The sequence below is a fragment of the Protomyctophum parallelum genome, assembly GCF_964188405.1.
Source record: "Protomyctophum parallelum genome assembly, chromosome: 10".
Classification (NCBI taxonomy): domain Eukaryota; kingdom Metazoa; phylum Chordata; class Actinopteri; order Myctophiformes; family Myctophidae; genus Protomyctophum; species Protomyctophum parallelum.
In genome coordinates, this window is record NC_139704.1 from 27,023,298 (window position 1) to 27,167,476 (window position 144,179).

The 144,179-nt window shown below is 44.3% G+C and overlaps 3 protein-coding genes across 4 annotated transcripts; all 3 read left to right on the forward strand.

Annotated features, from left to right (window-relative positions):
• Positions 1-1,284: 1,284 nt before the first annotated feature.
• On the forward strand, positions 1,285-68,821 carry tet1 (tet methylcytosine dioxygenase 1). Its single transcript, XM_083774974.1, has 19 exons — positions 1,285-1,888; positions 2,855-3,151; positions 3,890-4,385; positions 4,905-5,197; positions 5,514-6,440; positions 6,882-7,050; positions 8,488-8,808; positions 8,931-9,539; positions 47,999-48,350; positions 48,685-50,261; positions 53,467-53,821; positions 54,244-54,334; positions 54,845-54,938; positions 55,141-55,349; positions 57,698-57,848; positions 58,574-58,801; positions 59,135-59,311; positions 61,865-62,009; positions 62,422-68,821. The coding sequence occupies exons 2-19, from the start codon at positions 3,120-3,122 to the stop codon at positions 63,777-63,779; spliced, it is 7,584 nt and encodes a 2,527-aa protein (XP_083631100.1). The 5' UTR covers positions 1,285-1,888; positions 2,855-3,119; the 3' UTR covers positions 63,780-68,821.
• Positions 68,822-72,697: 3,876 nt separating this feature from the next.
• slc25a16 (solute carrier family 25 member 16) lies at positions 72,698-84,842 on the forward strand. The gene is made up of 9 exons (XM_083775706.1): positions 72,698-72,826; positions 74,650-74,742; positions 80,084-80,217; positions 80,747-80,810; positions 81,446-81,570; positions 81,851-81,917; positions 82,933-83,095; positions 84,042-84,110; positions 84,599-84,842. Exons 1-9 carry the CDS (start codon positions 72,748-72,750, stop codon positions 84,753-84,755), a joined length of 951 nt encoding a protein of 316 aa, XP_083631832.1. The 5' UTR covers positions 72,698-72,747; the 3' UTR covers positions 84,756-84,842.
• Positions 84,843-94,064: 9,222 nt separating this feature from the next.
• On the forward strand, positions 94,065-111,449 carry alox5a (arachidonate 5-lipoxygenase a). 2 transcript variants are annotated; one of them, XM_083774776.1, is made up of 15 exons: positions 94,065-94,182; positions 94,499-94,685; positions 97,263-97,461; positions 98,256-98,337; positions 98,443-98,565; positions 99,672-99,778; positions 100,107-100,279; positions 100,589-100,735; positions 101,663-101,866; positions 104,774-104,860; positions 105,140-105,318; positions 106,050-106,171; positions 108,786-108,886; positions 109,577-109,747; positions 110,473-111,449. In XM_083774776.1, the coding sequence occupies exons 2-15, from the start codon at positions 94,536-94,538 to the stop codon at positions 110,650-110,652; spliced, it is 2,025 nt and encodes a 674-aa protein (XP_083630902.1). In that variant the 5' UTR covers positions 94,065-94,182; positions 94,499-94,535; the 3' UTR covers positions 110,653-111,449. The 2 variants fall into 2 exon arrangements, with proteins under 2 accessions (XP_083630902.1, XP_083630903.1); XM_083774777.1 differs by lacking the exons at positions 94,065-94,182; positions 94,499-94,685 and adding an exon at positions 95,460-95,594.
• Positions 111,450-144,179: the final 32,730 nt, after the last annotated feature.

Genomic DNA, 144,179 nt, shown 5'->3' on the forward strand with positions numbered 1-144,179 from the left:
GAGTGAGAGACGCTCTACTCCTTACAACAGTGTTTCACCGGATTTTACTGTTAAATAAATAAATAATTAGCACGTGACTGCGCACTAGGAACCGATAGTTAGATCCGAAATTGAATTAGGCCTACTGTAATAATGGATGCCACGGCACTTTTGGACCAAAATAGAGAACCTATCAATCTTCATATAATTGGTCCTCACTTAGGTCATGAACCAAGGCTAGTCCTCACTTATGTTCATGATAAAATCCCACTATTTGTTCTACTCAGTCTGTGTCTCATAGGAGGCCTGTGGGCAGTTCAGAAACCCGTCCACCAGTGACATCATCATTAGACAAGATTTTATTTTTATATTTAGATTTGTATTATCGTGAGAACGATGGCTTCCATTTTTGCATGGCAACTTTTCAGGAATAGAACGCCTGCCATTTCTATTAGCTTGGATTCCCCATCAATATGTCACTGGTGGACGGGTTTCTGAACTGCCCACAGCCCTCCTATGAGACACAGACTGAGACGAGTAGAAAATAATTGTGGCATTTTATCATGATTAGTAATAGTGAGGACCAATTATATGAAGATTGGTTAAAAAGTGGTGAAGTGGTCCTAGTACATAACATCCTCCAACGTGGCAGACTGGCAGTTGCAGAATAATAGGCCTTAATTCTACCCATAAAGTAAGTGCATTAAATTATTATTTCAGGAAGTAACCTTGAGGTTTGTTCTTTTGTTTTTGTCTTTTTTCAAGGACACCACCAGAGGCCAGCACAACGTCACAAAACACAATACAATATAGAGCATTTACGGACGGAATGAAAGTGGAATGAATTAGCATGTGATGTGAGCATATTTTACTTATTACACTTTACTCATTTGATTGATTGATTGAAAACTTTATTAACAGTTTGCAGGGGGAAAAAGCACAGCAGGATATAGTTCAATACAAGGTCTGCTTACAGCTTACTCTGCTATAAGAGGATTAAAAATCCAAGAAACCACTAATAAGGCTTAATTGTTGATTGGGGTCCTTTTTAAACTAACCAGAATCTAATATGTATGTATTTATTCTGCAAGGAAGGCACCCAGCAGGGATATTATATTAAAACAAACAAAAGCACGTTCGGACAGAATAATCCATTCCGCGTTTTCCCCACGACTCTTCACTCTCGAGCCCTCGCCAAAAAGAACAGATCTACAAGCTCACAACGCGTCATGAAGCGCCGCGTTGTGAGCTTGTATATCTGTTCTTCAATGGCAACGCGAGAGAGAGGGAGAGAGAGACCTCGGGGTTGCGTCTGGTGTGTGTGTAAAGGGCGAATGGTGGGCAGCCCCGGATGGAACTGACATAAGAGAGAGAGAGAGGATTTACATTCTGCAACGAACGGGGCTGTGCGTATACGCGCGCGTGCGCGTGTGTGTGTGTGTGTGTGTTGTAACATTGTAACTATACTCGTGGTGGTGACGGTGGCGCGTGTCCACTGTCCACTCCACATTGATTATATAGCTACATTGTAGCCAATACATATCCTCCCCGGACTGACGGACGGTGTTCTCTCTCCTTGGTACATTTTGTAGCCGTCGTCGGTCAGTTTATATTGGCGTCAATGTGTCCGGTGATGGTGGTGGTGGTGGTGGTTCCTCCATGATTCGTGCACCGGCGGCGGGGTGGACCGACGACAGCACTAGGGTCGCAGCCGGCGGTGGTGCGTCGTTCAGCGGGGAGGAGAGGAGAGGAGAGACGGCGGCGGCGTCGAGGCAGCACGGTCACGGTGCTGCTGCTGCTGGTGGTAGTGGTGCACGCTCCGTGCGGGCTCCGTGCGCGTATCTCTGCACTGCATGGACGAAGAAGGAGTATTCTTAGCTAGCCTGCTTCAACTGTCTGTCTTCTTGTGGTATGTCAAGTATTCGGTGGGCTAAAGCCTTCCCTTCGTTGCCCTTTTTCTTTTTTTTAAAGGGGGGGGGGAAAGCCCCCCAATGTGTGTTTTAAATAGGCTATCGAAAGTGGAACGCTTTAAAAAATATATAATATAAACAAGGGATAACATTGTGTTTTGTTGCAGTCGGTCGACGTTCGGACATTGAGTGATATTATTTATTATCGGTTGTGATATTCAGTCGTCGACGTCGACGACGACGCGGCCGGTCAAGTGCAAAAAAGTAATAAACTACTAGGGCATTTAAACACACAGAAAAACATGGTAGTAAAGACAGCTCTTCCGCCAGTCAGGAGCCAAAACAGGATCTGACTATAGCTTCCACTACAGACCACAGAGAGACAGACCACTTTCTGAATGTGCTTGTGTGCCCTTTAACTGTGAAGCCACGCTACAAGCATATATATATATAGCTTTAAAATGCTTCCATTTACTTCTGAAAGGCATACGTGTAGGCTATATATCCTTGTTCCCTTTAACTATAGCTTTTAAATGCTTGCATGTACTTCTGAAAAGCATTACATTGTATATATTATACAGTATGTGTGTATAGGCTATATATTCTATGGGTCTTTGAAATGCTTACTTTTAACACTTATTCAAGCCTGCAGCATTATCACATTGTATGCAAAATGGTGTTACATGCCAATATGAACAGTGTGTGTGTTAGTGACACATGCATGGGCTTAAATCACATATAGGAATGTAATAACACAAGGGATGAGTTCATTACAGGGATTGTCTTTTCAGCTCTTTTTATAAAACAACCTTTTAATTGGTGACCATAATGACAGATTATAGGTTTCTCTTATTGTGTGATTGCATGCTATTTTGTGGCGGCGGCGGGAAAAAAACAACAACATCAAACATTCTTCTGGCATTGTTTTGTTCTTCTCATCATAATGTTATCTCTCTTCTCTTCAGGTCGTGCGCTTGCTCAGCTGCTGTTTTGAAAATGGTACGGTTATTATTATTATAACCGCGTGAAGTGTTCTCGTCATCATCATCCTCGGCGCTGCTGAGATTGAAGCGAACAAACACAGAGGCAGATTTAAAAAGTAATAACAAGAAGTCCAGGAGGTTGTTGCTTCTAAGAGTCACAGACCGGCGTTTTCTCCAGACCAGAGGGCTCCCATGCTGGCTTCCACTACAACACCACCTCCTCCTCCTCTACCACACCTCCTGAGTCATGCCTGTCACTTCCAAAGCCACTGGCAGACAGTAAGCCACACACAGTCACGGTTATTATTATTATTAGCCTATTATTATGTAATCCTCATAATCGCAAATCGTTTGACGAGATGATCGCAAATTGTTTAATCGCGGTAAATTCTTCGGTTGGGGCGGCAGTAGCCTTGGAAACCCAGACGTTTTTATTTCCAGGGAGAAAAACAAAGTCTGGGGCCGAGTCCACTTCAATTCGGCATACAGTATAGCGCAAACGACGCTCACTCTCTCCTGATTTCTGATCGTCTGCACCTTTGATAAATTGACACACATACGTACACACACACAAATTTGTCTCCTGCCGGGAGCTGCCTATGCCATAGAAAGCATAGGTGAGTTCCAGTCTAGGGTGGCAGTGGCTCAGTGGCTCACTATTACCACTATTGTGGTATGGCATAAGTGTTTTATAATTAAAAATATAAAAATCGGATTGGGAAAAATCAGTATCGGCTGATAGATATTCAAAATCAAATGATCGGATCAGGAGCAAAAAATCATTTTTGAAACGTCTATGGGGAAAATGAATGGGGAATTATCTTCCGGTCCTGTCGCCGTCATGAAAGGACTGCGACGCTCTATAAGCCCTGCGGGATTCTGGTCAACCACTACATAGGTTTTATGTTGTTACAGTCAGAAATGCCATTTTTGCTCATACGTTCCAATGTTCGAAGACACACAATTAAATCATTAATCGCACGAAATCATCAACTTAAACATTCTGTGGTGTGACAGGCCTGGAAGACGACAGCCGCAACCTGCCCAGAGAAGAAGCACCAGGCACACGTTCTCCATCGCCGCTAAGTCCAGAGGGAGAGCCGTCACCAGGCTGCAAACAGCACCAGCCGAACCCAAACCCACCACCAGGCTCCAGGCAGCACCCGCCACCAGGCTGCAAACAGCACCCGCCGAACCCAAACCCACCACCAGGCTCCAGGCAGCACCCGCCACCAGGCTGCAAACAGCACCCGCCGAACCCAAACCCACCACCAGGCTCCAGGCAGCACCCGCCACCAGGCTGCAAACAGCACCCGCCGAACCCAAACCCACCACCAGGCTCCAGGCAGCACCCGCCACCAGGCTGCAAACAGCACCCACCGAACCCAAACCCGTCACCAGGCTTCAAACAGCACCCACACCCGCCGAACCCAAACGGTCCACCACCACTAGGCTCCAGAGAGCACCCACACCCGCCGAGCCCAAGCGGTCCGCCACCAGATCCCAGGCCAAGGTCATTATGGTTTTGCCATTGTCTTGTCATTAGTTTTAGTTTTTATTTTGTTTCTTTCGACTCTTTTGTTTTCAATTTCCGCCTGTGATTAGTTTTCAAAGTGAGGTAAGGTTTGCTTGGGATTAAAACTGACTGTAGCTTAACATTTTGCAAGATGAGATTTCATATTCACCCAACATATTAGGCTTCCTTTATGAAATATTGACAAAGACTATAACACAAAGTACATTTTTGTCAATTCTAGTTGTGATATGAAAGCAGGGAATCATAGTTGAGAAAACAGACTTGAAAGGTTCACTTCTGTGGTCTCTAACATTACACCTAGCTACATGTCGATTTCAGCTCTGACATTTATTTCAGACATGCTCTAGTATGTGAAGAGTCTGTCTGCTTTTAACTCATTTTGGATAAAAAAAAACTTGTCTTGCTGCCATGACTGTCTCTATCAAAAAGAGTCACATTTCTTTAGAGCTTCAGTTAACGTCGATGCTAACCCTGCGGTCGCTCCCCGCCATGCAGACCCCGGCCGCCCGCAGCCCACGTGGGACGAGGAGCAGCGTGAGCCAGGGAGTACGGAGGTCGCCCGCTCGGGTCAGCCAGCAGCACGCTCCTGAGGACGCGGGATCCCTCAGGCCCACGAGGCTGCGCAAGCCGCCCAACGTCTACGGCGAATATGAAGACGCCCCAGGGAGCAGGAAGCCTGGCACAGGCACACCCCGCCAGCAAGCTCCGAAACCTAACAACAGGGGACCACAGAGGAAGAGCGCCAGCAGGGGGAAGGCGGGGAGAGGTGCGGCGCCTTGCCAAGACGGGTAGGGATCGGTCACATTTTGAGATATTTGAGATAATGGCATTTATTTGGCATGATCATCAGACTCCTTCCCATACACCTGTGTGAATTCATCCGTTGCAAAAATGCTGAAAAAAGCCGGTCTACCAGAGAAATAGCGCAAACAGCCGATCTACAAGCTCACAGTGTCTCGGGATATGACGCATTGTGGGCTTGTAGATTGCCCTTTTTTCTTTTTAAGTATCTAGTTATTAAATGCAGTTTTGACCATAGTACATTATTGTTTTGATGATTGATTGGTAGCAGTCATATTGTCATAACATTTCATTTCTTGACAGCTCTAAAGACCTCAAAAAACCAGACGGCGGCGATGGCGATCCAGCTCCTAACGAGGGAGGGGAGGAGCCGGACGTCCCTAACGGCGAGGGAGCCACCCCCGTTGCTCTGGAAACGGATGTCGTCGGCGCAGCGACTGAAGTCAAAGAGCAGGAAGTGGAAGTCCGGGCGCCCGGGAGGAGCCACGCTGAAGTGGAAGCTCCTCCCCTTCTCTGCAAAGTCGCACGGGAAGAGTCCTCCATGCGCCGTGGCTGTGACGGCGCTATTAGCCCCGCCCAGCGTTGCGATGTCGTCCACCCGAGCTCTGTGATCGGAAGACCCGAAAGTCATGGGGAAAACCACAGTTCTGCTGAACCCCGAAATGACCCCAGTCTCCCTGGTGAACCCCGAAATGACCCCAGTCTCCCTGGTGAACCCCGAAATGACCCCAGTCTCCCTGGTGAACCCCGAAATGACCCCAGTCTCCCTGCTGAACCCCGAAATGACCCCAGTCTCCCTGCTGAACCCCGAAATGACCCCAGTCTCCCCGGTGAAGCCCGGAATGACCCCAGTCTCCCTGCTGAACCCCGAAATGACCCCAGTCTCCCTGGTGAACCCCGAAATGACCCCAGTCTCCCCGGTGAAGCCCGGAATGACCCCAGTCTCCCCGGTGAAGACCGAAATGACCCCAGTTTCCCCGGTGAACCCCGAAATGACCCCAGTTTCCCTGTTGAAGCCCGAAATGACACCAGTCTCCGCGGTGAGGAGAGCGAGAACGTGAGTGTTCCGGCACGCGTCAGGATGGAAGAAAGAGTGAGCGTTATCCACGAGGTGACCAGGGAAGACGAGACTCACCAGTGTAACAACACCCGGTTCGATTCCCGGGTGGTACACCACCAGCACGACAAGGAAGGCAGTTCACGGTCGGCGAGAGGAGGAGGAGGCGAAAGGTAAGCCTGGCAACGTCGTTTACATCATCGCAATTATTCGAGGTGATGCAACAAAGCTGGCAAGTGAACTGTTGTTTATTCACAGTGCTTCAATAAGGTTATATACAGATAGAAGGTTTTACCAGTTAAACCATAACGTAAGTATAATTGCTTGTAACATCAACACTGCGACAGAGGCATACTATTCAGACACGTAGGGCGCTCCAAACATAAATTTGGCGATTTATGTAACAAAAGGCCAAAACAGAAATGTAATTTTAGTCACGGGGCAACCGTCTTTCGACTGTTCTTGGAGCCTTGGCCGTTCGGGCAACTTTACACATTTTATTTATATATTCTAATGTTCAATGCCAAACTAAAAAACACAATGAAAATCGTTTAATCGCAATCCATTTGTATGACTATTTAATCGTCGACCAAAATGTGTCCTGATGGTGACAGCCCTGGCGAGAGCCTACGCAGCGGAGAGACGGCAGAGAAGGAGGCGGCGGTGTGTGAGCCCCAGAAAGAGGAGAGAGAAAAGGGTGTTTGTGTTTACATCAGTCCTGCTGACTCCCAGCCTCACGGGCCTCATCGTCACTCCACTGACAGACTCATCCCGTTGACTCAGGTCAGCTCACGTTGTCTCTTTTCTTCATTTAAAGTAGGCGTTCATTTGTGCCTCTTTTTCTTCACCCGTTTAGTCGTTTTGCTAGTTGATTCCTCCCCACACATTGCTGTTGTTGTACCCTGCTGGCTCACCTGCCAGTTCAGCAGCTGTCCTGCGTCCGTGCAGGACGACAAAAAAAACCCACCCAGAACATGGGCCTGTTGTGTTCGTATAGAGTAGACGCTCTACAGAGCCAGATGCAATGCGGCAAAGTCACGGTGGTAGGCAGGTTACTTAATGTACCACTGTGCCACTCAAGTGCCTCACAAATCAGTTTCATATCTCTTAAAAATCCATAAAAAGATATTTTTTTAAATCTCTCTAAAGGCCAAATTATGCTTTGAACGATAAGTGCCGACTAAAGTGACGTCCAAACGACAAAACATTAAAATAAATGCTGACGAATAACAACGTAATGGAAAAATTAAAGGTCACATTGGTTGGGAAGATTGCAGTTGACTACATCCTACTACATCCTTGGCAACGCTGTGGTGTTGTGAGGCAATATGAATGCTCAAAACCCACGTGACACACATGTTCGGCACTTGTTGCTCAAAGTAGTGCTGCACGATTAATCGAAAAAAAAGATCACGATCTATATTCAGACAACTATGTGATCTCATTTCTAAATTTGAGCAAGATGTCTGTTTAAAGCCACAGTAGTTGGCTCCAGGTGCCACTTTTGAATGTAGTAATGTTCAGCAACTAAAGACAATATATATTTGCATGGAAAAAATGTAAATCGTGTGAGAATCATGATCTCAATTATTGTGGAGGAAAATGGAGATTCACATTTGAGCAATAATCGTGCAGGCAGCATCTTTTTGGTGCATCTATTTGTAGTGTTGATTTTGACAGCAAATTTAGATTTGAGTTTTTAGTCTTTTGAATAGTTTTCATTTAGTTTACTAGTGACATCTTAGTCACCTGGAATGTTTTAGTGTTAGTCTAGTTTTAGTCGACTAAATATCACAAGATTTTTGTCGACTAAATCTACAGTTGATTTAGTCGACTAAATGTATTTTGGCGGTCCTTGATGCCGTCGTAATGGCTATCTTTACACGTGCTGAAAATCTACAAGCTCACAACACGTCGCAGTGTGACGCGCTGTGAGCTTGTAGATCTGCAATTTTCAGCATGCAAGATGCAACCATGTGTAAAATGACTCGTGCTTTTACTTATACTTGTCCACTAGTCCCTTCCTAACATTTTAGTCTAGTTTTTATTTGTTGACGAAATTGTCAAATTATATTTAGTCTTAGTTATAGTCATCATAGCTTAGTTTTAATTTAGTTTCCATTTTGTTTTTGTCAGTGAAAAACGGTAGTCGACGAACATTTTTCCTCATAGTATTAGTTGACGAAATAAACACTGGTTATTTGTTTGGTGGTCTTGCAGGCAGAGTCGGCGCTCTCCACGACAGCTACCTCACAGCCCACCCTCATAGCCCCGTCGTCGTCATCCCTCTCGGAGCGGCCCGTACCCCCGCAGGCTCTGAGCCGGGGCGCCGGTCACCACATCCGGGTCAAGGCCCACGGTGCTAAACTCCCTTACCTAGCATCCTTCTCCTCCTCCGGAGCAGCTCTCCCCGAGTCGAGGCAGACGTGGCGGACCGACCCCGCGACCCCTCTTGCTGCCAGCCGCGGTGGGCTCCGTTCACTCCTTCAACCCGAGCCTCCTCCTCCCCGCCGTGACTACTACGGACAAGCCCTGTCACCGGTAGGCTCTGTCACAACTGTTACATCATCGCATCATCGGATTTATTTGAACTATTTGCAATTATTTGAGCAATTATTTGTATGCCAACTAATGGTCAACTTAAACTCTCCTGATTGTTCCAGGCCTACCCTCCGGCGAGGACTCACACCAAAGACATGTCATCACATGTGGAGCCATACAGCCGGGGGGACGACAGACCTCCACTCTCACTCCGTCAGTCCAGCGCCGATCTGTTCCTCACAGCTGCGTTGAAGCCAATGCCCCGACACGGCAGGCTGCTGCTGGGAACGTCGGGACCGGACACAGGCTGCATGCGTGGCACCTCCTCCTCCTCCTCTTCCTCCACCTCCTCCTCCTCCACCCCCACCCTCCAGGAGACCATCCTCTCCCTCTCCTTCTCCTGCAGCTCCGACAGCTTCGGCTCCTCCCTCTCGCTGGACACGGAGGAGGAGATGGAGGAGGGGGGCGGGCGGCAGGCTGGGGGTCCGGAGGGGGAGGGGGCGGCCGTCAGGAGGTGGCAGCTGCCCCCCCAGAGGAGGGAGCGGAGGAGGAAGCGGCGACGGGGGGGCTGCGGGGCGTGCGAGCCGTGCCGCCGCCAGAACAACTGCGGCCAGTGCAGCTGCTGCCTGAAGCGCCGCACCAGGCACCAGATCTGCAAGCTGCGCAGGTGTGTGGAGCTGAGGAAGAGGAGGAGATATACGTCGCCTCTGCTGCCGCTGACCGGCACACAGGTGAGGCGCTGTGTGCGTGTGTGTGTGTGTGCCTGTGTGCGTGTGAATATCATTATCTGCTTTAAACACTGTCTTCCTGATGCTATCTGTCTAGTGTCTATTTAGACATGCTAGGTTCATCCTCAGATTCCACCTCACCCCCTAGCACTCACCTCTTCAGACTCCACTTTACTACCTAGCACTCACCTCTTCAGACTCCACTTTACTACCTAGCACTCACCTCTTCAGACTCCACTTTACTACCTAGCACTCAACTCTTCAGACTCCACCTCACCCCCTAGCAGTTCTCTCTGCACTCTATTGACGTGATTATTGACCTTTTTTATTGAATAGTGTTAATGCTTACTCTGCTTATTCTGAGCTTTAGGTCACAGACCTTCTTTGATGCAAACATTTCCTATCTTCGGGACCCCAAACTACACAAAATGTTACTGTACGTAAATTGGCACGAATAGGATGAGGCAGAGAATACCTTCATGTGTTGCAGCCGGCCATAAGATCATTCATCACGCATGTGCAGGGTGGTTTTGCTGACACGCATTTCTGTGTTTACGCCAAGGCTGGTTTAGGCTAGATGCCTTTGTTTTGACGCCTGCCCAGTGCCATACAGAGACGCACACTATCTTAACACTCTACAGCAGCACTGTAGAGTGTAACTATTGTACCGATAACACGCTTGTCAGTGAATTGATATCGGTGTGTTCTGTTGATAACTGTGGTTGTGTGCATTGGAACCTTGTTTGTGCATAGTGAGGAAAGCTGTTATGACACTGTGAGATTTGCGTGTTTGTTTGTTTCTGCATGCCACTGTACTATACGTATATACTATCCTATACTATAGCGCTCATTGTTGACGCTGTTCTTCCTTAGTCTCCTAGGTTTTTTGTGCCGCCACCCTTATTGTATCTTTCAGTACTCTCAGTCTGTATCTTAATTGCTATGCAGCCTCGGGCGAATGACTTTCCCCCGTGGTATCAATAACGGTATGTCTGTCTGTCTGTCCATCTATCTACTGGCCACGCTCGGGGCTTGATAGTGGAACAAGGCGGTTCCACTCCCTTTAATTTACACAGCAAAGTCCTCCTGACCGTCTGTCCGTATCGCCTCTCTGACCCTCTCCCAGTGAAACGGTCAGGAATGCAAGCGTGATAAGACACAGTTTAAGTATGAGGGAGTGTGTGTACTGAGTAAATATAGGCTCTACTGTTTGTGAACACAGTCAGACATTAGTATGTGGTGAATATATATACCATACTGTGTGTGTGTGTGTGTGTGTGTGTGTGTGTGTGTGTGTGTGTGTCAGAAGGGAAAACACTGTCACATGAGCCGGCAGAAGCGCAGCACGTGGTCTCTTGCTGTGCGCGTGTGTGAATGGTTTAATGTGTGTGTGAATACATAGAAAGATACCGTATACAAGCACTGTTTACCATTTCCATTTGATCTGTAGGGATCCCATTGAGGCGTGTTGTTGAAGTGTAAACAACCAGAAGATCACATAACGTGATGTTACGTTTGATTACAATCTACTACACACGGAGGAGGAGGAGCTAGGCTATAGGCTAGCTGAGCGGCATCATGCGTCGCCCTGGTTACCGAGCGCCGGGGGAAGTCAATATGCCACAGTGGTTCTCAACCAGTTGTCCGGGGACCTACGGTGGTCCTTGAGGGGGTACCAGGGGGTCCCCAGCTAAATGATGGAGAGTTGAAGAGTTGGTAACTTATTAGTTATAGATCTTTAACTCTTGAGAGTGTATAATACTATGTGCATTACTTAAGTTAATTTACAACAAGTCTACACAGTTAGAGAATACTTTGCCTGTTATCTCTCCTATGGTAGGCCTACCAACATCAGTACAGCATGGAAGTTTAGTTTTGGGTTTGAGAGGCTAAATGTCATCAAATGGTGGTTCCGTGGCTCAAATGCATTAATAAATAATGGGCCTCGATATGAAAAGGGTTGAAAGCCACTGCAATAATAATCCATGCACAGTCAGCACTGGAACGGAAGTCTCACTAATTATTGGCAGTCCTACACCATTCATATTTGAACATTTTTCAGCATTGCTAACAGCAGCTGTCTGTCAAACGCTAATACACTGTGCGTGCGTAAGTGTGTGCGAGTGTGCATGCATGCATGTGTGTACGTGCCCATTTAAGACTCGCAGTAGCAGCAGATTATGACAGATTATATAACTACCTGCAGTAGTGTTAGTGGGTTGTGCGTGCGTGCGTGTGTGCGTGCGCGTGCACGTGTGTGTGGTTGAGGAGGAAGGGATTAAGCACTGTCTGATTTACAAACCCTACGGAGAAGGCCTGAGAATGTGGGTCACCATGTTAAGGAGTTCACAGTGAGCGCCTGCACGCACACACACGCGCACACACACACAGGAGATACTGTAAGTAGGCCTGTCAGAATTATTACCTAATCGCATGATTGTAATTATTTTTAGATAATTGCAATTATTTTGCGCAATGTTTAAATCGTTTGCATTCATCTGTATGAGTGAATGTGTTTTTTTTTAAATGAACGTTCTACGAGCATAGAGTTCGATATTCTCTTGAATATCGAGATAATGTTTTATGGAATATTTATGAACATAAAACATGATAACATTTATGCAAAACAATTATTGTGATTAGGTGATTATGTATTAATTCATTGTGACAGGCCATAGATATGGGTGGCAGGACAGGATCCACACACGCTCGCACACACATGCACACACGCTCGCACACACACACACACACACACACACACACACACACACACACACACACACACACACACACACACACACACACACACACACACACACACACACACACAGATCAACAGGTGACTCAGAAGCAGAGGGACGGCAGTGCTTGGCTTGTAGTACGTGCTGTAAATGTTTGGATGGTACACTTCTGATGTGTCACATGCACTGTTGGTGGTGTGCAATGTGCGTGCGTGCGTGCGCATGCTCGCGCTCACGGCATTGTGGGAAAGATGGGCTGAAGTGAAAGTGAGGTGTATTATTGTAATATTCAGTTCCATGATGCATGTCTTCTTTCAGTGTCTGAATAAGACTGAAATTAAGCTGACAGGCCTACGATACTATCGCCACCCCAGTGTGGTGTTGTTGCCCGCGTTTTCTACTTGTTGACATGACAACATAAGCTTCGGTGCCTCGTCGACACAATGAGTAAATGTTAGTATTGTAAACACGGAGCAGGCGCGTCTTCAAAAAGAGCTGTTCAGGTGAGATTATTGAACTTTTATCTTAATATAGTCCAGTTGTCTACATACATACATATACATCAGTCAGTATAGCAGGCAGTGTTGTTGGGCAAGTTGTAACTTAGTTACTTTACTAATCACAGTGCGCAGCAAATGTAGTCCAGGCGCTTTTCAAGCACCTGCCAAGAAAAAAGTTTGTAATGCTACTGCGCGGCCCCCGATCATGAACACACGTCTATATTTTTCAGCCAGCCAGGCTCTTTCAACACAACGATTAACTTTTTTTCCAGACGGTCCGAACTATAGGCATCTGTCGCATAACAGGACTATACCTTTTCTCTTTTGACAAGATACAGAACAGATATGTATGAATTGAGCCCATATCGTCTTAACAAGCCGCGCATGCGCGATTGTGCATGTGGGTGCGTGCGTTCATGTACTTGAGTGTTTTGCGGTTGAAGCTTACACCCTTCTGATGAACATTGTCATCATTATTGTGAGGTTGTGTAAAACAGGGACAGAAGCCAAAGAAATACTTTCATGTACGGGCATGCAAATACAGTTCCTTTTCCTTCTAATGAGTAACTCCTAGAGGCAGCCAAAGCGTGCTTGCGTATTTCACCACAGTTTAGGTGTAGCAGAGTGGCTCTCAGCCTGATGACCTAAAAGTGTAATATCTCCCCCGAATCACAGCTATATCCCTTTGGCTTAGTGGTTAAGATGTTGGCTTTCCACGTGGGAGACCCGGGTTTGAATCCTGGGTGTTGCATAACATACTGAGCAGGAGAATGCTAAACGCACACCAGTCTTACTAGTGGTGCCAGCTCACGGCAGAAACATCTAAAGAGTTAAGTCTTAAAAAGACAAAAGGGTGGCTGCACACACTGATAGCCAAAGTGCCGATTATTTATTTAGGATGCAGAGTAAAAACCAACGTTTCGGCAGTTCTTCTTCAGGGTATGTTATGTTACATAACATAGGCATAGATCGCTCTTAACTAGCCTGCTTTCACTCAGACTCAAATGGATCCTCTGGTGTGTGTGTTTGTGTGTGAAGTGAAAGTGGTGTGTGCGTGCGTGCATGAGTGCATGCGTGTGAATGCGTGCGTGCACTCACTGAACAGCTGGGACATGGCAGATGCCAGATCTAGCAAACACATTCATGCATGCATGCATGCATGAATGCACGTACACATCCAAAAACACATGCATGTGTGCACGCACGCACGCACGCACGCACGCACACACACACACACACACACACACACACACACACACACACACACACACACACACACACACACACACACACACACACACACACACACACACACACACACACACACACACACACACACACACACACACAGTCAAGAGAAACGACAGCAGAGTACATAGAGGTTTGATTCTTCTGCTTATGGTAGAATGAAATTGACCTAAATAGTCTAGACGTGATGAGAGCACTAGCTGCAGGCTACAGGACTGCCTCCCCTCCCCTCCCCTCCCCCGTAGCTCACAACGCCAGTAGAGCTGTCATTTCAGCTGGCGTTTAATTGTCATTAACGAGTGATTTGTGTTCCGAGCATCTTTAAACATCGGAACACATGACATGTACACTGTACAAGAATTGCATTTCAGTTTGACTTTCAGGTGCTATAAACGACGTTTGTACAAAATTTGCACGTGAAAGACAAATTAAAATTTAAATATTTTGATACCAATGCTTTTGTGTGTGTGTGTGTGTGTGTGTGTGTGTGTGTGTGTGTGTGTGTGTGTGTGTGTGTGGTCTGTTGCTGCTATGGAGAAATCAGCAATGTTTGCCTTTGCACTGCTGCTGCTGCTACAGAATGCAAACATAGTGAAAGCTGCTAGTCAAACCTGTGCGTGTGTGAATCATTTGTGTGCACGTGTATACTGTATGTTTATGGTTGCTGTCTCGATGAAACCTGAGTCATGCAAAAAAAAAAAATAGCAACAATATACAATCTACAGAAGCTGCCAACGGGCTGCACCTTGCAGTTTAGCCATTGTCACTATTTTAGAAATAACTATAATTTAATGTTCAAAATAGGGACACCAGTTTGAAAGTATTTTAGTGTGTCTGACTCTGTAGGATTTCTATGTTGATCGGGCGGCAGTGGCTCTAGTGACCGGTAGAGTGGCCGGATGGGAACCGCAGAGTTTCCAGTTCGGGCTCCCCCAGAGTTATTGGCAAAGTGTCCTTGAGCATAAGACTCTGAACCCCTAATTGCTCCCTCCCAGCAAGCAGGTTGCGTGGTTTCCTCCGCCATCGGTGTATGAATGTGTGTGTGTGTGTGAATGGGTGAATGCACTGTGTGTGTAAACACACCACTTCACTCCTACGCCAAAGCTTCACAAAGCTGCCGAGTGTCAATAGCATATTATGCACATAAATGGTCAATTGTTGCGTGACCTACTAAGTAGTATAAGTGTGTAAGACCCACCGAATCCACAATTGGATGGGTGAGCTACTTTAACTGGCCTGGGCCGCGGCCGAGTGGTCCAGGCACATAGGCTAGTAATCCAGCCTGACGGCGTGCCGCGGGTTCGAGTCCCGAGCCCATCGGCCTTTGCCGCATGTCTTCCCCCCATCTCTCTCCCCCTTTCCTGTCACACTACTGTACCCTATCAAATAAAGGCAAAAAAAAGCCACAAAATATCAAAACAATTATAATAATAATAATAATAATGTAATGTAAAGCTGGTCCGTGAGACGGCTGCATGTTTTTTGTTTGTCATTTCTCAAGGGTGCGCGAGCGAGAGGGCACTCGCAGGAACGGCGCCTATTATGACCATAAGGGTCCATTTGGTTCCATTGTGTGTGCAGTGTGCACACACTCATTGTCATATAGTTAAAGACCCCTGTGAGGGTCCATTTGGGACCCCCAGCGGTCCCCAGGACCACACGTTGAGCACCAGTGAGTCATTCCCCGCTGAAAAGCACCCAGCAAGGCGTTTTTTAGGTGAAGAGTGCACAGACTGCACACATGCTCCTCCTGTCAGCCGGCCCCTCCCCCCACTGCACACGCTTCGCCCTTCCCCCGCCCGCCTCCACCTCGCCCATCACCACACACACGGGATTGGGGGGGGGGGGTGCGCCACCCCTCAAGGTTACCATGGTGACACTATTGTCTGGCGCGGTGACCTTTGACCTGCCGGGCCGCCCGACGGGAGTGTTGTCGGTGTTGTAATGAGGATTTACTACGGATCACCCATCAGGTCTGCTGGTTTTGGCTGATGATGATGATGATGGCCAATCCATATCAAGCTTCTATAGCCTCTATTGTGATTTATAGACCATAAGATCGATTACGAAAATGGCCGATCTAATTGCAGGTCGGCTACTTTATCTGTTTTTGTACACCACCATTGTACAAACAATGTTGCATAACACAAGGTGGTTAATCGCGTCAATCATTTGAATTATCCGTGTGTCGATTAAAAAAAAAACCTGCTTCTTGATTGATCGATTAACCTACATGAGCATCATTAAGTCTGTCGTTGGTTCGACTAAATATATTAGATACATATATTGTTGTTTTTTTGTATTTTTATTGAATAGTACAGTGTGAGCGTTGCAGGAAACGGAGAGGGGAGAGACGGGGAGTTACACACAGCAAGATTCTTCTTCTAAATCCTCCAGTTTTCTGAAATAAATATTTTCACGATTAAAAAAAAATAGCAGACCTACAAGTTCTTGTAGATCTGCTATTTTTCAATAGCTATTTTTCAATAACTAAAGTATAACAGAATGCTTGAAACACCAAAAGGGGTTCCTGCCCAAAATGGGACTAGGCTATCGGATGCATTTGAATATTGGTTTTGATATTATTTTCAGTTAATGGCCCTGCTCCTTTTTTTTTTATATATATATTTTTGGGGCCTTTATTGATAGATTAACCGTAGCTTGACAGGAAGGGGGATAGAGATGGGGGGGGGGGGGGGGGGGGGGAACCCGCAACCCGCAACTCGCTGTCATTCTGGATTACCAGCCTAGGTGCCGGGACCGCTCAACTGGCCCAGGCTAATGGCCCAGCTCTACTAGCAGGGTTAATATATATTTTTGGGGCCTTTTCCCTTTATTGATAGATTAACCGTAGCTTGACAGGAAGGGGGAGAGAGATGGGGGGGGGGGGGGGGGGACCCGCAACTCGCAACTCGCTGTCATTCTGGATTACCAGCCTATAGGTGCCTGGACCACTCAGCCAATGGCTGCTCTACTAGCAGGGTTAATAAGAGCCCCCAGAGCAGCTGGCCCACGTTGAAGCCGCCTGGTCAAAGCTGGAACTGCAAGCGGGCGGTTTTGTTCGTGCATGTAGCACGAGCAACAGAGCCCGCAGCAGCTGGGGTTTAACACGGCGTGCTCGTTCATCAATCGATTCAGGCACGTTCGGGCGAGTTAGCGTGCACTTCCGCATTTTCGCTACAACATTTTGGCGTCCAAATCAAGAAAATGCGGAAGTAGAGAATTCTTCCGTGTCCATTGAAATTAATATCTGCAGACGAGGTAGTCCGCCATCTAGTTTATAGATAACTGCATGGAGATAACCCATTAGACGTGCTCTACTAGCAGGGCTTATATAGGCCTTTGGACACAATGATCTACATCCAGGTAATTAGGTTATACGGGCGGGCAGGTCCAGGTCAGTGTCCTTGTGGTTAGAGTGTCAGCCCTGCATGGGATTGGCTGGTCGGGGGTTCAATCCCCGGGTATGGTCTCAAACCATTACTAGACTATAAAGATGGGACCAAATGCCTCCCTGCTTCGCCTTCAGCATCAAGGGGAGAACAGAGGGGGACGTATAGCGTAATGTCCAGGGAGTGTATTTTATTTTGTACATCAAGCTGCCTCATCATGCCACAGAAACGGGAGATAAGGTGTCTCTCCACCAAAGTGTTAAAGGGATCGTGACATTAAAAAAAAAAGTTTTTGTAGTTTTTCTTACTACTTTTAGGTTTTCTGAGCTCAATTGCACCCAAAAAACTTTTAACATTCAGTAGAATGTTAAAAGTGGTGGTCTGGGGTAACAGACTGTTACTGTGATGTAACAGTCTGTCATTGTTTCAGAGGCCCACTTCCCATTAATCATTTATTCTCAATACAAATTAAATGTAACTAACTTCAAGATAAAGCAGTGCAACGTTTTCATTTCAGATTTCCCAAGAATGTTAGGAATGTCTTTGATTAAATGTGGAATGTTGGAAATTTATTTCATTTCTTTGAAATTCCACAAATACCATATTCACACAAATCTGAGTTGGATACAAGTTAATATACACAAAGCATTATTGTGTCATGGATTGAGACAAACAAAATGTTGATCACATAAAATTGAGGCAATACCTTATGTGATATTTCACACAAGGTCAACAGATTTAGTTAAGATTTAGTTTTGATAAAATAAAAAGTTGACGGAAAATACTTGCAGCGGCCAGTAAGACTGTAAACGCCCATATATGACATTACCATTGCAGATGTCACTGTCGAAGCCTGTTTGCCTGTTTTCATTGCAGCTCAAAAGGCTTCAGAACACAAAGAGAGAGAGAGAAAACCCCAGACCGGAGAAAATCCACTGAATGTTCAAAGTTCAGGTTGTGTGGGTGAAATTGAGGTTATAAAACCTAAAAGAAAAACGAAAAATAGAAATTAATGAAAATTAATGTCATGAAACTTTTAAAGACTTTGAGGACATTCTGAATCCAAGGGCCCCCATTGGCTCAGGGCTCCTGTGCACGTGCACACTTGGCACAAGAAATGTCACATATTCAGCATAATGAGTACTTTTACTTGTTGTACTTTCAGTACATTTTGATGCCAATACCTTTGTGCTTTTACTCGAGTACCTTTTTTAATTTCTGACTTCTACTTGTAACAGAGTAGTTCTATATTGCAGTATTGATACTTTTACATAAGTAAAAATGTTAGTACCTTTTTCTACCACTGCCTACTCCTACACATGTTGGGAGAAGGGACATGTTTGAGTCTCTTGTCACTCTCTATCACTCTCTCTCGCATTCATGCATGCACACACACACACACACACACGCACATGCTCTCTCTCTCTCTCTCTCTCTCTCTCTCTCTCTCTCTCTCTCTCTCTCTCTCTCTCTCTCTTCTCTCTCTCTCTCTCTCTCTCTCTCTCTCTCTCTCTCTCTCTCTCAGTGAGGCAGGATATCCTGAACAAATAAGCCTCACTGACCTCTCCACGACCTCTCCTCTCCCCCTGTTGCCCCTCCCGCTTCCCTCAAAATTAACGATTGACTTGCCTGACAGCCAATGGCACATAAGACAGCCTGACAGCCAATGGCACGGAGGCCATAACAGCAGCGTAAAGATGTGATGAATTTGAAGGTCGGACCTAAATGGATACCAGATGATTTGATCTGTTGGTGATGGCTGATAAACTGTGCGAAAGTATAGGAAGATAACAATAGGGCTTTAATATTTTCCTGAAGGAAAACTCAGAAGGGCTGTTTTCAACCATTTAAGATATTTTGCCTTTATTGATAAAGTAAGTGGTGGCGGTTCTGGACAACTGTGGGCCAACTCGACACCGGGCACTGCACTCTCTGCTGGGGGTGTGGAACGCGTGCGTCGAATTTGAAGTCGGTGGGGCGAACGATTCTCGAGTTCACGTGGATTAGGTATTATCATTCTAAACTATGTTCTACCAATTGAAGAAATTGCAGATGAGGCTTTAACTCTTTGCGCTCATGAAATATCAGAAACCCTATGGTTCTATGGAAGATGTTTAATCTGAACATACATTTACAATTTAATCAATGAATAAAAATGACTGAAATCGGTTGTGGTGACTGACAATGTTAATCCACGTTGTAAGTGTATAGTGTGTACAGCATATGCAGTGCAAGCCTTCTAATATAGGCACACAATGGTAGATGTAGTAATAAAGTCAATGATTACTTCAGAGCTAGCAAAACATTCATTTATTTTAACACGTAGGCATTTCAAAGTAACAATGTGCGCTTCATGCGTCTCTAAGCCAATACTGTGGGTTAAAGTTAAACAGAGCCGTGCCAGTGGACCTGTGTTGTCGCGCTTCAGTTGCAAAGTGTAAATCAACATTTGAGCAACGGGGCAGGCGTATTATTACTGTCAGCGACATATGCAATGCATATTGTATTATAAAGACATAATGCAGTGCATATGGGATTAAACCCCAGTATGAAGAATCCCTCAAGCTGCGGCACACATATTTCGGCATGTTGTTTCAATGCATTCTAACCCACATGATGTGTCTGAACGCTGGCCAACAGAACTGGAGAGCATCATGTCACAAAGAGAATATAGAAAGTCACGATGCCCATAGAGGTTTCTCCTTCATAAAACGGCTCACTCATTAACTATAGATTAGATATGTGAAAAGAAGCTGCATGGACTCCGTATTACATTGATGGAAACATGAGGTTGTTCCGTCGCTCTCCCCAGGTTGGCAGAGTGAGTGTAGCGCCTAGCAGACAATTGACACTTGGTGGAAAAAGTGGGTTACAAGAATCGTGGGATAATAAAAATGTAAGAATAAAGTGAGGGACAGGTGAAAGTGACCGGGGCGGGGTGGACCATCGAGGAAAACACACAGAAAGGGGCACGAAGTGAAGTGAGTAGGTGTGAGCACTTTGGAAAAACGAGACGTGAAACAATGAAAGAACGTCGTGAGACAATGGAAAACATAATATGCAGTAAGAAGCATGCAGGGCAGGATGTCACCACGGTATGATGCTGAGGACCACCTGGAACCAGTGTTGTTTTCGTCGACTAAAACTAAGACGAAAAACGTCGACTATACCTTTTTTCACTGACTAAAACAAAATAAAACCGAATCTATGATGACTAAAACTAAGACTAAATATATTGACAATTTCATCAACAAATAAAAACTAGATTAAAATGTTAGGAAGGGACTAGTGGACAAGAGATCCAGTTTTATGCTAGGTTGCATGCTGAAAATGGCAGATCTACAAGCTCGTAGGTCTGCTATTTTCAGCATGCAAACAAAGTGTAAAATCTGCCATTACAACAACATCAAGGCCTGTCAAAACACATTTTAGTCGACTAAATCAACTGTAGATTTAGTCGACTAAAATCGTATGACATTTGGTCGACTAGAACTGGACTAACACTAAAACATTCCAGGTGACTAAAATGAGACTAAAACTAAATGAAAATGATTCAAAAGACTATGACTAAATCTAAAATCAAAAAAACAACACTGCCTGGTACCCCCTCAAAGACCCACTGGTGGTCCCCGGACCACTGGTTGAGAACCGCTGAGAGAGTGACGTGAAACAATGGAAAGCGCAAGCAGGGCAGGATGTCACGGTATGATGCAGAACAATGGGCTTATGAATATGTCAATGTCATTATATCCTTTACTGTATGCAGCAAGGCTGTAAGCATGGTATATAGACAGTACATAATATCATTTATAGTACAATGCTGTATAAAGCGACATTTGGGGCGGTCCAACTGTCCCGGTTGCTCGGTCAGAAGAGCGTTTGCTGCTTAATGCAAGTTACGCAGAGATATCAGAGATTTAGGACCTTTTTATTTATTTGGGGTTTCACAGCGTGAGATATACACGTATGGGAGGTGTAGCGCGGGAGTCATTTGTCAATCTCTACAGTTACCTGAAATATCCACATATCAATTTAGAGTTGCTTGCTGGGGGGCTTGTAGATCGTAGATTTGCTATTTAACCCATTTTGTGCGGGAATCCCTTTTGGTGTTTTAAACATTATGTTATAATGTAGCTATTGAAAAATAGCAGATCTACAAGCTCGTAATTTTTTTACATTTCGAGGTCAGGCCTAAATGGGTTAATGCGAGTCACTCAGAGATATCAGAGATTTAGGAGTATGAGAGGGAACTTTTTATTTTATTTGGGGTTAAGGTTTAGACCTATTTTGAGCTGAATGCATGAGCGAGCCCCCATCCCCCGGTGAGACGGGGCCATTGTGTGCCCTCGCTAAGATTTGACTGGCATTTCTTTGGTGGTTTTTGGGTGGAGCGGGGTTAGGGTTAGGGGGGGGGGGGGATGGCAACTTCTATTGACGCTGAGAACCCAAGTGGCACAACTTCAAAGCTCATCCAGCAGACTTAATGGCCGACGGAAAGGGGGCGGGCGGAGGCCTTAGTGGCATCAAAGCAGTGGTCCAAAGTTTTTACTCCACTATAATTATTTATTTGATGTTACTACTAGTTATGTTACGGGCGAGTTAGATTATTATTGTTATGAAACACGCATCAAAAATAGCAACAATCCAACATTTTGGGAGCTTGTACATTTGCTATTGTTACACTGTCAAAGCTTTTCTTTTGTAAAGTACATTTGCTGGTGCTGGACTGGGGCGGGGGGCACATTTAAGTGGCATCAAAGTTGAACTCTACTTTAATGTATGGTGGCCAGCGGCCCAATGACTGCTGCTCCACATCAAATAAAAGCAGACATTTCCTCTTTATCCCTGGAGGGCGTCAGTGAGCCTGGGCCTGCAACGGGCCAGTACAACAACCTGTAGCTATTTACTACTTCACTGTACAGTCCAGTCCGCTCTGCTCCGCTCCGCTCCACAGGGCGCTGCGTGATAAGAGCAGCCTGGCCTGTTCCAAGTTAACAAAGAGCAAGCATAGCCCTGTTGAGAGGCCAGCCTACGCTATAAAACATGGTGTTTTTATGTGCTCAGAGAGAGAGAGAGAGACAGAGAGACAGAGAGAGAGAGAGATGGAGAGATGTGGGACGGATAGACAGAGATGTAGAGAGTGAGACAGAGATGTAGAGAGAGGGTGAGACAGAGATATGGAGTGAGAGAGACAAAGAGATGGGGAGTGAGAGAGACCGAGAGATGTGGAGAGAGAGACAGAGAGAGATGTAGAGAGAGACAGAGACAGAGAGAGAGACAGGTTAGAGTAGGCAGAGCATAGGGAGGAGGCTACTGTAGATCAGGATGCTGGCTGCTGCTCAGTCACAGTGCGTCGACCGTGGCATCACGCACCACGCTGGATGACATTTCACCATTTCCACGCCTTCCTCCTCTCCGCTATCTCTGCCTCGTCTCTCTGTCCCACACACGGTCGTGAGACGCCTGTGTGACGAGGAAGGAAGGAAAGAAAGAAAGAAATAAGCCTGTCACAATTATTACTGTACATAATACATAATCGTCTAATCGCAATGTTTTGAGATGATTGTGTTGTAAGCTTGCTGATCAACTATTTATGCTATTTTGTAAACGTTTTTGAACTTAAAAAATAATAATATATTAAATGTGTTTCTTTGTATATTTAAGTTATTTGCCAAATCTGCCCTGTGCAATTTGTGATTATGTACGTATGAAGCCTAAAAGGCAAACAGAAATTGAAATTGTAACACAATTAAATCGTTAATCAATTAACAATGAATTGAGTACTTAAATGTGTAATCGAGGTGTTAACCTTTAGAAACGATTACATTACTGTAGGTTTCGTCTCGTATACCGAATACATCGGCCATTCTAAAACATTTCATCCACCTTCATGTGAAGTAGAACATTCCACTCCATTTGCTCCTCCATGTCCCGTTTCTCTTGCTGCTACCTGGAGCACTGTATAGGCTGCTAATGCACCACCGCTGTGCGTGCGTGCATGCGTGCACTTTGCGGCACATGCAGTCATATGGCCAACATGCCAAGTCAGCATTTCTGGACAACATTAGCGCACACTTGAAGCAAAGCCCTTTGCTGTCTTACCCAGAATGACTCGCTGGCTCCTAGGCACTGTGCTGTGTGCGTGTGCACGTGTGTGTGTGTTTGTCTTTGTAGAGGTCGATCTTGACACTAACTGATGGACTCGTTCGCCTTGATCGGCCCCTCCCCCTGGCCCAACACATTATCTGTTTATCTGTGTAATGGTCAGATCTGTAGGAAAAATCACACTGTACTGTACTGTACTGTACTGTACTGTACTGTACTGTACTGTACTGTACTGTACTGTACTGTACTGTACTATTAATTTTCTTTTTGGAAAATAAATCTTTGAGAAATGACAGTTACCGTGTGGGGGTCTCCGGAACATCCGATTCCAGACTCCCAGGAGGCCGGCCCGGTTCCGGCGAGCCTTCCCACGTCCGAAACGGTAGAGAAATGACAGAGTTACCTTGTTAGATTGTTCAATTCTCAACCTCAGCCACCTGAAAAGGCTCCTCCCAGCGATGACTGCATGCTGCACACATACATGCACACACGTGTGTGGAGTATATTATATAGGACAAGGTGCAAAAGGAAAACAGGGCATACTGGCTGCATACATAGGGCTCTATTTTTGCCAGTGCTAAACCCCTTATCCCTAAACTACTTTGCCTTTTTTTTGTATTTTGAAAAACACTTTTGAATAGTTCAGGTACAGGGAACCCCTTTTGGTGTTTTAAGGATTATACTTTATCTATTGAAAAATAGCAGATCTACAAGCTCATAGCGCGTGTCAAATGTGAGTACTTTTTTTACACCACTGAAAATAACTGATCTACAAGCTCATGCAGTGCATGCCGCACTGCGACGCACTGCGAGCACCGAGGCTTCAGGGGAAAGTTGTGTGTAGCGTGAAGGACCCCTAGGGACCCTCGGGGGGGACGCATGCACGGCTGAACATGAGCCCTGCACACCGACACCCCTTCTCAGGTAACTGACTTTATAATGGAAAACCTGCTCGCTCAGTGTGTGTGTGTGTGTGTGTGTGTGTGTGCGCTTCAGGAGTTAGGTTATTCTTTTGTTGCTTGAAGGTAGATCCACAATTTTTTGGCTTTAGTGTTAAAAATCACATCATTCTGTAAACTTGCCAGCCATCCTGTAGTACTACAAGCGTGAGTGTGTGTGTATGCGTGCGCACGTGCGAGCATCATTGCTTGCGTGCATAATGTGTGTGTGCGTGTGCTGGCAGAATGGGGACAGCTCCAAGCATGGAGTCATTTTTCCCATGGTTGTCACCACTTTACCCTCTCCCCCCCCCCCCTCCCCCCACTAGCTGGGACAAAACACAGAATATTTTCCACCTCTGACGCTCCCAACGTCCACCTCCTCCATATAGAAGCATTTACAGTATATTAGTAGCACTTTTATCCAAGGCGCTTTACATAGATTCAATGCACATTACATTCACCCATTCACACACACATTCATACACCGATGGTGCAACCAGCGCATCAGGGAGCCATTCGGGGTTCGGAGTCTTGCTCAAGGACACTTCGACACTGACTCTGGGAGAGCCCGGGATCGAACTGGGAATATTTCTCTCTGCGATATAGTGGAGTAGAAGTAAAAGTACTGAAAATTGGAAATACTCCAGTAAAGTAAAAGTATCTCAACATTTTATTTTAAGTACAGTAGTTGAGTAAATGTACTTTCCACCACTGCCGACTATCAACCATTTAGCCGGCCCGGGGACCGCCTGAGACTTTGATTGATTGATTGATTGAAATATTTATTAACAGTTTGTAGAATTTACAGTACATTTTAAGCACAAACTCAATACAAAGACTGTCAACTGTGAGTGGACGACCCAATTAAGCATTACACTTGTTTACAACAGGGTCCACATTGTTCAATTCATCAAAACATTTAAAGACATACAGACATTTAGAGACATACAAATAGACATTTCTATGTAGCTAAAGTACAGAACAGGAATTCATCATATGGGAAGCAAAATAGGGAAAAGACACAATATACAGTGAGGGAAAATGGGGGGGGGGGGGGGGGGGGGGGATTCAGATTTTACAGAGGCCAGTTTCGAATTGCAGCCATCCGTAGGTGCCCTTTGAGAGCGGTTTTGAAGGAGTCAAGGGATTCACATGTCTTAATGACTGTTGGTAGGGCGTTCCACATTTTGGTGGCATAGGAGCGAAAATAATTTAGTCCCTTGTTTGTGCCGAATCTGGGTTGTACATGGTTTGTTGCACTCCCTCTGGTGTTGTGGGTGTGGACTTCGTTTACATTAAGGAAGTATTTAGACAGGTACATGGGTATCTTGGTGGTGTATCGAATCTTGTGGACCAGACCCATTGCAAGATGCTGTACTCTGTCGTCGACCCTAAGCCATCCCAGCCTGTCAAAGTGGGCAGGGGTGAGGTGGGTTCGGGGGGTGAGGCCAAGTAGGAGCCTGACCAGTTTGTTTTGGGAGGTCTGGAGCCTTGTTTTAAGGGCCTTTGAGGTGCTGTGGTACCAAGAGGTGGATGCATAGTCAAATAAACCTTGTACGAGGGCTCCTGTTAAGGTCTTCAAGGTGTTTTTGCTGACCAGTGAGGAGATCCTGTAAAGGAATCTTGTTCTTTGATTGACTTTTTTGATTACGTTGGTGGCCATTTTATCACCGGAAAGATTGGCCTCCAGGATGGAACCTAGGTAGGTAATTTCATCTTTTCGTGTGATAATATTGTCACCCACTCTAACCAAGAAGCCATCTGCCTTGCTGAGTTTACTAACTTCTCAAGACCGCCCCTACCCTGGACCCAACTGGGCCTGCATGAGGGATGGAAGCTTGAGGGATGGAAGCTTCTCCACGCCAACGACAGACACGTTTACATAATCATCGCCATGGTAACAGTAACCACAGCTGTTGCATTTGGCCCAGGTGCCTGCAGGCAGCACGTTGGAGCGGACTGCACTGCAGCTCCAGATGTGCTCACCGATGAAGGATATTTAGTGTGGTTGCCTGTAGGAAAGCAGACTATTGTTGTTGCACTGCAATCGTTTAAAAACGTTTAAATCGGGCAATAACTCTCCACTAGAAGCTCGTCCGGCCTGCGGCCGTTCTCGCTCTAGTGACACGAAAAACGTCAAATAATGATGTTACCGTAGGTGCGCGTTGCTTTTTACTGACGTTGCAGAGTCGTGGTCCTAATGGGTAAAAGAGGTAGCTGAAATGTGCCTGAATAATGTGTTTTATATTAACTGTCTTCACAATTATATGAAGACATTGAGGGCGGGATAATAAGCCTAGAACCTATGAGAACTTATGAGTCTGTGGAAGTGTGGAGAGGAGTGCTGATAAGCTCGATCCTATCAACCAGACACCACGTCGACCCTATTCTGTTTCTGCTAGTGGGATTCTCCCCTCAGATTGGCCAGCGATTCGGAACGCTTCCCAAAGCTTTTGTGTGCTTTGCCCTCATCTGATTGGACAGTAAACGGTGACTCTCTGTAGCCTACCCAACTGCCTATAATAGTATGGTCATTCGCAATTCCTCAGGATTGATTGCATCTTTCTAGTCCTTTTTGAGCGGTGCCTAACCGCTCCAATGACTGGCTGCACGTGTATGTCTGTATGTCTGTCTGTCGTTTGGAGTATGTTATGTCTGTTTGTAATACGGCCTCAAGAGCTGCAATACCGCTGGCTGCCAGCCAGCGGTGTTGTTGCTCTATGCATCAACCTTTTGTCCAGCACCAGCGAGGGACTGGATGTGCGCTAGCCACCTGTTTTTAAACTATCTTAATGTCTATACTCTGGCTTTTCTGTGCTCCCCAGACACTTTTTAAGTTGCTTGATTCAGCATTCAGATTTGGAATAATGATAATGAATTATTTTGATTGGAGACACACTACTCTCCCTAATAAAGTAAAAGTAACCCATTGTATTTCCAAACATCACTTTTAGCGACGTTATTGAATCATTGAATAACTACTCCTCTAATGCGTGAGAGGGCCGTTTTTGTTCAATGACTTTTGATATTTTCTTTATATACTGTAGGCTGTTTTCATTATTATTTTATTGTGAAAAAGATCAATCTACAAACTGAGCTTGTCGATTAGCTCCTCCCCCCCCTAATAGCTGAAATAGGGCTTAAGTGGTTAATGCATGTTTTGTATTGATAATCAATACAATAAAGTAACTTAAAATGAATTGCATTGGGATTAAAAGTACAACATATTGTCAGATGGGGGTCGGCGGGCAATTACATATAACTTTTGTGGTCCTTGAGATGAATTATTTGAGAACCACTGACATAGGTTTTCAGAAAACTGTCATGATTTAGAAGACATATCGTATAATCTGGTGTACAGTACTTAGTGCTCACGTCCACCAGTTCCAGCAAGTGCATTTGTCCGCTGACTGCGGACCTGCGGTGCATCTGGAACAGGGCCGCGCTCGATCGCTGCATCTCCAGATGTGACCCAAACTTTATGCTAAAGGAGACGTTTCTTTAGCTCCTTTTCTTTCTTTACTGAGCGAGCTCGCTCTCACGGAGAGCTGCATGATTAATGTCAGCATTACTGGAGCCTAACGAGGGCTGGACAGCTCGTTAGGGCGTAAGCATATGGGACATTTTAAGAGCTGCCAATTAGGGGCTGCAGCGTGGAACAGTGACGGTGTGGACGGCTGGACGCTAGGCTATTTCAGGATTAAGGAGGGGAGCGTTTGTGTGGAGGATTGAGGGACGGACTGACGTTATGAGACACGATTCAGTTCACAATGGTTTATACACATATATAAATGATTCCGCTCACATTGGTTTCTAAACTAACGGAAAATATTCAGTTTTTACTTATTTGGTTTATATATTGGTTTTTACTTGTAACAATCGCCCTTTGTGCATTAAGGCAAATCACTACTAAGGAAAAAATAAGCGGGATCATAGGGTTATAGTTTATATTATTTATATAGAGTTGCCACAAAAGTAATTGACAAAATTAATAATATTGGGTATGAGCCTATACCATTAACAATCTATAGGCTATATGGCCAAAATGCTTTAAGTATAGCATGTGACGTGTCAAACTAGTAGGTTTTCATGATTCTGAACCCATTCCAAGCATTAGTTTTGCACAAAAAACAGTCGTTGGGCTAAAAACCTCCATAGCCACTTGCCCAATGTGCCAAAATGTGCTGACCTCATCACATTTGTGATGACGGCTATGGCTTTAGCCCAAAGAGTGTTTTTTTGTGCAAAACTAATGCTTGGAATGGATTCAAAATCATGAAAACCGTGTGTGTGTGTGTGTGTGCGCGTGTGTGTGTGTGCATGTGTGTGAGAGAGAGAGAGAGAGAGAGAGAGAGAGAGGGAGAGACAGAAACACACACACACACACACACACACACACACACACACACACACACACACACACACACACACACACACTACTGTCTGCAGGCTTTTGCTGCCCAACTTGTTTGACAGTCAGTGTGGTTTACACAGCAAACTGCTGACAACATGAGACATGTCGGCCACAAGCAACGGCATCTTCACATCCTGTTCATACTGTATATATATGTAGGGACACTAAACTGTTTACCATAGAATACATATTGTCATGCGGAAGATTGTTTAGCTATTTTTAGATTCATTAGCTTTATTTTATATAATAATATATATATATAATAATATTCCTTAAGAAAAAGAGAAATGAAGTTGGGAACTTCTCCTTTGGTCCACCCATTCCTAAAACATGTGAGATTGGTCCAGTGAAAATAATAAAATAAATAAAAACATATCCATTGTGGGTGTATTGGATTTTTGTATTGGATTTTTCTGGATTTTTCTCTATCACACTATCACTAAACACGGGTGAAATAAGACCTGCCTGTAGGAAAAATCAGGGGTGTGGGCAGGGAAACAAACCTACCTTCTATGATGTCACTGAGCATCATGAAGGTGAAAGACCCACCCACCTCAGACATCAGCAACATTATGAAAATTGCTAAAATATAATAACACTGAATATAACGTTTAGTGTTCTATAGGGTTAAGTGTATTTGCCCCTTTGGAAATACCGTTTCCTCACAGAGATCCTGTGAGGAAAGGGGCTGATTCATACTCCTATTTTAGAGCCGAATAAAAGTCGGTTTGGCGCTGTAGAGCCTACAATGTGACGTCATTTGAGGTTCGGGGGGGCGGGTACCGTCCTAAAGTCGGCTCTTCGGTGCTACTGAAAATTTCTGACGAGCCGAAATCATTTCGGCACTACAGCGCCGAAACAGCGGTAAAATAGGAGTATGAATCGGCCCTTAGTCTGGCCATGCCAGGCTAGTCCTAACTGGCAGTAGTTAGTCTGGCTAGTCCTAACTAGTCCTAGGCTAGTCCTAACTGGCAGTAGAGGCAGAGGAGAAGCCTCACTCCCACAGAGAGCATTGAGAACATCAATCAGGTTACACCTGTTTTCATCCATACAAACCACAAACTATAGTACACACCTGTGGCTTTTTGCAACAAGTTCCACAGTATCATTTAAAACACTAAAGTGAGAATATGAGAATATGTATACACTTGAGTGTTTGAGTCGAGCGAATGAGTTGCTATCTAGAATAATGATTCATGTGCATGCAAATTAATCCAATGTGAGCGAAAGCCTCTGCTGAACTTGGAATGAACGCGCCCTGTCTAGAATACAGCCTCTAACCAAATAATAAATATAGTGGTTGTCAATGTTGGGCGGAAACCTTTTATGTCAAAGAATATTACTTTTCAGGAATTGGGCTAGTGGAACAAGCTGTGTTCCAAAGGATCCAGTCACAGTGTGGTTATTATTTGGTCTCACGCTCTTAATACGTAAAACCTACAGTCCCACAGTCTTAACCACTTCCACTGTCACTTTAAAATGTGAAAAGAAAAAAGGGAAGTGATCCCTATTCTGTCTGAAAAGAAGTCTGGCGTCAATATCGTTAGAGGACGCTAAGTCCACGGGTTCATGTACTTTTTATTTGCATTGTAATCCCCATAGGGGGATTTTAGATCGCCTCGTACTGTGTTTGAAAAATAAACATCATCCCGTTTCACTCCTATGGATATGAAGAGTCAACTGACTGTGAGAAAACACTATTGTTACTGTTGCCAAATTAGTTGCATTTTTGCTAGAAACAGACTTATATCATATATGAGTTACTGACTGTCGTAACGATACAGAGACACCTCCCTGACAATATCACCAGGACAGTTTGTTTATTTTTGGACCTCAATTATTATATGAGACGATTTTAAGATGACCCCATGTTATTCTCCATAGAGAAATTACGTACTTTCCGTGAACCAGGGGATGAGTGAGTGATGTCAGGACTTACTATATGTACTATATTGTACATTATGGTGTTTAAGGGCCATTTCACCGCTGGAAGAAACTGCAATCACTCAATGTTAATAGTATTTGTATTAGATAACAGTAGCACAATTTGAAATTTGCACCCTATGGCCAGAACAATAATGTATTCTGTGTGTTTTACTATAGGGTTTGACTGGATTGCTGAATTCCTACAATGACCATAATGCTTTGGTGCACTTGTGGTTGGGAGACACCCCACGCTATCTTAAGGCCTATTCATAGTCCAGTTTTCGGTGAAATGGTGACCACAGAAAACGATAACATGACGTCCCGCCGCGGTGGTCACCGCTCACACAACACATCTCCCTATGAATAGGCCCTTACTGAGACAACATGTAGTCCAGGAAGGAAGTGAGACCACATTGTGTTTCTTGTGTCCTGAACATCATTAAAATAAGATCTGGTTGCCAAATGGGTGAAGTGGCCCTTTAAGTACATTGCAAGTACATTTACACTGATATACATACAAACGCTGCATATCTATTGCTGTTAGCGGACAGACAGTTACTGACATGTTTGGAATCAGGGATGATGATAACGGGGAGCTCAGCAGCAACCGGTTAGCCAACCCCATTACCAGTTCATTAACGGTTGAAAAGGCTGAAATACTCTTATGATCCACATACCAAAACTTTGCTTTGCTTTGAAAATCCATTTCAAAGCAATTAGCCCTTCACTAAGTCCCTCCCCAACCCATCCTTGTCCAATGAGGCCAGTGCATATAGGGAGGAGTTTCACTCAGCACGTGTTATTCTGGTTGCCATTTTTCTGCCTACCAGTAGGCTAGTAGGCTAGTAGTAGGCTGCTAGGCTATATTTCCCAGCCTCACTGTGGAGACATACCATTGTAGATATAAAATAATGAAATACACACTGTATGGTTTGGGTGTCAGATGACAAAAAAACATAACCTTGATCCACAACAGTAGTGGGTCTGCCCTGTCTGTTTTTATACTCTAACTTGTCCATTCCACCGCGGGCCGTCAGAATTATGCTTCCATTGTAGCCTTGCAGTGCATTGACTGTCGGCGATATCAAATAATTAAATACACGCTGTATGGTTTCTTTGATTTGGGTGACACTGTCAGCTGACAAAATAACATAACCTTCAGCAACATTCCCAAACACATGTATGCTCTGCTCTCTACCTGTCCTCAAACAAGCATGACAGTATAATCAAAATAATAATGGTCAGATCGCATACAGACAGATTATTTATTTTCTGCGGAGAGAACACATGTTTGACTGACCACTCGTAGCTCTCGTGGTGTTTTTTCCCCTCTCTCTGGTTCCATAAGAATATGTCCACATGTCTTCTCGTCAAGTAAGATGTAAGCATTGAGAACTGTTTTGACGTGAGGGGAGGGGAGCGGCTATCAGATCAGAACACCCGAACATTTTCTAACAGCGAATAATAATAATACCACCGTCAATCCAGAGCCATAGAGTAGAAGAGTTGTGACATGTCAAAAATAGTAGAGAGATGGAAGATGGTGTACTGCAGTGACAGTGTCACTGACAAGCAAACTTACGAACTACAGACTGGCAGCCAAGTAGCCTAGCATCCTACTAGCCCACATGTAGATGGTGCCCATCTTTGATACATTAATCAATTTGGCTGGGGTGGTGGGACCCCCTGGAACTCCTTCAAGGACCTGTGGGGGTCCCCCCGACGCCACTTTGACCCATTTAGACCTGAAGTCGATTCTACAAATGTCTTCTAAATCAGTTTTATGAAAGACCTATGTTTCTATGATAGTGGTACTTTTCATGTCAAGGACCCACAGAATTATCTGTATTTTACTATTTGGCCACGGACCCCCATCTGAAAATATTTTGTTCCAGGGACGACCCCCCCCCCCCCTTTGAAGCAATGATATAAGTTCAAAACGTTCTCTGTGAAAGCATATAATATTCAAAGATTTGCGCCACGTTTTCACAATGTTTCGAAAATAGCAGATCTGCAAGGTCGACCTTTGCTATTTTTCAATCGCTAAAGCATAACATAATGCTTAAAACAACCAAAAGGGGTTCCCGTCCTGAATGTGTTAAGAAGCAGTGGTACAGTAAAAGCGATATATATCTGTCTGAGATGTTGTGACGACGTGTTTTGTTTTGTTTTGCTTTTTTTGGCCTGATGTCTGACAAATGTCAGCTGTAACTCTACACTGATCTCTGTTGTATTGTTGTGCCTGGATTAAGCTGCATGCGCTCTCCTCTGCGTGCGTGCGTGCGCGCACACACACACACACACACACTGTGTGGCTGCGCACTGTACGTGTGAACTTCACGCAATACGGTAGACACACACACACACACACACACACAGACACACGTGCACTCCCATGCATCCATGCAGCTGATGTTGGTTAGCGGAGGCTTGTAGAGGGCTTGGCTCAGACAGCCTTCATTTGTTCCCTGTGTCCTGAGGTGACCTCAGCCTGAGTCTCCACCACTAGTATTATACACACATGGTTGTCTTTAAATGGGACGAGTCTGTCCTTCCGTCCGTCCCTCCGTCCGTCCGTCTGTCCTCATATCTGGCCACAACCATTCCCAGGGGGAATCATTCAGAAAGAAACATCGGGAGAGAGGGAGAGAGAGAGGGGTGGGCGCGGAGAGAGATAGAGAGAGAGGAAATTAGGTCGCCTGGAGAATGAGACAGGAATGAGGAAATGACAGAACAGCATCCTGGAACCGATATTGTACTGTACTAGAATCTGGTGCGCCTGTGTTGTTGTTTCTGTACTAGAATCTGGCACTCCTGTGGCGAGCTCACGTCTTAGCACCACACGTCTGTGTTGTTGACTTGTTGTTGTTGTTAGAATCTGGCGCGCCTGTGGCGAGCTCACGTCTTAGTGCCATGCGTTTGTGTTGTTGTTGTTTCTCCATGAATATCGTGTGTGTCCGAGTGAGACACACAAAAGCGTAACATTTTGAACGAAGGCAGACAGCGATGTGTCTTTGGCTACACTGACTGGTTTGGTTGAGACTGAGAACTGTAACATAAAGTGTTGTTTGATGATGTTTCATCGCAGTTTGTAGGAAAAGCCCCGCTGTGGGTGGGGTGATGCGTTGTCATTATGGAGGAATTTAAAGGCCCGCTGTGATAGTAGTAGAAGTAGTAGAGTGTGACTTATGACCACCTGAACCAGCACAGAAAGTTGTGCGCACCATGGGGACGAACACATTTGCATTGTGGGTGTGGAATTCTCTCAATTGTAATAGACGCTCTGTCCGAATGTCCTCCCACCACACACACACGCATGCGCGCACGCGCACACACACACACACACACACACACACACACACACACACACACACACACACACACACACACACAGTGTTGTTCATACTCACACTCACACGCGCATGCACACGCATATGCACGGTCACACACACATGCACATACACACACATGCACACACACACACGGACACACATGCACACGCGTGTTAGTACTTTTTCCACCAATGACAATCTGGCATAACTCTAAACCCGACCTCTAAACCTGACTATTTTCGTCCGTGCTAAACCTAAACTTTTTTTTGTTTTACTATTTTGAATAGAATATTTTTGTAATAGTTCAACCACCCCATACAGCTTGTAGATTGTCTGTTTTAACTATTCAAAAATGTTTTCAACATAGCAACACAAAAAAAGAAGGCAACGCGGTTTAGGGGTTTAGCATGGACGGAAATAGAGCCCAGTATGTCCAGTCCTGGCCCTAAACCCCAACCTGAATCTTTTCATAGAGTTGTAAACCTATAACTCCAAAGAATTTACAACCAGTTTTGGTTGAAGTGGTTTGGTACAACCAGTTGTGTTCTTGTGAGGACTGCTGGGAAATTGTCCTCACAATGTCTATTGTTCAAAGTTTTACTGTACTTGTGGGGACATTAAGGCAAGCACGCATGCATGCATGCACGCACGCACGCACACACGCACGCACGCATGCGCACACGCACACGCACACGCACACACACACTAGGTCCCGGGGGCTCCTGTCATGGCCCGCTGCCATGAAGGAAGCCACTTCTGTGGCTGAGATCAGAGGGAAAGACGGACGCGGCGTCCAAGGTTAGCTTTGCGTGTCCCGGGAATGCCCTTTGCTGCCGTTGCATTAAGGCTATGGGACCGTTCTCTTTCCATGAAACGTAGACCAGCCTCTCCTCTATTCAGAAAATAAAAAGAACATTTCACCTACTCACCAATACAATGGCGGCTTGTGTAATTAGAAAGACTACTTTCCTTAGTGGACGCACTCTGAGCCCTCCCACCACACATACAATGCACTTCTTTGCCAGAAAGGGATTTTATTTCACAGGAAGAAAAAATCTTGTCTATGAGATTTTCTCTTGGCAATATCGGTAGAGGGCGCAGTGGAGTAACTAAAAGTATTTTTTTCCTGGTGAAAATAAAATGCACCTTTTGGCCAGAATGGGATGGAGGGATGTGTGGTGGGGGGCTCAGAGTCCGACACTCTCACCAGTGACATGCTTGATGTGGCCCCTTGACTTAAACAACTTCTTCACAAACATAGCCACAACTCTGGGTAACACTTAGACTGCGGAGAATTGAAATTATGAAATAAGCTTCACTGCTGAGTATTTCAAGAATCACCTGGGGGGCCAGGCACCTAATGTAGGTCTGTTTCACGAAAATCCGCCTGAATATTTTCCAATGCTTTGTAATAGTGTCCAAAAATATTCCACTGTTCCAACAACAGCAGCAGCAGCAGTGGGGAACTGGGAGACACCATTGGCCCTCATTGACTTTGCATTGCGCCTCAATTTCCCCATCAGCCCTAGGAAGCCAGTGATTTTTTTCCAGTCACTTGATCAAAACGTGTGACGTATCCTACTGTGTCCGTAAAAGTTATCAAAAACAGCTAATTAAACAATGAAAACAAAAAGTTGGGATTATCGTGATCAGCAGTCAAACTGTTTTAAACTGCCCTCCCACTCTGGATGTTTTGGTGTAGAGCGCATTCAAGCTTTCTACAAAAACCTAGGTGTTTGCAAAGACGATTATAAACTGGTAATGGTAACAACACTGGTCTGATGCCCTGCAACCCAACAAGGCCACTGGCCATGACAATATCGCCTGCACATTTTCTCAGAAACTCAGCCGTCTGCCCGTCTCCATTGCTCCAACCATCACCCACATAATAAACCTCTGCTCAAAAAAGGCAACAAATTAGACCCCGGCAACTGCCGCCCTACTTCTATTCTTAGCTCCATCTCGAAAGTGGTGGAAAAATATAGTCTATGAACAGGTTGAAAACTATCTTGCCAATAAAAAACTAATTCCAATCTGGCTTCAGAACATCCCATTCCACTGACATGCCTTCTCTATTTGACACATCAAACACGAGGTTGATTCTGGCAAATACTTTTGGGACCTCCAAAAGGCTTTGACACCATAGTCTAATCATTGGACTCGGAATCCACACCTCCCGGGTTCGAATCCCGCTGCTATCACAACCACGGACTACGTTTTTTTGCAGATAAAGTATAGTTTTAGATTTTTAGCTAAAGCACACGAGTTGCCGCGTCGAACATTGCAAATTTCGCTAAAGCTGACTCAGCCCCTTTCGAGTTGCAACTCGATATGGACAGAATAGTTTATCTCAATATCTCAAGTACTGTAGTAGGAAGAGACACAAGATAATAACAACACTCACCAACCATGATAGGCGCCACTAAGCCAGTGTGTTGATAGTTGCTCCGTAGGCTGTCAATATATATACAGATATAATAGGATTAGCTCTATATATATATATTACCAGTAACTCATCGGTATATATATATATATATATATATATATATATATATATGGATATAGCAATAACGCATATATATAATATATATTTATCATATCACTCACTAAACAACTGAATCATGTGTGAATGCATTGTATTTACTTGTATTTCTCTCTTGTAACCTAACGTCCAAATCAATCAAATCAAACCTCCAAACATTATGTCTAGTTTAGGAATCGCAATGCAGTGTGTCATGAGCTTGTAGATCTGCTATTTTTTTGCAAACGATTAAAGCAGAAATAACATGCATTTTAAAACAGTTTTTAATATTTAATATCATATTGTCTATGTCCCTCAAACTTATTGCTGATGGTTTGAGCCTCAATCACCACTCTGATATAACCAGACCTTGTCATTTCTTTCTGGACTTTTAAAGCAGTTTTAGCTGCAATACCACAATGTCCTGAGGTGGTGGGGGTGCTGATATGCAGATTATTTAATATTTGAGTCATTATAATACTGATGCTAGATAAACACAGGCTTGTTTCCATTCCATGCCAGCTTGGAAAAACAACAATGGCAGACATTGTAAACAAAGTGGAAATGCAAATTTGGAACTGAAGACTGAAGAAGAGGAGGAATTAGTAGGGATGAGGACAAAATCAGTTGAGCTGTTCCTGAGAGCAATTTCCATTAAAGCACCCATATGATATGAAAGCCTGATTGTTCAAAATTGGTTATTTGTGGGGATAGAAAACACATATATGGCAGCCCCAAAAACACAAAAGAAACTGAAAAAGTTGAATTTTATGTTATAGTTTAAATATAAACCAGATTTTAGGTTGAACTTGAAATGTTAACTTTAAAGTTATTTCTTTTGCAAAAGCTGTCCATTGCATTTGTTGTGGTTATATATGAACTAAAGTCAAACACACACATTACTCCTCTGACAATCTGCCGGTGATTTACCACAGAGCATAAAACAAGCCCCCCCCCCAAAGAAAAAAGCAAGCAGCTGTGGATCTGGATCGGTGAGCCGTGCGAAGGGTTAATATCTTGGGGGCTGAACTCGGTCACCTGTTTTAATAAGCGCTGTTAATCCGGATCCAGCGTGTGTGCAGGGAAGGGAGTCCACTCCGCGGCTTCCCTCCGTCCCGTGTGCAGCGTAGAGGGGCTGGAGTAAAAAAGCCCACATAGGGGATCCTTTGTTTAGGAGAGTCTAGGCATGGAAGATAATTTACAAGCCGCTAAGGTCCTCTCGCCATTGGCTGACGAGTGCTCTGTCTGCGTCTGCGAAAGGCATCCCGCGAGCGCGCGTGTGTGTGTGTGTGTGTGCGTGTCTATATGTCTGTGAGTGAGTGAGTGAGTGTGTGCGTCTCTGCTGCAGCTCTCTGCCTTGCCTATACCGGTGGCTCTCTCACACACACACACACACACACACACACACACACACACACACACACACACACGCTCACCCCCAGCCAACCAAGCCGGTCATGATATACCCGGAGCTTTGCCCTAGCTGCTGCACTCGCTGCTGCTGGCTACTGTAGCCAGCCAGCCGCACGGCCAAGCCATTCTTCTGGACGGGACCGTTACGTGGTTTACTACGGGGGGCCTGGAAGGGAAAGGGGAAAGGGAACCGAACCCCCAAGATGGCCACCAGAACCTTTTAGGAGCTACAGTAGGAGTAGGAGGAGGAGGAGGAGGAGGGGGATATGCTGGAGCCCAAGCTGCAGGGGCCGCCGTTCTTCCCCCGGAGGACAGACGAGGTAAAGGCGTCCGGAGGAGCGCTGCTCCCCCCCCCCCTGCCCCCCCACCACCCCACCGGGCTCTATTGTCTGGCCGTGGAACGGATGAGGCGATCTGCTGCCGTAGAGTAGCGTAGCGTACCGTACGGCCGCTCATTATCTGGAGGTTAAATATATCTTCCGTCTTCTGCCTCTCCCTCCTCCTCCGCTGGCCTTTTGGGGTTTTTTTGTATTGCTTTATTGTTTGTTGCTTTATTTTTTCTCATGGGCGATGGAGCCTGTTATTTGGAAGTGGCTGCTGGAGTACAGTTAGTTCTCACTCACGGCGTCCTGCTGAGGATCTACAGTAGGCTATACCTCCTGCACCTCTCTCTCTCTCTCTCTCTCATTCTCTCTCTCTCTCTCATTATCTCTCTCCCTCTATCTCTCTCCCTCTATCTCTCTCTCCCTCTCTCTCTCTGTGTACGTTTGGCTTCTCTCGTTCCCAGGTGGGTTACAAGGACGCAGCCACTGTGTCACTGACAAAGAGGACAGTTTCCACGGTAACAGACGTGACCTCCACCCCCCCACTCCCCCCCCCCCCCTCCTCATGTCTTTATTTAGCCCAGTGGTTTGCAAACATTTTTTTGTTTCCCACATCAAGGATCCCAAAATGTGATATGTATTTGGCTGTGGACAGTCTGGACACATGGAGGAGGAGTTTGTGTTCAAAATATTTTTCATTAATTATTCCAATTATTATTATTTTGAAGCATTCTTAAATGTTTTAAAAAATACTGTAGATTTTTTTTCCTCCTTTTTTTGAATATCCAAAGTACAAAATAGGTTTAAAACGGACGGACGTGATGCTATAATAAGTACTAATTATGCCCAGAACCCCATCAAAAACACCCCCATGGGGGGTCCCACGGTACCCCACCGGACCCCGCTTTAAGACGCACCGTTTTCACCACCGCAGCGCAGCAGAGGACAAAGTTTGTTTCGGTTTCTCCCTCGTTGTGGAACAGCCGCCTGCATGCATTTTCTGTTCTGCACCTGCTGTTTTGTGATTGCCTGCATGGCAGCAGAGAAGTGGAGTGCCTGCCTGTGTAATCCACGGGGTTGTAAATTGTAATTTGGCAGCACTGGCTCCACTTTGCTCAGCTGCAGTATAATGGCAGCAGCGGTCGTATACTTTGTTGTTTGTTTGTATGTTGCTTCTTTTTCGGTACAAAAGGTTCCTCGTGTTGCTGCTGCTGCAGTCTCTCTCAATCTGTGTCATTTTATGGTTGATTAAGCGCCGGCTCACGCCGAGGTATACTTTGATCTGTGTCGGCAGGTAGGAAGTCTTAATAGTCCTTTCAGAGGTTTATGGGTGAATTTAAATGGGTACTTCAGGGGTGTCTGCCAGTTTAGTTTTTAGTTTTTCTTTGGGCTGATTAGTCCAGCCGACTATAGCGTGACACTGAGTTCAGAGCGAGCGGGAACCGGAAAAAGTCTACATACGCTCTGTGAATGAAGCAAAATTACTCACGAGACTTAAAAGGGACTTACTTACTACGCGCACGTTTGCATGCAGTGCTGAAACTCTCAGTCAGGAAGGAAACGTGTGTCTTGTCTTAAGAGCCGCCGTGACGCAGGAGACAGACATCACCCTGAACGGCGTGCGATTGTTGCTCGGCCGCAAAGCGACCAAGAAGGGGAAACGTGCAAGTTTCGAGCTGTGCCTGAAACAATGCTTTTCTTGTCTAGCATAGGAACGATGGCTTGCATGTGTCAAGTTGTCAGAGCCAACTGTCAACGCAACTGTGCGATGTTATGAGTACAGTACGGAGATCTGTTTTCCAGCGGAGAGTTTTTAGATGTGCGTGTGTGTGTGTGTGTGTGTGTGAGAGTGTGTGTGTGTGTGGTGGTGGTGGCAGTGGCTCAGGAGGTAGGAGGAAGGTTTCCCGGTTCGATCCCGGTCTCCCCGGCTGGGTTACTGTTGTCGGCGTGTCCTTGAGCAAGACACTGAAACTCTAACTGCAACCAACGAGCAGGTTGGTGCCTTGCGTGGTTTCCTCCACCGTCGGTGTGCGAACTGGTGAATGTAATGCACATTGTAAAGCGCTCTGGATAGAGTTGTGGGTGTGATTCATTGTCAGTTAATGGGTTATTAATGATTTACAACTATGCTAAGTAATTAGTTAAGCAGCTTGTGGTTAGAGTTGTCCGCCCTGAGACTGGGAGGTCGGGGTGCCTCCCTGCGTGCTTGGCACTCAGCATCAACGGTTGGATTGGGGTAAGTTGAAGAGCGTGATATAACATAATCAATGAAATGACAAGATATCTCGTCAATGCCATGCAGTGAACCGTTGGATTTCAGATGGCGAGGCATCTTGTCAGTGGCATTGTAAGTTATCCAGTCCGAAATAGCTTTCATTAATTCAACATTCAATTAGAGTAGCATTTAAAAACCCAACCAACCAGAATCCCTGCTCCATGTTGTCCAATCAGATTTGCTGTAGAATAATCTAAACTAGAAAAAGTGCCCTTCCGGGCACAGGTCTCCACCAGGTTATCCACAGATCCGTGCAGTTAGAGGTAAAAACACTTTTCGGCCAGTTATAGCGCCACCTTGAGGCTGAGTTGAAATTGTTCATGTGGCATTTCGTCCTCGGCCTAGTGGGAATGTGGGTGCACAATTTCACGGAAATCACGCGATGTGTTCATGATTTGCAGCATTTTGTTTGAAACTGAGCACTCCTGTGAACTTTGGAAGCCAATCTTAACCAATCAGGATGGAGTCTGATAAATCTGAAAGACCCTTTTCGTTGAATGGCTCTAGAGAGACTGTGTACCAATTTGCGTGATGTTTGGACAAAATCTGTAGGTGTACTGTGCAAAAACTTGTTTTGCACAAAGCGGCCTCCTGGTGGCGCTATAACAGGCCGTTCTGGAAAGTTTGGGGCAGAGGTTCATCGTTGGCATCCAGGGAGTGTGTGTGCAAAATATGGCATCGACCGGGTTAACGGTGGCCGAGATTAGCTGTTCACGGACACACGGACACACGGACACACGGACACACGGACGGACACGCGGACGGACGGAGTGCAAAACATACTCTCCCCACATGCCTTCGGCCTGGTGGAGACAATAAATTAGCTGTTCCACAGTAGCCAAAAACTACTGCAGAAACATGCTCATATTGTCCGTGCCAGTCATCTATTTTAAAACATACTATTTTAAGGTCTTCATTATGTGAACACATTTGATATGTCAGAAAATAATGTGTTCAATCATCAAATCATTATTGGCTATTTTCACCACACGAGACCACCGTAGAACCAAAGTATTTGGAATGGGGCTCAAGTGGTCAAGCTGTCACTCACACTGCTGTTGCTAGGGCAGGTCTCTAAACATGGCTGTGTGTCTGTGTGGAGCATTCAGCCCCTCAGGTAATGCTGCTGCATGGTTGTGTTGGTCTGAGTGCCTTTGACGGGAGCAGGAGGTGTGTGTGTGTGTGTGTGTGTGTGCGTGTGTGCGCGCGCGTGTGTGTGTATGTCCTCCTGTGCAGGAGGGCGAGAGAAAAAGAGAGAAAGGATACTAAAGATGTAAAGAAAACTTTGTCCCTTCCTTCATTCAATGCCATCGTCATTTGTCAACTCATTGAGAGAGCACACACACACACACACACACACACACACACACACACACACACACACACACACACACGTGTCTGGTGCAGTGCTGGAAATCAGCCAGCACTGCTTTGTCATTGAAAGCAGGTTATTGTGACAGACCCACCGCCTCTGTCTGTCTGTCTGTCTGTCTGTCTCTCTCTCTCTCTCTCTCTCTCTCTCTCTCTCTCTCCTCTCATTTCAACCCCAGGGCAGTGCATGGTTCTCAAAGTGGGGACCCACTGCCACCCAAGGGTGCAGTGTAGAGTGGGTGACCCATGCATGCTAGCGGTTCCGGATGTTCCGACGGTTTAATAGCCGTCATCAGGCCTTATCAAGACCATGCAATGGATCCAGTATGGACATTTCCTACATACTGACGTTGCTGTCAGCCATTCTTGGTCGACTACTACTTCAACAAAGATGGGGAAAGCAAACATTCTTTCTCTAGGTCGTCCTCAGACGAGCCTTCAATCGTCGCTTCCAGTCATCCCAGTTCTCCATACATCCGGCCAGCTCGTTGGTTCTTTGCGCTCTGACCTGCATCTTTCTTGAGTACATCCACATACAGTATGTTAGTACGGGACGTCCTTGTGACCGGTGCCCGTGTGTTGGTTCCCACACAGCACCAGTTTGCTGGCTGGCAGCTCCTGGTGTCTTGGCGGTGTCCTGCAAGTCGCATTCTCCTGGCTGCTATTTTGTCGCTCACCCTGAATATTCCAGCATACAGATTCTCGTTGGAAACATGTGTACTCTTGCTGATGTTGAGCACTACACGTAAAATTCTGGTGTAGCACCCGTCTAGAGCCTTCTGCAGAGTTGGCTTCAGGGTCCAGCATTCACTGCCATATAAGAGAACAGATTCTACCGTCACATTGTTCTGTAAATTTGTAAGGTACACAGAACACGTCCTTAGCCCAGAAACCAAACTCTAACCCTAACCCTATAACCCCAGTCTTAACCGGCCACATAAAGCAAAGTTGTTGTATCGCGCAGTTTCACAATGTTTTCGCTTCGGCGGCAGTATAGTTTCAGTTCCGCATTTCCTAGTAGTCGCCTACTAAAACATGTCAGGACATATCCATAATCATTGCCTCCATTGCATTGTCTGATAAGGTGCATATTGGTGTTCATGGGTTGATGACATCGCCGAAGCGGCTGTGTGGGGACAGCGCGGCCAGCCAGTTGCAGCAGCAGCCAGCTTGTTGCCTCAGCCGTCACTCCAGCTCTCTCTCTCTCTCTCTCTCTCTCTCTGTTGCATCAGCAGCCTCTGTAGCGGGGCAGAACACACACACAGCTGGGAGAGAGACACACAGATAGTGGTGGAAATGTATAGTACTCACTCAAATGCAGTATCAATACTGCAATATAGAAATACTCTGTTACGAGACAGACGGAGACAGAAAGTGAGAGAGATGATGAGCGTGAGGGACTAGGAAAACCACATCACTGCAATAATGATAATAATAATAATAAATAAATGCATTTTTAACTTGACAGCAACTTGGCATCCATTACATTTACCACTTTAACCCTTTTTGGGGGCGACTGTGGCTCAAGAGGTAGAGCAGGTTGTCCAATGATCCATGGGTTGGCGGTTCGAATCCCGGCTCCTCCTGTCTACATTTCAAAGTGTCCTTGGGCAAGACACTGAACCCCAAATTGCTCCCGATGTGCTGGTTTGTACCTTGCATGGCTTCCGCCACAATCGGTGTATGAATGTGCATGTGAATGTAATGCACAATCTCTGTAAAGCGCCTTGGATAAAGGCGCTATATAAATGCACCATTTACCATTTTATATATGCCTACCTGAGTTGGCTTTGTAATTGGTCCACAATTTTCCCTATACTGTACAGTGTACATGTCCTACGTGTGTGTGTGTGTGTGTGTGTGTGTGTGTGTGTGTGTGTGTGTGTGTGTGTGCTCGCGTGCTGGGAACAGAGAGACAGAGAGCTGTAATGTATTGGCAGATGTCTGTGTGAGTATTACGTCTGTGTGTTTGGTCTGGAGGGGGGATGGGGGGTTGGTTTAGACGTTACACACGCGGGATGCTTCACGCCGGCTAATCCCATCCTCTCAGTCAGTTGTAGAGCAGAGCAGCTCACATGCATGTGTCACACACACCCCGGTTCACACCAGGTGAGCGCTACAGATGAAGATGACGTAGTACCTCCATCTGTCTGTCTGTCTGCCTGTCTGTGTCTGTCTGATGGTTCAATGGCGCCAAAATCTGTGTGTCATTCAGTCGCCAACAAGTGTGCACACACACACACATGCCCTCACATGGCCTCCAGAAACCGGTCCTCTCGTCAGATGTGTCTTGGCATGCGCTATGGTGGTATATTGGTGTTGTTTTGTTTAGTGAATTTCTCTTTCTTTTCCTTTGTTGTTGTTGAACATCATTCCTTTTTTTTTAAACACCCCCAGACGTTTTATTTATTTATTTATTATCTCAGGGACCCCAATCTACACGGTACAAAATGTTTCTACACTCTGAGCCCTTTTCCACCGGTTGGTTCTGGTTGGTTCCGTTGGAACCGGTTCAGTTATTTTTGGTCCTTAGTGGTTCATACCTATATTAAATTGTTTATAGGATCGATTTAAGTAAAATATTAGTATAATATAATATGATAACCCTTCCACAGTAGTAGCTTTTTCATATTTTCTATTTTTTGCATATGTTCCTATTATAATGCCTCATAATTGCATATTAAAAAATTAAATATATATAGGCATGGTTTTGCCCACTCAATTCATAATTAACGTTCCAATTTTGGAGCTCTGGCTCCCATTGGGAACCAACCAGTGGAAAAGGGGGCCTGTAAAGAGTTACATTTGGACCCCCTGGTGGTCCCAGGCTTTGGACCCCGCATTGTGTGCCCAAGGCAAACACGGTTGGGTCATGAACCGGGACGCGGCTCGAGTCCAGATAATTATACTCCGACACGATGAGCCATGATTAAAAACAAAAACCAGGGAAAGGCTGCAACAATAAATCTAGTGTGTGTAAGAAGCATCAAGGAAAGGCATGCACATGTTTCCCATCACGCTGCTCTGTCATGACAGCATGTGCTCCACATTACATACAGAGCAGATAAAAGGACATCTTCGCAGTGGAAGCCAGACACATCCCGCTTGCGGATCTGCAAAATATTAATTCAATACGTGGGAACGCTGGCACTCCCACGCGGCTCAGAAGCCAAGCCAAGAGGGTTGTTGTGTTTCTGATTGCGTCTCGCGGGTCGAGCACCGTCACATACTGTACTGCTTGTGGCCACTAGCTAGTATGTCACCCCCAGCCCTGTGTTTGTGAAGTCCAGATCGCTGTTTCGCCCATGAATGAACGAAGCCAACAAGTATAATGTTATGCCACCGAGGGTAGAGGTTAAAAAACCCCAGCCATGCAGTTAGAGTCGAAGTTTTCAGGTTCATGGATTTCCACCCCAGTGACATCACTGGAGTAAACTTTATTTATAGCATACCTTAGTGACCCAAGCCCTGCTGCTCATACAGTGAGTTGTCGTCGGTGCCAGAACCTCAACCTTGCGCTCTATTGGCTGCAGCTATACCTGGACTCAAGGAAGTGAGGAGTGAGGCTACTATAGTGAGGATCGATATGGCAATACCTTTGGATGCTTGTGGCCGTGCTGCGATGCAGGTGCAGCTGCAGCTACAGCTGCAGCTGCAGGTGCATGGGGTCATGCTCTGCTGTGCTGCGGTTAGTGCTGGATCTGCTTAACAGATCCACAGGAGTTAATCACTCACTTTACCTTCCACACTGCTTCACATATGGCACGACTGCTGTCCTGTGTGTGTGTGTGTGTGTGTGTGTGTGTGTGTGTGTGTGTGTGTGTGTGTGTGTGTGTGTGTGTGTGTGTGTGTGTGTGTGTGTGTGTGTGTGTGTGTGTGTGTGTGTGCGTGCGTGCGTGTGCGTGTGGGTGTGGGTGTGGGTGTGGGTGTGTGTGCGTGTGCGTGCGTGCGTGCGTGGGTGGCTGTCAGTGTTGCCATGTCAGCTTAATATTCTAAATATTGGTAGGGGAGAGCCGCCACGATTGTAACGCTTCACGGTTGTAACATGGACGTTATCTCTTGATTGGTCAACGCCACCATGACGCCATCGCGTCAGTATGTGTACAGCAACGTACTCTACGTGCCCAGGAAGTTTGAAGTGTTTACCTTTATCCTACGGGGAGTTATTGGCGAAAAACTGACTTTTTTCAAAAGGCGTATAATTTTACACCTGGAGTATATGTGTGCTACAATTTTTTTCTTTGATGTTGGTGAATAAAAATCCACATGGATGTCTTCATGCTTATGTTCTTCATTAGTTTGCATCGTGTTTAGACGGAATTCACGTTCATTCTGGTCTGTAAGCAACGGCAAAGAACAACTTGCAAAAGTGGGCCATTTGTAACATGTTACAAATGGTCCGCTTTCCATTAAATACCATTATATGTAATATTTACATATTTGACATATTGGCCAATATTATATGTTCTAAAATTGTATTGTATTGTGTAGTGTATTCTAAAATTAGTTTAGGGTTGTATAACATTGTACAACTCAATAAATCAAACGTTTGTTTAATCAATGTATTTCCCCACTGAACTGACCAAAAAAAAGAAAAAAGCCCAAACTGGTACACACGATACTATTTAATATTTCCCTTATTTTTGATACATTTTCTTATCACATCCATGGTATGAAAACAATGCTAAGGAGTTGCTTTAATGAAATATAATTGCTTTAAGCTGAAAACGATATGTTTAATGGTGTTTTTTAGCGTTGTTACATTTATCATGCATGTCGTTACAATTAATCCGATATGCGCAGCAAATGTAACACTGAAACAGCGTCCACGTTCGGTTTAATAACTCCCGATCTGTTTTATCAAAAAAATAACTTGAAGTGGTTTATGAAAGCAGACATGTGTAGGTCCGTTGCCTGAAAATATTACATGTGTAGATAAACGGATCTCTGAGTAAAAAAATGAAACGTGCAAAATGTTACATCCTTGGCGGCTCTCCCCTACTGCATGTACTGTATTTGCAGGTCGTGTTTTTTCGGTGGGCTTGTAGAAAACATTACACTTTCTGTTTTGATAGATTTGTGTTGAAAATACCAGATCTACAACCTTGGCTATTTTCAAATTCCAGATACATATCCACCTATCCAGGTGGATATGTTGATAGTCGCTTCCTTTGGGCTTTGTTTTTCATAGACCATGCTTGTCGCTTGTGTCTCTCGCAAACTCTGGCAACACTGGTGGCAGCGTGCTGAGAGGCAATCTGTTGTGTTCCGTGACCGCTGTTTAGGCCAGCCATGCTGAATCACCCTGGAATGGACTGACAGAGAGCTTAGTCACTCATCTCTCCTTCTTCATTTCTCCTCCTCTCTTTTACACCCCACTCTCTCCCTCCCTTCCTCCCTCCTTCTCTCTGGCTTACTCTCTGAGATATTTTTAGGGCTTTTTGCCTTTATTGATAGTGGAAAGTAGAAACAGACAGGAAACGAGAGAGAGACGGGGAGTGACATACAGCAAAGTTCGTCAAGGAATGGGACTCGAACCCGCGATATGTCAGGCTGTATTAGGAGCCTATAGGTGCCCGGACCGCTAGGCCGGCCACCCGGGCCTCTTTCTTAACTCTGACTGAATTCAAATGCCCTGTAATGACGTGTGTTCTTTTGCTTAATGTTTTATTATATAAAGCACATTAACCCATTTTGAGCGGGAAGTTAGCACTATCTTATGCTTTAGCTATTGAAAAATGGCAGATCTACAAGCTCATAGCGCGCCACTGAGTGGCGCGCTACGAGCTTGTAGGTCTACTATTTTTGAAAAATCGAAGAACCACTGACATAGAAACATAGCTTTTTCAGAAAACTGTCGGGATTTATAAGACATTTTTAGAATCTGATCTCGGGTCAGAATGGGTTAAATCGCCTCGTTGAAATGTGCTATTGAAATAATCTCTCTCTCTCTCTCTCAGGGGGTCCCAGATGGCGGTGCTGTGAATGGCGGAGGCAGGGCCCAGATGGAAGACGCCCATACGACGACAGCCGACGAGGATGAGGCGGAGGAAGGCTACCGCGCTCTCGCCAGCGGCCCACGGCTGAAGCCAGCCACGCTCGCGCTGCTCAGGCCGGACCTGGCGCCCGCGGGCCGGACCGGTAGTGGCGCGCTTCCTCGCCAGCATCCCGTGTCTCTGCGTGGTGGTGGCAGCGCTGCTGCTGCCGACGAGAGGGTGGCTCGCCCCAATGGCACCAACGTGAGCCGCGCCCACGCAAAGATTGCGACGCCCGTGGCCTATAGAGGCGGAGGCTCCCAGGCTCGACCCCACGGTAGGCTTGTTGTTATATTTAATGCATAATCGCTGAGCCCTGATCGCAATCATTTGAGATAATTCGTTGTTTTTGCGCAAATCGTCAGTATCTTAAAGATCTCGAAAAATAGCAGCAATTTCCAATCACTGTTGACTATTTTAGCTATTTTTGCAATTATTAAATTAAAACAATATTAATTGCATGGCCAGTTTTGACCACAGTAAAGTATTTTGATTATTGGTACCGTCAGTCATTTTTGTATGTTGAAGTTATTATCCACCCTGTGCAATTTGTGTTTGCAAAGCCTGAAATGTCCTGAAACTTTATTTTGTCTTTATATGGTGACATGCAGCTCTGACCGACGGCGCTCTCCCTCAAGACATGGCCGTTCCTCTGAAGAAGATCAAGCTGGAGGAGCCGTGGGAGTGGACCTCCTCCACGGAGCAGCCGGGCGGCAGGGGGAGGGGCCAGGAGGAGGAGGAGGAGGTCTGCGAGGGGGACGACCCCCTGTCCGTGCTGGCGGCCGTGGTCTGCCTGTCCATCACGGAGAGGAAAGGCCTGGAGCAGAAGCTGCTGGGCTCGCGCTCGCCGCTCCTCATGCGCTCCTTGAAGGCAGAGCCGCAGGAGCTGCCGCTCGCAGGAGCCGCCATCAAGGCGGAGCCGCAGACGGCCGACTGCGACTCACACTGTCACAGAAGCACTCCCGGCGGCGGCGGACAGCAGAAGGCTCCCCACCACCACCACCGCTACGCCACCGTGAAAACCGAGCCCGGCGTCGTCTCTCTGCCCAGCGTGCGCTCCCTGGCGGAGCAGAGGAACCTGAGCTTCGACCAGGCGATCGCCATCGAGGCCTTGACTCAGCTGGCGGCCGTCCCGCCCAGTCCCCCCCCGGGGGGGGTCGTCGTGGTCAAAACGGAGGGCATCCCCTGCCCCCTCGCAACCTCAAACACGAACGTGCCCCCGAGCGAGGTCAAACCTGCGGCGGGGGGCGGCGTCCGCTGTAACAAGGTCTCGGTCATCAGCTCGCCGCTGCACCAGATGTCGGTCATACGCCCCCCCGTGGCCCGGCAAGGGAACGTCATCCACTGCTCACGCGGCAGTGGGCCCGGCGGCGTCGGAAAACAGTCTCTGGCGGACCTGCTGGAGGCCGGCTCCGACGGCGAGCGGGGGGGCCTCTACCGAAGGGCGGAGCAGCAGCAGCACAGCTTTGCTTCTCGCGTCATCAAGTCGGAAGGGAACTACTGCGAGAGTTTGGGTAAAGACCCGGAGCGGCTGTTTGTCGGCGACAGGGAGAGGACCGCGGGTAAAACGGGGCGGAGGAACAGGGACGAGGAGGAGGTGGCGGCCCAGCTGGCGGACCTGGCCTTCATCATCCAATCGCGCCACGCCAAGTCGGAGAACAACCCGCCCATAGGGACGCCCTGCCCGGCCATCAAGTACAACAACTACAACTCCCAGATGTCCCCCGCCGCGGCCAACCACAAGAAGACCCCCGCCAAGAAAACCAAAACCACGCCCGCCAAGCCCAGGAAGAGGAAACAGGCGGAAGAGGGAACGAAGAGGACCCCTCTCGTTAAGAAACGCACACCCAACGGCAAGACCACCCCCTACAAGGGGCGCGGGCGGAAGATCCTCCCCATGCCGGGGAACCCGGGGGGGCTCCTCCTCCGTCACAAGAGGAACCTGTTCCTGCCCCGGGCCCAGATGGACCTGAAGCGCTTCCTGGCCGAGGCCCAGGTGGCCCAGGTGGCCCAGGTAGCCCAGGAGGCCCAGGAGGCCCAGAGGCAGCCTCCACAGCACACACAGGGGCCTCAGAGCTACAGCGCTGCCCACCACTTCAGGACCTACCAGGCCCAGAGGTGGGGTCAGTCCAACGGACACTCCTCCCCAGCCCCGGAACAGGAGGGCGAAAATCTTTTGTTATCTCAGGTAAGCACTATAGTGCTGTAAAGTAGCACAGTGGCCCCTTTTCCACCGGTTGGTTCCCAATGGGAACCGGTTCAGTTCTTTAGCTCCAAAATTGAAACGTTAATTATGAATTGAGTAGGCAAAACCATACCTATATTAGATTGTTATCACCATGAAACTTCCCCAATTGAGTACTTACACGAAGACAATGATTTATTGTATTACAAATTTTACATTTTTAAATATGCAAATGAGGCATTATGTATGAAAATATGCAAAATAATCGAAAATATGAAAAAGCTACTACTGTGGAAGGGTTATTATGTATTAATTTACTTGTATTGATCCTATAAACAATTTAATATAGGGTATAGTTTGCCCACCAATTTTGGAGCTCTGGCTCATGGACTAAAAACCAAAAAGAACTGAACCGGTTCCCATTGGGAACCAACTGGTGGAAAAGGGGTCAGTGAGTATGTTTAGTTTACCCAAGTACTGTACTTCAGTACAATTTCAAGGTAACTTTATTTAAAATTAAGGACGATTCATACATTTTTTGTCGACTTGGCCTATGTCTCAGATGGACAGTTCAGAATCCTGCCTACCAGTGACATCATCGACGGGTAATCCAAGCTAATAGAAACGGCAGGCTTTCTATTCCTTGAAATTTACATTGCTATAATAAGCCATTTTTCTCGCGTTAATACAAATCAAAATAAAACACGTGAAATCTGGCCCAGGCCGTAGCGTAACGGTCTGGGCACCGGGCTGGTAATCCAGTCGCAGTGTGCCGCGGGTTCGACTCCCGGACCCGACACGGCCTTTACTGCATGTCATCCCCCATCTCTCTCCCGTTTCCAGTCAGCCTACTGTCTGTCCCTTCAAAAATCAATAAAAGGCGTAAGCCGCAAAAAAAAAACACGTGAAATCTTGTTTGGAAAAGCAAAAATCCTGCTTAATGATGATGTCACTGGACTTTCCAGTGTGTCCACAGTCCTTCTCTGAGACGCAGACAATAATTGTACCATTTTATCATGAGCATTAGTACTAACCCTTTTTGTAGAATCGGTCTCAGGTCTAGACTCAACGGGTTAATAACTTTCTTGGCATTAGTAAGGACTGGTTAGTAAGCAGCGTTCAGAATAAATCAGCTGAACTGTTGCACTGTCCTACAAGTCCAAATCGTGTTTTTGTCACATTATATGTAATCTACAGGAAATTCGTCCTGCATTTTACCCATCCTATAACAGCTAGGGCCAGTGAGCAACGCACGGGGAGCAATTAGGGGTCTTGCTCAAGGACACACATCGGCACATTGCTGGCCTGGGATCGTACCTGTGATAACCAGGGTCTCTGGCGCCCCAGGCGCTAACCACTAACCAGGCGCCCCAGGCACTAACCACTCAGCCAGCTTGGCAGAGCTCAGCTCCAGTACCTGTCACTTGAGCTCCCCTACCTGTAGAGGCAGCTCCGGTAGCTGTAGAGTGCGCTCCGCCACCCCAAATGCACATTACAATATACAATAGGCCTACTACGTCTCTATTATTATTTTAGTTTAATTTTCAAGTCAACCAAGCTTCTTCCTCGTCATAGCTACTTCTATTTCCAGTACGATTCCAAAATAAAACATGGCTTGAATGATCACATTGCAAGTACAAACATAAAAACACTCTTATTTTGAAATGTGTGCCCGCTTTGAGAGGAAATAGTTGGCTATGGAACCCCGGCGTCGCCTCACTGTTGACGGTGCCGCGTACGTAGATAAAAACAACTCTTGTCTCGCACTTTTGCAATTTGCATCTGTTGTCGTTCGTTGCATATGGAATATGGAACATACATTTATGGAGCAATAGTTTAACTGCTACTTGGAGTTTAGCCTTGGGGACAGCATGCGTTTAGTTTTCAATACAAAATGGTGAGTTCTTATGAACAGAACTGACTGGTTAACATTGCCAAATCTCGCAAAGACACCCGGCTTTACAACATGGCTCGATCAGAATCGAATATCGTAACGCTTGCTTTGGTAAATAATAAAAAAAGACTAGTACAGAATTAAGTAGTAGTAGCATTATTGAGTTGTCATCGGAGGAGGAGGAGGGGGAGGAGGACAACAACAACGTGCATGCAGGTATTTAGCATTGCGTACTGTTCTGATGATGGGCCACCCTAATTTAATACTGTATTTTATACAATATCTAATATAACGTTGAGCCGCTGTGCCAACTGAACTGCAAATGCCTACTGTTGGTGAGGTGTGTGTTGTGAGCCGACGAGCCCCGGTGTAAACTGCTGCTGCAAATGCTATTGATTGACTGATTGGAAATGTTATTCAGTTTGTAGAATGGGTACAGTTCAAACGAAAGTAGCCTACCCAGGTCAATACTGAATCTGACTGCTACGAGTATAAAACCAGAAAAAAGCTTAAGACTTGTTACTTCAGGGTCCTCCATTTTCAATTAATCAGAACATTTAAATATGAAAACGTCTATATGCATATTCTATTTTGTTCTGATGGGTGGGCTGGCCGTTGGTTGTGCAACAAAAAGGCAAAAAAAACGTGGTGAAAAAACGAATTATGCGCGTGCATGTGCACGCACGCAAGCTCCGGCGGCACTCAGCTATGGCCACCCCTAATGAAAGGTGCTATAGAGCGTCGCAGTCCCGCCCCCTACCAGGGCCCAGGAAATGATTCCCCGTTAATTTTCCTCATAGACATTTCAAAAAGTATTTATTTAAAGACCTTTTATGCCTCGTACAAAGCCAACTGGAGTTGTGAGAAATCATGACAAGAAACACAATTGTTCAGGGCCGAACAAATAATTAGAAAGAATAAGAAAACGGCAGGTTACAACACTTTTTTTCTTGTTTTTTTTTTTGTTTTTGTTTTTTTAAATTATTTGTTTGGTCCAAAATATTGTGTATTGTCATGATTTGTCATGACTCGAGTTGGCTTTGTACGACGCTTAAAAGGTCTTTAAATAAATACTTTAAAAAATGTCTATGGGAAAAGTGGCCCAGGAAATGATTCCCCATTAATTTTCTCCAGAGGCTTTTCAAAAAGTATTTATATGAAGTCCACGGCGTAACCGTCTTCATATAAATACTTTTTGAAAATCCTATGGAGGAATTGAATGGGGAATCATTTCCTGGGCCACTCGTCGTTCGCCGGACTGCGACGCTCTACATAAATAAAGTTGAATTATTATTATTATTTTCACCTGTGCAGGTAAGACACGGTGCTGATCCAACCACCAGCCCAGCCACTCCCACTGTTCTCAGCCACACCCCTGGGTTCCACGCCGTGGCCAATGGCTTCGCAGCGACGGCTCACCGCTCCCCGACTCCAGGCCAGCAGGGCTACTACAAGCTGGAGAGGTCGTCGGGGGGCATAACGGTGCTGACAACGACCACGTCCATGGACGCGGGTCTGCACCGGCCCGGCCAGGAGGAGGCCACGCCCACCAAGAACGGCGTCCATCACTTCCTGGAGTCTCCCATGAGCTTCCTGGACACGCCCACCAAGAGCCTCCTCAACACGCCCTCCAAGAACCTGGCTGACCTGCCCTCCTGCCAGTGCATGGGTGAGTCTTAAAGCCCAAACCACACCAAAGGGTCGGGTCGGGACAAAACAGTTTTTAACCACACCAATGCAACTCATTGAGTTGCATTGCTGTGGTTTACCTTAAAAAAAAACGTTTTGTCCTGACCCGACCCTTTGGCGTGGTTTGGGCTCTGACAAACCTCAAACGATTTGTATAACTCCAAGTGGTCTATACTCTGTGAAGTGTATATTTTCATGTGCTTTGCTTGGAATTCTCATGGGATTTCACCCTCTCCGCTGTAGTGCTCACATAATGAAGTGACATTATCCCAGTAGACTGTCTCAGCCCTGCGGTCGCTTCTAGCCTTTGCGGCGTCTTACTGGTACTATAATTGTAGTTGCTGTGTAACAAATACTAAATAATAAATAAGTGTGTATCTGTTTTGTTTTTTTTGTCCTCAGACCAAATCGTGGAGAAGGAAGAGGGTCCGTACTACACTCACCTGGGAGCAGGACCCAGCGTGGTGGCTGTACGGGAACTCATGGAGAACAGGTGGAGTGACTTAGAACTGTGTGTGTGTGTGTGTGTGTGTGTGTGTGTGTGTGTGTGTGTGTGTGTGTGTGTGTGTGTGTGTGTGTGTGTGTGTGTGTGTGTGTGTGTGTGTGTGTGTGTGTGTGTGTGTGTGTGTGTGTGTGTGTGTGTGTGTGTGTGTGTGTGCGCGTATAGTACAATTTGAGAAGTAGACACACTGTATTCTATGTATTATCATTTTCTTTATAATTACACAGAGCAGCTTGTAGTTGAGTGATATTTGACCAGGAATGTTCTGTTATTTGATTCAGGTGCAGGGGTCGAGTACTGTCCCAAAGTCACAGTTATTTTACTCCACAATCCCTGCCTGTTCCGTGACTCTGTCCTGTGTTTGGGTCCTTCTTAAAACCACCAAGCGTTTTAATACAGTATGTGGTTCATGTTGCGTGTGTGTGTCTGTCTGACTGTCTGTGTGTGTGTGTGTGTGTGTGTGCATGTGCGTGCGTATGCGTGTGCGTGTCTGCTCATCAGGTATGGTGAAAAGGGGAAAGCAGTGCGGGTGGAGGTGGTGGTGTACACAGGGAAAGAAGGGAGGAGCTCACAGGGCTGTCCCATAGCTAAATGGGTAAGTGCTTATAGTACTTCTGAACATTCATACTGTATATACATTGCAGACCGTGCTTTGGCATGACTAAAAATGTCGGATATCATGCTTTATCAGTGGTGACAATAGATCAGACCAGAGATGTCACAGAAGAGACAGCTGAAATCAATGTATTGTAGTTCAGGACAATATTAATGTGTGCGTGCGTGCGTGCGCCTGCCAGGTGGTCCGGCGTGGCAGTGAGGAGGAGAAGCTGCTGTGCCTGGTGCGCCACCGGGCCGGGCACCGCTGTTCCACCGCCGTGGTGGTCATCCTCATCATGGCGTGGGAGGGCATCGCCCGGCCCGTGGCTGACCACCTCTACCGGGAGCTCACAGATACTCTCTGCAAGCACGGATCGCCCACCAGCCGCCGCTGTGCCCTCAACGAAGAGTAAGTCCTCTGTCCTTCTAACCCTAACCCTATAAGAAGAGTAAGTCCTCTGTCCTTCTAACCCTAACCCTATAAGAAACCTAACCAAGAGTAAGTCCTCTGTCCTTCTAACCCTAACCCTATAAGAAACCTAACCAAGAGTAAGTCCTCTGTCCTTCTAACCCTAACCCTATAAGAAACCTAACCAAGAGTAAGTCCTCTGTCCTTCTACCCCTAACCCTATAAGAAACCTAACCAAGAGTAAGTCCTCTGTCCTTCTAACCCTAACCCTATAAGAAGCCTAACCAAGAGTAAGTCCTCTGTCCTTCTAACCCTAACCCTATAAGAAACCTAACCAAGAGTAAGTCCTCTGTCCTTCTAACCCTAACCCTATAAGAAACCTAACCAAGAGTAAGTCCTCTGTCCTTCTAACCCTAACCCTATAAGAAACCTAACCAAGAGTAAGTCCTCTGTCCTTCTAACCCTAACCCTATAAGAAACCTAACCAAGAGTAAGTCCTCTGTCCTTATAACCCTAACCCTATAAGAAACCTAACCAAGAGTAAGTCCTCTGTCCTTCTAACCCTAACCCTATAAGAAACCTAACCAAGAGTAAGTCCTCTGTCCTTCTAACCCTAACCCTATAAGAAACCTAACCAAGAGTAAGTCCTCTGTCCTTCTAACCCTAACCCTATAAGAAGCCTAACCAAGAGTAAGTCCTCTGTCCTTCTAACCCTAACCCTATAAGAAACCTAACCAAGAGTAAGTCCTCTGTCCTTCTAACCCTAACCCTATAAGAAACTTAACCAAGAGTAAGTCCTCTGTCCTTCTAACCCTAACCCTATAAGAAACCTAACCAAGAGTAAGTCCTCTGTCCTTCTAACCCTAACCCTATAAGAAACCTAACCAAGAGTAAGTCCTCTGTCCTTCTAACCCTAACCCTATAAGAAACCTAACCAAGAGTAAGTCCTCTGTCCTTCTAACCCTAACCCTATAAGAAATCTAACCAAGAGTAAGTCCTCTGTCCTTCTAACCCTAACCCTATAAGAAACCTAACCAAGAGTAAGTCCTCTGTCCTTCTAACCCTAACCCTATAAGAAACCTAACCAAGAGTAAGTCCTCTGTCCTTCTAACCCTAACCCTATAAGAAACCTAACCAAGAGTAAGTCCTCTGTCCTTCTAACCCTATAAGAAACCTAACCAAGAGTAAGTCCTCTGTCCTTCTAACCCTATAAGAAACCTAACCAAGAGTAAGTCCTCTGTGCTTCTAACCTTAACCCTATAAGAAACCTAACCAAGCACGGCTCGCCCGCCAGCCATCGCTGTGCCCTCTCAACGAGTTCCTTCACGCCAGGGTATTATCGTTGATATAAGTGATATTCTCATCGTTACGATAGTAGCCTATAGAGGCTATACTGTATGTGTATCATCGTTCCCGGACGTTTATGCGGGAACTCCTACCGAGGGACAAAAAAAACGACTTTCTCAAGGTTCAAGGTTTCTTTATTTTGTCTCCCAAGGGAGAAATTTGTCTTGGACCCGAAGGACCCGCCCTGCAGCATACAGATACAATACAAAACAATACACAATACAAGACAACAAAGGCCTTGTTTTGAGCTTGTAGAGCTGCTAATTTCACTAATTTCGGTCCCGGGGCAAACGTCTAATCTCTCTTTTCGGGTCTCGACCTGAAAAGGTTAGGAACCACTGCCATATAGAGTTTTTGTAGAGTAACAGGAAGTCTCCCCATCTCTTCAACTCCTACTCCTACACGGAGAGCAAGCCCTCTGTCCGTTCCTCACGTCAGGGTATTAAAGTTGAAGGTGTTGTAAGTGATATTCTCATCATTACAATAGTAGCCTATAGAGGCTATGCACACGACATCACATCCGTCAACAGGGTTTATTGTCTCAATAGAAGAATCAACCATCCACAGGGTTTATTGTCTCAATAGAAGAATCAACCATCCACAGGGTTTATTGTCTCAATAGAAGAATCAACCATCCACAGGGTTTATTGTCTCAATAGAAGAATCAACCATCCACAGGGTTTATTGTCTCAATAGAATAATCAACTGTCAACAGGGTTTATTGTCTCAATAGAAGAATCAACTGTCAACAGGGTTTATTGTCTCAATAGAAGAATCAACCATCCACAGGGTTTATTGTCTCAATAGAAGAATCAACCATCCACAGGGTTTATTGTCTCAATAGAAGAATCAACCATCCACAGGGTTTATTGTCTCAATAGAAGAATCAACCATCCACAGGGTCAATACGAGTCAATAGAAGAATCAACCAAGACTTTGTTGCCTTTGGAATAGAAATGAAAGCAGAAATGTTGACCTGTCGGCCTTCCCGTCCTCCCCAGTCGTACATGTGCGTGCCAGGGTCTGGACCCCGACACGTGTGGAGCGTCCTTCTCCTTCGGGTGCTCGTGGAGCATGTACTTCAACGGCTGCAAGTTCGCCCGCAGCAAAGTGCCCCGCAAGTTCCGCCTGCACGGAGACTGTCCACGAGAGGTGAGGGGAGGGGATGGGATGCGTGAGTTAGGAGCCATGTCCACACAAAGTGTTTATTCATTATTATTTTTTTATTATTGCCAGCGCCTTTCTGCAATGTATTTCTATGGTAAAACCTGGGCACTATGGTATGCAGGAACCTGTCTCTAGACCAGTGGTTTTTAACCCTTTTCATAGCAAGGTCCATTTTTTATTCAGCATTTGAGCCACGGACCACCATTTGATGAGATTTAGCCTCTCAAACCCAAAACGTAGTATATTTTGTTGTCATTGAATGAGATTTTGTCCGCAATTCCATGCTATATTGATGTGGTACCATTAGGAGAGATAACAGGCAAACATTGATCAAAATAACAATTCTTCTACATTCTGCAATATTGTGTGACTTCTTTGTAATGCAGATATTTGGATAATTTAATTCTTGAGAGCTTAAAATGAAACAATTTGGTTTGTTATGTTGCTCTCAAAAAGAGTTAAAGATCTATTAAATAAGGGTCCATCTGATCCAACTCTCCATCATTTAGCTGGGGACCACCCGGAACCCCTCAAGGACCACTGCTGGTCCCCGGACCCGTGGTTGAGAACCACTGCCCTACAAGCTCTTGTGACATGATATCCAAAGCTCTCCTCCGATCGAAAAGGCTTTCTGTGGACTGTAGTACCTTCTAATGATCTGTGGATTCATGTTCTTGATGTGTAACGGTGTGATTGTGGTTCCTGCTCAGGAGGAGAAGTTGGAGCAGCACCTGCAGAACCTTGCCAGTGACGTAGCGCCGGTGTACCAGAGACTGGCTCCGGAGGCCTTCCAGAACCAGGTGGAACAGGAGCATGCGGGACCGGACTGCCGGCTGGGCCTGAGGGAAGGACGACCGTTCTCCGGGGTCACGGCCTGCGTGGACTTCTGTGCACACGCCCACAAGGACACGCACAATATGAACAACGGCAGCACTGTGGTAATTAATTAAGCAGTTCTGACGCCAACACCACGTTCACTTCTGTTCCTCTGCTTTTGTGTCACTTAAAGAACAAATTAGGCTTTGTGCGACAACTGACTGACTCACTCACTCACTCACTCACTCACTCACTCACTCATACAGGACCACAATAGAAGTAAGCCGCAGATCAGCGTTTTTCATCCTTTCGGTAATGGTGGGGCCTGTGTAGCCTGTATGCATGCACCTGTACATATAAAACATATATATTTGTTGCCAATAAAGATGTTGAAGTCAACGTGGCATGCCGTGTGGCTGAGCAGACATGGTGTTTGTTTGTGTCAAACCTTCCAGGTTTGCACTTTAACCAAGGAGGACAACCGGGCGGTGCGGAACATCCCAGAGGACGAACAGCTGCACGTCCTTCCTCTCTACAAGGTCTCCGACCGGGACGAGTTTGGACGCATGGAGGGCCAGTGGGCCAAGATCCAGACCGGGGCCCTGCAGGTCCTGTCTGCCTTCCCCAGAGAGGTGGGTTCGGTTGGCTGATAACCCCATAGCGATTTGATTGGCTGAGAAAGTACATATTGAAGATAAAAGTGAGGGCAGAAAAGTGAAGACCCCAAAAGTGATTGGCCGGAATGACATTTGTGATTTGATTGGCTGAGCACGGAATGTGAAGTATGACGATGTATGATCATAAGAGCGCCCCTCACTTCACACGAGTGTGTTATTTTTCTATTTTTACAGTCAAGAGGCTGTATGTAGTTTAAGTAGAAATCATTCTAACGCTACGGTCCAGAGCTAGGTCACATCAGAAGCTAGGATCAGGTATCCTGATTCCTTGTGCCAGTGCGGGCTCTGAAAGCACATACTTTGATTCGCTCCAATGAAGTGAAGCATTATCTTTCTCTACATCCGTGTCCTACTGTATATCATCTCCATCTCTGCATTCTTCGCTTTGACAGATGTTTAAAAGCACCACCCTACATGAAAATATGAATATAGACTATACAAATGATGTTCTCTTCAAGCAACATACTGTAACACCCTTGGGGCTGTATTTTGCGTGTCGCAAAATACAGCCCATGTCTCTGATGTCAAAGGCTACAGAGACAGGTAGTTGAGAATAATCCAAAGGCCTTTCCAACTAGTGTGACACATCCTAAACTGTATGGACCTCCGTTAATGATGTCTATTCATAGTTGATACAGCCAGTTTCTGGAGAATATTGAATTAATTTGGCTGCAAAAGCTTGAAACTACATATGAAAGCAATGTCGCTGCTAATATACGTCACGCCCAGCTGTCAACACATTGCATTCCTGAGATTCCTCGTTGACGTAAGCTCAGCTGGCGGTGACTCGACTCGTACTAACCACGAAACATTAAATATCAATAAAAATAAATAAAACATAAATGTAATTAACATGTCAGTTTCTGTTGTGCGACGGGCAGCTGCAGCCACTCCGCCTACCCGGAAATGTAGTTTCTGGGTTCTTTGACTCATTTCTAGCGCTTATTGTGTTACTCTTTGGATATACCTTCAGTCGATGCTTCATATCCATATGAGTGAAAAGGCCGGGATGATTGGTTTATTTTTCAAACACAGTTCTTATATGATGCGATCTAAAATCCCCCTATGGGGATTATAAATAAAAAGTACACGAACCTGTGGACTGGCGCCCTCTACTGACAGTGATGTCAGGACTTCGGTGCTCTATATCTACCTATTTTAAAGGGATATTTCATTTTCAAACTTTTGGTCATTAATATCATCTACTCTCAGGCTTTTGTGAACACCCCACCCCGGACAGTTTTTAAGATGCTTGATTCAGTATTTAGATATTTGATATACATTTTAGCTGACCCGCCCCTTTCCTATACAAACTCATTGTAACTTCAAACTCTATTTCAACCAGTTAGATTAATTCGAAAACACACATCCTTTCTGGTGACTGATACTGTGAGGTGCCCGTGTTTTTTTTTAATTACCTTCATTTATTTTTTATATTTATTTGGGATGAAAAGTAAACAACAAGGCTCCATAAAGAAATCACACCTGTGTGAAGGGATGTAAAACAAACGGTGCCAACACAAACGCCAATAAAGAGACAAAATGACAAAAATGCTTCAAAGCAATGTTGACATAAATTGAATACATATGTTGCATGGGTATCACTTGTCCAAGTCCATAATAGTCAGCAATAGCATGTTGCTGTCCAAGAATAGTCTAGTCTACAATGGTATAACTACCGTATAGTCCAGAGGTTCCCAACCACTGGTACTTGAGACAAAAGACAAAAGTGGAATGAAATATTTAGCTAGTTCTTCTGACCAAGCAAGAAATAGGCTATCCAGCTGTGCTGAAATGAGCATGACAGCACACCTAGCCGTTAATAGAAGATTTGAGGACAAATTAATCACATTAGAAATAGTATCCGTCAGAGCAGTTTGTCAGAGCAGTAGCAAAATTGGCTTAGGAATAAACAAAAACCAAACAATTCAATTCAAATTTTCCTCCTGTTCTCCGAATGCTATATAGAGTCTGGGACTACACCTTACACCATTTACGTTCACGAAAATATATTTTAAAATATCTTTACATTTTTTTTTTTTTGATATTTTTTTGCGGCTTACGCCTTTTATTGATTTTTGAAGGGACAGACAGTAGGCTGACAGGAAACGGGAGAGAGATGGGGGGATGACATGCAGTAAAGGCCGTGTCGGGTTCGGGAGTCGAACCCGCGGCACACTGCGACTGGATTACCAGTCCGGTGCCCAGACCGTTACGCCACGGCCTGGGCCAATATCTTTACATTTAATACATTTTTTAATATGCATTTCTGCTAAACATGCAAGCTATATGATTTTGAAGAATTTGAAGAAATGGAAGTGGGGAGGAGGCTTCACTTCCGCTTTATCTCTTATGATCAGAGCTTCCGTGCTCCAGACTTGTGTGACTGGAACCATTTGAAAAGGATGTCTGGCCACGCAAGACTAATCTATGAGTAATGCATGGCAGACAGATTAAAATAAACTAAACAGACTTAAATGGACTAAATGGTTCTCCTAATGCTTCTAGGTGCGTCTGCTGGCTGAGCCGGTGAAATCGGCTCGTAAGAAGAGGGAGGAGGCTCGTCTGAAGGCCCAGGCAGGGAAACTGGAGAAGAAGCTGGCCCTGGCAGAGCTCGCCTCTGGCAAACTGAAGAGTGACACCCCCAGTAAAGGTGGGAGAAGCCATGTTCTGGTCTGGTCTCATCTAATGAGCCAGTGGTTCTCAAAGGGGGATCCCCAGTTTCACCCTTTATTAGTTTAGTTTAACCCTAATTTATACTTAAGATATATTTGAAAATAGCCAATCAATCACAAAATGTTTTGAGATGGGGGGGGTGGTCCTCTGCCAAATACACAATAAATAATACATGCATACTATACATACATACAGTACATGACATGTTTGAGATGCACTGAAATGAGCCATACTGTACATACATAACACGTCTAAATGGATGCATTGGCCTATGTAATGTCATACTGTATGAATATAATAGATAATTTGTAAGACAATGTATTATTTCTGTGGTGAACTGATTATGTGTTTAATCTTATTTCACAACATTTCTGTGTGAACGTATACAGGCACTTCGGCGGCGCAGTCGTTGAAAACGGAGGCGCAGCAGGACTACCACAGCTCTTCCAGCCCGGCGGCCGGCGTGGTGGCCGGTGTGGCCCACTACTTACCAGAGCAGAACCACCGCGTCAACCCAGCCAGCACTTACAACCAAAGCACCAGCAGGAGCAGCAGCTACTCCAGCCCCAGCCCTGGCCCTGGTCCTCCTGGGCTCATCCACCAACAGCAGCACCACCCCAGGCTGGGCCCCAGCCCACTGAGCCCCAGCCCTGGGTTCATCATCCCCCACCAGCAGCACCACCCTCAGCACCACCCCAGCCCACTGAGCCCTGGCCTTGGACTGATTCCCCACCAGCACCACCCCAGCCCGGGGCCAGGCTCCGGGCTCGTCCCCCACCACCACCACCCCAGCCCTGGGGCCCCCAGCCCTGGGCTCTACCCCCACCACCACCCCAGCCCTGGGGCCCCCAGCCCTGGGCTCATCCCCCACCACCACCACCCCGGGCTGTCGGCCTCACCGCACGCGCACAATGGCTCCGCACTCAATCACAACACAAAGGGATACGCCATGAGCACTTACTCGCTGGGGTCGCTGGGTGATGTTCCCAGAAATCCATTTGCAGAGCGCCTGGACCACGCACCTCCCCACACGTTTAAGACAGAGCCCAGCGAGTTGCAGTGTTCTCCCCTGCTACAACCGCCTGGTGCTCCCCCCTCCTCCTCCGCCCTACCTACCTGCGAGGGTCTATTCAGCAGGCTCAATGGGCTCCACGGGGTCGGGTCGGCGGGGGTCAGGGGTCACGGCCTTCTCGCGGCCCCCTACTCCTCCTCCCTCCCCCCTCCGGAGGCCGAGGAGGAGGATGAGGAGATGAAGCAGGACGAGGTGTGGTCGGACAGCGAGCACAACTTCCTGGACAACGACATCGGCGGGGTGGCGGTGGCGCCGTCGCACGGCTCCATCCTCATCGAGTGCGCGCGGCGTGAGCTGCATGCCACCACGCCCATCCTGCGGCCCGACCGCAGCCACCCCACGCGCATCAGCCTGGTCTTCTACCAGCACAAGGCCCTGAACGAGCCGGGCCATGGCATGGCCATGTGGGACGCCAAGATGGCCAGGAGGGACCGTGAGAGGGAGGAGGAGGCCGAGAGGCTGAGGCTGGGGCTGGACGACAGCGGCGGCCTGCTGTCGCCCGGCGGTGGGGGCGATGAGGAACGGGACGAGGGCGAGGGGGGAGAGCAGGGTCTGGAGGACAGGGCGACGAGAGTCCCCACCCGCCAGGCGTGGACACGGACGCGCGACGGTGTCATCACCGTGTCCCCCTACGCTCTCACCCGCGTCACCGGACCATATAACCGCTGGACCTAGAGGAGTGAGTGTGTTTCACCTCTCTCTCTCTCTCTCTCTCTCTCTCTCACACACACACACACACACACACACACACACACACACGCGCGCGCACGCACGCACGCGCACACACACACACACACACACACACAGTTGTATTACTTTACTTGTGAGGACATCAACATTTTAGGCGATGGCACCACTGCGCAACTAAGATTTCAACTCTGACCTCTAAATGTCTAATCTTATCTTAACCACAAACCCAGCCTGGACCCTCGTCCTATATGGTAAGCCTACAGATATTTGTATTAACCATTGAAGACTTAACCATTTATCTTGTGAAGATCAGGAATATTCCACCATATTTGTGTTGGGCCATTCGCAAGTATAGAAATACAAGTCGCACACAAACACACACACACACACACACACACACACACACACAGTTCACACCTTACCCTGTGCTTCAGCCTTACCTCAATCGATAAAAAAAGTTCTGCTCACTTTTTTTTCCCCTCTCGTTTTCTTTTTGGGTTTTCAAATGTAATTTTAATTGTGCTTTTCTAATCTGGGTTCCTTTCCTCATCTGGTCTTTCCTCCTCTCTGCCTTCAAAGTGGTGAGAAAGACCAAAGTGTGTGGGCTTTTAACTGTGACTTTAGCTGTTGGTTTTTTATTGTAACACACACACACACACACACGCACACACACACACACACAGATGGTGCTTTGAAGCATTTGAAAAGACATTTTTAAACTGGGTTTTCTTTTTTTATAGAATATATACATATATATATATACACCTGATAACGAAGAACAAAAAGAAAAAAAGAAAGATGTGATTATTTATTATGATCATGACAGTTTTTCTATTTAATTTCTGATGGTGTAAAAGCCTGTTTACTGCAAAATGTCTCTAATGATTTCCTTTGGTTTGGTTTTTACGACTAGATATGGTTACTTCAACCAGCGGTGCTCTTTTCATAAGAAAAATAATATTAATTCAAAAGTATATTTCATGGGTTTACATACATTGGTGCCATTTTAACTGTAACCTTTGTTGAAACCACTTACACCCTATTATGCTTACACCCTATTATGCTCAGATGACCGGGGTGCCACAGGGCTCTGTACTAGGTCTACTATTATGCTTAGATGACCGGGGTGCCACAGGGCTCTGTACTAGGTATACTACTAGCCCATTTAGACCTGAGACCAGATTTTACTGTTTTAATGTCTTCTAAATCGTTTTCTGAAAAAAATTCTATATCAGTGGTCCTCAAACTATTTCATGTCAAGAACCCCCAGAATGATATGTATTTTGGGTGCCGACCCCCCCCCCCCCCATCTCAAAATATGTTGTTCCAGTGACCCCCCCCCCCCCCCCCAGAAGCAAAGATTTGAGTTAAAAATGTTCGCTGGGAAAGAATATATATTCAACGATTAGCACACATTTTCAGGATTTTTCGAAAAAAGCAGATCTACAAGCGCGTGTCGCGACACGGTATATCTGATATTTTTCAACAACTAAAGTTAAAAAATATGGTTAAAGTGGTTAAAAGCTATAAGGTGACAGAGATGCATCCTCAGGTCTAAATTGGCTAGTATTTCCACTCTCTTCGCCGAGAATAGCTGATCTAAAACCGTGTTGTGTGCTTTCTAGGTCGGCTACTGTTTGCCCATCCAGAATGGAGCTCAACAGAGAATTTTCTGGAAGTAAAAATCCCATTCCATTTCTCCATAGAGGTTTTTTATTATAAGCTTATAATGTTGCAACAATCCATTACAGATTCCCCACTAGGGGTCTGGTTGTAAAATGATACTACTAAAACAAACTACAATTAAACTGTTTTTTAGCAAAACGTGTTTTTATTGCCGATGTCATTGAGGAATACTTAGCCAGCCACAACAAGCCGACACCTCTGAAAATCACTACCCAGTCAACCACAGTTTACAGTACTATCAACAATATGAAGACTATAATAAAGACAACAAACAAACAAACAAAAAAGAAGCAAGCTAAACGATTGTTTAGGGCTGTAAGCATTGCAAAGGTATGAGCAATGGCTTGAGAGAAGCAGTTCAAACAATATTCTTAATGTATGCACAGTCTTGTACCTTGTGCCTTTTTTGTTTTCATATTTGTTTAACATTTCTTTATAAACAGAATCAAATACTGGTTATGGTCAGGTTTGATTCCAGGCTTGGAAAAATAACCCTGAAAGAAACGTCTATGCATACAACTATGGAGAAAATGAATGGGGATTTGTACGTCTGGAAAGTGCAGCGGCGGCCTGTTGCACTCCGTAGGGACACTATAGGATTGGAGTGGTTTAAGTGAACACATTAATGCATCACATCACACAGAGGACAAGACTAATAACCATTACGTGCATTTTTTACTACAGCTGATGTCACATGTAGCACGGTGCTCTTCCTAATACACAAGCTCAATGAACCTTTGTTTTCATTTGAGTTTAGATGGTGTCTTTTTGTTCATTGTACACAGATATGTATGGTATATTGAGAAGCACTTTTGTTTTTACAATCTTTTTTTTAACAAACTTGAAAAAGGTTGTGAACCATAGGCCTACATATGGACAGATAGTATATATACCTTGTACGTATATACCACAGCTTTGTGTGAAACCTCTCCTCTTTCACAGTATTTCCGCATTCGTCATCTTTTGTTCTGCAATTTGATTAAGCTACTATTGGTGCAAATGATCTACATATCTAATGGAATTCAGCCTCGTTCAATACTATACCAAAATGCTGCAACAACAAAGTGCTTTTTGGAAAACGCATAGGGCACAAGTGGTGAAAAAATAATCATAGGATTCAAAGGTTAAAAAAAATATATATACAAAATCAGGACTTAAGGTCCCTGCACACTGCTGCGTTTTTCGAAAAAACGCGTCCCGTCTGCGAGGACCTCAAATGTATGTTTACTGTTTTTTACTAATGAGGCTGTCCGTTCCAGAATGCAAAATGTATCTCATCAGGATATGTTCAGTTATTTATATTACACGGCTATGTCCAGTGGATGCTAAACTAACTATATTCATTTTATATCTTTCTGTTTTGTTTTTGTTTGCTGGAAAACCACTCGGTCACATCCCACTACACAACATCTAAAGACGATTCCAGGTGCTGTATTCTCGTGAAGACTTTGTATACAGATTCATATTTCACAGGGCATACAGGGTTTGTGGCAGCTTTGTATTATAGTTCTCCTTACAAAGAATAAACAATACATACATTACAGGCTGACGAATTGAACTGCTAGCCAGCCAGACACACTGGCAACAAACATTTTCACTGAGAATGTGTTTATTTTATTGTATTATTATTTATGTTTTTAATCTTTTACACATTGTTTTCATCATGGTGCTAATCTGATAAGATATCAAGGTGCATTTATTCTGATGTTACATTATAAGGTGCTGGTTGCATCCTCAGCTTATAGTTACTTTAAATCAGTGGTTTTCAACCAGTGGTCCAGGGACCACCAGTGGTCCTTGAGGGGGTTCCAGGGTGTTCCCCCGCTAAATGATGGAGAGTAACCAAATGGACCCTTATTAGATCTTATTAGCCATTTAACACTCTCAGGAGTTAAATTATTGTAAAAAAAATCCATTACTTATTAGTTTACTTTACAGGAACTCTACACAATTAGAGAATGTAGAAGAATTGTTATTTCTTATCAACGTGTGCCTGTTACATATGTATTACGTACAGTATGTTATGTATGTCTCCTAATGGTACCAACATCAATACAGCGTGGAATTGTGTCAAATCTTATTCAACGGCAACAAATAATTCAAAGTTTTGGATCTGAGAGGCTAAATATCTCAACAAATTGTGGTCACAATGGCACAAATAACGAATGAATAATGGACCTTGACGTGAAAATGGTTGAAAACCACTGCTTTAAATGCATAATAATAGTCAGTGTCAAGCGGAAACCTTGCATGTCCAAAACAAGTATTGGGGCCTGTGTACCAATGGTTCCAATGTGGAGTTAGTATTTAGTCACAACAAGCTTGTGTTTATACTTTTTCATTGGTTCAATATTAATGAAACCCAGAAACACTTAAGTTTAACAAGAATTTTGCAATGTGTCTTGACGAGAGCTTGTACTGTTGTAGATTGACAATTCTTTGCTACGTAATAATTACGTAAATTGAAATATAGGCCTAATGGAGATAGGTTTCCGCCCGACAGTAACGATTATGGTTCCACATGAGGGTTGTTTGAACAACCACACTGTCAAATGCTGAACGTTAACTCTGACAGTGTGCACATGGACCATTCCAGGTCCATTTGTACACTCAGAATTATACTCTGCATTTTCTCACTCACTAGGCGAGGATACACAAAACAGTGTCACTCACTGGTAAACTGTACACTGAACCGTCAGTTGTTGCAAATATAATTTAAACTTAAAGGGTGGATGGACAATGTTAAACAGGTGCTGCAAATGTCTTCCGCTGATCACAACCAAACTCCCCAACCATGCACATATAGGAAATGTGTTCAACAAACAATATCACATCATTTACAGTACACGCAACACAGTGAATGTAAAAACACAAATAAAATGAAATAAATCACAAACCAGCTTTGTTGTAGGAAACACTTGTTTTTGGAGGAGGGGGGAGGGGGGGGGGATTACGTCACACAAGGAAAGGCAAATTCACGTTTTCTTGTTGTTTTTATTGGAGGAACTTATTAGTCAACGTTGTACAACTGCATTGCAAGTCGTTGTGTCAAGGAGGAGGAACTAACAAACAAGCACCAGCATTTAAATATCTGATGTTTTTATGAGTTGAAAATTTGTGTAAATATACATGTGAACCAGATTGTTTTTCCACTGTACTGTTAATGGTGTGTAGACAATGGATGATCTTCTCGCTTATTTTGAAACTGAATTACTGTACGTTGCTGAAATTATTATATCCATTTTAGACTTCAGAAGAGACTACATTTAGCATTCCTTTTATGGATGGCTGTTCTCTTTCGGGGATTGTGAAATAAAGACATATTTATATTTTGGACTTGATCATGATTTTGACTTATTTCTTTTTTTCGCTGCGTGTGTGTGGGTTCATCATTTAAGAATTACACCATAGATGGAGTTTTGAGAGTATTCCCTAGAAAAGGCCAGTTGGATCATGTGCACATGCTGAGTTTATTTGGTTGTTTTGAGACACTTAATTTCTTATTTTTTTTACATCAAGGACCGAGAGACCTCCAAATTAATATGTCTTTGGCCACAGACCCCCATCTGGAAATCTATAAGCTCACAACATGTCACGTCTTGTAGGTCTTCTAGCTATATTCAAATGGCTGAAATGTATCCATGCAGGCTGAAGTGGTTAATGTATGTTTTGTAATAATAATAATAATCAAAATCTATAAGTAGTAGAAGTACAATATAGCCTACACGTGCTTTTTCTGGTTTCATCCTCGTAGCAGTTTTTGTATTGACCTGACCTTCGTTGAAATGTAAACCCATTCTACTGTGAATATAATAATCAATCAATCAATCAATCAATCACGCTTTCTTTCTTAAAGGTATATTCAGTGATTTCACTTAATTCAAATATCACTTATTTTTTTGTTTTGTTGTGATAATCCTCTCTACTATAGAGTGTGCTGGCCATATAAGGAGTTCCTCCCTGTCCCCAGTTAACCCCTGGGGGTCAAAAAACCTTAGGTTTCGTTTTTGACTCTCTATCCTGATTGGACGAAAGGCTGGGTCCCACAGCCAAAAACGAAACCTAAGGTTTTTTGAGTGAAATCACTGAATATACCTTTAAATAACAAAGAGAAATGGCCCAGAGCTACCACTGCGCCATCTAGTGGTCAAAGCATTGACAGGGTCATGCCTGAGGGAGGGCACTGGATCATGCGACAGTTTTGTGTGATCACTGCCAGGCGCTCCAAAGATACAACAACACGGCTCGATCTGTGTATCTGTCCGAACAAAGTGTCTTTAGTTTATAAAGACATATAAGTGTATAGGACTGCCCTCAAACATGCATGCTAGGATTCAAATTCCACTTTCATTCCTCAGCTTTTAAACGGCCTAATTGTATTATTATATTATGTAATTAGCCTATGTGTTACTGTTAACGTACGTGGTCTCCCTAAAACAAAAGAGACATAAAAAACAACTTCAAGGTACTTCCTAAAATAATAATGTAATGCACGACTTATGAGTAGAATTAGTATTATTCTGCCACTGGCACGTTGGAGGATGTTATCTAGGATAATAAAGACGTAGGTCTATAATAATTTGACTATTATTATTACAAAAGAACGTCATCGACCCTTCTTGGTCCCTTCTAGAAGACGTCAATGCGACGTCATCTGCCCGCGACAGGCAGACAGTTCCAATCGGGCGAAGGGCAGTGAAACATAAACAGTAGATTAGCACCTATAGACAGAGTGCATGTGTGGATTTTGGACGCAACAAATTTACACATTTAGATAATTATTATAACTTCATAACCGTAGATGATCAACATGTTGAAGAAGTGACAGTTGATTTATGACAGTCAGTACGTCATATCCGCGTTCACAATGTGAAGAGGAGAATCAAGAATGTGTGTTTATTTATTTATACAATATTAAGTTACAGGAAGAAGAAGATGCTGTTTGTTTGCATTGATTCATGCAAGATCTTCATCTGACAAGTGACAACTCACCCTTGTATACTGCTGTGAAGAAAGAAGTCACACATTCACGTATCTTGTGAGTATTGCAAATATGATCATGCTTTTGCTGCCTGCAGTTTATGTTCTGTAATACAACAAAGTAGGTACTTGATCAGACACGTTTTCATTTATTTGTTTATCATCTTTTTTGAAAAGTATGTGGATAGGTTTTTCGGGAAGGCTACTTTGGGATATCCAATGTCTTTACTGGCCACACTGTGTTAGTGTCCAGTGTAGTTGGCCTGTTTACCATGTGGTTGCAGTTGTCCACTTTGTGTTAGTGTTCTGCATTAAGTATTTATAATCCTGACCTGACCTGGGCTGTGTTCATTTTGACTATGACTAGACTAAGACTAAACCATTTCAGATTATTCAATTTAAAATAGGACTAAAACTGAATCTTGTGTTATTCAAAAGACTAAGACTAAATCAGAATTTGCTGTCAAAATGAACACTGATCCTGGGTTGTGGTGTGGTACCCCACGCTTCATTGCATTCATTATGTTGCTTTGACATTGAGTTTAGATAGTGTTGGCAGCTTATCACTCACTGTGTCATTTGTACGCCATCAATACAGTTCTATACTTGCAGCCAGAGAGCGTACAAAGTTATGATTTTCAGATTTTTATTGAAGGGACAGCCCCTTGAGATGCAGCATCTCATTTAACAAAATACGAAAAAAGCATACTGTACACAAATACACAAAACATACAGTACACAGATACAAACAGATATACAAATACAATAGCTTGCTCACCCACCCCACCCACCACCACATAATCAGCTGTTACACAATGGAGATAAGGTCACAGTGCAAATACTTGTCATAATTGGTTACCATCAGGTTAGAAGCATAGACAAGTTGAGTCTAGAAAACTCTAGATGTGAATATAAGGAAGTCCTGAAGCTGCTAAATGATGAGATGGATCTAAGAGATAGAGGGAGATTGTTCCAATTAAATGGGGCTTTGTAGCACAAAGACCTCCGCCCAACCACATTGGAGATTTTTTGGATTTTAAAGTAAGGGTATTGTAGATGTCTTAGTGGATATGACGAGGTAGACTGAGTCAAGTACTGCTTCAAGTAAGCAGGGCACCTAAAATAAATGCATTTATAAATTTCCAATCGAGTGATTTGTACATGAGGCAGTGGTGGGTTAGGTATCATATGGACGTCATCTCAATACAAACCTGCACAGGGAGTTGTATAAGACGTTGAGAGGCTTAAGATGAGAGTCTGTGGTGTTCTGATACACATCATCTGTGTAGTCTATATTAGGAAGTAACACTTGAGCAATAATTATTTTCCTAATATCAAAGGAAAAGCTATTAATAGAACGATAAAGTGAGCTTAAGCAACCATATGTTTTTTTAACTTTTATTTAGTGATGTAATCTATATGTGGTTTGAAGGTATAAGCTCTGCGGCCAAAAGCCGCTCGTAGCAGGCGTCTCTTCCTGGTTTTTAGACAGCTGGTGGAACCAGGTCTCTAAAAACCCGGAAGAGACACCTGCCACTCGCGGCTTTTGGCATCTTGGTGACACTAAAGTGTGCCTGCGCTGACAGTACTCCATGCCATACATATTAAAAATATATATACAGTAGATGGCTGCCTCATTGGTCGCTGCAGTTCGTAGGAGCGACCTGTCTGCACCGGGAGGAGGAAGTCAAGTGGAATCTTGAAGGCACGCGCCTCTGATTGGCCCCTTCCGTTCTTCCGTTTTGCTTCCGCTATGCTACGCAAGGAATCTCCGGAAAGCTTGCCAATGCAATCACGCATCGCTATCGCCTCCCGTTGCCTCCATGTTGCCTTCCATTGAGATACAGACGGCCCAGAGCCGGAAGAGGTGTCTGTCTACCTTTATGTCTATGCCAACTGCACTGCAGATTCAAGTACACAGTTCTTCCATTAAATTAGTTAACTTTGTTTTTCAAGTATGGTGCTTTGTATGTCTATCATCCCATTAATATTAATCTCGCAGCAATCTTTTTTAAAAAGATGCATCATTAGTCCTCATGATAGTGCCAACTGCATGTTTCTACAAGCGCATGTTTGTACACACACCTGCATTATGATGTTCCAAACACTGCACATACCTGCTGTTATCACATTATGCCATCTGTATGTGATCTTGTAGGATCACACTTAAAAGAAGGTGACTGATTAACAAACAACAGTTTATCCCCCCTAGCCCCCCCCCCCCCCCAACCGTAGTAATGGGTGCTGCACCCGTCCATGCGTCGGACTCCTGAGCACCCGTCCCACCATGACGTCGGAGGCTCCTGCCGCGATGGCGCCCCCAGCCCAGAGGGACTACCACTTCCTGCGCTCCTTCGTAGCTGGAGGTAAGACCAACTGACAGGCAGTGACACACACCTCACTACTAGAACAGTCATTTAAGTGGTCCCAACTCCTTTGGTATTGTTGTCTAGCCTTGTTAACCACTCTCCCTTGAAATTACAAATGCCACTGTGATTCTAGTCATATATATATATATATATATATATATATATATTAGGCAGGGCTTGACATTTCGTTTTTGAGGCACTTCGGACAAGTACATTTCCCATTCACTTGTCCGGGCACAAAAGTCACTTGTCTGGAGCACGAGCACACTTTTAAATCAATTAACTGTAAGTTGGTTTTGGTGTATACATGTTTGAATATTAGATTATTGCCGCTTGACACCGCAGTTATGAGTGCCACTCTGTGTATTCGTCTATTAGTGCACAGTGATGTAAGCAACACAGCTGCAGCTGAGTACATTGTACTGCACTGAAAGAAGAAAGCGTTGGTTCCACTAAAGTAGTGTCTGTGTGCAATACAAACACACAAATGCTCATGCTGCAAGGGGGAATCTACAGTTAAAGTGCAGCGTGAGTTGGACAATACGTCCACAACCCATGCCTTTATGTGAAAATGTTGAATACAGTGTTGAAGCTCTTGTCAATGAAATGCAACCTGTCTTTTTCAATATGACTGTTGTCTCTGCTTGCACATTGGTACACCCATGGCTCTGGGGCAGCACACCAAAATCGAACACACCCACTTAATTTAATTAGCAGCAGCTGCATTGCTAAGTAGCCTGCACTGTATTTTAATCTGAAAACGGACTGCAAAATCACTGCTTAGGGTTTCATGTGCCTAGCCAACTGAAATACGTATTTGTTTCTAATGCCCGGAAGCTTGTATGTTTGTTTGAATAATGGGAACATTATGTCTTTTGAGAATACTCACGAATGTTGCTGCCACGAAACAAGCCTGACCAAAGGTCACTTGATGTTTATTGCCCATCATGCATTGCACTGCAGCACTATGATAGACTGATAGTGTCACATGGCTTGCATATTTCATAAGTCTGGTGTATTCAACTCTGTCAGGGGTGAAGTCATTAGTATCTGAGGGCGCTCAGTTGGTGCAGTGAGTGGTTTTCAACCCTTTTCACATCAAAAGGTCCATTATTTATTCATCATTTGAGCCACGGACCACCATGACACTTTTAGCCTCTCAGACCCAAAACTAAAGAATATTCTGTTATAGTTGGATAAGTTTTTGTCCACAATTCCATGCTGTATTGATGTTGGTAGTGGTACCATAGGAGAGATAAAAGGCAACAATTCTCCTACATAATGCATTATCTCATTGTGTAGACTTCAGTTTAGTTATTTTTATAACAGGCGCCCGGGTGGCGTTGAGGTCATATATCATTTAGATAGCATATTATGTAGACATGGCATGTATTTTTTACAGCAGTGGTTCCCAAACCTTTTCATGTTAACTGAAACTTATTAGTCCGCGGACCACCCATTTGAAAAATATATGCCAGAGAGAAGATTTTGACGGCTCTAGCGGTGATTCTCAACCCGTATAATTTCAAGGACCCTCAGTTTGACATGCATTAGTCTACAGACCCCCCATTTATATTGTAAAATCAATGTTAATTTGAGTGTACAATTGGAACCAAATGGACCCGTTATGGTCCATTTGGTTCCATTTGTACACTCTCAGAGTTACAGACCCATAAGGGTCCATTTGGTTCCAAACTATCATTTAGTTGGGGGGCCCCCCTGGAACTCCCTCAAGGACCCCTGGAACCCTTTGGGAACCACTGTTTACTGGTGTAACAATGTACCTCCTGATGTTGACTTTGTGTTTTGTGTGTGTTTAGGTGTAGCAGGATGCTGTGCCAAGTCCACCATCGCTCCACTGGACAGAGTGAAGATCCTCCTTCAAGCCCAGAACCCGCACTACAAGCATCTAGGTTAGATTATTAACTCATTTTGAGGGCTTCTACATCTTCTACATCCTGACAGCGTTCCGAAAAACCTTATGTTTCTATGTCCGTCATTCTCAAGCATTTTCATGTCAAGGACCTCCAAAAATATATGTAATTGGCCGTGGACCCCATCTGAAAATATGTTGTTTCAGGCCCCCCCCCCCCCCCCCCCCAGAAGCAAAGATTTGAGTTAAAAACGTTGTAAGAATATATATTCAAAGATTTGCACAACATTTTCATGATTTTTCAAAAATAGCAGATCTACAAGCTTGTAGATCCACTATTTTTCAATAGCTAAAGTAGAACATAATGCTTAAAACACCAAAAGGGGTTCCTGTACAGAATGAGTTAACCCACCAAGGCCGTTAATGCATCCGTGTCATTTTTTATTTTAGATTTGAATCACATAAAAAAATAGCAGATATACAAACTCATAGGGCATCACTATGAGCTTGTAGATCTTGAAAATATGTATCTCATGAAAATATGTGCAAATCTTTGGATTAGATATACATATATATTTTTAAAGCGAACATTTTTAACTCAAATCTTTGCTTCTGTGTCTTCCCTCCCTGGAACAAAATGTTTTGAGATGGGGGTCCGTGGCCAAATACATATAATTTTGGGGGTCCTTGACATGAAATAAAGTTTGTGAACCCCTGATTATAACATGCGTTTTTCTGACATTATTTTGTAGAATTGGCTTCATTAACTCACGCCACCGCCATCACTGCCATCTGGTGGCTGACTTTATACTTGAAAACTGCCACCATCCATTTCAACAGAGAACCGTCTTATTTTGAAAGCCGTTTTACTATTATTATATATTATTTCAGAGCGAATGTTTTTAACTAAAATCTTTGCTTCTGGGGGTCCCTGGAACAACATATTTTGAGATTGGGGTCCACGGCCAAATACATTTAATTCTGAGAAATAGCTTGAGAACCACTGATGCAGAATCATACGTTTTTCTGAAAACTCATGATTTAGAAGCATTTGTAGAATCAGTTCTCAGGTCTAAATGGCGTAAGAATTTACAATTTACAATTTAGGCATTTAGCATTTATGATGAAACTATACATACACTATACATAATAAACTATACATATTCACTACTATGCTATACATATGTACTATGGCGTGCTATGACTATATACAATACAATTATAGTGCTGTCTACATAACATGCTATAAGTCTGTGTCAAATGCTATCTAAGCCAACAGAAATGCTATCTAAGGGGTTAGGGTAAGTGCTATGGGCCATGATGGAGTCTGAAAAGGTGGGTTTTCAGGCTACGGCGGAAGATTGGGAGTGATGCTGCAGTTCTGACTGCAATGGGAAGTGCATTCCACAGTTTTGGAGCCAGAAGGGAGAAGAGTTTGGGACGTGTGGAGCGTTGTCCCGGCGTTCTTAGTGAGGGTACTTCCAGTTTCCCTGCGTTGGCTGATCTGAGTGCGCGGGAGGGTTTGTAGGGTTCAATCATACTTGTAAGATATGGGGGAGCCATACCTTTGGTTGCTTTGAATGCCAGCATCAGAGTTTTGTATTCTGTGCGGGCAGCGACCGGGAGCCAGTGGAGGGAGCGGAGCAGGGGGGAGACATGTGAGAATTTTGGCTGGTTGAAGACCAAGCGAGCTGCTGCATTTTGGATCAGCTGGAGAGGCTTAAGTGCACATGCTGGTAGGCCAGTAAGGAGGGAGTTACAATAGTCGAGTTTTGACAAGACTGTTGTCTGGATTAGGAGCTGGGCTGATAAGAGTTGTTTTGTTTGTTGCAATCTCACTCACTAACATTTTTGGCTGGGGACCCCCCGGAAATGCTTTGGTCATGTCTCGCGCCCCCCCGCCCCACCCCAAATATAAACTGACTGCAAAAATAACCTTAATAATAGAGAAAATATGTGACTAAATTGGGGGACTGCCATTGAATTTTTTTTTTCATTTTCTTTTTTTTTCATGTCATATGAAAGCAGGAAATCATAGCTTCAAATTGACATTGGTTGTTCAGTTTGACCCACCAGTTTTGGAGATATAGCTTATAGAGTAATACCATACCATACCATCTTTATTTCTATAGCACATTTAAATAACAACAAGTTGTACCAAAGTGCTTTACAATAAAATAATAAAAATCACAACTTCATTTAAAAACAAACAACATACAGTACACAGTGTCACTTTCAACATCAAAAAGCTCATACTATGCTAGGAAAAGCCAAAGAATAAAAATATGTCTTGAGGCGTGATTTAAACACCTGAAGAGTGGGGGCCTGTCTTATGTGCAGAGGCAGCTCATTCCAGAGCTTGGGAGCTGCGACTGCAAAAGCCCGGTTCCCTCTAAGCTTCAGCCTTGATTTAGGCACCACCAGGAGAAGCTGGTCAGAGGACCTGAGGGTCCTTGTGGGAACATACGGTTTGAGTAGTTCAGAGAGATAAATGGGTGCCAAACCATTTAAACATTTAAAAACAAAAAGCAAAACTTTGAAATCAATCCTGTATCGCACAGGAAGCCAATGGAGGGAGGCTAGTACAGGACTAATATGGTCACGCTTACGTGTACCTGTAAGCAACCGTGCGGCGGCATTCTGGACTAACTGTAAGCGAGATATGGAGACCTGGTTGACTCCAATATACAGGGCATTACAGTAGTCGAGGAGGGATGTCATAAAGGCATGGATAACAGTTTCGAACACAGGGCGGGAAAGACAAGATTTAATCTTTGCCAGCCTTCTCAGCTGGAAGAAGCTCTTTCTGACTGTTTCATTTACCTGTTTGTCCATTTTTAGATCAGAGTCTATTTTAACGCCTAGATTGGTGGCAATTGGCTTTAAGAAAGGCTCAAGGGGACCTAAATCACCGGGAGGAAACACATTGTTGCTTGGCCCAAACACCATAACTTCGGTCTTGCCGTCGTTAAAGTTTAAAAAGTTTAAAGCCAGCCATGCTTTTACATCCTCCAGGCAAGCGAGCAAGGGTTTTAAGGAGGCAGGGTTGTTACGTTTCAGAGGCAGGTAGATTTGGCTGTCATCAGCGTAACAGTGGAAGGAAACACCGTGTTTTCTAAAAATAGATCCTAGGGGGAGCAGGTACAACATAAACAAGATTGGACCTAAGATCGAGCCCTGTGGCACCCCGCAGTTGAGGGATGCTGTGGAGGATGTAGCGTCTCCTAGGGTGACACAGAGACTTCTCCCTGACAGGTAGGATCTGAAAAACTCCAGTGCTGACCCTCTAATGCCAACCCAGTGCTCCAAGCGAGAGAGCAAAATGCTGTAATCTACCGTGTCGAAAGCGGCAGTCAGGTCCAAGAGCACCAAAATAAGAGAATCACCAGAGTCCGTAGCCAAAAATATATAATTAAAATTTCGTATGAGTGCAGTCTCAGTACTATGGAGGGTTTTGTACCCAGACTGGAACACTTCTAAGATGCCATGGGCGTTCAGATGGGGCATCAGTTGGGCCAGGACGCATTTTTCCATAACTTTTGAGTTAAACGGGAGCTTGGAAATAGGCCTGAAGTTGGATGGGACAGAGGGATCGAGGTTGTGCTTTTTAATGTCTTGCAGAAAACGGCGAGTTGAGAAAACAGGCTTGAAAGTTCACTTCTGTGGTCTCTAGCATTACACGAAGGACATGTTTAAGCATTTATTTCATATTTACATGTCGATTTCAGCTTTGACACTTTTTTCAGACATGCTCTAGTATGTGAAGAGTCTGCCTGTGCTATTACGGTAACTCATTTTGGCTTAAAAAAAAGTTTGCGTGATGGCAGGCTCTCAGTCAAATCTGGTCACATAATTATATCATAAATGAATACTGAAACCAGATATAATCATTGACACATTCTGTACATACCGGACTCGAACCGAGCGGTACATACGACGTCTGTAGACGTCCTAGCGCATCCTCAATGATAATGAGCGAGAGAGGAATATTCTGAATTCTTTCTTAAAAATAAAAAATAAATGTCAGTTCGCCTTTCGGCTACCCGCTCTACAGTCATATTAGTTTACCGTTGCCTTAGCTGTGTTCACTGTTCACTCTCTCTAAGCGTTTGGGTCCCTATGTCCTACAGGAGTGTTCACTGTTCACTCTCTCTAAGCGTTTGGGTCCCTCTGTCCTACAGGAGTGTTCACTGTTCACTCTCTCTAAGCGTTTGGGTCCCTCTGTCCTACAGGAGTGTTCACTGTTCACTCTCTCTAAGCGTTTGGGTCCCTCTGTCCTACAGGAGTGTTCACTGTTCACTCTAAGTGTTTGGGTCCCTCTGTCCTACAGGAGTGTTCACTGTTCACTCTCTCTAAGCGTTTGGGTCCCTCTGTCCTACAGGAGTGTTCACTGTTCACTCTCTAAGCGTTTGGGTCCCTCTGTCCTACAGGAGTGTTCACTGTTCACTCTCTCTAAGCGTTTGGGTCCCTCTGTCCTACAGGAGTGTTCACTGTTCACTCTAAGTGTTTGGGTCCCTCTGTCCTACAGGAGTGTTCACTGTTCACTCTCTGACTAAGCGTTTGGGCCCCTCTGTCCTACAGGAGTGTTCACTGTTCACTCTCTAAGCGTTTGGGTCCCTCTGTCCTACAGGAGTGTTCACTGTTCACTCTCTCTAAGCGTTTGGGTCCCTCTGTCCTACAGGAGTGTTCACTGTTCACTCTCTCTAAGCGTTTGGGTCCCTCTGTCCTACAGGAGTGTTCACTGTTCACTCTAAGTGTTTGGGTCCCTCTGTCCTACAGGAGTGTTCACTGTTCACTCTCTGACTAAGCGTTTGGGCCCCTCTGTCCTACAGGAGTGTTCACTGTTCACTCTCTAAGCGTTTGGGTCCCTCTGTCCTACAGGAGTGTTCACTGTTCACTCTCTCTAAGCGTTTGGGTCCCTCTGTCCTACAGGAGTGTTCACTGTTCACTCTCTCTAAGTGTTTGGGTCCCTCTGTCCTACAGGAGTGTTCACTGTTCACTCTAAGTGTTTGGGTCCCTCTGTCCTACAGGAGTGTTCACTGTTCACTCTCTCTAAGTGTTTGGGTCCCTCTGTCCTACAGGAGTGTTCACTGTTCACTCTCTCTAAGCGTTTGGGTCCCTCTGTCCTACAGGAGTGTTCACTGTTCACTCTAAGTGTTTGGGTCCCTCTGTCCTACAGGAGTGTTCACTGTTCACTCTCTCTAAGCGTTTGGGTCCCTCTGTCCTACAGGAGTGTTCACTGTTCACTCTCTCTAAGCGTTTGGGTCCCTCTGTCCTACAGGAGTGTTCACTGTTCACTCTAAGTGTTTGGGTCCCTCTGTCCTACAGGAGTGTTCACTGTTCACTCTCTGACTAAGCGTTTGGGCCCCTCTGTCCTACAGGGGTGTTTGCCACTCTGCGGGCCGTGCCTCAGAAGGAAGGCTTCCTGGGTTTGTACAAGGGCAACGGAGCTATGATGGTCAGGATCTTCCCCTACGGAGCCATCCAGTTCATGGCCTTTGACAATTATAAAAAGGTAAGCTGGCATCCAAAAGTTATACACCGGCATTCCGAAGCCCGCTGTTCCGATGACATCGCCATTCCGACTCATTTACTAACCCTAACCGCACGCGGAAGCCAAGTAGCTTGAATGGCGGTGTGTCGGAATGATGCCAAAAGTGGCAATGGTATGCAAAGTAGTTTAGGAGATTGATTTTGAAATTATAAATGATTGCAGTAGTATAATTTATTATTTTCAAAAAACATCTAATGGCTCACAACATGTCACAATGCAACACGTTGGTAGCTTGTATATTTTGCAAACATTTGGCACAGGGGAGGGTGATCACTGGCACTGGCACAAGCGTGAGAGAGAGGACTTTTCTTAAATATACATATTTTTTAAAGTCAATTAATTTAAGCGCCCTCACATCTGTTTGTAAATTACATTATGCACATGAACTACATTCATTCGAACTCTAAAACATTTCAAGTGTCTAACGTGAAGAAAAAAAAATTGCTGTCCAAATCAACACTAGCCTGACAACGTTCCTTGTAATTCACAGTGGCTAAGAAAACGGCTGGGCATCTCCGGACACATCCATCGCCTCATGGCCGGCTCCATGGCAGGTCAATAATCTCTCACTGATGATGATGATGATGATGATGCTCAGGGTTCATCTATCGCCATGCTCGCTTGTCGTTTTTGTCAAAATTAAAAATTTGCCATGGACAAACAAAACAATAACATTACCAGAAACACATAAAGCCCTGAATGACCATTACAGGTCTGTAACTGAGAGTGGAACCAAATGGACCCTTTACGGGTCAAAAGTTTGGTTCCATTTGCACTCTCTGAGTTATTGGGGTAAAAATAAAACATCTGAGAGCCACTAGTACTAGTTGGACTCCTAATAGTGTCATAGTAAATAAGTGTTATACATATTCTGAAGATGACCTGGAGACTTGACAACATTCAGTAAGTGGGTATTATGATCAAAATAAGAACATTATAATGGTTTGTAAAAAAAAAAATCTAAATCGAAAAACGGACACATTTGTCCGTGTACGCACATGTTGATGATTCTTTTTTGGATCGGTGCCCAATCAATAGTATGTTCATCAGTGTTTTGAAACACATGGCTCCGTAATGGAGCTGAGGCACCACTCAAAAAAGGAATGCTGTTGACTTTATTCAGTCTTAATTGAATGTACTGAAGTGTACATATGGGTCCGTAGAGAATCTTTGTGTTGTTGACTTGCAGGGATAACGGCAGTGATCTTTACATACCCCCTGGACGTGATCCGAGCCAGGCTGGCCTTCCAGGTGACCGGTACAGAGCAACGCTACACTGGCATCGCCAACGCCTTCCACACCATTTACCTTAAGGTCAGTGCTGCACTCGCCAACGCAACGGCAAGCATTTACAGTAGGTTGGTCTGTAGTTGGCAGACTAACATCCTCTCTACGCTCTCAATGCATTGTGAGCTTTTAGATCGACTGCTATTTCTACAGTGTGGCTTGAAACATCATCTACATCTGCTGTTTTTGAAACATCTTGAAAGCATTCTTGACAGGCTCCTTGGGCCTCAGGTCAAGTTGTTTTATGTGTCTTCTCTCTATAAAGCATCTGGGCCTGGTGTGATTTCCTGTTATTATTTTGTTAAAGGAAGGGGGAGTCCAGGGGTTCTACAGGGGACTGACCCCAACAATTATCGGCATGGCCCCCTATGCAGGTCAGTGGTGGTCATCCTCTCTTAGATTTGTTCACACTAACCACTTCTTGAACTCTAGCATCCCAATTCTGCTAGGAATATTAGCTGGTGTACCAACTCATAATGTAATAACTGCATGTTGGTCTTCAAGTTTGTACTGAGCAAGGGGCACGGTGGCACAGCAAGAAGGTCCTAGGTTTGATTCCCGCTGGGGGCATGTTCTCTCCTCCGCCTTTCTGTGTGGAGTTTGCATGTTCTCCCCGTGTCCCCTAGTGAGGTAGGTACCCTCACAAAAAACATGCAGTAATCCTGGTCTCTAAACTACCTCCCCCTGGCCAGCCGTGGCGCTTGATGGAGGGGAAAGGAACTGGTCGGAATAACGTGTTCCTTCCACGTGCTACGTTCGGCCGGGGAAACTCTGAGGAAGCATGAGGTCAGTCCGCTGCCCCCCCAGGTTGGCAGAGGAAGTGTAGTGCCCAGGATTACATTAGATAATTGACACTGTGTGAAAAAATGGGTTACAAAATCGTGGGATAAAAATTATATAATATAAAAAAAAGTTAACACCCTGAGCGGCAAGGACGGAGTTTCAATCAATTATTAATGCCCAGCACTCAGGACGGAGATTGATAAAAAAGGACGGAGATTATTGATATCAAAACCGATCGCGTTGCTCCACTTTTTTTTTTATCTCATTTTAGCTGATGAGATCAAAAATCTTAAAACGTGAATAACTCTTTATCTAAATCATTCTGTCCAATTCTAATTGGTTATGTGTTAGACAGCCTATCGCGGTCCCGTCGCTAGTCGCGTTAGAATTAATCATACCTCCCGTCCCGCCTCGGGAGTGTTTTGGCTACATCAAGCTACTTCAGCTACATCTGGGAGCGCCTGGTCCATCGCTAAATGTGCTCCGCTGCTATAAATCGCTGGGCGCTTTGATTTAATGGATTAAATAACCCTGGGCGTTCGGAGTGTTAACCAAGGGTTCCCTTACGTCCTCTGACTGTCACATTCCCTCTGTCCCGTCCCGTAGGTTTTTCCTTCTTCACCTTCGGGACGTTGAAGAGTATGGGTCTGACACACTTCCCGGAGCATCTGGGCCGTCCGTCCTCAGACAACCCTGACGTCCTGGTTCTGAAGCCGCAGGTCAACCTGCTGTGTGGAGGCGTGGCCGGAGCCATCGCCCAGACCATATCGTAAGTCCCCAACAATTATCGGCATGGCCCCCTATGCACGCGCGCACACACACGCACGCACACATGGACGCACCACACACACTTCAGATACCACTTATCAAGCCCTACAGGGCCCTAGTGGAACAAATAGTGGAAATAGCTGATCTGCACTCTGACTAGCAATGACATCATCGATGGGGACTACAAGCTAATAGAGGGTATGAGCATGCATAAAGTGAATGGCAGATCGAGTGGCAAAAAAGTGAATTTTATGTTCTTTAAAGGACAACTTTTGTTTTTTTCAACCAAGGTTCATGTTTTAGGTTGTTATTAGAGAAAGTAAAAGATGAGTGTTATTTCTTTTCCATTTGCTGCTTTCTTTCGTTTTAGGGAGTTTAGCTGTTTTGTACAGGGGGGCGGGGGCATTCGAGCACATTCAGTAGATCTCGTGATGTTTTGTGGCCAGATGAAATTTCCAGGGGTTTATTAGGACTATAGTAAATAATTAAAAAAGAAATCTCTATAAAATGTTGTAAAAAAAATACTTATTTAGCCCCATGCTCGAATGCCCCCGCCCCCCTGTCAAAAACGGCTAAAATCCCTAAAACGAAAGAAAGCAGCAAATGAAAAAAAAAAGAACACTCATCTTTTAGTTTCTCTAATAACAACCTAAAACATGAACCTTGGTTGAAAAAAACTAAAGTTGTCCTTTAAAGTAATTTAATGCAATCAAATAGGACTTTTCTGTTTGGATGTATGGGCTGTCAAGGCCAGAAAGTAGTTTTTTGCCACTCGGTAGGTATTCCCGCATAACTTCCGGGTATGATGATGTCACGCGCATACCCTCTATAGAAATCACAGCCTTTCTCTTCCTGGAAGCTTAGCATGTTGTTGAGTTAGAAGCCGTTATTCTTGGCGGTAATTCCTGAATTGTGTGTGTAATTCTGATTGTGTCTCCTCTCTCTAGTTACCCTCTGGATGTTGCCAGAAGGAGAATGCAGTTGGGAGCTGTGCTCCCTGACTCTGACAAATGTCTGTAAGTACAGCTTCCTCCAAACAAACGGTTTGCCCAAATTGTATTTGTTGTTCAAGGATAGAACAGGTCATTTGGTCATAGTGGCACAGCTGGACTCGGTAGCGCTGTTACCTCACAGCTAGAAGGTCCTGGGTTCGATTCCTGCTGTGGACCCTGGGGGGGGCGTGTTGTCTCCTCCGCTGCCTTTCTGTGTGGAGTTTGCATGTTCTCCCCCGTGTCCCCTAGGGTAGGTACCTTCACAAAAAAACATGCAGTAATCCTAGGGTCTCTATAGTGCCTCCACCTGGCCAGCCGGGGCACCTGATGGAGGGGAAAGGAACTGGTTGGAATAGCGTGTCCCTTCCCGTCCAACCTGGCAACCATCTGTGATTACATTATCAGTTTGAAACAAACGGAAGGCAGTGGACTCGAGACTTTGAGGTCCTATTCTGTATCTGGAAAAAAAATGTAAATAATAACTTCCATTACTTTTTTTTTTACGTGAACAGAACGCTGACGAAGACGCTGAAGTACGTGCACAGCCGCTACGGTGTGAAGAAAGGTCTGTACCGAGGTCTGTCTATCAACTACGTGCGCTGTATCCCTTCACAGGCCGTGGCCTTCACCACCTACGAGTTCATGAAGCAAGTCCTCCATCTCAACTAGCCTCTCCCCGACCGTGTGCACCTCCAACAAAATGTGCTCACTAACGTAAAGCGGTCTTTCACTTTTAAAAACGTTGTCGGTACTCTACTTTGTTGTGTGCGCCTCAGTCTGATTGGACGTAGCTTCAAGGTTCACTTAAGGTTACTGCACACATAAGCCAAAGTACACGGGAAATTGAACCCAGCAGTTTCTCGAAAAATACCGCTTTCAGACTGTCGTCGTGTCTTTATGCTTTCAGGCTAGACTCACTCAATGTCTTTGTGTCTTCATGCTGAGACATAATATTTCGGGTATTTTCATATAATATGTGCTCAGACTGAGCTTTTGCTTCATAATAGTAATGTAGACACATTAGCAAATCCATCAGCAAATGGAGGTCAGAGAGGTGGTTCCAGCTACACTTGTATCACTAAGAATCTTATTTGTTTATCATGATAAATTATACAATTATTTTCGTTATTATCATGATAAAGGCCACAATGATGAAACATGTTGGCTTTAAAACAACTTAAAACATTTATACTTTAACTCTACTGGGTTTACCCAGACCCCTCCTATATTTATTTTCTCAAGCTCCCAATTCACCCTTTGTCAAGTCCCGCCCATGGTTGTGCACCTCTTCGCACCCATTGGTTGCTGTTTCATGGTTGGACAAAAATCTTTTTTCTCCATCCACTACCATTGAAATAACATGTTTTTCAATTGCTTCGTATTGATATTCTGTAAGTTCAATTCTTATTTTAAACTTGGTGTCTGTAAAAAGGAACATCACAGGTGCAGCATGGTGACTGGGCATATCATGTTTGTTTTGAGTTTTTTCCAAAAACGATGTTATAGCAAATTCAACATGAGCAACGCGGACCCAGGGCAAGGCAGAAAGAGCCTGCTGGTTAGTCAGTCAGGGACCAATCAGAAGTCTGACAAAGGGTGAATTCTGCCCTCGAACGATGAGTTCAAGGGGCCATCGATGAGTTGAACGAATACATTTCTTTTTAGTGCTACAAGTGTTCCTGATGACCCGATCGTTCTATACGTTGATGAGATGAACTTGTGTGGCTGTAAAATCATGCAGTTGATGCACCATCCGCTCTGCTACCAAAAGCACCCATAATGCACTGCTTTCTTCCAGTCCCAGTGTCATGTGGTCAGATCCACCATAGGCAGTCTGAATCACGCGTCAAGAGTTTTGCCAAAGAAGTCCAGGGAGGCTTCTGATTGGTTGTGCTGTATTATGGAAGACCATCATTGATTGGACTAAAAGAACGTCTGTGGTGTTGTTACGGTATGTGTACCCGTACACAAGACCTAACGATAATCTGATTGGCTGGGCTGTAATGGAAGTCCACTGTTCGCCATTGGTGTAAACTCTAAAGTAAGCCTGATGCATCGTGAAAAGACGTTAAACGGTTACCTGTCACGCAACAGCATTGAAATGATTAACTGCGACCCTTGTAGTGTCCAACTTATTTGGAGACACACACACACACACACCCCTCCAGTTTGAGCGACATCCAGTTGTCTCTCCTATTCCATATCCTGCTTTTCCATCCCTCCATGAGGAAGTGTTTTCTTCCGCTGGCCAACAACACGTGTCTTGGCTTCGGGGCGACTCCCTGGCAACTGTTCCCATGGAAACAGACAGCAGAGCGTGGTATCACGGTGCAACGATGCCCAGGCTCTGGGCAAGCAAACTGTTGATAGCAACACCTTAGCAACCCATTCACATGCCCCCCCCCCCTGCATTCACATAGCAACCCACTCACCCATGTACGCCTCCCCCTGCATTCACGTAGCAAAATGTGCTTTACAAAACACTACCTTTTCAGAGTGTCTTTCATTTCCATGGTGCAGATATGGCCTAGACAGGTTGCTATTCGTGTCATATTTTCATTGCCTTTTTGCTCCGTTTGGTTGTCTTATCGATAGTGTCAGGGGAAGTAACTGATATAATAATGTATACTCTGTACTACAGTATGACGTAACGCGACACATTGTTACCTTGAACTGTCCGGCAAGCAGCACCGCCGTGTGATAGAAGTAGGAATTAGTGCTCGTCCGACGCCAGATTCTCTCAATCCCGATTGTGGAGAATCCTAGATCAGTGGTTCCCCAAACTTTCCCATGTCAAGGACCCCCAAATGATCCCGCGGACCCCCATTTGGAACCCCCATAAGAGGAGATCTTTACGGCTCTAGCAGTGATTCTCAACCTGTGTATAATTTGAAGGACCCCCAGTTTCACACGCATCGAGTCAATAGCTAAATTATATTATAATGTTTAAAACACCAAAAGGGGTTCCCGCCCAAAATGGGTTTGTTGGAAGATCACAAAGGGTTTTAAGTAGTAAGGAAAATTGTTGTAGCAGATCAGATGAGCGCTGTTTAAAGTACCGTGCAATGGAAGCGAGGCTGTGATGTTTCTGGGAATCAGGGAATCATTTTCATGCGTGTTGCATGAATTTTAATTGAATTTGTTCTCAGTGAGTATGTAGTTGACATGTCAAAGGGTCCTACTGTAGCGTGCTGAGATTTATATGAATTTTAATGTCTGGGAGGCAGCGTGCAATGACACAACTAAAATGTGCACTTACAGGTATAATATGACATGGTCTTATTTATTGGCGTAGTTGCCTGTTGTTGCCACCGGGTGGGAGCATTGTATCTTAAGTTTTATTGTTTACCTACAACGCTAGACAGACAGCACTTCTTTACTCAAATCTTTATTTAGCTATACAAACATCCGTGTCAAGATAACGATGATATATACTGGAGAGATTCTCAACATGCTCCTTATCACCTTTTGTCTTCAACCATATTAACTCTTGTTTATTTTAAAACCTTTGACCACCACCATATACTTTGCATCATACAGTCACACACATTTAATGGCAGTCAGGTGAGGTGACTGGTCCATTGGAGAAAAAGTCGTAAAAGTCATCCTTGGCAGTAATTGAACTTAAATTTAACTTTTTTTTAGTTTTAGCATTAAAAATATCTATTTATCTATCTAATCTATTAGAGTAGACCATCTACAGCAGTTATCAAACTTTTTCATTTCAAGGACCCACAAATTGACACATATTTCTTGAAGAGATATGCCAGGGACCCCCATAAGAGAAGATGTTTACGGCCCTAGCAGTGATTCTGAAGGACCCCACCAGTTTTGCATTAGGCATTTATACCTCTGGGACCCCAATTTATATTGTAAAAATCAATGTTAATTTAACTCTTGAGTGTACAATAATTGATTGATTGAAGTATTTATTAACAGTTTGCAGAATTATAGTACATTTCAGTTGTGAATTACAGACCCATAAGGGTCCATTTGGTTACTAACTATCCATCATAGCTGGGGGGGACCCCCTAGAACTCCCTCAAGGACCCTGGGGGTCACCGGACCCCACTTTGAGAACCAACGATCTACAGTTTATTGTGACACTATGAGCCACTTCTCTGTAGGGTGGTTGGCTGGTTGCCTAACGGCATCCTCTCTGCAAACGCATGTCCAAACAAATATTTCTCATTCAAATTCTCCCCAACGGCCTCTGACTTTCGAGTGGCTCTGCACACATACTGTAGAATGTAGATCCTGTAAACAAGCGGGTTCTACCGTAGAAAAGATTATTGATCGGTGTGAATGCAGTAAAAATATGTTTCTGTTTAGACTTAAAGAGTCTTAATTCTTTACTAACTGGTGACGGGTTTAGTTGGAGCTGTCATTTGAATAGGGCTGCAATTATTACGTTAATAGAGCTAAAATATTTATTCGATTTCGGCGATTATTTAATAAAAACATATTGATGAAAAGTCTATCCCTATTCTGGGCAACTCGTTATAGGCGGGGGGGGGGGGGGGGGGGGAAGTTGCACCACGACACATTGTTAGTTTCGTTGATAATACAAAACGTTTACAATCGCTTCTCAATCGATGAAATGAATCAAAAAAAGTAATGGGATAAGAACATAATCAATAGTTGCAGCCCTGCCTAATCCCAACAGTGCAGCAGTGTGATTATTTCTGGTCTTTCTGTGAAGCACTCGACTGCACAATAAATAATATTTACCAGTGCTTCTCCTAACGACGCAGATCATTATAATAACTAAATAAGCAATACGCTTGTTGTGTACCGTACGTACAAGTCATGATTTTCATAAAAACCATTTTGCGGTCTTATGACTATTTTATTTTACAGTCATAATGTGTCTGGTTTGCCTCTGAAGTAATTCTTTTAACTTTCACTGCCTTTTCTTTGAAATTATTTTGTTCTTAATGCCGCTGCTGCTTTCTGTAAATCATGGTTATATTCTACTATATGACACAAGTAAGTGTTCAGTGACATAATATGATGCGTAATATGTGTAATATACATGTCTGTAATAGTAAGCTGTAGCCTATAGGCCCTATATCACTGTAAATCAGGAAGGGAAATCAGTCTATTAAGCAACAACAAAAAACAGAACAAATATATATATATATATCATTATTAGTCATGAGAACTACTGAACAATGAAAATGCCCTTTTTTATGCATTCGTTTGAGGTTTTTTTTGTTTTTGTTTTTTTCTGTGCAATTGTAGTTTTGGTTTCGTCTTTAATGTAAACTTAAGCTACATTAAATTAAACCTTGTCAGAGTCCAGTTAAGTCTCAAAGCTCTCATTTGTCCGTCATCGAATGTCAATTCTCGCAGACGATCTAGATAAGCTCACATTGTGATGTCACACATGGAGAATGGGAAATCGAGTGGCAAAGTGAGTTTAACGTTGTTTAACATCGTTTAATACAATCAGATATAGGACTTTTCTGTTTGGATGTATGGGCTCTGTCAAGGCCAGAAAGTAGTTTTTTGCCACTCAGTAGGCGTTCCCACAACTTCCGGGTAGGCGTTTGTGCGCATATCCTCTATAGTCTATAGGCTATGTGCTATTTTTGAAAAACACAGGTTTTTTTGGAACACAGGTTATTTTTTGAAAAGTAACGTTTTTATACATACAGTAAGAGGTTTCCACAGACAGTGGTGAGATTGTCTCTCAACTGCTGCACACCAACATCAGTGTTACATGTCCTTTGCCTCGTCAGAATGTGAATTCTGCACCGAATGTACACGTATACTTGTACTGTAACAAACTATTCCGAGATTGTTTTATTGGTACTTTCAAGTAAGCACTATAGTAGTAGGCTATCACTATCGCTGTCAGCCTGTCACCATCACCTCACTAGACAGTAGAAAGTATTAACTATCACTATAGCTGTCAGCCTGTCACCAACACCTCACTAGACAGTAGAAAGGCTATCACTATAGCTGTCAGCCTGTCACCATCACCCCACTAGACAGTAGAAAGTAGTAACTATCACTATAGCTGTCAGCCTGTCACCATCACCCCACTAGACAGTAGAAAGTAGTAACTATCACTATAGCTGTCAGCCTGTCACCATCACCCCACTAGACAGTAGAAAGTAGTAACTATCACTATAGCTGTCAGCCTGTCACCAACACCTCACTAGACAGTAGAAAGGCTATCACTATAGCTGTCAGCCTGTCACCATCACCCCACTAGACAGTAGAAAGTAGTAACTATCACTATAGCTGTCAGCCTGTCACCAACACCCCACTAGACAGTAGAAAGTAGTAACTATCACTATAGCTGTCAGCCTGTCACCAACACCCCACTAGACAGTAGAAAGTAGTAACTATCACTATAGCTGTCAGCCTGTCACCAACACCCCACTAGACAGTAGAAAGTAGTAACTATCACTATAGCTGTCAGCCTGTCACCAACACCCCACTAGACAGTAGAAAGGCTATCACTATAGCTGTCAGCCTGTCACCATCACCCCACTAGAGACTAGACAGTAGAAAGTAGTAACTATCACTATTGCTGTCAGCCTGTCACCATCACCCCACAAGACAGTAGAGAGTAGTAGACTATCACTATAGCTGTCAGCCTGTCACCAACACCCCTGACTGCACCCTTAAACCTTCTAGACTTGATCAACTGGACCTTAGTTGGTTCTGTACTTGGACTGATTTTTTTCAGTCTACACTAGGCCTGTCACAATGATTACATAATTATCTAATCTCAATTAAATATTTTTATCAGGATCGTCGATTTTTTCGTCTAGGTTTTAAAAAATAGCAGAAATATCTGTAGCAGTAGCAGTTATCTATCTGTTCCTCCCACAACATGATGCTGGGGTTTAGATGGTTGCGTAAAAAAATCTGAGCGTTTCTTCCAGCACTGAGGTCAGTCAGTGGTTTTGAAGTGGCACACAGTGGCCTCGTAAACAGGATATCAGCGTTTCCTTCTCCATCTGTCTGCCTCTCACTTATCGACACCATCCTAATACCAGAATACATTTGTTAACCCATTTTAGACTGAGACCATATTCTACTAAATGTCTTCTAAAATCATGACAGTTTCTATATCAGTGGTTCGCAAACTATTTCATGTCAAGGAGCCCAAAAAATATATGTAGGCTAAATGGCCGTCGACCCCCATCTGAAAATGTGTTGTTCCAGGGACCCTACAGAAGCAAAGTTTTTGAGTTAAAAACGTTCACTCTGAAATAATATATATTCAAAGATTTGCGTGTAGATCTGCTATTTTTCAATTTGCTAAAGTATAACATAATGCTTAAAACACCAAATACTCTAGGACCTGGCTAAGATATGTCTGCGTTTCATTTAGCGGAGATTATCTCAACTGTTCTTGACTAATATGCCGCTGCGAAGTGTGAAAAGTTCTCTCTCCGGGGCGAAATACCCGGAAATGACCACACCAGATAGCTACTTAAAACATGGCTCTATCTTCTAAACTGTTTGTCTGACAGATTTCCTGAGATGCTCAAAATGTTCAGAATAGTCATTTTTGAATACTCAATAGACCATATGCACACGGCAGTCATGGCAGGGTGGAAACTAGCCGCAATTTGCCAATGACTGCCCATACATCTAAACAGACAAAGTCCTATCTAATTGTATTAAATTATGTCAAACTCACAAAAATTGCAGCTGTATGAAAAGCTTGAATGATGTTCTTTCTATCTGCAAAGCGTTTTTTTCATAAAAATCCACCATACACATGTTATGAGCTACTTTATGTCAAGAAATTCCTTGCAGGTGATTTCTTTCCAAGTGTTGGAGTTTGGAAGCGCTCCCTTTCAGTAATCCTGCTGCCTCCTGCATTATGTGCAAATTCAAAACAGGTGCTACGCAGGGCTGTTGGGTGATCAATCAACGAGCGCTTCCAAACTCCATTACTCCAATAGGTCCTAGAGTAAAAAGGGGTTCCCGTACTAAATTGGTTAAAACATCTTAGTTCAATAAATGTGGATGGCATACTATGAGTCACATTTGAGAAGCACCGCACTGCACGAAAGAAAGTGAAAAAAAAAGCGCCGGAATTTAGAAGCAAAGGCTATCCAAGGAGTGCCAAAACGCACCTTTGAAGCGTCAGATTTCCTTGCTGCACCCGCCAACTCCCCCACCCCTCTGACAAAAAACGGTCCCGGCCGGGAACTACACCAGAACACACACACACACACACACACACACACACACACACACACACAGTATGCTAATGCTTATAGTAAAGCATCATGTTGACGTTGTATTTGCATTTATTGTGTTCAGACCCGCAGCGACATGACTAGTAGCTGTTGTCTGATCTCACCCCTTCATTTGACTGGGAAATGTCATGTTGTATTTTATGTGCTGTGAATATAGTTACTGTACATGATGCACTTACTTGGTATTCTGTTTGTACTAATGCCATGTGAGTGAGCGTTACGGTTAATGCTGACATTCACACCTTCCCTGCAGAGTTTCTGGGATGACAGTAAAGCTGCCTGTGAGGGTCAGGTCAGAGACCTAAAGGTGGCCCTTTTTTTGTTAAGTTTCGTTATCGAGCATTTTCTCCTAAGTTCCGTTATCGAGCAAGACGGTGTCTAATAGCAGCTCGGCCCTCGCCTGTCATCCATAACTGACCGACCATGGTTCTCAACCTTCCATCATTCCATCATGAATCACTTCTGACTCTGATCTGAGCTTAATGCTGCTGGTGGGATTAACGATTCTGCACATTTCTCCGTCCACAGACACATATCTCTGGCCCGACTACAAGATTTTTTTTTTTTTTAATTTATCTTTTGACGATGGGTTTCCAGATTGCCCCCGTCGACTGACCAGTCGGGGGCCCCTTGAACTGAAGACGGGCCTGTTTCAAATAGAAACGGGTGAAACATACCAAAGGCCGCTGATCATTGCTATATAGAGTGTTTGTTCAGTAACAGATGACCCCCCCCCCCTGAAAAAAAGACCATTTTCAGCTTGTGTTCCAGTTCCAATCATAGAGTTATATATAAACTAGAGAGTGGACCAGGAGTGACAGCCCGGCCCCCAGCTGTTCATTTCAATGGAAGTTTCTCAGTGGCGTTTTGAAGGACCCTGAAGAACGCTCTACTTCCACATTTTTTCTATTTGCCAGCCAACATTTGGTTGGCAAATATAAGTGCTAACGAGTGCTCAATGTTAAACGCCAGCTGTTTACTCGTGCTACATGTGCGGGCAAAAAACGCGTCTGCAGTTCCAGCTTTGACCAGTAGGCCCGGTGGCCAGCCGCTCTGGGGACTTGCTTCCAATGTGGCTTGTTCCTTCATTTGTCACTTCCAATTCCACTTGTTTATCCTCTATCCTGTAGGTTGTGATTGGATGAAATTGGTATCCCGACCTAAAAAGAAATAAAATCACACCTGTGTGAAGTGAGGGGCGCTCTATTCATCGTACATCATCAAGAATGGTGGTCCCTCATTGGCCAAGGGTTCCCACCGACATACATGTGCCGATTTGCTCAGACACATGACGTAAATTATCCGTTCATTGTCAATGTTATTTTTTATGTTATTAAAACTGTAATATAGGAGGGGCTAGTGCCCCTCAAAAAGTGGTTTCTGTGAGCTGGAGAGACAAGGAGACCCCTGTTAATTAACAAGATAAGCTACATCTATTTATTTTAGCACACACACACACACACACACACACAGAGAGAGAGAGAGAGACGATGGTGTTAGATTAGAAGTGTGTGGAGGAGGAGTGAGTGTGAGCAGAAAGAGGAAGTGTGTCTGTCTGTCTGTCTGTCTGTCAGTCAGTCAGTCAGTCAGCGTGCCGCTCAGTGATCCTGGAGGTGTGATCATCATCTGAACTTCAGTATAAGGTAACTAAAAGTACTTTTACTCAACCTGAGTGCAATTTTTACGTACCGGTATGTTAACTATATTTCTTTTATGTGTTTTGTACTTCTCAAAGACACACTTTGTCCAGCAGACTCAGGAACAGCTTCTTCCCCTCCATTGTCATCTACCTGAACTCCTCATCCACTCCTCACCCCCCTCAGTGACAGCCCCCCCCCAACTCAATAAATAATTGTGAAACGGTACATGCTGCAAATTTTTATACATTTTTACTCAAGTAGACTAAACGTATGAAACCACGACTGAATTTCCAGTCATTTGGATTCCGGCCAGTCGGTCAGCCAGTGAATCTAAATTGAAATGAGGGTAGAGAGATGGGGAGTGACAACCAGTCAGGCTGGATTAGCAGCATCTAAGGTGCCCGGACTGCTAGGCAGGCCCAAGCCGCTACTACCTTTATTTCACCTGGAGGTGTGTGTTCATGCAGACGGTGACGGTGGCTACAGGCAGCCAGTGGTTCCATGTTGTGTTTTGTTGTGTGTGTGTGTGTCCATGCAGTGAGAGAGAGTGAGCAGCAGACGCGGTGCCATCCATCATGCCTTCCTACACGGTGACGGTGGCTACAGGCAGCCAGTGGTTCTCAGGCACTGACGACTACATCTACATCACCCTGGTGGGCCCGGAGCGATGCAGCGACAGGACGCTGCTGGACAAACCTCTGTACAACGACTTCGAGAGGGGGGCCGTGAGTTGGCCTCTTTGTGGCACTGATTCTCGTGTGCGTGTGCGTGTGCGTGTGCGTGTGCGTGTGTGTGTGTGTGTCTGTCTGTGTTAAAATATATAGAGATAAGAAAAGAGCCCGACAGCAACAATATGTTTTTCCTGATTTGAGCAGAGCTGACTGTAACTTCACGGAAACACTGATGAAACATCACAGCTTGTGTAACGGTCTCTAACGTTGGTTAAATGCTGGTATAAATGTAGCACATACATGGACTACACAATACACTGACACCACTGGTTCAATGAGTATAATGTAGTACATACATGGACTACACAATACACTGACACCACTGGTTAAATGAGTATAATGTAGTACAGTACAGAGACTATACAATACACTGACACCACTGGTTAAATGAGTATAATGTAGTACAGCACAGAGACTATACAATACACTGACAACACTGACGGGGGGAAAATCATCAAACTGTATGAAATCAACATATTCCTCATTTCCTCTGCCTCTTCTGGAACGTGCTCTTCAAGTCTGAGCAGCATTAAAAGAAAAACACACTTTTTCTTTGGTGAATCACACCTGAACCACATTCCCAGGTGGATTGAATTGAATCTCATCATTTGTAAACATGTGACACTCTGACACCGAAGCCTACTCTCTATGCTTCGTCGTATGGCCGTCCGACCGTGCCGCTCGCATTGGATTCAAGTTCTCAGTCACCACGACTGAGAAGAGAGAGTGAGCAGCAGACGCGGTGCCTTCCATCATGCCTTCCTACAAGGTGACGGTGGCTACAGTCAGCCAGTGGTTCTATGGCACTGACGACTACATCTACATCACCCTGGTAGTGGTGAGCGATGCAGCGACAGGACGCTGCTGGACAAACCTCTGTACAACGACTTCGAGAGGGGGGCCGTGAGTTGGCCTCTTTGTGGCACTGATTCTCGACTGCGTGTGTGTGTGTGTGTGTGTGTGTGTGCGTGTGTGTGTGTGTGTCTGTCTGTGTTAAAATATATAGAGATAAGAAAAGAGGTTTCTGCCCGACAGCAACAATATGTTTTTCCTGATTTGAGCAGAGCTGACTGTAACTTCACGGAAACACTGATGAAACATCACAGCTTGTGTAACGGTCTCTAACGTTGGTTAAATGCTGGTATAAATGTAGCACATACATGTACTACACAATACACTGACACCACTGGTTAAATGAATATAATGTAGTACAGTACAGAGACTACACAATACACTGACACCACTGGTTAAATGAGTATAATGTAGTACAGCACAGAGACTATACAATACACTGACACCACTGGTTAAATGAATATAATGTTTATGTAGTACAGTACAGAGACTATACAATACACTGACACCACTGGTTAAATGAGTATAATGTAGTACATACATGGACTACACAATACACTGACACCACTGGTTAAATGAGTATAATGTAGTACATACATGGACTACACAATACACTGACACCACTGGTTAAATGAGTATAAATGTAGTACAGTACAGAGACTACACAATACACTGACACCACTGGTTAAATGAGTATAATGTAGTACAGTACAGAGACTATACAATACACTGACACCACTGGTTAAATGAGTATAATGTAGTACAGCACAGAGACTATACAATACACTGACGGGGGGGGAAATCATAAAACTGTATGAAATCAACACATTCCTCTTCTGGAACGTGCTCTTCAAGTCTGAGCAGCATTAAAAGAAAAACACACTTTTTTTGGTGAATCACATCTGAACCACATTCCAAGGTGGATTGAATCTCATCATTAGATATGACACTCTGACACCGAAGCCTGCTCTCTATGCTTCGTCGTATGACCGTCCGACCGTGCTGCTCGCATTGGATCTCGCAAGTTCTCAGTCACCACGACTGAATTTCCAGTCATTTGGATTCCGGCCAGTCGGTCAGCCAGTAAATCTAACTCTGTGTATTGTTTCCGTACGGCCTGTGCCGTCGGCCGTGATGTGTGCATGCCAGTGTTGATTTTGTCGACTAAAACTAAGACGAATTTCTTTTAATCTACAAGCTCACAGCTTGTAGATCGTCTATTTTCAGCAAGTGTAAAAATGGCATCAAGGCCCACATTTTAGTCGACTAAATCAACTGTAGATTTTGCTGGGGGGGGGGGGGGGGGGGTACTACCTGTCAGTGGGGAGTGTTGGCTGATGAATGAATATCAACATCCTAATAAATCCTAATACTGGGGGGTCAAATTATGACAGGCAATTCCTGCTGTCAAAATATGACCCCCCCCAGTCAAAAAAACACTTAGAGACACTGTATATAGACACTCATGCTTTCCAAGGTGTGATTTGGGGTCCTAAGGATGAATACAAAATGAATATCAACATCTGAGTGTTGGCTGGGAGGAGGAGGAGGAGGAGTAGGACTAAGGCCCTATACGTCCTCTCTGGGGGGGTAACTACGGTAACACTAAAACATAACGGGTGACTAAAATGTGACTAAAACTAAATGAAAACTATTCAAGAGACTATATGACTAAAATCAAAATGTGCTGCCAAAAACAACACTGTGCGCATGATGCAGGTGGACTCGTACGAGGTGAGCGTGGGCGAGGACCTGGGCGTGGTGGACATGGTGAGGATCGAGAAGAAGAAGTACTGGGTGCAGGACGACTGGTACTGCCGCTACGTCACGGTGAAGACCCCGGCCGGGGACCACCTGGAGTTCCCCTGCTTCCGCTGGCTGGTTGGCGACAAGGAGGTGCAGCTCCGCGACGGCCGAGGTACATTGATTCATTGATTGATTGATTGATGGATTGAAATTTTGGAAGTTTGGAATTGCAGCCGACATGACATCCTTTAGCCCGGGCGGTGGGAGTTGTGGAAAATGACCAAGTACATCTACACGAGTACTGTACTTGAGTAAAGTTTTTGAGGTACTTTTCTCTGCCTAGGTCAGTGGTTCTCAAAGTGGGTGCGGTGACGCAAGTCCAGGCGCTGTGTCGCAGAATAGAGGGCATGCGCGTGACATCATCATCATAGCCGGAAGTTATGCAGGAATGCCTACTGAGTGGCAAAAAACTACTTTCTGGCCTTGACAGCCCATACATCCAAACAGAAAAGTCATATCTGATTGCATTAAATTACGTTAAACGACATTAAACTCACTTTGCCACTCGATTTGCCATTCACTTTATGCATGCGCATACCCTCTATACCGTGATGATTTCTGGACATCAATATCACTTCAGTTTAATCACTTCTATACTTAGTAAAGCAGACCTGAGCTGCACTGTACTTGACAAGGTCTTTTTCCATATCTACACCAAATCTCTTCACCAAAAATAGTAGATGTACAAGCTCACAATGCATCATGTTGTGACGCATTGTGAGCTTGTAGATCGGCTATTTACGCACATTTACGTAGCGTAATAATGACACAATTAAGGTTTTAAAAAATTAACCATGTCATCATTTCCAGGAAAAACTACTGGCCCTAGGCGATGGTATGTCTGCATGGCTTTTATTGATCCATAACTCTTGTTTGTTGTCTGTGTTTGTTGTTGGTTTATTTTAGCACGTTTGCCACAAGACGATAAGACAATGCAGGCCAGACAGCACCGATACAAGGAGCTGGAATGGAGGCGAAAAGAGTACAGGCAAGATCCACCTTTACTTTTCACTGAAATGAAACACTCCCAAGGGAGTCCCGACATGATTTATTTTTATTATTATTCAGTGTGGACTACTGGACTGTGCTTTAGGTGGAGTGAGTGGCATCCAGGGTTTCCCATGAACATCGATGTTAAGCGCTACAGTGAGCTGCCTCGGGACATCCAATTCGACAGCGAGAAAGGAGTGGACTTCATACTAAACTACAGCAAAGCGTGAGTACTGCCCTGGTGCTGGCGCTATAACAGGTCGATCTGAAACGTTTGGGGCAGAGGTTCTACTCGGGCAACCCAGGGTGAGGGAGTGTGTGTTCACAATTCTGCTGCAATCGGGGCCAACGGTGATTAGCTGTTCTCAGCCAGGCGGGGACACAGACAAAACATAATACTCTCGGCCACACCTTTGGGCTGGTGGAGACAACAAAAATGTGAAATGTGATATTTTTGGTGCATGCTCCATCGTTTTTGTTACTTTCAGAAAGAAAGAAGAAAAGAAAATAAGAATATGAGAAACCACAGAAATGAATGAATGATGCCAGTGATGCCCTGGCGGCCTGGCCCCTGATGACTGAACCTCACTGTGACAGATTCACTATAGAGGGGAACAGATGACAGTATAGGATTTTGGAGCAAATATCCATCCATTCATCTTCAACCGATTATCCGTAGTCGTGTTGCGGGGGCAACGGCTCCACCGGAGAGCTCCAGACTTCCTTCTCCAGGGCAACATTAGTAGTAACTTCATTCTGAGGGACCCCGAAGTGATCCAAAGCCATCTGATCCTTGGTCTGAAGGCTCATTCATAGTCTGGATTTTCGATGGTGGGAGAGACAAAAACAGAGAGAAGGGCTGGGGCGGTGGTGGTGGTTTGCTCTTGACCGCGGCTCGTCACATCATGTTGTAGTTCGGTGGTCACCTCACCAGCGAAAATACAGACTATGAATAACGCTTGAGCGTGGGGGGTCTGCTTCCAGTGGGACGTGCCTCGAGGACCTCCCTATGGAGACGCTCGAGAGGCATCCTTGGCAGATGCCCGAATCACCTCCTAAGCTGTTTCCTTTCCAAGCGAAGAAGCAGCGAGTCTACTCCGATTCTCTCTCGCGTGACTGAACTTCTCACCCTATCTCTAACACGAATCACACATTTTGTTTAACTTCATACCATGGCCTGGCAAGCAGCAAGAAATGTACCATTCTAGGAAACACAGAGCTTGTTCATCCAAGATGGCTGCTGATTATGAAGATAATTTATATGGTTTATGTAGAGAATTATGTAACTATAATGATGATGATGGTGGTTGTGGTATAATTCTCTGTCTACAGAATAGAGAACCTGTGTGTGAACCAGTTCATGCACATGTTCCAGTCCTCCTGGGGAGACTTTGCTGACTTTGAACGGATCTTTGTCAGAATCAAGAACACCATTTCAGGTCAGTCCCACGTCACAATGGATCAATCACTTTTACTTTTACTCGAGTATTTACAATTTTCAATACTTTTACTACTACTCCACTACATCTCAAAGTAAATTATTGTACTTTTAACTCCACTACAATCATGTGAAAACTTTTTTGTTACTAGATTTAGATTTCATAATTATTATCATATTTCATAATAGGTACTTTTAATTTGGGTAAATATTTTGAAGCTAATACTTTTGTTAGTACATTTGGAAATATGGATTTTACTTGTAACAGAGTATTTCTACATCGCAGTATTGACACGTAATAAAAGTGTACTTTTCCCCCCCCACCACAGAGTACGTGATGCAACACTGGAAGGAGGACTTCATCTTCGGCTACCAGTTCCTCAACGGAGTCAACCCAGTGATCATCAGGAAGTGCCTCGAGCTCCCCGAAAAGTTCCCCGTCACCCACCACATGGTGGCGCCCTGTCTGGAGAGAGACCTGACCCTGGAGGAGGAGATACAGGTACCCGTCTGTCTGTCTGTCTGTCTGTCTGTCTGTCTCTCTCGGTGTGGTTGTCTCTCTCTCTCTTGTCTTGTACACACACACATATATCCTCCTTTATTTTTCTAACCATAAATCCTGGGTTACGCTTATATAGTTGCATGCCTCATGCCTGTGTCGACTTGCTCACCAACCACATCTGATCTACAGCTGCTAACATGATGAATTATTCAATTCTTCAAATTCTGAAATTGTGGGGATCATTGGCCCGCAAAGATATCTCTCTCTCTGTACATAGCAGACTACTCTCTCTCTCTCTCTCCCCCCCAGGCAGGTAACATATACATAGCAGACTACGAGGCCCTAGAAGGCATCAGTCCTAACCGTACAGACCCGTGCACCCTGCAGTACCTGGCAGCACCCATCTGTCTGCTGTACAGGAACGCCAGCAACAAGATCATGCCTCTGGCCATACAGGTGGGGAAATGGTAAATGGTGCATTTTTATAGCGCTTTTTAGCCAAAGCGCTATGCATCACCCATTCACACACACATTTATACACCGATGGTGGGGGAACCCATGCAAGGCACCAACCTGCACATCAGGAGCAATAGAGTCCTGACGTCACTCGCTCATCCCCTGGTTCATGGAAGTTTTTACATAATGGAGAATAACATGGGGTCATCCTAAAATCGTGTCATATAAGAATTGTAAGTAAACAAACTGTCTCGGGGAGGTGTCTCTGTATTGTTTACGACCGTCAGTCATATTTGATACATATTTGATTGTCTATTTCTAGCGAAAATGTAACTAATTCAGCAGCAGTAACATTAGTGTTTTCTCTCATTTTTTCAAACACAGTTCTTATATGAGGCGATCTAAAATACCCCTATACAATGTAAATAAAAAAGTACATGAACCCGTGGAACGCCCTCTACAAATATTGACGTCAGACTTCGGTGTTCTATTAGGGGTTCAGAGTCTTGCTCCATCCGGCGCCTCTAAAACTCTAAAACCATGAACTAGCATGCTTGTCATGGATTAAATGTATCGTTCCAGTTTGATAAAGTAGCAGTTTGCACGGACGACTCAAAAGCAGATGTGTCCTCACAGAATTCTTTTTTTATAAATATATTATAATTAGACAATATGTCCAGTATTATCTGTTATTAATTGTGTGAAGGGCAAAAAGTGTATTTTAGAATAGGTGGAGAGGTCGCACACACCAAGTGAACTGCAAACGCACCATAAGTCAGAGTGTGCTGGTCACAAGAAAGTTATCAAAAAGTGTATTTGAAATTATTATGGAATGCATGAACGAATGAATGAATGATCGAACGAACGACTAACGAATGATTGAATGGACCCATCACGTCTCTCCGTCCTCTCTCTGTCCCCCTGCAGTTGGGACAGACTCCGGGGGACGACTGTCCCGTCTTCCTGCCCAGTGACGCTGAGTACGACTGGCTGCTGGCCAAGATCTGGGTCCGCTCGGCAGACTTCCACATCCACCAGAACATCACCCATCTGCTGAGGACCCACCTGATGTCTGAGGTGTTCGGAGTGGCCATGTACAGACAGCTGCCTGCCGTCCACCCTGTCTACAAGGTAATCAGAGTAACTAAGTACATGTCCACCCTGTCTACAAGGTAATCAGAGTAACTAAGAACATGTCCACCCTGTCTACAAGGTAATCAGAGTAACTAAGAACATGTCCACCCTGTCTACAAGGTAATCAGAGTAACTAAGTACATGTCTACCCTGTCTACAAGGTAATCAGAGTAACTAAGTACATGTCCACCCTGTCTACAAGGTAATCGGAGTACCTAAGAACATGTCCACCCTGTCTACAAGATAATCAGAGTAACTAAGAACATGTCCACCCTGTCTACAAGGTAATCAGAGTAACTAAGTACATGTCTACCCTGTCTACAAGGTAATCAGAGTAACTAAGTACATGTCCACCCTGTCTACAAGGTAATCAGAGTAACTAAGAACATGTCCACCCTGTCTACAAGGTAATCAGAGTAACTAAGTACATGTCCACCCTGTCTACAAGGTAATCAGAGTAACTAAGAACATGTCCACCCTGTCTACAAGGTAATCAGAGTAACTAAGTACATGTCTACCCTGTCTACAAGGTAATCAGAGTAACTAAGTACATGTCCACCCTGTCTACAAGGTAATCAGAGTAACTAAGTACATGTCCACCCTGTCTACAAGGTAATCAGAGTAACTAAGTACATGTCCACCCTGTCTACAAGGTAATCAGAGTAACTAAGAACATGTCCACCCTGTCTACAAGGTAATCAGAGTAACTAAGTACATGTCCACCCTGTCTACAAGGTAATCAGAGTAACTAAGTACATGTCCACCCTGTCTACAAGGTAATCAGAGTAATTTATTAATCCCCACTCTCCTCCAAAACCTCCCTCAAAGACCACTTACAGTACGTTTTTGCATAGAACTATATATTAGTTTATCATTAAAATGTTCTGGGGGTGAGAATTCAGTGAAAATAGCCGATGTACATGCTCACAACATGTTGCTCGGCTATTTTCAGCAAAGAAGTTTGGTGCAGAGGGAAAGACGGATGGGGCCCAAGTACAGTATAGACCCATGAGTGACTGATCAATGAATTTATATTTCACACTGACTGCATTATAAGCATTAATACACAGAATATCCTTAATAAATCAATTTTAGCCTTGTGTGCAATGTTTAGAATTAAAGCTGGGGCTCAAAATAATTTTGAATTATGACCATAATTGTTGACCAGCCAGTACCATGGAGACCATGGCTAACTGGTTCTGCAGAAATCCTCCACAGCCAATGGTAGCACAGGATGCCAATGACACCAACCTTTAACAGCAGGTTCCTGTTTTCAAAGAAACCAAAAAGAGTCCTAGCTGTCACACATCACTGACACTGAGAAGAATGCCAGAAATGTTTCCAATTGACGCTTGACAGATCAGCCATCATCACTGATAAGGGCGTGAGGTCGTTTCATGGGAAATACAGTAGAACAACAACAGGGCTATAATGTGAGTGTGTTTGTTTGACACCCTCCCTTTGGGCAGGAGGCTGTATAGTAGCCTATTAAAGGGTTAGTTCAGATTTTTGGACTGAAGCTGTAGGAAAGCTGTAGGAAATACTTAATTAATATAGTAGTTGCAAAGATATTAATTGAATCCCTGAGTGGTGGGAGCTTTGGTCTTGTTTTGGTGAATATTAAGTAATTCCAGTCATTTGGTGGGGGTCTGGGGGCCACGCATTAAAAATAAAATAATCCACAAAACTAGCGTAATTTGTATGTCTGTCCAGTATCACCATGCCAGTAGCAGCACAAACCCATAGTTCCATGTGACAGAGGGGTCAAAGTTGAAAGAAAGTTGAATACAAATTATGCTATTGTTGTGGATTCATGTATTTTTAATATGGCCCCCAGTGATCCCCACCAAATGCCCGGAACTACTTAATATTCACCAAAACCAGACCAGAACTCCCACCACGGGACTTAGGCAATCAATTACAATTGAAGGCATTTTAAGTATCCAGAGCGACTTACAGTAAGCAAGAACACACTTAACAATACGTTCTGTACCTGTATGTGTATGGAATCACAGTAAAAACTCCTTGAACCTTGACACCCTGCTTAATTCATTTGTGCATTCCACTCAGATTTCAGAAAGTGTCACTTTTGAATGACTACAATTGGCAATCTTGGTGGGTAAATAAAGCCATTCAAAATGACAATACAGATCTCAGATCATATCTTGTTGTAGTTCCTCTCCTCACCTGAAGATGGAGACACACTGGTTGAGTTATAGCTTTCCATGCGAGATGCCAGATTGAAGATGCCAGGGAGCAACAGGTTAAATATGGAAATGGAAACAAGCCATAGGCTTTCTTGGGTTTTAAATCCTCTTAGAGGAACTGTACTTTCCTGTGCTTATTTTTCTATAAATTGTTAATACAGTATTCAATCAATCACTTACTATACTTAAAGGTTCATGACATTCATTTTCATTAATTTGTATTTTTCTTTTTCTTTTAGGTTTTTATGACCTCACTTACACCCAAACAACCCGAACTTTGAACATTCAGTGGATTTTCTGTGGTCTGGAGTTTTCTCTTGTTCTGAAGCCTTTTGAGCTGCAATGAAAACAGGAAAAATCCCTCAACAGTGACATCTGCTGGCAAATTCTTATTTCATATATGGGATTTGTGGACTCTTACCTCACAGTTAAAAAATAGCAGATGTACAAGCTCGCAGCACGGCACTCCAGCTTGTAGATCTGCTATTTCTTTTAATAGCCAGCACTAAAATCTAAAACAACACAGATGCTTTCCTGGTCTTAACAATGTTGAGTGACGTTTACATTACTTCATGAGTAACTTCATGTCTGCTTTTCAATACTTTATAGAGATGTTCGGTTGGTTGGTTTATTTGCTGATTGGTTGGTTGGTTGATTGATTGATTGATTGATTGATTGGTTGATTGATTTCTTCTAGTTACTCATCCCACACGTTCGTTTCACCATCGCCATTAACACCAAGGCCAGAGAGCAGCTCATCTGTGAGTGTGGCATCTTTGACAAGGTGAGAGGGGGGGGGGGGATTTCCGATCTCCGTTCTCCGATGATCGGATCGGGACAACCCAAGTCACAATAATTTTAACCGCTTTTGCGCTCGGGTGTTGCACTTTGAAAATAGCAGATATACAAGCTCAATGTTCCGCATGCAACCACGTGTAAAATCAGGCATTCAAAACTAAAACATTTCAGATGATTAAAACTAAAATAATGGAATTTTAGAAAATGCGTTATGGCTAATTCAACTAAATCCAAAGGTACTGTCCAAACCCAACCCCCCATGCAGGCCAACGGTACGGGCGGAGGGGGTCACGTGCAGCTGATCCAGAAGGCCATGAAGACGTTAACGTTCAGGTCCATGTGCTTCCCGGATGCCATCAGAGCGCGAGGAGTGGACAGCACCGAAGAGCTGCCCACATACTTCTACCGGGACGACGGGTACAAGGTCTGGGACGCCATCAAGAGGTGGGTTCCTGGTGGGCGCTGGGCATGTTCTCTCCTCCGCATCATCAGCAAATCTTGTGTGGAGTTTGCATGTTCTCCCTGTGTCCCCTCACAAAAAACATGCAGTAATCCTGGTCTCTATACTGCCTCCCCTCTGGCCTGATGGAAGGGAGGCACTGGGTCTGGGACTCTGGGTCTCATTTTTCAGAGTCTTTGGCTGGGGATATTCTCAGGGCGGACACTCTAATCAGGGTCACTGAGCTGGGAAAGGAACTGGTTGGCATAACGGGTTCCTTCCACACTCCTATAGGGGGATAGGGTTTAGGTCCCGAAGCCGGGCAAACGTGTAATCTCAAGCTAGACAAAATCTCTGTCCCATGCAGCTCCATGTACTATATAGTGGATGTTGTGATCCTGATAGAATGTGACCCTAGTGTTTGTCTCACAGCTTCATGTCAGATGTATAATTTGATATATAATTTGTATATGTAACTATATCGCATCATTATATGGCTCTGGAAAAAGTATGTTACAAAGAAATGCAATTATCTCAGGTTCTGTATTTATTCAGCCTTTTTGGCCAAAACGAAGCGGTATTAAACCCTCAATAACTAAAGAACGAAAATCTCACTTTTATTTTTTTATTCTTTTTTCAAATAATGGAGGTTGTGATCCAGATAGAATGTGACCCTACTGTCAGCTCTAATGGAGGTTGTGATCCAGATAGAATGTGACCCTACTGTCTGTTGCAGCTTTGTGTCAGCTGTGGTGAACATCTACTACAGCAGTGATGAGACGGTGGAGGCAGACGAGGAGATACAAGCCTTCGTCAAAGACGTGTGCAGCTTCGGCATGCAGGACTTCGACTACTGTGGTGGGTGCACAGTCACTGTGTGTGTGTGTGTGTGTGTGTGTGTGTGTGTGTGTGTGTGTGTGTGTGTGTGTGTGTGTGTGTGTGTTAAACAAATTGCATTCCACTGCCAACAGTATGTCATCATTGATTTGTACGAGGACAGACACAAATCTGCATGGACAAATCCCCTCACACATTAAAACTACATCATCCGTCACCACCACAACCAGTGACTTCATTGTGTTGAGTATAACATGGTGAAACATGGAGTTTGAAGTTGAATGGAGGCGTGGGTACGATATGGGTACCTCACGATACGATATCTGCAGCGATATTAGGCCCAAGATAACGATAATATCACGATATTTGATATATTGTGCTATTGCGATATTCAATATAATGAGATTTCATCAACAATACATCACGATATCTGTAACTGAAAATGAAAAACTAACCATAAAAGACAAATCTGGAATTGTGTTTTCTTTTTTGTGTCACAAACTGGCCAATAAGTACATTAATCTTGCACCCTCCAAACAGTAAAACACAGACTGCAACTTTGCAACTTGTCCCCAACTTGTCTGTCCACAACAATGGGTAGGACGTATCGCGATATATCGCAATAGGAGGGGGAGCGTGTGGAATGGCTATCACATATCTGAATATGTTTCTGTTAGGCTGCTTAAAAGCCAGAGCAGACTTTAAAATGACCCCGGAAATGAAGTAAATACCCTTGGTCAAGGATTTGACCGTGACCTGCTCAGTGTATGTGAATGGTCATGTGATACATGTCTTCAGCTGTGTGTGGCTGCCTAGACGTTTTAGTGTGGCTCTGAGTGACCTGTGTGACAGCCACAGTACTGTTGTGACTGTGATGAGTGACCTGTGTGATGAGTGACCTGTGTAATGAGTGACCTGTGTGATCACTGATGAGTGACCTGTGTGACAGCCACAGTACTGTTGTGACTGTGATGAGTGACCTGTGTGATGAGTGACCTGTGTAATGAGTGACCTGTGTGATCACTGATGAGTGACCTGTGTGACAGCCACAGTACTGTTGTGACTGTGATGAGTGACCTGTGTGATGAGTGACCTGTGTAATGAGTGACCTGTGTGATCACTGATGAGTGACCTGTGTGACAGCCACAGTACTGTTGTGACTGTGATGAGTGACCTGTGTGATGAGTGACCTGTGTAATGAGTGACCTGTGTGATCACTGATGAGTGACCTGTGTGACAGCCACAGTACTGTTGTGACTGTGATGAGTGACCTGTGTGATGAGTGACCTGTGTAATGAGTGACCTGTGTGATCACTGATGAGTGACCTGTGTGACAGCCACAGTACTGTTGTGACTGTGATGTTTTAGTGTGGCTGTGAGTGACCTGTGTGACAGCCACAGTGACTGTGATGCCATTTCACCACATTTTGCACTAAAGCTTTTGCAACAAAACAAAAACAAAAAAGAATAGCACACCTGTTAGGTTCATTTGATGTATGTGCTCACCTTGCTTGTTTTAAGTCACTGTGCTCTCTCTACTCTCAATTGACTTTTTGTCATATCTGCCGCCAAGTGTTTTTGCAGATGAATCTGATTTCATCGCTATCGATTCCCATCCGTCTACATGTGACACCTGTTATAATTTAGATTGCCAATTTCCAAGCATGCATAACCATAAAATGACTTGTCTTATATAGTTCTACTGGATCTCTCGCCCCTTACTAACATTTTAGTCTAGGTTTTATTCGTTGACAAAATTGTTAATATATATATTTAGTCACAGTTTATTCTTCATTGCTCAGTTTTTTGGTTTTTCCTCATTGACAAAGGATAGTCAACAAATGTTTTCCGTCACAGTTTAAGTGGCCAACATTAACAGTGGTTTTGTGTCAACGTGTGCGGAATTCCCCAAGTCAACATTAACAGCAGTTTTGTGCCAACACGTGCAGAGTTCCCCAAGTCAACATTAACACCCTGGGTTATTTAATCCATTAAATCAGAGTGCCCAGTGATTTATAGCAGCGGAGCATATTTAGCGACGGACGGACCAGGCGCTATCCCGGATGTAGCTGAAGTAGCTAGATGTAGCCAAAACACTCCCGATGCGAGGTATGATTAATTCTAAGGCGACTGGCGACGGAACCGCGATGGGCCGTCTAACATGTCTAGCAAGTAAAATCAGACAGAAGTAGCATGTGCTTAAATTCATATTTAGAAAATGTCAAAAAATTCTGAAATTTCTGAGGTGATGGATGATGATGGTCATGGAAGGGGAACCTTCTTAAAGCTTCATGGGCCAAAGATAATCAACTTTGAAATCTCCAAAAAACGGTCAAAATGACCTCTCAGACATGCTAGTGCACAGGTCACATACAGACAGTTGTGATTTAGATCAAGAGTTATTCACGTTTTAAGATTTTCTGTCTCATCGGCTAAATGGGGGGGGGGGTGACGTCCCACCGGAAAATAACATTGAATGTTGCGCAACAGACACTCCCAGCCTGTGGAGGGATGTGATCGGTTTTGATATCAATAAATCTCCGTCCTGAGTGCTGGGTGTTACTAATTGTTTGAACGGAGAACTCCGTCTTTGCCGCTCAGGGTGTTAACAGTGGTTTTGTGTCAACACGTACAGAGTTCCCCAAGTCGCTGAAAAGCCGTGAGGAGCTGGCAGAGTACCTGACGGTGGCCATCTTCACCGGCTCAGCGCAGCACGCCGCCGTCAACTCTGGACAGGTGTGTTTTTTTGTTATATGTTCTTTTGTGGCTTTCGACTTTATTTTATATTTTTTATAGAGGGTAGAGACAGTAGGCTGATGGGGGAGAGAGATGGGGGGGGGGGGGGGGGGGTGACATGCAGTAAAGGCCATCGGGATCGGGGGTCGAACCTGCGGCACACTGCCAGACTGAATTACCGGCCAAGGTGCCTGGACCGCTGAACCACGGCCCAGTCCGACAGGTGTGTTCTTTACCGTCAACTCTGGAGAGGTGTTTTCCGGGGACCCCCCCAGGGTTCCTTGAGGGGGTTCCGTAGTCTGAAAACCCACTCCACCTTAGCTTGCCCTAGCCTCGACGACCTTGCAGGCGTATACAAAGGCTAGATTATGTAATTTAGATAGCATATGACGTAGACATAGCATTCTATAGTGTATACTATATGTCTGTAATCCACGTAACTCAAGCACCGTTCGCCCCACCGACTTCAATTTACGACACGCGCGTTCCACACCACCACAGTGAGTGCAGCCGGTGTCGAGTCGGTCGGACCCACGGTTGTCCAGAACCGCCCCCAAAAGCCTCTGCTCTGGACAGGGCCCCTGGCGTGTGTGTATGTGTGTGCGAGCGTGCGTGCGCACGTATACAGTATAACTGGTATGTGTGTTGTTTGTACTTGTTTGGGTGTCTATGTGTGTGTGTAACTCTCAGTATGACTGGTGCTCGTGGATCCCCAACGCTCCCTCCACCATGCGTCGGCCCCCTCCCACCCAGAAGGGGACAGCAGACGTCCAGCTCATCGTAGACAGCCTGCCGGACCGCGGACGCTCCTGCTGGCACCTGGGGGCCGTGTGGGCCCTCAGCCAGTACCAGGACAATGAGGTAGGGGCCCCCAGGGGCCCACTGAATACCACACAGTACACACTACACCTGGGAGCCGTGTGGGCCCTGAGCCAGTACCAGGACAACGAGGTACTGTTGTACAAGTACACACTACACCTGGGGGCCCCCAGGGCCCCACTGAATACTACACACTATACACCTTGGGGCCCCACTGAATACTACACACTGAAAACTACACACTACACCTGGGGGCCGTGTGGTTCTCCCTTTTGACTGATACCTGTCCATTTAAACTCTAGACGAGCCTGCCCCAAAGTTATTAGTTCGGCCCCCCACGGCAGTCGACGAAAACTAGAGTTCTCAACAGGCCCGAAAATTAAGGCCCGGCCCCTACCTGGGCCCTCATCAAACCCTGTACACTCAAGACTCTGCCCCCGCTGCCACCCTTAGATCTCCATATATGGAGCTGACCTGTTCTGATATTCCATTATGTTGATCTGACCCCATCAAACCCTGTACAGTGTACACTCAAGACACGCTCCATATATGGCCAGTACAGAATTCATCTGACCCACCCCCCCATGCCAAAGCACCAGCGCTCGCCCAGCAGTCTGCTGTCACCCAGGCGGATGCGTGCACGCAAGCCCTAAAGGGCGAGGTCGCTCCTCGCCCTCAGGCGTCTTACTGGTGTACCCTAAGAGGACAATGGCCTCCATGTTGCCCCGAAATAAAGTCAGATTTTTTTGTCTGTCTTCCCTTTTCAGCTGTACCTAGGCATGTACCCCGACGGGCACTTCATAGAGAAGCCAGTGAAGCAGGCCATGGAGAGCTTCAGGAGGGAGCTGGTGGACATCGGCAGCGCCATCACCAAACGCAACGAGGGAAAGAGGCTGCCCTTCTGCTACCTGTCCCCCGACAAGATCACCAACAGCGTGACTCTGTGACGGACCGTTACTGGCTCTGTGACGGACCGATACTGCATGGCTCTTATCTCTGAGTCTGTCTCCTTACATTTCAAATCGCCGCTGTCGGGTCCAAAATCATACCGTTTCAGGAAATTTGAGAGAGAGAAAAAAAATAACCCCCGTTTCAATTTTCAAACGGATCCGATGTACAGTAGTTATTATTTAGTTTAGACAATCTCTTATTAATAGTTTTGGTCTGGCAGCCAGAAGGCTTTTTTTGTTCATGGGAAATTTGGTATATATACAGTATATAGGTTTTTTTTTATTTGCCTAAAATCCACCTGCTGACCGGCTGTCTTCATTGAGCAATTTATTTTATAGGGGGTTATATGTGATCATACCATTAACTATAAAGGCACAATTTTCAAAATGTCATTATGCTTAATTAGCATATGACATATCAAACTAGGGTGTTTTCATGATTCATTTGTTTTGCACAACGAACACTCCTTTGGCTTGAAACGGTCATAGCCACACCATGTGCTGACCTCATCACATTTGTGTTGATGGCTATGGCATGACATTGTAATAGGACAATAAGTAAGACATTCATTTACATACAAAAAAAAAGAAAGATGGAGGTACAAGGTTTCTGCCTGACGGCAACAATTTTGTAGAATTATTTAGTTGGGTTGTTTGTGCTCCGTTGGATGATATTGGATGTTCTTTTATGTACCGTATGCCAAAGGTGCTGTTCAGTGATGTTGTGTTATAATAATTGTTTAAATAGCTCTATATTCTGATACGTAATCATTTCAAAAATATATTCTGCATCAGCAGCAATTGGTAAATAAAACAATCTTTTTCATACTAAAACTACTATAAATCATTTTTGTGCAAAGTTATTCAGTTATTTATTTGAGTCGCTCCACTCACAATGATGAATACCTGCACTAGCAGCATTATATTAGGTAGGCCTACCCGACGGTGGATCAGGGCTAGAGTGGCCAGATGTGAACCACAAGGTTGCCAGTTCTAACCCGGGCTCCCCCAGAGTTAGTGTCAGTAGTATTTGTAGTAGATAACAGTAGCACAATTAGAAATTTGCCCCCTATGGCCTGACAAATAATGAACTCTGTGTTTGACTAGGGTTTGACTGGATTTCTGAATTCCTACAATGACCCCAGGGAGGCTGCATGAATGACTTGTAGTCCAGGATGGACGTGAGACCACATTTTCCTGACAGTTTTCGGTCATGATGATTATGGCACCATGACTAAAATATCTAAAAACACTTTTTTGCACACATAAAAAACCCCAGGAACATGTTTGTGCCCTAAACATTGAAATAAGATCTGGTTGCAAAAGGGGTGAAGTGGTCCTTTAACAATTCTCCATCATTTAGCTGGGGACCACCTGGAACCCCTTCAAACCCACTGATATACTGACCTACATGGTCAACCCACCCTCAAGAATAGCAGTGGTGAAACTGCTATGCTGCGTTCTGCCCGTTTCACTTCGTGAACTGTTGTACACTGGTAATTGGTAATATGTGATGTGTAGTCATAGGCAGAATAGATATATGATAGGCCTAACACTTATTCCACACTGCAGAACATTTAAACAAAAATCACCTGTGTGAAATGAGGGTCGCTCTTATCATTTATCATCTCATTCCGGCCAATCACAATTTGCGTCCTCACCTTCGTCATCAATAGTTGTGTTTACAGTACACAAACCCTCAGAGTGAGAGGCTAGCACCCCTCCAAAATAGATTTATTCTGAAAATATCTACAAGCTGAGCTTGGCCATTTTCTGTAGCTTGGCCATTTTCACTATGTTTTAAACTGCCTGCTCTATTTTGAGGGGCGCTGTCTTACACAAACATTAAATCCCCATTGACAATGAATGGACAATTTTACATCAGTGTCTGAACAAATAGGCATAGTGTCTATTATACATCATGACGATGTAGAGAGCACCCCTCACTTATTTTTTTATGGCCTAAGTGGTATTTTCTTTTTTTCACAATGTGTGAAAAAAAGTGGTCAGTGTGGTTATTTTTTCTTCCTGGAAATAATGTCTGGCTTTCCGAGGCTAGTGTGGCTGCAGAGTAAAGCCACCATGTGCTAAAGGTGTAATCACAGAGCTATCTGGTCGTAGGACAGTGTCTACAAGAAAACATAAGTGGGTTTCAGATGAGCCGATCTTAATTTGTTGACTGGACAGCGTGACAATGAATTGAACATTTTCTGTAAACATACAACTGGACAGTGGACAGCAGTGAGACAGCATTTGACAGCCCTCCTGGGAGTTGCACCCAAATCCCAACATATAGCTGGCATGTACTACCTACCAGGGCTTGTTTGCTATGTCATCATCGCTACTTACCATCACTACTTGCATGTGACTAAATAAATTTAAATTTAGGGAGGAGTAACCTGTGTTGCAGTGGTTGATAACCAACAGTCCAAAGCCTCAACTCTAAATATGAGTTTGCAACAGGCTGAACACAGCATCCACAATCATGTACACCACTACACATAAAGGATAAAGGCAGGTCTACACATGTCTCAAATAATATCAATAGGCTACACACATTCAGTACACCCTAGAATTAACAGCGAATTTAATATATATAATATTTAATAACATTTTCTCTCTCTGGGGCCGCAATCTGGACTATATTAATTTGTTTTGCCTGGTTAGCTATCATCTTCAGGTGAATGGCCCATTGACTTGTGATTAATGGCTGAGTCAGAGTAGACCCATTGAAATATTATAGAGAACATTGATTGGGGTCAGGGGACCCCCCAGGGGTCATGCCATGGCCAATAGTTGTGTTTACAGTACACAAACCCTCAGAGTGAGAGGCTAGCACCCCTCCAAAATAGATTTATTCTGAAAATATATGCCTGGCATGTCTGAGAGGTCATTTTGACCGTTTTATTATTATTTTGAAGTTGATTATCTTTGCCCATGAAGCTTTCAGAAGGTTCCCCTTCCATGAGCATCATCATCCATCACCATTCTATCATCTCAGAAAATCTTGCCATGGTCCCCAAAAATGTGTTAACACATGATAGCACACAACTTAGTACCTATTATAAAATCCCAGGTTGATCTAACAAATCAGTCCTGTGTGATCACCAACTCACCACAACTTGCCCTATTCTAGCTGCTATATTTGGTGATCTTAATTTAATTTTGGCCTACAGACAGAATAGCCCTGAGAAAAAAAACTCACACTTAAACAACACAGGTGGTAGACTTAATCTACATGTTAATTTCACTCGTCCATATTATGTTAAAATGTTATACTTTACAAAGTTGGCTGCTCGGTTGCTAGGCAACACAGCACCTGTGTTGACGACAGTTTGGACCAATAAGCGGGACGCCTGTGCCAGCCCATGTGCCAGCCACGCACAAGCTGGGCGCCTGTCAACCTATCACGAGCTTGGGTGCGGGAGGGGGAGGAGCAAATAGTCAGGTCCGAACGCACAGTGTCCAGAATTTCAGAAGATGTCTCGCCACCACCCTGACCAGCAGCAACCGCAACCGCAACTGACTCTTTTTTTCGAGACAGACTGTTGACTAGTCTGTCCCGGCGCTGTTTTTCCTTTATTTTTTGACGATGGGCTCTCAGATTGGCAACTGATCGACGACACGCACCGTGACCGTCAACTTTAACTGGACGTGAAAGACCAAGGAATAGTCGCAACGGCTCGTTTCGCCAGCAGATGGCCCTCCGAGCTTGGCGACGGGGACTCTTTTGGATACCACATTTCGTTTTTTTTAAGTTGTTTTTTGAATGTACTATAATGTACTAGTCTGTCTCGGCGCTGTTTTTCCTTTATTTTTTGACGATGGGCATGGGCTCTCAGATTGGCAACTGACCGACAACACGCACGTCAACTTTAACTGGACGGTGAAAGAGCAAGGAATAGTCGCAACGGTTTTTTTCGACGGTTTCGCCAGCAGATGGACCTCCACGCTTGGCGACATTCATCACTGGCCCGGGGACTCTTTTGGATACCACATTTCGTTTTTTTAAGTTGTTTTTTGTATGTATTATAATGTACTAGTCTGTCTCGGCGCTGTTTTTCCTTTATTTTTTGACGATGGGCATGGGCTCTCAGATTGGAAACTGACCGACGACACGCACGTCAACTTTAACTGGACGGTGAAAGAGCAAGGAGCAGCCGCAACGGCTTTTTTCGACGGTTTCGCCTCCAAGCTTGGCACGTTCACCACTATAGGCTCGGGGGACTCTTTTGGATACCTTTACATGCATGCAGGTAGGTGATTTATTTTAAGAATTAGGCAGAATGTTTCGTTTGTACTTGGTTTCTCTGTGTGGTGGTGTCCGACTGTCCGTGTTTGAGTGTTTAGTGTTAGTGCTGGTCAGAGCCATCTAATAGTATGTCAGAATCAGATGTCTAGATATCTGGTGCTCTGGTGCTTGTTAAATTGCAAGCAATTTTGGCCTGGTTCTGGCTCTGTACGAGGCCACAAAGCACCATCGATTTGCAGTCTGGGAAACTGTTTTGATCGTGTCATTTTCAGCTGTTGTTAACAAGCTAGTAGCAACTGTCATGTTGAATGTGTATGTCAACTGATGCTAATAATGTACATATATTGTCCCCGCGACCTATTTAAAACTAACGTCCGAATTTATATATTTTTTCAAACACAGATTAGGCTATGTTAATGTCAGTTGTGATATGCTAACGTAATGTAGCTTAATGCTAACGTAAAAGTACACAATGATTTTAAAAACGTTTATTGGGAGTATTTTTGAACCATGGGACTTGGCGCTTACGACCAATGAGAGTGACTCATTCCGCAATGACGTCACGGTCGGCCAATCACAACTGTCCTTTTCCGGGACTTTCCTTGCCTTGGGAGAACTTTCCAACCGTCTGTTCTGCCGGTTCTGCCGCAGATAAGTAAGCCTGGGACCGAGGCTACTGTTCTGCTAGTCTCGCATTGCCAGACTGTTGGTTGTTTGTCATGGTCTGCTGATTCACAAACACAATACGTTGTGAGCTTGTAGATCGGTTATTTTCAAATATCCAATGCATGCATATAGTTTTAAAGTCATGATGTGGCCTTCTTCTTTCGGCAGTTTCTGGCTTGTTTTCATAGACCTGGTTGCTTATTTCTCCCGCAAAATCTGGCAACGCCGCTTGTACAGTGAACGTTAACGATTCAGGGACTACTCATTTTACCAGTGGAGGGCGCTGTAAGTAATGCAAAACATTTAAGTTCATTATTTTTGTGTGTTGTCCATTAGAAAGACACTAATAACGGTAATGTTTGGTTGTCTGCTGGCATGGTTAAATACGTTGTGGTTGGTTAAAAATCTTATTGAAGGTTGGTTGTACATAGTTAAGGTGTTGTTGAGGCTTGATTGATGGGTCATATTTCCCTTATTATGCATAATTTAACATTTCGGTTTTTATGTATGTCTTTTAATCTACATAATTAATGTTTTATGTTATTGTACTAGTGTTATATGCTGTTACTGTCATGTGTCGATTGTATTTGTATTAGGCTTTATTAGTGTTGTTACTGGTGTTAGATCAGGTTTTAAAAAAAAATGTCCAGGCTAAGGGATTAAGGACTCCTTAGCTCCCACTGCATATTGGATGAAGTTGCATAGTTGCAGATTAAACCTTTCCATAGATTCCATAGACTTGTTTGACAATGACAACACTATTATTGTGTGCTGTTTCATTGTTTTCAGTAGCGTATTGTATTTTGCACTTGCTGTTTGTAATGTGTGATCTTAATTATAATCATCTCGTTTTCAGTAGCATATTTGATTGTGTTTTCCCGTGCTTTTTGTAATGTCACTGCGTGATCTTATAATCATCTCGTTATGTGTGCGTGTCATTTTACAGGTAGAGGCTGAACTCCAGAAAAAGGGAAGACGAATGATGGAAGGAACTGAGTGAAACGCATATGTGAAGTCTGTGGACATGAAGGTGGACATGAAGCTGGGGAGAAGCCGAGGTATCAGTTCGGTCTGGAGGCATTGGTAACATTTCGTTCCATCAGAGGAGGTAAGATGATGGAATGACATTTTCCCAAGGCCAGCGTCAGACGAGCATTTTTGCCCTTCCCCCAGCTCGCCCACTGGTAATGTTGAGAAGAATGTTTCCTGTCATTCCTACATACACTTCATTTTCTGTGTACGGTAGGTATGAAGTGGGTAAGGTGTATAACATGTGACAATGTCCACTTAATTGTATTGTTTTCAGTAGCATATTTGATTGTGTTTTCCCGTGCTCTTTTTAATGTCACTGCGTGATCTTATAATCATCTTGTTGTGTGTGTCATTTTACAGGTAGAGGCTGAACTCCAGAATAAGGGAAGACGAATGATGGAAGGAACTGCGTGAAACGCTGATGTGAAGTCTGTGGACATGAAGGTGGACATGAAGCTGGGGAGAAGCCGAGGTATCAGTTTCGATCTGGAGGCATTGGGAACATTTAGTTCCATCAGATGAGGTAAGATGATGGAATGACATTTTCCCAAGGCCAGCGATAAATTCAGACGAGCATTTTTGCCCTTCCCCCAGCTCGCCCACTGGTAATGTTGAGAAGAATGTTTCCTGTCATTCCTACATGCGCTTCATTTTCTGTGTACGGTAGGTATGAAGTGGGTAAGGTGTATAATCATGTGACAATGTCCACTTAATTGTATTGTTTTCAGTAGCATATTTGATTGTTTTTTCCCATGCTCTTTGTAATGTCACTGCGTGATCTTAAAATCATCTTGTTGTGTGTGTCATTTTACAGGTAGAGGCTGAACTCCAGAAAAAGGGAAGACTAATGATGGAAGGAACTGCGTGAAACGCTGATTTGAAGTCTGTGGACATGAAGGTGGACATGAAGCTGGGGAGAAGCCGAGGTATGAGTTTCGATCTGGAGGCATTGGGAACATTTAGTTCCATCAGATGAGGTAAGATGATGGAATGACATTTTCCCAAGGCCAGCGATAAATTCAGACGAGCATTTTTGCCCTTCCCCCAGCTCGCCCACTGGTAATGTTGAGAAGAATGTTTCCTGTCATTCCTACATGCGCTTCATTTTCTGTGTACGGTAGGTATGAAGTGGGTAAGGTGTATAATCATGTGACAATGTCCACTTAATTGTATTGTTTTCAGTAGCATATTTGATTGTTTTTTCCCGTGCTCTTTGTAATGTCACTGCGTGATCTTAAAATCATCTCGTTGTGTGTGCCATTTTACAGGTAGAGGCTGAACTCCAGGAAAAGGGATGACGAATGATGGAAGGAACTGAGTGAAACGCTGATGTGAAGTCTGTGGACATGAAGGTGGACATGAAGCTGGGGAGAAGCCGAGGTATCAGTTTCGATCTGGAGGCATTGGGAACATTTAGTTCCATCAGATGAGGTAAGATGATGGAATGACATTTTCCCAAGGCCAGCGATAAATTCAGACGAGCATTTTTGCCCTTCCCCCAGCTCGCCCACTGGTAATGTTGAGAAGAATGTTTCCTGTCATTCCTACATGCGCTTCATTTTCTGTGTACGGTAGGTATGAAGTGGGTAAGGTGTATAACATGTGACAATGTCGACTTAATTGTATTGTTTTCAGTAGCATATTTGATTGTGTTTTCCCATGCTCTTTTTAATGTCACTGCGTGATCTTAAAATCATCTCGTTGTGTGTGCCATTTTACAGGTAGAGGCTGAACTCCAGGAAAAGGGATGACGAATGATGGAAGGAACTGAGTGAAACGCTAATGTGAAGTCTGTGGACATGAAGGTGGACATGAAGCTGGGGAGAAGCCGAGATATGAGTTTCGATCTGGAGGCATTGGGAACATTTAGTTCCATCAGATGAGGTAAGATTATGGAATGACATTTTCCCAAGGCCAGCGATAAATTCAGACGAGCATTTTTGCCCTTCCCCCAGCTCGCCCACTGGTAATGTTGAGAAGAATGTTTCCTGTCATTCCTACATGCGCTTCATTTTCTGTGTACGGTAGGTATGAAGTGGGTAAGGTGTATAACATGTGACAATGTCCACTTAATTGTATTGTTTTCAGTAGCATATTTGATTGTTTTTTCCCGTGCTCTTTGGAATGTCACTGCGTGATATTATAATCATCTTGTTGTGTGTGTCATTTTACAGGTAGAGGCTGAACTCCAGGAAAAGCGATGACGAATGATGGAAGGAACTGAGTGAAACGCTGATGTGAAGTCTGTGGACATGAAGCTGGGGAGAAGCCGAGGTATCAGTTTCGATCTGGAGGCATTGGGAACATTTAGTTCCATCAGATGAGGTAAGATGATGGAATGACATTTTCCCAAGGCCAGCGATAAATTCAGACGAGCATTTTTGCCCTTCCCCCAGCTCGCCCACTGGTAATGTTGAGAAGAATGTTTCCTGTCATTCCTACATGCGCTTCATTTTCTGTGTACGGTAGGTATGAAGTGGGTAAGGTGTATAACATGTGACAATGTCGACTTAATTGTATTGTTTTCAGTAGCATATTTGATTGTGTTTTCCCATGCTCTTTTTAATGTCACTGCGTGATCTTAAAATCATCTCGTTGTGTTTGCCATTTTACAGGTAGAGGCTGAACTCCAGGAAAAGGGATGACGAATGATGGAAGGAACTGAGTGAAACGCTGATGTGAAGTCTGTGGACATGAAGGTGGACATGAAGCTGGGGAGAAGCCGAGGTATGAGTTTCGATCTGGAGGCATTGGGAACATTTAGTTCCATCAGATGAGGTAAGATTATGGAATGAAATTTTCCCAAGGCCAGCGATAAATTCAGACGAGCATTTTTGCCCTTCCCCCAGCTCGCCCACTGGTAATGTTGAGAAGAATGTTTCCTGTCATTCCTACATGCGCTTCATTTTCTGTGTACGGTAGGTATGAAGTGGGTAAGGTGTATAACATGTGACAATGTCGACTTAATTGTATTGTTTTCAGTAGCATATTTGATTGTGTTTTCCCATGCTCTTTTTAATGTCACTGCGTGATCTTAAAATCATCTCGTTGTGTGTGCCATTTTACAGGTAGAGGCTGAACTCCAGAATAAGGGAAGACGAATGATGGAAGGAACTGCGTGAAACGCTGATGTGAAGTCTGTGGACATGAAGGTGGACATGAAGCTGGGGAGAAGCCGAGGTATCAGTTTCGATCTGGAGGCATTGGGAACATTTAGTTCCATCAGAGGAGGTAAGATGATGGAATGACATTTTCCCAAGGCCAGCGATAAATTCAGACGAGCATTTTTGCCCTTCCCCCAGCTCGCCCACTGGTAATGTTGAGAAGAATGTTTCCTGTCATTCCTACATGCGCTTCATTTTCTGTGTACGGTAGGTATGAAGTGGGTAAGGTGTATAACATGTGACAATGTCGACTTAATTGTATTGTTTTCAGTAGCATATTTGATTGTGTTTTCCCATGCTCTTTTTAATGTCACTGCGTGATCTTAAAATCATCTCGTTGTGTGTGCCATTTTACAGGTAGAGGCTGAACTCCAGGAAAAGGGATGACGAATGATGGAAGGAACTGAGTGAAACGCTGATGTGAAGTCTGTGGACATGAAGCTGGGGAGAAGCCGAGGTATGAGTTTCGATCTGGAGGCATTGGGAACATTTAGTTCCATCAGATGAGGTAAGATTATGGAATGACATTTTCCCAAGGCCAGCGATAAATTCAGACGAGCATTTTTGCCCTTCCCCCAGCTCGCCCACTGGTAATGTTGAGAAGAATGTTTCCTGTCATTCCTACATGCGCTTCATTTTCTGTGTACGGTAGGTATGAAGTGGGTAAGGTGTATAATCATGTGACAATGTCCACTTAATTGTATTGTTTTCAGTAGCATATTTGATTGTTTTTTCCCGTGCTCTTTGTAATGTCACTGCGTGATCTTAAAATCATCTCGTTGTGTGTGCCATTTTACAGGTAGAGGCTGAACTCCAGGAAAAGGGATGACGAATGATGGAAGGAACTGAGTGAAACGCTGATGTGAAGTCTGTGGACATGAAGGTGGACATGAAGCTGGGGAGAAGCCGAGGTATCAGTTTCGATCTGGAGGCATTGGGAACATTTAGTTCCATCAGATGAGGTAAGATGATGGAATGACATTTTCCCAAGGCCAGCGATAAATTCAGACGAGCATTTTTGCCCTTCCCCCAGCTCGCCCACTGGTAATGTTGAGAAGAATGTTTCCTGTCATTCCTACATGCGCTTCATTTTCTGTGTACGGTAGGTATGAAGTGGGTAAGGTGTATAATCATGTGACAATGTCCACTTAATTGTATTGTTTTCAGTAGCATATTTGATTGTTTTTTCCCATGCTCTTTGTAATGTCACTGCGTGATCTTAAAATCATCTTGTTGTGTGTGTCATTTTACAGGTAGAGGCTGAACTCCAGAAAAAGGGAAGACTAATGATGGAAGGAACTGCGTGAAACGCTGATTTGAAGTCTGTGGACATGAAGGTGGACATGAAGCTGGGGAGAAGCCGAGGTATGAGTTTCGATCTGGAGGCATTGGGAACATTTAGTTCCATCAGATGAGGTAAGATGATGGAATGACATTTTCCCAAGGCCAGCGATAAATTCAGACGAGCATTTTTGCCCTTCCCCCAGCTCGCCCACTGGTAATGTTGAGAAGAATGTTTCCTGTCATTCCTACATGCGCTTCATTTTCTGTGTACGGTAGGTATGAAGTGGGTAAGGTGTATAATCATGTGACAATGTCCACTTAATTGTATTGTTTTCAGTAGCATATTTGATTGTTTTTTCCCGTGCTCTTTGTAATGTCACTGCGTGATCTTAAAATCATCTCGTTGTGTGTGCCATTTTACAGGTAGAGGCTGAACTCCAGGAAAAGGGATGACGAATGATGGAAGGAACTGAGTGAAACGCTGATGTGAAGTCTGTGGACATGAAGGTGGACATGAAGCTGGGGAGAAGCCGAGGTATCAGTTTCGATCTGGAGGCATTGGGAACATTTAGTTCCATCAGATGAGGTAAGATGATGGAATGACATTTTCCCAAGGCCAGCGATAAATTCAGACGAGCATTTTTGCCCTTCCCCCAGCTCGCCCACTGGTAATGTTGAGAAGAATGTTTCCTGTCATTCCTACATGCGCTTCATTTTCTGTGTACGGTAGGTATGAAGTGGGTAAGGTGTATAACATGTGACAATGTCGACTTAATTGTATTGTTTTCAGTAGCATATTTGATTGTGTTTTCCCATGCTCTTTTTAATGTCACTGCGTGATCTTAAAATCATCTCGTTGTGTGTGCCATTTTACAGGTAGAGGCTGAACTCCAGGAAAAGGGATGACGAATGATGGAAGGAACTGAGTGAAACGCTAATGTGAAGTCTGTGGACATGAAGGTGGACATGAAGCTGGGGAGAAGCCGAGATATGAGTTTCGATCTGGAGGCATTGGGAACATTTAGTTCCATCAGATGAGGTAAGATTATGGAATGACATTTTCCCAAGGCCAGCGATAAATTCAGACGAGCATTTTTGCCCTTCCCCCAGCTCGCCCACTGGTAATGTTGAGAAGAATGTTTCCTGTCATTCCTACATGCGCTTCATTTTCTGTGTACGGTAGGTATGAAGTGGGTAAGGTGTATAACATGTGACAATGTCCACTTAATTGTATTGTTTTCAGTAGCATATTTGATTGTTTTTTCCCGTGCTCTTTGGAATGTCACTGCGTGATATTATAATCATCTTGTTGTGTGTGTCATTTTACAGGTAGAGGCTGAACTCCAGGAAAAGCGATGACGAATGATGGAAGGAACTGAGTGAAACGCTGATGTGAAGTCTGTGGACATGAAGCTGGGGAGAAGCCGAGGTATCAGTTTCGATCTGGAGGCATTGGGAACATTTAGTTCCATCAGATGAGGTAAGATGATGGAATGACATTTTCCCAAGGCCAGCGATAAATTCAGACGAGCATTTTTGCCCTTCCCCCAGCTCGCCCACTGGTAATGTTGAGAAGAATGTTTCCTGTCATTCCTACATGCGCTTCATTTTCTGTGTACGGTAGGTATGAAGTGGGTAAGGTGTATAACATGTGACAATGTCGACTTAATTGTATTGTTTTCAGTAGCATATTTGATTGTGTTTTCCCATGCTCTTTTTAATGTCACTGCGTGATCTTAAAATCATCTCGTTGTGTGTGCCATTTTACAGGTAGAGGCTGAACTCCAGGAAAAGGGATGACGAATGATGGAAGGAACTGAGTGAAACGCTGATGTGAAGTCTGTGGACATGAAGGTGGACATGAAGCTGGGGAGAAGCCGAGGTATGAGTTTCGATCTGGAGGCATTGGGAACATTTAGTTCCATCAGATGAGGTAAGATTATGGAATGAAATTTTCCCAAGGCCAGCGATAAATTCAGACGAGCATTTTTGCCCTTCCCCCAGCTCGCCCACTGGTAATGTTGAGAAGAATGTTTCCTGTCATTCCTACATGCGCTTCATTTTCTGTGTACGGTAGGTATGAAGTGGGTAAGGTGTATAACATGTGACAATGTCGACTTAATTGTATTGTTTTCAGTAGCATATTTGATTGTGTTTTCCCATGCTCTTTTTAATGTCACTGCGTGATCTTAAAATCATCTCGTTGTGTGTGCCATTTTACAGGTAGAGGCTGAACTCCAGAATAAGGGAAGACGAATGATGGAAGGAACTGCGTGAAACGCTGATGTGAAGTCTGTGGACATGAAGGTGGACATGAAGCTGGGGAGAAGCCGAGGTATCAGTTTCGATCTGGAGGCATTGGGAACATTTAGTTCCATCAGAGGAGGTAAGATGATGGAATGACATTTTCCCAAGGCCAGCGATAAATTCAGACGAGCATTTTTGCCCTTCCCCCAGCTCGCCCACTGGTAATGTTGAGAAGAATGTTTCCTGTCATTCCTACATGCGCTTCATTTTCTGTGTACGGTAGGTATGAAGTGGGTAAGGTGTATAACATGTGACAATGTCGACTTAATTGTATTGTTTTCAGTAGCATATTTGATTGTGTTTTCCCATGCTCTTTTTAATGTCACTGCGTGATCTTAAAATCATCTCGTTGTGTGTGCCATTTTACAGGTAGAGGCTGAACTCCAGGAAAAGGGATGACGAATGATGGAAGGAACTGAGTGAAACGCTGATGTGAAGTCTGTGGACATGAAGCTGGGGAGAAGCCGAGGTATGAGTTTCGATCTGGAGGCATTGGGAACATTTAGTTCCATCAGATGAGGTAAGATTATGGAATGACATTTTCCCAAGGCCAGCGATAAATTCAGACGAGCATTTTTGCCCTTCCCCCAGCTCGCCCACTGGTAATGTTGAGAAGAATGTTTCCTGTCATTCCTACATGCGCTTCATTTTCTGTGTACGGTAGGTATGAAGTGGGTAAGGTGTATAATCATGTGACAATGTCCACTTAATTGTATTGTTTTCAGTAGCATATTTGATTGTTTTTTCCCGTGCTCTTTGTAATGTCACTGCGTGATCTTAAAATCATCTCGTTGTGTGTGCCATTTTACAGGTAGAGGCTGAACTCCAGGAAAAGGGATGACGAATGATGGAAGGAACTGAGTGAAACGCTGATGTGAAGTCTGTGGACATGAAGGTGGACATGAAGCTGGGGAGAAGCCGAGGTATCAGTTTCGATCTGGAGGCATTGGGAACATTTAGTTCCATCAGATGAGGTAAGATGATGGAATGACATTTTCCCAAGGCCAGCGATAAATTCAGACGAGCATTTTTGCCCTTCCCCCAGCTCGCCCACTGGTAATGTTGAGAAGAATGTTTCCTGTCATTCCTACATGCGCTTCATTTTCTGTGTACGGTAGGTATGAAGTGGGTAAGGTGTATAACATGTGACAATGTCGACTTAATTGTATTGTTTTCAGTAGCATATTTGATTGTGTTTTCCCATGCTCTTTTTAATGTCACTGCGTGATCTTAAAATCATCTCGTTGTGTGTGCCATTTTACAGGTAGAGGCTGAACTCCAGGAAAAGCGATGACGAATGATGGAAGGAACTGAGTGAAACGCTGATGTGAAGTCTGTGGACATGAAGGTGGACATGAAGCTGGGGAGAAGCCGAGATATGAGTTTCGATCTGGAGGCATTGGGAACATTTAGTTCCATCAGATGAGGTAAGATTATGGAATGACATTTTCCCAAGGCCAGCGATAAATTCAGACGAGCATTTTTGCCCTTCCCCCAGCTCGCCCACTGGTAATGTTGAGAAGAATGTTTCCTGTCATTCCTACATGCGCTTCATTTTCTGTGTACGGTAGGTATGAAGTGGGTAAGGTGTATAACATGTGACAATGTCGACTTAATTGTATTGTTTTCAGTAGCATATTTGATTGTGTTTTCCCATGCTCTTTTTAATGTTACTGCGTAATCTTAAAATCATCTCGTTGTGTGTGCCATTTTACAGGTAGAGGCTGAACTCCAGGAAAAGGGATGACGAATGATGGAAGGAACTGAGTGAAACGCTGATGTGAAGTCTGTGGACATGAAGGTGGACATGAAGCTGGGGAGAAGCCGAGGTATGAGTTTCGATCTGGAGGCATTGGGAACATTTAGTTCCATCAGATGAGGTAAGATTATGGAATGACATTTTCCCAAGGCCAGCGATAAATTCAGACGAGCATTTTTGCCCTTCCCCCAGCTTGCCCACTGGTAATGTTGAGAAGAATGTTTCCTGTCATTCCTACATGCGCTTCATTTTCTGTGTACGGTAGGTATGAAGTGGGTAAGGTGTATAACATGTGACAATGTCCACTTAATTGTATTGTTTTCAGTAGCATATTTGATTGTTTTTTCCCGTGCTCTTTGGAATGTCACTGCGTGATATTATAATCATCTTGTTGTGTGTGTCATTTTACAGGTAGAGGCTGAACTCCAGGAAAAGGGATGACGAATGATGGAAGGAACTGAGTGAAACGCTGATGTGAAGTCTGTGGACATGAAGGTGGACATGAAGCTGGGGAGAAGCCGAGGTATCAGTTTCGATCTGGAGGCATTGGGAACATTTAGTTCCATCAGATGAGGTAAGATGATGGAATGACATTTTCCCAAGGCCAGCGATAAATTCAGACGAGCATTTTTGCCCTTCCCCCAGCTCGCCCACTGGTAATGTTGAGAAGAATGTTTCCTGTCATTCCTACATGCGCTTCATTTTCTGTGTACGGTAGGTATGAAGTGGGTAAGGTGTATAACATGTGACAATGTCGACTTAATTGTATTGTTTTCAGTAGCATATTTGATTGTGTTTTCCCATGCTCTTTTTAATGTCACTGCGTGATCTTAAAATCATCTCGTTGTGTGTGCCATTTTACAGGTAGAGGCTGAACTCCAGGAAAAGGGATGACGAATGATGGAAGGAACTGAGTGAAACGCTGATGTGAAGTCTGTGGACATGAAGGTGGACATGAAGCTGGGGAGAAGCCGAGGTATGAGTTTCGATCTGGAGGCATTGGGAACATTTAGTTCCATCAGATGAGGTAAGATTGTGGAATGACATTTTCCCAAGGCCAGCGATAAATTCAGACGAGCATTTTTGCCCTTCCCCCAGCTCGCCCACTGGTAATGTTGAGAAGAATGTTTCCTGTCATTCCTACATGCGCTTCATTTTCTGTGTACGGTAGGTATGAAGTGGGTAAGGTGTATAACATGTGACAATGTCGACTTAATTGTATTGTTTTCAGTAGCATATTTGATTGTGTTTTCCCATGCTCTTTTTAATGTCACTGCGTGATCTTAAAATCATCTCGTTGTGTGTGCCATTTTACAGGTAGAGGCTGAACTCCAGAATAAGGGAAGACGAATGATGGAAGGAACTGCGTGAAACGCTGATGTGAAGTCTGTGGACATGAAGGTGGACATGAAGCTGGGGAGAAGCCGAGGTATCAGTTTCGATCTGGAGGCATTGGGAACATTTAGTTCCATCAGAGGAGGTAAGATGATGGAATGACATTTTCCCAAGGCCAGCGATAAATTCAGACGAGCATTTTTGCCCTTCCCCCAGCTCGCCCACTGGTAATGTTGAGAAGAATGTTTCCTGTCATTCCTACATGCGCTTCATTTTCTGTGTACGGTAGGTATGAAGTGGGTAAGGTGTATAATCATGTGACAATGTCCACTTAATTGTATTGTTTTCAGTAGCATATTTGATTGTTTTTTCCCGTGCTCTTTGTAATGTCACTGCGTGATCTTAAAATCATCTCGTTGTGTGTGCCATTTTACAGGTAGAGGCTGAACTCCAGGAAAAGGGATGACGAATGATGGAAGGAACTGAGTGAAACGCTGATGTGAAGTCTGTGGACATGAAGGTGGACATGAAGCTGGGGAGAAGCCGAGGTATCAGTTTCGATCTGGAGGCATTGGGAACATTTAGTTCCATCAGATGAGGTAAGATGATGGAATGACATTTTCCCAAGGCCAGCGATAAATTCAGACGAGCATTTTTGCCCTTCCCCCAGCTCGCCCACTGGTAATGTTGAGAAGAATGTTTCCTGTCATTCCTACATGCGCTTCATTTTCTGTGTACGGTAGGTATGAAGTGGGTAAGGTGTATAACATGTGACAATGTCGACTTAATTGTATTGTTTTCAGTAGCATATTTGATTGTGTTTTCCCATGCTCTTTTTAATGTCACTGCGTGATCTTAAAATCATCTCGTTGTGTGTGCCATTTTACAGGTAGAGGCTGAACTCCAGGAAAAGGGATGACGAATGATGGAAGGAACTGAGTGAAACGCTGATGTGAAGTCTGTGGACATGAAGGTGGACATGAAGCTGGGGAGAAGCCGAGATATGAGTTTCGATCTGGAGGCATTGGGAACATTTAGTTCCATCAGATGAGGTAAGATTATGGAATGACATTTTCCCAAGGCCAGCGATAAATTCAGACGAGCATTTTTGCCCTTCCCCCAGCTCGCCCACTGGTAATGTTGAGAAGAATGTTTCCTGTCATTCCTACATGCGCTTCATTTTCTGTGTACGGTAGGTATGAAGTGGGTAAGGTGTATAACATGTGACAATGTCGACTTAATTGTATTGTTTTCAGTAGCATATTTGATTGTGTTTTCCCATGCTCTTTTTAATGTCACTGCGTAATCTTAAAATCATCTCGTTGTGTGTGCCATTTTACAGGTAGAGGCTGAACTCCAGGAAAAGGGATGACGAATGATGGAAGGAACTGAGTGAAACGCTGATGTGAAGTCTGTGGACATGAAGGTGGACATGAAGCTGGGGAGAAGCCGAGGTATGAGTTTCGATCTGGAGGCATTGGGAACATTTAGTTCCATCAGATGAGGTAAGATTATGGAATGACATTTTCCCAAGGCCAGCGATAAATTCAGACGAGCATTTTTGCCCTTCCCCCAGCTCGCCCACTGGTAATGTTGAGAAGAATGTTTCCTGTCATTCCTACATGCGCTTCATTTTCTGTGTACGGTAGGTATGAAGTGGGTAAGGTGTATAACATGTGACAATGTCGACTTAATTGTATTGTTTTCAGTAGCATATTTGATTGTGTTTTCCCATGCTCTTTTTAATGTCACTGCGTGATCTTAAAATCATCTCGTTGTGTGTGCCATTTTACAGGTAGAGGCTGAACTCCAGAATAAGGGAAGACGAATGATGGAAGGAACTGCGTGAAACGCTGATGTGAAGTCTGTGGACATGAAGGTGGACATGAAGCTGGGGAGAAGCCGAGGTATCAGTTTCGATCTGGAGGCATTGGGAACATTTAGTTCCATCAGAGGAGGTAAGATGATGGAATGACATTTTCCCAAGGCCAGCGATAAATTCAGACGAGCATTTTTGCCCTTCCCCCAGCTCGCCCACTGGTAATGTTGAGAAGAATGTTTCCTGTCATTCCTACATGCGCTTCATTTTCTGTGTACGGTAGGTATGAAGTGGGTAAGGTGTATAACATGTGACAATGTCGACTTAATTGTATTGTTTTCAGTAGCATATTTGATTGTGTTTTCCCATGCTCTTTTTAATGTCACTGCGTGATCTTAAAATCATCTCGTTGTGTGTGCCATTTTACAGGTAGAGGCTGAACTCCAGGAAAAGGGATGACGAATGATGGAAGGAACTGAGTGAAACGCTGATGTGAAGTCTGTGGACATGAAGCTGGGGAGAAGCCGAGGTATGAGTTTCGATCTGGAGGCATTGGGAACATTTAGTTCCATCAGATGAGGTAAGATTATGGAATGACATTTTCCCAAGGCCAGCGATAAATTCAGACGAGCATTTTTGCCCTTCCCCCAGCTCGCCCACTGGTAATGTTGAGAAGAATGTTTCCTGTCATTCCTACATGCGCTTCATTTTCTGTGTACGGTAGGTATGAAGTGGGTAAGGTGTATAATCATGTGACAATGTCCACTTAATTGTATTGTTTTCAGTAGCATATTTGATTGTTTTTTCCCGTGCTCTTTGTAATGTCACTGCGTGATCTTAAAATCATCTCGTTGTGTGTGCCATTTTACAGGTAGAGGCTGAACTCCAGGAAAAGGGATGACGAATGATGGAAGGAACTGAGTGAAACGCTGATGTGAAGTCTGTGGACATGAAGGTGGACATGAAGCTGGGGAGAAGCCGAGGTATCAGTTTCGATCTGGAGGCATTGGGAACATTTAGTTCCATCAGATGAGGTAAGATGATGGAATGACATTTTCCCAAGGCCAGCGATAAATTCAGACGAGCATTTTTGCCCTTCCCCCAGCTCGCCCACTGGTAATGTTGAGAAGAATGTTTCCTGTCATTCCTACATGCGCTTCATTTTCTGTGTACGGTAGGTATGAAGTGGGTAAGGTGTATAACATGTGACAATGTCGACTTAATTGTATTGTTTTCAGTAGCATATTTGATTGTGTTTTCCCATGCTCTTTTTAATGTCACTGCGTGATCTTAAAATCATCTCGTTGTGTGTGCCATTTTACAGGTAGAGGCTGAACTCCAGGAAAAGGGATGACGAATGATGGAAGGAACTGAGTGAAACGCTGATGTGAAGTCTGTGGACATGAAGGTGGACATGAAGCTGGGGAGAAGCCGAGATATGAGTTTCGATCTGGAGGCATTGGGAACATTTAGTTCCATCAGATGAGGTAAGATTATGGAATGACATTTTCCCAAGGCCAGCGATAAATTCAGACGAGCATTTTTGCCCTTCCCCCAGCTCGCCCACTGGTAATGTTGAGAAGAATGTTTCCTGTCATTCCTACATGCGCTTCATTTTCTGTGTACGGTAGGTATGAAGTGGGTAAGGTGTATAATCATGTGACAATGTCCACTTAATTGTATTGTTTTCAGTAGCATATTTGATTGTTTTTTCCCGTGCTCTTTGTAATGTCACTGCGTGATCTTAAAATCATCTCGTTGTGTGTGCCATTTTACAGGTAGAGGCTGAACTCCAGGAAAAGGGATGACGAATGATGGAAGGAACTGAGTGAAACGCTGATGTGAAGTCTGTGGACATGAAGGTGGACATGAAGCTGGGGAGAAGCCGAGGTATCAGTTTCGATCTGGAGGCATTGGGAACATTTAGTTCCATCAGATGAGGTAAGATGATGGAATGACATTTTCCCAAGGCCAGCGATAAATTCAGACGAGCATTTTTGCCCTTCCCCCAGCTCGCCCACTGGTAATGTTGAGAAGAATGTTTCCTGTCATTCCTACATGCGCTTCATTTTCTGTGTACGGTAGGTATGAAGTGGGTAAGGTGTATAACATGTGACAATGTCGACTTAATTGTATTGTTTTCAGTAGCATATTTGATTGTGTTTTCCCATGCTCTTTTTAATGTCACTGCGTGATCTTAAAATCATCTCGTTGTGTGTGCCATTTTACAGGTAGAGGCTGAACTCCAGGAAAAGGGATGACGAATGATGGAAGGAACTGAGTGAAACGCTGATGTGAAGTCTGTGGACATGAAGGTGGACATGAAGCTGGGGAGAAGCCGAGATATGAGTTTCGATCTGGAGGCATTGGGAACATTTAGTTCCATCAGATGAGGTAAGATTATGGAATGACATTTTCCCAAGGCCAGCGATAAATTCAGACGAGCATTTTTGCCCTTCCCCCAGCTCGCCCACTGGTAATGTTGAGAAGAATGTTTCCTGTCATTCCTACATGCGCTTCATTTTCTGTGTACGGTAGGTATGAAGTGGGTAAGGTGTATAACATGTGACAATGTCGACTTAATTGTATTGTTTTCAGTAGCATATTTGATTGTGTTTTCCCATGCTCTTTTTAATGTCACTGCGTAATCTTAAAATCATCTCGTTGTGTGTGCCATTTTACAGGTAGAGGCTGAACTCCAGGAAAAGGGATGACGAATGATGGAAGGAACTGAGTGAAACGCTGATGTGAAGTCTGTGGACATGAAGGTGGACATGAAGCTGGGGAGAAGCCGAGGTATGAGTTTCGATCTGGAGGCATTGGGAACATTTAGTTCCATCAGATGAGGTAAGATTATGGAATGACATTTTCCCAAGGCCAGCGATAAATTCAGACGAGCATTTTTGCCCTTCCCCCAGCTTGCCCACTGGTAATGTTGAGAAGAATGTTTCCTGTCATTCCTACATGCGCTTCATTTTCTGTGTACGGTAGGTATGAAGTTGGTAAGGTGTATAACATGTGACAATGTCCACTTAATTGTATTGTTTTCAGTAGCATATTTGATTGTTTTTTCCCGTGCTCTTTGGAATGTCACTGCGTGATATTATAATCATCTTGTTGTGTGTGTCATTTTACAGGTAGAGGCTGAACTCCAGGAAAAGGGATGACGAATGATGGAAGGAACTGAGTGAAACGCTGATGTGAAGTCTGTGGACATGAAGGTGGACATGAAGCTGGGGAGAAGCCGAGGTATCAGTTTCGATCTGGAGGCATTGGGAACATTTAGTTCCATCAGATGAGGTAAGATGATGGAATGACATTTTCCCAAGGCCAGCGATAAATTCAGACGAGCATTTTTGCCCTTCCCCCAGCTCGCCCACTGGTAATGTTGAGAAGAATGTTTCCTGTCATTCCTACATGCGCTTCATTTTCTGTGTACGGTAGGTATGAAGTGGGTAAGGTGTATAACATGTGACAATGTCGACTTAATTGTATTGTTTTCAGTAGCATATTTGATTGTGTTTTCCCATGCTCTTTTTAATGTCACTGCGTGATCTTAAAATCATCTCGTTGTGTGTGCCATTTTACAGGTAGAGGCTGAACTCCAGGAAAAGGGATGACGAATGATGGAAGGAACTGAGTGAAACGCTGATGTGAAGTCTGTGGACATGAAGGTGGACATGAAGCTGGGGAGAAGCCGAGGTATGAGTTTCGATCTGGAGGCATTGGGAACATTTAGTTCCATCAGATGAGGTAAGATTGTGGAATGACATTTTCCCAAGGCCAGCGATAAATTCAGACGAGCATTTTTGCCCTTCCCCCAGCTCGCCCACTGGTAATGTTGAGAAGAATGTTTCCTGTCATTCCTACATGCGCTTCATTTTCTGTGTACGGTAGGTATGAAGTGGGTAAGGTGTATAACATGTGACAATGTCGACTTAATTGTATTGTTTTCAGTAGCATATTTGATTGTGTTTTCCCATGCTCTTTTTAATGTCACTGCGTGATCTTAAAATCATCTCGTTGTGTGTGCCATTTTACAGGTAGAGGCTGAACTCCAGAATAAGGGAAGACGAATGATGGAAGGAACTGCGTGAAACGCTGATGTGAAGTCTGTGGACATGAAGGTGGACATGAAGCTGGGGAGAAGCCGAGGTATCAGTTTCGATCTGGAGGCATTGGGAACATTTAGTTCCATCAGAGGAGGTAAGATGATGGAATGACATTTTCCCAAGGCCAGCGATAAATTCAGACGAGCATTTTTGCCCTTCCCCCAGCTCGCCCACTGGTAATGTTGAGAAGAATGTTTCCTGTCATTCCTACATGCGCTTCATTTTCTGTGTACGGTAGGTATGAAGTGGGTAAGGTGTATAATCATGTGACAATGTCCACTTAATTGTATTGTTTTCAGTAGCATATTTGATTGTTTTTTCCCGTGCTCTTTGTAATGTCACTGCGTGATCTTAAAATCATCTCGTTGTGTGTGCCATTTTACAGGTAGAGGCTGAACTCCAGGAAAAGGGATGACGAATGATGGAAGGAACTGAGTGAAACGCTGATGTGAAGTCTGTGGACATGAAGGTGGACATGAAGCTGGGGAGAAGCCGAGGTATCAGTTTCGATCTGGAGGCATTGGGAACATTTAGTTCCATCAGATGAGGTAAGATGATGGAATGACATTTTCCCAAGGCCAGCGATAAATTCAGACGAGCATTTTTGCCCTTCCCCCAGCTCGCCCACTGGTAATGTTGAGAAGAATGTTTCCTGTCATTCCTACATGCGCTTCATTTTCTGTGTACGGTAGGTATGAAGTGGGTAAGGTGTATAACATGTGACAATGTCGACTTAATTGTATTGTTTTCAGTAGCATATTTGATTGTGTTTTCCCATGCTCTTTTTAATGTCACTGCGTGATCTTAAAATCATCTCGTTGTGTGTGCCATTTTACAGGTAGAGGCTGAACTCCAGGAAAAGGGATGACGAATGATGGAAGGAACTGAGTGAAACGCTGATGTGAAGTCTGTGGACATGAAGGTGGACATGAAGCTGGGGAGAAGCCGAGATATGAGTTTCGATCTGGAGGCATTGGGAACATTTAGTTCCATCAGATGAGGTAAGATTATGGAATGACATTTTCCCAAGGCCAGCGATAAATTCAGACGAGCATTTTTGCCCTTCCCCCAGCTCGCCCACTGGTAATGTTGAGAAGAATGTTTCCTGTCATTCCTACATGCGCTTCATTTTCTGTGTACGGTAGGTATGAAGTGGGTAAGGTGTATAACATGTGACAATGTCGACTTAATTGTATTGTTTTCAGTAGCATATTTGATTGTGTTTTCCCATGCTCTTTTTAATGTCACTGCGTAATCTTAAAATCATCTCGTTGTGTGTGCCATTTTACAGGTAGAGGCTGAACTCCAGGAAAAGGGATGACGAATGATGGAAGGAACTGAGTGAAACGCTGATGTGAAGTCTGTTGACATGAAGGTGGACATGAAGCTGGGGAGAAGCCGAGGTATGAGTTTCGATCTGGAGGCATTGGGAACATTTAGTTCCATCAGATGAGGTAAGATTATGGAATGACATTTTCCCAAGGCCAGCGATAAATTCAGACGAGCATTTTTGCCCTTCCCCCAGCTCGCCCACTGGTAATGTTGAGAAGAATGTTTCCTGTCATTCCTACATGCGCTTCATTTTCTGTGTACGGTAGGTATGAAGTGGGTAAGGTGTATAACATGTGACAATGTCGACTTAATTGTATTGTTTTCAGTAGCATATTTGATTGTGTTTTCCCATGCTCTTTTTAATGTCACTGCGTGATCTTAAAATCATCTCGTTGTGTGTGCCATTTTACAGGTAGAGGCTGAACTCCAGGAAAAGCGATGACGAATGATGGAAGGAACTGAGTGAAACGCTGATGTGAAGTCTGTGGACATGAAGGTGGACATGAAGCTGGGGAGAAGCCGAGATATGAGTTTCGATCTGGAGGCATTGGGAACATTTAGTTCCATCAGATGAGGTAAGATTATGGAATGACATTTTCCCAAGGCCAGCGATAAATTCAGACGAGCATTTTTGCCCTTCCCCCAGCTCGCCCACTGGTAATGTTGAGAAGAATGTTTCCTGTCATTCCTACATGCGCTTCATTTTCTGTGTACGGTAGGTATGAAGTGGGTAAGGTGTATAACATGTGACAATGTCGACTTAATTGTATTGTTTTCAGTAGCATATTTGATTGTGTTTTCCCATGCTCTTTTTAATGTTACTGCGTAATCTTAAAATCATCTCGTTGTGTGTGCCATTTTACAGGTAGAGGCTGAACTCCAGGAAAAGGGATGACGAATGATGGAAGGAACTGAGTGAAACGCTGATGTGAAGTCTGTGGACATGAAGGTGGACATGAAGCTGGGGAGAAGCCGAGGTATGAGTTTCGATCTGGAGGCATTGGGAACATTTAGTTCCATCAGATGAGGTAAGATTATGGAATGACATTTTCCCAAGGCCAGCGATAAATTCAGACGAGCATTTTTGCCCTTCCCCCAGCTTGCCCACTGGTAATGTTGAGAAGAATGTTTCCTGTCATTCCTACATGCGCTTCATTTTCTGTGTACGGTAGGTATGAAGTGGGTAAGGTGTATAACATGTGACAATGTCCACTTAATTGTATTGTTTTCAGTAGCATATTTGATTGTTTTTTCCCGTGCTCTTTGGAATGTCACTGCGTGATATTATAATCATCTTGTTGTGTGTGTCATTTTACAGGTAGAGGCTGAACTCCAGGAAAAGGGATGACGAATGATGGAAGGAACTGAGTGAAACGCTGATGTGAAGTCTGTGGACATGAAGGTGGACATGAAGCTGGGGAGAAGCCGAGGTATCAGTTTCGATCTGGAGGCATTGGGAACATTTAGTTCCATCAGATGAGGTAAGATGATGGAATGACATTTTCCCAAGGCCAGCGATAAATTCAGACGAGCATTTTTGCCCTTCCCCCAGCTCGCCCACTGGTAATGTTGAGAAGAATGTTTCCTGTCATTCCTACATGCGCTTCATTTTCTGTGTACGGTAGGTATGAAGTGGGTAAGGTGTATAACATGTGACAATGTCGACTTAATTGTATTGTTTTCAGTAGCATATTTGATTGTGTTTTCCCATGCTCTTTTTAATGTCACTGCGTGATCTTAAAATCATCTCGTTGTGTGTGCCATTTTACAGGTAGAGGCTGAACTCCAGGAAAAGGGATGACGAATGATGGAAGGAACTGAGTGAAACGCTGATGTGAAGTCTGTGGACATGAAGGTGGACATGAAGCTGGGGAGAAGCCGAGGTATGAGTTTCGATCTGGAGGCATTGGGAACATTTAGTTCCATCAGATGAGGTAAGATTGTGGAATGACATTTTCCCAAGGCCAGCGATAAATTCAGACGAGCATTTTTGCCCTTCCCCCAGCTCGCCCACTGGTAATGTTGAGAAGAATGTTTCCTGTCATTCCTACATGCGCTTCATTTTCTGTGTACGGTAGGTATGAAGTGGGTAAGGTGTATAACATGTGACAATGTCGACTTAATTGTATTGTTTTCAGTAGCATATTTGATTGTGTTTTCCCATGCTCTTTTTAATGTCACTGCGTGATCTTAAAATCATCTCGTTGTGTGTGCCATTTTACAGGTAGAGGCTGAACTCCAGAATAAGGGAAGACGAATGATGGAAGGAACTGCGTGAAACGCTGATGTGAAGTCTGTGGACATGAAGGTGGACATGAAGCTGGGGAGAAGCCGAGGTATCAGTTTCGATCTGGAGGCATTGGGAACATTTAGTTCCATCAGAGGAGGTAAGATGATGGAATGACATTTTCCCAAGGCCAGCGATAAATTCAGACGAGCATTTTTGCCCTTCCCCCAGCTCGCCCACTGGTAATGTTGAGAAGAATGTTTCCTGTCATTCCTACATGCGCTTCATTTTCTGTGTACGGTAGGTATGAAGTGGGTAAGGTGTATAATCATGTGACAATGTCCACTTAATTGTATTGTTTTCAGTAGCATATTTGATTGTTTTTTCCCGTGCTCTTTGTAATGTCACTGCGTGATCTTAAAATCATCTCGTTGTGTGTGCCATTTTACAGGTAGAGGCTGAACTCCAGGAAAAGGGATGACGAATGATGGAAGGAACTGAGTGAAACGCTGATGTGAAGTCTGTGGACATGAAGGTGGACATGAAGCTGGGGAGAAGCCGAGGTATCAGTTTCGATCTGGAGGCATTGGGAACATTTAGTTCCATCAGATGAGGTAAGATGATGGAATGACATTTTCCCAAGGCCAGCGATAAATTCAGACGAGCATTTTTGCCCTTCCCCCAGCTCGCCCACTGGTAATGTTGAGAAGAATGTTTCCTGTCATTCCTACATGCGCTTCATTTTCTGTGTACGGTAGGTATGAAGTGGGTAAGGTGTATAACATGTGACAATGTCGACTTAATTGTATTGTTTTCAGTAGCATATTTGATTGTGTTTTCCCATGCTCTTTTTAATGTCACTGCGTGATCTTAAAATCATCTCGTTGTGTGTGCCATTTTACAGGTAGAGGCTGAACTCCAGGAAAAGGGATGACGAATGATGGAAGGAACTGAGTGAAACGCTGATGTGAAGTCTGTGGACATGAAGGTGGACATGAAGCTGGGGAGAAGCCGAGATATGAGTTTCGATCTGGAGGCATTGGGAACATTTAGTTCCATCAGATGAGGTAAGATTATGGAATGACATTTTCCCAAGGCCAGCGATAAATTCAGACGAGCATTTTTGCCCTTCCCCCAGCTCGCCCACTGGTAATGTTGAGAAGAATGTTTCCTGTCATTCCTACATGCGCTTCATTTTCTGTGTACGGTAGGTATGAAGTGGGTAAGGTGTATAACATGTGACAATGTCGACTTAATTGTATTGTTTTCAGTAGCATATTTGATTGTGTTTTCCCATGCTCTTTTTAATGTCACTGCGTAATCTTAAAATCATCTCGTTGTGTGTGCCATTTTACAGGTAGAGGCTGAACTCCAGGAAAAGGGATGACGAATGATGGAAGGAACTGAGTGAAACGCTGATGTGAAGTCTGTGGACATGAAGGTGGACATGAAGCTGGGGAGAAGCCGAGGTATGAGTTTCGATCTGGAGGCATTGGGAACATTTAGTTCCATCAGATGAGGTAAGATTATGGAATGACATTTTCCCAAGGCCAGCGATAAATTCAGACGAGCATTTTTGCCCTTCCCCCAGCTCGCCCACTGGTAATGTTGAGAAGAATGTTTCCTGTCATTCCTACATGCGCTTCATTTTCTGTGTACGGTAGGTATGAAGTGGGTAAGGTGTATAACATGTGACAATGTCGACTTAATTGTATTGTTTTCAGTAGCATATTTGATTGTGTTTTCCCATGCTCTTTTTAATGTCACTGCGTGATCTTAAAATCATCTCGTTGTGTGTGCCATTTTACAGGTAGAGGCTGAACTCCAGAATAAGGGAAGACGAATGATGGAAGGAACTGCGTGAAACGCTGATGTGAAGTCTGTGGACATGAAGGTGGACATGAAGCTGGGGAGAAGCCGAGGTATCAGTTTCGATCTGGAGGCATTGGGAACATTTAGTTCCATCAGAGGAGGTAAGATGATGGAATGACATTTTCCCAAGGCCAGCGATAAATTCAGACGAGCATTTTTGCCCTTCCCCCAGCTCGCCCACTGGTAATGTTGAGAAGAATGTTTCCTGTCATTCCTACATGCGCTTCATTTTCTGTGTACGGTAGGTATGAAGTGGGTAAGGTGTATAACATGTGACAATGTCGACTTAATTGTATTGTTTTCAGTAGCATATTTGATTGTGTTTTCCCATGCTCTTTTTAATGTCACTGCGTGATCTTAAAATCATCTCGTTGTGTGTGCCATTTTACAGGTAGAGGCTGAACTCCAGGAAAAGGGATGACGAATGATGGAAGGAACTGAGTGAAACGCTGATGTGAAGTCTGTGGACATGAAGCTGGGGAGAAGCCGAGGTATGAGTTTCGATCTGGAGGCATTGGGAACATTTAGTTCCATCAGATGAGGTAAGATTATGGAATGACATTTTCCCAAGGCCAGCGATAAATTCAGACGAGCATTTTTGCCCTTCCCCCAGCTCGCCCACTGGTAATGTTGAGAAGAATGTTTCCTGTCATTCCTACATGCGCTTCATTTTCTGTGTACGGTAGGTATGAAGTGGGTAAGGTGTATAATCATGTGACAATGTCCACTTAATTGTATTGTTTTCAGTAGCATATTTGATTGTTTTTTCCCGTGCTCTTTGTAATGTCACTGCGTGATCTTAAAATCATCTCGTTGTGTGTGCCATTTTACAGGTAGAGGCTGAACTCCAGGAAAAGGGATGACGAATGATGGAAGGAACTGAGTGAAACGCTGATGTGAAGTCTGTGGACATGAAGGTGGACATGAAGCTGGGGAGAAGCCGAGGTATCAGTTTCGATCTGGAGGCATTGGGAACATTTAGTTCCATCAGATGAGGTAAGATGATGGAATGACATTTTCCCAAGGCCAGCGATAAATTCAGACGAGCATTTTTGCCCTTCCCCCAGCTCGCCCACTGGTAATGTTGAGAAGAATGTTTCCTGTCATTCCTACATGCGCTTCATTTTCTGTGTACGGTAGGTATGAAGTGGGTAAGGTGTATAACATGTGACAATGTCGACTTAATTGTATTGTTTTCAGTAGCATATTTGATTGTGTTTTCCCATGCTCTTTTTAATGTCACTGCGTGATCTTAAAATCATCTCGTTGTGTGTGCCATTTTACAGGTAGAGGCTGAACTCCAGGAAAAGGGATGACGAATGATGGAAGGAACTGAGTGAAACGCTGATGTGAAGTCTGTGGACATGAAGGTGGACATGAAGCTGGGGAGAAGCCGAGATATGAGTTTCGATCTGGAGGCATTGGGAACATTTAGTTCCATCAGATGAGGTAAGATTATGGAATGACATTTTCCCAAGGCCAGCGATAAATTCAGACGAGCATTTTTGCCCTTCCCCCAGCTCGCCCACTGGTAATGTTGAGAAGAATGTTTCCTGTCATTCCTACATGCGCTTCATTTTCTGTGTACGGTAGGTATGAAGTGGGTAAGGTGTATAACATGTGACAATGTCGACTTAATTGTATTGTTTTCAGTAGCATATTTGATTGTGTTTTCCCATGCTCTTTTTAATGTCACTGCGTAATCTTAAAATCATCTCGTTGTGTGTGCCATTTTACAGGTAGAGGCTGAACTCCAGGAAAAGGGATGACGAATGATGGAAGGAACTGAGTGAAACGCTGATGTGAAGTCTGTGGACATGAAGGTGGACATGAAGCTGGGGAGAAGCCGAGGTATGAGTTTCGATCTGGAGGCATTGGGAACATTTAGTTCCATCAGATGAGGTAAGATTATGGAATGACATTTTCCCAAGGCCAGCGATAAATTCAGACGAGCATTTTTGCCCTTCCCCCAGCTTGCCCACTGGTAATGTTGAGAAGAATGTTTCCTGTCATTCCTACATGCGCTTCATTTTCTGTGTACGGTAGGTATGAAGTGGGTAAGGTGTATAACATGTGACAATGTCCACTTAATTGTATTGTTTTCAGTAGCATATTTGATTGTTTTTTCCCGTGCTCTTTGGAATGTCACTGCGTGATATTATAATCATCTTGTTGTGTGTGTCATTTTACAGGTAGAGGCTGAACTCCAGGAAAAGGGATGACGAATGATGGAAGGAACTGAGTGAAACGCTGATGTGAAGTCTGTGGACATGAAGGTGGACATGAAGCTGGGGAGAAGCCGAGGTATCAGTTTCGATCTGGAGGCATTGGGAACATTTAGTTCCATCAGATGAGGTAAGATGATGGAATGACATTTTCCCAAGGCCAGCGATAAATTCAGACGAGCATTTTTGCCCTTCCCCCAGCTCGCCCACTGGTAATGTTGAGAAGAATGTTTCCTGTCATTCCTACATGCGCTTCATTTTCTGTGTACGGTAGGTATGAAGTGGGTAAGGTGTATAACATGTGACAATGTCGACTTAATTGTATTGTTTTCAGTAGCATATTTGATTGTGTTTTCCCATGCTCTTTTTAATGTCACTGCGTGATCTTAAAATCATCTCGTTGTGTGTGCCATTTTACAGGTAGAGGCTGAACTCCAGGAAAAGGGATGACGAATGATGGAAGGAACTGAGTGAAACGCTGATGTGAAGTCTGTGGACATGAAGGTGGACATGAAGCTGGGGAGAAGCCGAGGTATGAGTTTCGATCTGGAGGCATTGGGAACATTTAGTTCCATCAGATGAGGTAAGATTGTGGAATGACATTTTCCCAAGGCCAGCGATAAATTCAGACGAGCATTTTTGCCCTTCCCCCAGCTCGCCCACTGGTAATGTTGAGAAGAATGTTTCCTGTCATTCCTACATGCGCTTCATTTTCTGTGTACGGTAGGTATGAAGTGGGTAAGGTGTATAACATGTGACAATGTCGACTTAATTGTATTGTTTTCAGTAGCATATTTGATTGTGTTTTCCCATGCTCTTTTTAATGTCACTGCGTGATCTTAAAATCATCTCGTTGTGTGTGCCATTTTACAGGTAGAGGCTGAACTCCAGAATAAGGGAAGACGAATGATGGAAGGAACTGCGTGAAACGCTGATGTGAAGTCTGTGGACATGAAGGTGGACATGAAGCTGGGGAGAAGCCGAGGTATCAGTTTCGATCTGGAGGCATTGGGAACATTTAGTTCCATCAGAGGAGGTAAGATGATGGAATGACATTTTCCCAAGGCCAGCGATAAATTCAGACGAGCATTTTTGCCCTTCCCCCAGCTCGCCCACTGGTAATGTTGAGAAGAATGTTTCCTGTCATTCCTACATGCGCTTCATTTTCTGTGTACGGTAGGTATGAAGTGGGTAAGGTGTATAATCATGTGACAATGTCCACTTAATTGTATTGTTTTCAGTAGCATATTTGATTGTTTTTTCCCGTGCTCTTTGTAATGTCACTGCGTGATCTTAAAATCATCTCGTTGTGTGTGCCATTTTACAGGTAGAGGCTGAACTCCAGGAAAAGGGATGACGAATGATGGAAGGAACTGAGTGAAACGCTGATGTGAAGTCTGTGGACATGAAGGTGGACATGAAGCTGGGGAGAAGCCGAGGTATCAGTTTCGATCTGGAGGCATTGGGAACATTTAGTTCCATCAGATGAGGTAAGATGATGGAATGACATTTTCCCAAGGCCAGCGATAAATTCAGACGAGCATTTTTGCCCTTCCCCCAGCTCGCCCACTGGTAATGTTGAGAAGAATGTTTCCTGTCATTCCTACATGCGCTTCATTTTCTGTGTACGGTAGGTATGAAGTGGGTAAGGTGTATAACATGTGACAATGTCGACTTAATTGTATTGTTTTCAGTAGCATATTTGATTGTGTTTTCCCATGCTCTTTTTAATGTCACTGCGTGATCTTAAAATCATCTCGTTGTGTGTGCCATTTTACAGGTAGAGGCTGAACTCCAGGAAAAGGGATGACGAATGATGGAAGGAACTGAGTGAAACGCTGATGTGAAGTCTGTGGACATGAAGGTGGACATGAAGCTGGGGAGAAGCCGAGATATGAGTTTCGATCTGGAGGCATTGGGAACATTTAGTTCCATCAGATGAGGTAAGATTATGGAATGACATTTTCCCAAGGCCAGCGATAAATTCAGACGAGCATTTTTGCCCTTCCCCCAGCTCGCCCACTGGTAATGTTGAGAAGAATGTTTCCTGTCATTCCTACATGCGCTTCATTTTCTGTGTACGGTAGGTATGAAGTGGGTAAGGTGTATAACATGTGACAATGTCGACTTAATTGTATTGTTTTCAGTAGCATATTTGATTGTGTTTTCCCATGCTCTTTTTAATGTCACTGCGTAATCTTAAAATCATCTCGTTGTGTGTGCCATTTTACAGGTAGAGGCTGAACTCCAGGAAAAGGGATGACGAATGATGGAAGGAACTGAGTGAAACGCTGATGTGAAGTCTGTGGACATGAAGGTGGACATGAAGCTGGGGAGAAGCCGAGGTATGAGTTTCGATCTGGAGGCATTGGGAACATTTAGTTCCATCAGATGAGGTAAGATTATGGAATGACATTTTCCCAAGGCCAGCGATAAATTCAGACGAGCATTTTTGCCCTTCCCCCAGCTCGCCCACTGGTAATGTTGAGAAGAATGTTTCCTGTCATTCCTACATGCGCTTCATTTTCTGTGTACGGTAGGTATGAAGTGGGTAAGGTGTATAACATGTGACAATGTCGACTTAATTGTATTGTTTTCAGTAGCATATTTGATTGTGTTTTCCCATGCTCTTTTTAATGTCACTGCGTAATCTTAAAATCATCTCGTTGTGTGTGCCATTTTACAGGTAGAGGCTGAACTCCAGGAAAAGGGATGACGAATGATGGAAGGAACTGAGTGAAACGCTGATGTGAAGTCTGTGGACATGAAGGTGGACATGAAGCTGGGGAGAAGCCGAGGTATGAGTTTCGATCTGGAGGCATTGGGAACATTTAGTTCCATCAGATGAGGTAAGATTATGGAATGACATTTTCCCAAGGCCAGCGATAAATTCAGACGAGCATTTTTGCCCTTCCCCCAGCTTGCCCACTGGTAATGTTGAGAAGAATGTTTCCTGTCATTCCTACATGCGCTTCATTTTCTGTGTACGGTAGGTATGAAGTGGGTAAGGTGTATAACATGTGACAATGTCCACTTAATTGTATTGTTTTCAGTAGCATATTTGATTGTTTTTTCCCATGCTCTTTGGAATGTCACTGCGTGATATTATAATCATCTTGTTGTGTGTGTCATTTTACAGGTAGAGGCTGAACTCCAGGAAAAGGGATGACGAATGATGGAAGGAACTGAGTGAAACGCTGATGTGAAGTCTGTGGACATGAAGGTGGACATGAAGCTGGGGAGAAGCCGAGGTATCAGTTTCGATCTGGAGGCATTGGGAACATTTAGTTCCATCAGATGAGGTAAGATGATGGAATGACATTTTCCCAAGGCCAGCGATAAATTCAGACGAGCATTTTTGCCCTTCCCCCAGCTCGCCCACTGGTAATGTTGAGAAGAATGTTTCCTGTCATTCCTACATGCGCTTCATTTTCTGTGTACGGTAGGTATGAAGTGGGTAAGGTGTATAATCATGTGACAATGTCCACTTAATTGTATTGTTTTCAGTAGCATATTTGATTGTTTTTTCCCGTGCTCTTTGTAATGTCACTGCGTGATCTTAAAATCATCTCGTTGTGTGTGCCATTTTACAGGTAGAGGCTGAACTCCAGGAAAAGGGATGACGAATGATGGAAGGAACTGAGTGAAACGCTGATGTGAAGTCTGTGGACATGAAGGTGGACATGAAGCTGGGGAGAAGCCGAGATATGAGTTTCGATCTGGAGGCATTGGGAACATTTAGTTCCATCAGATGAGGTAAGATTATGGAATGACATTTTCCCAAGGCCAGCGATAAATTCAGACGAGCATTTTTGCCCTTCCCCCAGCTCGCCCACTGGTAATGTTGAGAAGAATGTTTCCTGTCATTCCTACATGCGCTTCATTTTCTGTGTACGGTAGGTATGAAGTGGGTAAGGTGTATAACATGTGACAATGTCGACTTAATTGTATTGTTTTCAGTAGCATATTTGATTGTGTTTTCCCATGCTCTTTTTAATGTTACTGCGTAATCTTAAAATCATCTCGTTGTGTGTGCCATTTTACAGGTAGAGGCTGAACTCCAGGAAAAGGGATGACGAATGATGGAAGGAACTGAGTGAAACGCTGATGTGAAGTCTGTGGACATGAAGGTGGACAT

Coding starts and splice junctions, on each gene's coding strand:
- tet1 (XM_083774974.1), top strand. CDS start 3,120: ATGCCTGTCACTTCCAAAGCCACTGGCAGACA. Junction 8,809..8,930: donor ACGGACAAGCCCTGTCACCG/GTAGGCTCTGTC, acceptor TGATTGTTCCAG/GCCTACCCTCCGGCGAGGAC. Junction 55,350..57,697: donor CGCTGTGCCCTCAACGAAGA/GTAAGTCCTCTG, acceptor CGTCCTCCCCAG/TCGTACATGTGCGTGCCAGG.
- alox5a (XM_083774776.1), top strand. CDS start 94,536: ATGCCTTCCTACACGGTGACGGTGGCTACAGGCAGCCAGTGGTTCTCA. Junction 101,867..104,773: donor CCGTCCACCCTGTCTACAAG/GTAATCAGAGTA, acceptor GATTTCTTCTAG/TTACTCATCCCACACGTTCG. Junction 108,887..109,576: donor CCGCCGTCAACTCTGGACAG/GTGTGTTTTTTT, acceptor TGTAACTCTCAG/TATGACTGGTGCTCGTGGAT.
- slc25a16 (XM_083775706.1), top strand. CDS start 72,748: ATGACGTCGGAGGCTCCTGCCGCGATGGCGCCCCCAGCCCAGAGGGAC. Junction 81,571..81,850: donor TCCACACCATTTACCTTAAG/GTCAGTGCTGCA, acceptor ATTTTGTTAAAG/GAAGGGGGAGTCCAGGGGTT. Junction 83,096..84,041: donor GCCATCGCCCAGACCATATC/GTAAGTCCCCAA, acceptor TCCTCTCTCTAG/TTACCCTCTGGATGTTGCCA.